A 144,179-nucleotide genomic window follows, 5' to 3' on the forward strand; every position below is an offset into this window, starting at 1 on the left:
TAATATATGATCTTATATTTGTTGATCATTGTATATTTAAAATTGATTTTTTTTTTGTAATAGCTTTCTTGTTAAATTTACTTTACTCTTATTTGACCTGATAGGATTCTGTCTAATGGTACTGGAAGTAATATTTACATTCCAAATAATTTCTCCATTTAATAATTTTTAAGGATCCCACAGTTCATGCAGTTTTAGAAGATCGCTATGACAGGCTCAGGAAAGTGCATACTTAGGGTAGTTTATTTGGCATCACTCGGTACCAAGTAGTACATTTATTTAACTTCTTAGCAGTTCATTGGCATTTTGGTGAAAAGAGGTGATTGAGGCTATTTAATTAACCTCAAATATTTCACTGGCATAAGAAACTGAATCATCTGCCAGAATCATTAACAATTTATAAGCTGAGTTCAGCAGCAAATGATCATAAATTCAATCACATGTAACCTTTCCAGTAAATGACACCAGTCAATTGAAATTTATTATGGGGGAAATCACAGACTTTGACATTCACACTAAATATCCAGACCATTAAGATTTGCTTGCCAGAACCTTAGATATCACTTTATAGATAATGTACAGAATTTTAAGATGTAGAAATGATGAATAAGAAGTGAGTAGTTCCTCTGAGTGTTATCAAGAAATATGAGAGATTCAATATTTGATAATACTTCATTTTCTTCAATAGGACAATCTCATACTGTGGGACCTAGAATGATAACTGTGATTACTGAATAGTAAGTGTCATAAAACATTGGTGAGTACATTTTGGTATAGTGTATAGTCTGAGAAAGGAGCTTGCTTGGCAAGTTTCCATTAGGTGCTCATGATGAATAACCTAAAAAAGCAATCAAATTTCATTTTCTGCATCTTTAGTGGTAATGTGAGGTTATACTTAAATAGAGTAGAGTGTAATTGATTTTAGAAACTTGATTAAATTATCAATAGCCTGGTATAAATATAGCTTGAATGATTTTAAATTAAGAATACATTTGTTTCATAGTCTTGGGTGTGTTTGGAAAAGTGAAGAAGAATAACCAGAGATTGCATTTTAAAATATTAAGGGAATTCAATATTAGTTATTTGATGCACACACTAATATAATCATTTTGACTTGTTAAATTCAGTACACTGCCAGAGTGCTTCATCAAGCATAACCCTTCCACTAAATGACAGAAGTTAATCATGATTTACTAAGTGAGATGAAGGTGCCTTGACAATTATGGTTAAGTGTGTTTTCCAAACTTGAGGTCTCATTTGGTAGATATTGCAGTCAGTGTTTGCGGCACAGAATGAGTTAGTAAAATTGATAGAATTTTAAAATGACTCTCAGATGCATCACATGGCAAAGATTTAAAATTGTATGTCCAGTGAGAATGGCCTTTATCAAAAAGTCCCGAAACGATACATGTTGGTGTGGGTGCAGAGAGATAGAAACACTCACACACTGCTGGTGGGACTGCAAACTAGTACAATCTCTGTGGAAAGTCATATGGAGATACCTCAAAGAACTACAAGTAGAACTACAATTCGATCCAGAATCCCATTACTGGGCATCTACCCAAAGGAACAGAAGACATTCTATAAAAAAGACATCTGCACTCAAATGTTTATAGCAGCACAATTCACAATTGCAAAGATGTGGAAACAACCAAGTGCCCAACAATCCATGAGTGGATTAATAAAATGTGGTATATGTATACAATGGAGTTCTACTCAGTCACAAAAAACAATGGTAATCTAGCACCTCTTATATTATTTTAGTTAGAGCTGGAGCCTATTCCACTAAATGAAGTATCACAAGAATGAAAAAAACAAGCACCACATATACTCACCATCAAATTAGTATTAACTGACTTAACTGACCAACATTTAAGTGCACATATAGTAGTAACATTCATGGGGTGTCGGGCATGTGGGAGGAGGGAGGAGGGGATGGGTATATTCACACCTAATGGGTGCAGCGCTCACCGTCTGGGGGATGACAGGCTTGAGGCTCTGACTTGGGTGGGGCAAAGGCAATTTATGTACGCTAAACATTTGTACCCCCATGATATGCTGAAATAACAATGAATTAAAAAAAGAGTTAAAATTGTTTTGGAAGTAACTCTTACATCATTTGTAACATTTGATATTCCACTGAAATAGCTCAATTTTTTAAAAATTGTATATAAAAATCAGCCAAATAGAATTGGCTCAAGCTGATATTATAGATAAATGATTCACAGTGAATTCTCATTAATAATGAAGCTCTGGGCAGCATTATAGCTAATTTACATGTGTATTTTCAATTGAAATGATACAGTTAATATACAGGTCAATCATTTTAGTTATGAGTTGTACATTTGTGCTTATTGTATTCTTCCTCACTAAGGTCAAAACACGTTTTTAATAGGCTTAATATTTGGAAATTCACTTTTGTATTGAAGGAAATTGTACCAATAAAGATATTTTTATTTCAAGGCATTCCATCTTTATGAAGTGGCATTGTTACAAAAATTGCATGAATACAGATTTTGGAATTGAGATTGTATGCTTACTTTCTTTTACACAAGAATGCAGTGGTTCAGTGGTGTGGTTCTCAGGGTTAACCCAAAGCAATTCACATCATGTATCAGTTAGCTTTCATTACACAACAAACCACCTAAACTTAGTGACATAAACAAACAATCTTATTAATATTTATTCATAATTCTGTGGGTCAGTCAGCTGATTCTTTGGTCTTCACCAGTAGAGCTTGATCTGTACTGGGATCTTGTATGCATCTATAGTCAGCTGGAAGTTTGACCAGCAGGTGTACTGTAGGGTGATGCTCTAGAATGGTCTTACTCACATCTCACATATTTGACCACTGGCAGTCAGCTGGTACATTGCTACTTCTCCACGTGACACCTGACCTTCCATAACACTAGCTGGGACTCATTTACATGATGGATATAGGGCTCCACGTGCAGCAAGAGAGTAAACCTCAGTGAGTAGGTACTTTTCAAGTGTCAGCTGTATCACATTTGTTAAAGTTGCTATGGCCAAGCAAGTCACATTGCAAGAGCATAAATGCAGGTAAGAAAAGATTTTGTTTTTAAATCTGCTCCATACCTAACAATTTATTTTTTGTTATGTATTTCTAAGATACATGGACACTAAGAAAAAGAGATGGACAAACTTCTGTCGTTTCTGAATATCCACATAAAAAAGAACAATAAATTATAATACTGAAAATTTTCTTTTAATTATTTTTTCAGGGTTAAATATTTATTAATCATATAATTCATTAGCAGCTTGTGTCAAATAAAAACAGGATATTTTGTGTAAATGTGGTTTGCTTTACAGTCCTTGATACAACTTTTAACAATTTGCAACTGAGATAAATATATTTTGTATATATACATATTTTTATATAAATCCAGTATTGGATTTGTATTTATTCAGATGAGAATTTTTGTCTAGATTTCTTATCAGTACAGAAGGTCTTCCAGAAATGTCCTTCGTAAAATTTTGACTCAAACAATTAGATATTCACAACCAGCTGTTGTACTAAAAATGTTGCTTGGCTGTCACATAAATAGGAATAAAGGCAGCGAACACTTCCTCATGGTGAATGCCAAGGCTGAGCAGTTACCTTTCCATTTGAGATTGAGTCAACTGTCAAAAACTTGGCTTGCGATGAACAAATCACCACAAACCAATCCATCAAGTACACTATACACATGTCCTGCAGATGGATCTCTCTAACACACAACTGTGACAACTTAATGGCCTTTAGTGGTATTTGACTACTAAGCTCCTAAAACTGATATCCAGTATTCTCCATGATCTGGCTATTTCTATCCTCTCTAGCCTGAAATTTTACTACTTCTTCCATCAAACTTTACCTTCCAAGAACACCAAATTCTTGGTGATTCTTGGTATATACTGCTGTTTCTTGCCTCTGTTCTTTTGTTCATATTCCTTTCCATCTTGAAATTACGTTGTGCCTTCTTACATGCACACACACACGTGCATACACATACACACTCTTCACTTCATTAAATTCAAATTTAATTTCTATTGAATTCAGTTACCTCCATACAACTCACTATGTCACTGCAGATATCCCTTCTCTACTAAGGGATAATCCTGAAGTCTGTGGTCTGGGTTAGGAATGCCTTCTCTTAACTTTTGTATTAATAATAATTTTTATCTGTCACTTGTCTATATTATTTTTACAGTGTTTTATAATTGTCTGTTATGCAATATCCCTACCTCTACCTCCTCTAGCATGGAAACTTCCCAATGTTAGACTTTTTATATACCATATCTTTATGCCTCCCGAAGTAATACTATGCTGGATACATAGGAAACAATAAAGAAACCTTAAATAAATGAGTGGAGAAAAGCTGTGAGCAAAAGTGAAAGAAGATGCACAACGTGGAGAGGGCCTAAATAGCCAAGCTCTGTGGAAAACAATTTGGAAATATATATTATGATCTTAAATATTGATACTTTTTGAGTCAGTAATTCTACTTCTAAGATTCTAGTCTAAGAAGCACTCATAGATGCTGTAAAATATTCATTTAAACCTATAACAAAGCTATTTTGAAATGCAAGCCGTTTTAGACAACCTGAATATCCACTAATAGGAAAACTCTAACTCAGTTGTAGTATATGTGCATGATGAAGTGTGGAAATAATATTTTTAAAAGAACACTTGAGGATATGAGAAAATGCTCTTAACAGAATAGCAACTCTATTTGTGCATTTTTAATTCTCTGATATAGTTTCCAAAGTATTGCCTATATAGTGTTGACTTATTATTTTTGTTACTCCAAATATTAATTTCACCAGCATAAGCTTGAATATTGTTGTCTTTTTAAAATTTTTTCTATTACACAGTGATGCATGTAAATCTGTAGAATCAGGCATTTCTTCAATTCAGGAAACATGTTTATTTTATCTGTGATTATTGCTTTTACATTTATTCTAAAGTTATTTTCAGAAAATATGACCTTATGTAGAATTTTTTTCTCTTATGTAAATATCCATCACCTTTTTGGGAATAGTTTATATTTATTAGCTATTTTTTTCTGACTTCTGGACTCAATGCACACATTAGAGTTGAAACCAAGATTCAATTTTTGTTTTTGTGTTGCTTCTGCATATTGGTTTTTGCATTTTGCATTTTGCAATTGCATTTTGGTTTTGTTTTATATTTTTTACCTCGTTCAGCTTTGTTCTTATCCCCTTCCACATTTATGGAAACTTTTCTATTTTAGTCTGTATGATATAATTTTTTTCATATGCTTAACAGAGACCATATTTTATTCAATTTTACCAGAAAAAAAGCTTTTTAAAATTTGTCTTTTCTTGTACATTGTAAATGGGATTTTTTGATAAAAGTGAAGTAAACTTTTTCTGTTGCTTACTTTGATGAATTGTGTACCGTGTCTTATTTTTCCCCAGTTTATTTAGTCTTGGAGAACAAGATAATATGTTGTACAAAAAAAAAAAAAAAAAAAAGTTGCTGCATCTTTTTTGGTGATATCTCACTGTCTAAATCCTAAGGCATTTTTTCCTTTTAGATTTTAAATTCTAGGTGTAGCTGAACTGCAAACCATAAAGTAAAATGTTCAATATTGATGGCCATTATTTAGCTAGTGTTACCACTATTAAATTGAAGAGAAATGTTTTTCTTTCACAGGTTGAGGCACTGTCTATGCAGTTAACTTAATCTTAGATTATTAGAAGCTGTTTATAATGCTTCTCACTCAGCATCGTTAATTCTCATATTGTCCTGATACTGTATCCCTTCTTGTAAACCCATTCATACTACCTACCTCACATCATAGTATATGCTATGCAATCGTTAGTACATTTCTACTCCAAATATACTATATTATTGAAAATTGTAGGCTTTATATGCTTCTAACATGTGTGTTAATAACATACAACATTCAGAGTGCAATGGCAATGGCCACTCTATGCACCATGTGTGGTAAATTATTGGGATTGATTCTCAATCTCTGTCTTCCCCCGCTCCCCCCGCGCCTCCCCCCCCCCACTTGCCTGCCCCTGTGAAACTACGGTAGGGGTATAGAGGGAGAATGGGTGAAATCTCTGAATTCTTCCTACATCTCAGTGCCTGGCTCTACTGTTCAATCTCAAGCTTTCATTAATACTTTGGTTATAAAATTTCCTTCAGGAATTCAAAATGTTCTCAATATTTCTAGTTTAGAAGTATGCGACAATCATTATAACTATCCCTCATGTGGTGGTTGGCTTATTTTTTTTATCTACCTGTACACATTCTTATGTAATTTTGTGATGAAAAATTACAGAGAAAAAGAAAAAGGTAAGAGAAGGACCCCGTGAGTTCACAGTACGGGACTGAAGATGAGCAGTCTTGGGAGCCAGTTAACAGGGCCTGAGGAGAGCTGTGGAGTGGGAGGGCTGGTGGTGGGGGACGAGGGGCAGCATTTGCGAAGAATCACTGCAGCCCCTGTGCACTGTCGTGGAAGTGGAGATTACAAGTAAGTAATTAGTTTTTATGGGAACACTTCTCCAACACTGCATCACGTGATTGCAACTTTACTAGGTTTATACCTTGCTGTAGCAAATTTCTATACTAACATTATTTTCCTGAAAAAATTATGGAGACTTAATCAATTAGCCTAATTTTTTCAAATATTCAAAAGGAAAGTCAGCTTATTTCTTCCAATAATTATCATATCTAAATGTAGTATTTTTATATTAGAAACTTTTATTTAAATCAATGAAAAACATGCCCCTCATAGTCACCTCTAAAGTTTTCTACATATAATTAACTGTGTAGCTGGGTGTCAACAACTAAAGCATATCAGCTAGAATATTGAGCATTTTATGACTGAAATTCTGGACAATGCCTAGAGATAGTTGAAAACAGTGACTATAAACTCAGTTCTTACTCTGAATGCCCTCGCTTAAAAGATTTAAGACCTTAAAATGATACAAATTTCATTTTGGGTATTTAATTTCTTTTTTTCTTATATAATAAAATATACATAGGTAAAATGGCAGAGGTGGTGATGAATTTCTTAGAAGAGATAATTCTTTGGAGAAGAAGGGTAGTTTATAATATTAATGTTATGAACAGCGAAGACCTAAGGAATGTGAAAAACATAGTTTATATCTTGTGACTTTCTATGATATTTATTAATATAAATGCTATAGCTGTTCTTATAGTTTGAAAATGATTTTGATGATTGTTTGCCAATCATAGATTAAGAACTGTATTTCATACTGGCAGCTATTAAGTAGAGCTGTATGTCATGAGCTTTTAAAATATCTTGAACTTTTAAAATGTAGATTCCTTTGGTATAACTAGTAGAGGAATATCCAGGTTTAAAGCACAGAAATATCTAGTTTTTTTTTTCTCAAATGAGAAGGTACTTTTGTATCTTTAGTGGTTGTAATCTCAGCTCCTAGAACAATCCCTAACAATTATCAATAGTAATTGCTGAATAAATCAACGAAACTTAGGAGCCATATTTCTATGTATCTCATCTTTCACTCATTAGAATAGCCAAACATGCAGTAACCACTTTGTTATGTGTGATTGTTGCACAATTATATTGTTCTGTTTGTAAATCCTGTGTTGAAATGGCACTTCTTAGCTCTTTACTGACTTCCCACTTCTGTTTTCTTTTTCCAAAGTGAGATGATCTCCTACATTTCATACCTTATGTAAAGAGAACATTTGTTACTCACCAACTTATTGATAATTTAATCACTTTGAGAGTTTCTTCTCTTAAGCATTAGCTAAATTCATGGCTGGAGATTACAGGTATAAAACTTATGGCCAAAAACTGTGTTTAAGGGTGCTGTATGTTAAAGGAATAACGTGAAGATGCTCTCTGGCCAGCACATATAGCAACAACCAAATATCTGCCATTCATCAGCGACCTCTGCTGGAATAGTTCCTTGGGGCAGATGTGCGCACAAACAGCTGTAGCAGATAAATGAAGACAGACTAATGTATTATTTGTAAAGTTGTGTTTCCAAAGCTTACTGTAGATTCCTAATGGACTGGGTTGCAGCATGTGAATATTATAATAGATAAAGCTTAAAATTGGGCAGTGGCTTTCCTTTTTTCCTCCCATTCTCCCCTCTCAGAGTGCTCAGGTTCTAAGGTTGAAGAAAGACCAGTCTATCGAAAGGCAACAGGTGGATAATGAAAATTACATCCTCCTGCTCAAAGTCCAGAGGATGTTTGGCTGCCTATCTCAGGACTTCTAGTATTGAAGTCATGGGACAGAGCCCTTAAAAATTATTAAGCCCATCCCTAATGTGAGGAATACTCAGCACTTCTTTTTTTTCCTCCCTAATCCGAGCCAAACTGGTCTCCCCTAAAGACCACTGTAACAGCTTCCTAGCCTCATTCTGTTTTCTCTCTTAATCTTCAGTCAGTACAACAGTTCAACAAGTCATCTCTTTGAAATATATATCCATGAATCACGTCATTTTCCTGGTCAATACTTTTAGTTTCGCATCATAACAAAAATAAAATCTAAAGCCCTTAGTGCTCTTTCTGTGGTGTGACCCTTGGCCACCTTTCTAAATATGTTCCCCACTCCTCTTCCACTGGTCCTCTCTGCTTAAACCACATTGACATTCTTTCCATTCTCAGATAGCCCAGTCATGCTTCTGTCTCAGAACCTTTGCATCTGCTATTGCCTCTGTCCAAAATCCTCACACCACAAATATTCACCCCATTCACTCTGTCACTTTCTTTAGGTCTCTGCTCAAATATCACTTTTTCAAGGAAGCCTACTCTGACTGAATGATACAATCCCTCCCATCTATCTCCATCTATTCACTTATATTTTAGATAATATTCATTATTATATAAAAACATATTACTTTTTATTTACCCATTGTCAAATTATCTCACTAAAATTTAGATCTCGTGAGGACATAAAATTCAGGTTTTGGTGTTTATTATTATTTGCGTATGTATGTCGGTTCACTATAGTATTCCCAGCAACTAGAACAAACCTTGCAAATAATTCAGATTCAGAAAATATCTGTAGAATGAACGTCCCAGCCACTCAAAAAGATGACGACCCTAAGAGTAAAGCTCTCCTAACAGCAGCACCTGTTTCCCCCACAGTAGAGGAAGATGTTATGTTTAGGGGTTGTGTCTTAGAAAGATCCATCAATGTCAAAGTGGTTGGATTTCCAGGACTAAGGACTAATTTTATTTTTAAGAGAATTCAAGAAAATTGTCAAAAGACAGAAGATAGTGTAAGTTTTGAGAAGAAGACTTTGATTGTTTTGAGAAAGTAAAATCAGAGATTGAGGATCACATCTGTGCCATGCGAGCTACTTGGAGACAGATTGGTAAACAGGTTTAATATGAAGATTTTGTTTTGTGTTGTGGCCACTCCATAAAGTCAGCATAGACCCACTTACCCATTCAAAATTCTAATTTCAATAAAGGAAACGTGTGACTTTGGCTAAGTGTCTCTGCCGAGCTTTAAATGGTTCTGTGTACATATTTAGGAGTAAAATTATATTGCCGTGTCCATGTGGAGCTGGTTTCAATAAATGTCCTGAAGAAAAGGAATACAAGTTTATGAGGTAATATAACATAGGAATCTGTCTTAATCTGAGTGTCTGGAAGGTTCTAGACAGTGATTAAGCTAAGATCTGTGTAGTGAGTAAGGATTAACGTGGCAAAGGAAGGAGATGATGTTGGGGAGTATTTGAGAGGAAAGTAATTCACAGTCAGAGCTCTGTGATCAGAGGAAACCTGGCCTGTCTGAGGAAACGGAGAAATATCTTGTGACAAAAACTCAGAGGACCAGAACTTGAAGGAAGAAGCCAGAAGAATGGGCAGAGCTATATGCAAACAAGTGGTTCTTAGGAAGCAGTTTGGTTTTTAACTTAAAAAATAGTAGGACAACCGTAGAAAGTTATCCATTCATCTGTTGTTGGTATTGTTGGACATCTAGCTTCATTCCATATCTTGACTGTTGTGGATAGTGCTGCAGTAAACATGGGGTGGGGGGTGCAAATATCTCTTTAATATACTGATTTTCTTTCCTTAAGATAAATGCCCAGTAGTAGGATTGCTGGATCATATGGTAGTTCTATTTTTAGTTTTGTGAGGATCTCCCATACAGTTCTCCATAGTGGCAATACTAGTTTATATTTCAGCACCAGTGTATAAGAGTTCCCTTTTCTCTACATCCTTGCCAGCATTTGTTATTTTTTTTGTTTCTTTGGTAATAGCCACCCTAACTGGGGTGAGATGATACCTCATTGTGGATTTGCTTTTCCTTGATGATTAGTGATGTTCAGCATTTTTTTCATATATTCGTTGGCCATTTATATGTCTTCTTTTGAGAAATGTCTATTCAGATCATTTGCCTGTTTTTTAACCTATTGTATTGTTTTTGTTTTTGCTGTTGAGATGTTTGAATTCCTTGTATGTCCTGGATACTAATCCCCTGTTGGATGAGTAGTTTGCAAATATTTTCTCCTACTCAGTAGGTTACTATTTCACTCTATAGAAACACTGATGAAAAAAACCGGAAAAGATATAAAAAAAAATAAATGGGAAGATATCCCATGTTCGTGGAAGAAAAATTAATATAGTTAAAATGACAATACTACCTAAAGCAATATACAGATTCAACTCAATACTTATCAAAATACCCATGACATTCTTCACAGAAATAGAAAAAAAAAAAAACGCTAAAATTTGCATGAAACCACAAAAGACCACAAAAGAACCAAAGCAATCCTGAAGAAAAAAAAAAAAAAAAAAAAACAAAGCTAGAGGTTTCACACTACCAGACCTCAAAATATACTATAAAACTGTAGTAACCAAAACAGCATGGTACTGGCCTAAAAACTGACTCAGGTCCCAATGTAACAGAATAGAGAACCCAGGAATCAATCCTCATATCTACAGCCCACTGATTTTTGACTAAGGTGCCAAGAGCACTCACTGGGGAAAGAACAGTCTCTGAAATAAAGGGTGCTGGGAAAAGCGGATATCCATATATAGAAGAATAAGATTAGACCCCATTACAAAAAATCAACTCAAAATAGATCAAAGACCTAAATATAATACCTGAAACAATAAAGCTAGTAGAAGAAAACATAAGGGAAACACTGTAAGACATTAATCTGGGAAAAGATTTTATGAATGAGATTTCAAAAGCACAGGCAACAAAAGCAAAAGTAAACAAATGTGATTATATCAAACTAAAAAGTTCCTCCTGCACAGCAAAGAATCCTAGCTTTTAATGGCTAATAAATGGGTGGAAAAGGATGAGCCCACAATGGTTCATGAGGGGTGGCCAGACAGCTAGAAGCCAAGTAAAATGAGAGTTTCAATAAGGAGGTTATGGTTAATAAGGTAAAACAGTTTTCAGAGCTGCTTTACGTTAAGGACTAAAACATTCCTCAACTTCTTATCTAATTCAAACATTTCCTCCTACTAATGAAGAAATTCTATTACCAGTCAAATGTAATATGCCACTGGGACTGGACAATGCAGTTAAACAGATAGAGAGAACTACTGGTTTCCTTAGGAAAATCAGAAGGAATAATATTGTCTCTGAAGTTTTACCATTTTCAGGAGTTCACTTTAGCAAACTTAGTATCTGCAGTAGATACACAAATTCGTATGTCTAGCATTACATCTAGCATTTACATTTTCATTAAAATGTAAAATCATTAGGGGAGATATTAACTTATTATTAATAAAAATGGTTGATTAGTAATCAGAAGCATTTTCATGGAAATGACAACAGGTGCATATATTAGGTTCCGAGACAGATGAAATGTGCCAAAGCAAATCAGTCTGGGTGAATTGTTCCACATCAATGCCTGTTTTAAGGCAGAGTATACATCTTTATCATCTTAGAAACAGACTTAAATTATGAAATTTAAAGGTGAATTGTAAGAGAAATAGGAAGTAAGTGGGTAGATTATAGGTTCTTCTCAATATAAACCTTTGTTATATGTTAAATGATCATGCAATAGTGAAATTGTTCAGGGAATGAAGGGATTTTCTGTGTACTTAGCAACCGTACATCAATATTAAAAATACCCTTTATCATAAAAGTGAATAGGAACCAATCCTGTCTGTAACATATCAATGCCATCTTTATATAATTAATTCTTTGCAAGGAAAATATACCACATTTATTGTAGTAAATACAGTAATTTAAATATAATAGCATATTGGAATTTTGTGAAAAATAAGATGATACCCAATTTCAGAGATCTGCTTACATCTGTGATGAATATTGGGATCAGAACATAAAATAACGATGCAGAAGTTTTGTTTATGAACCTAAGTGTTTTGGATGACCCAGGCAAAATGTTCCATTGAATTACATTGTGTTTGTACAAGGCATACAGATCAAATAAAACATAACACAACACACAAGGTAGGAAACTTTTTTCTTTTTTTTTGAGACAAAGTCTCTCTCTGTTGCCCAGGCCCGAGTGCTATGCACTCAAGCAATCCACCTGCCTCAGCCTCCTGAGTAGCTGGGACTACAGGATCTGGTCTCAAACTCCTGACCTGAAGCGATCCTCCCGCCTCGGCCTCCCAATGTGCTAGGATTATAGGTGTGAGTCACAGCCCCCACCCTAAGGCAGGAAACTTAAAGATCCATGATACTACGCCTTTTACCATAGTCAAAGCACGAAACAAATAAGATGTTAAAGTTTTCACAAGTAGGTTTTCTGTGAGCTCACTTCTTTTCTAACCTGACTTCTCATTCTCAGACCTTATTTCCTCTCCAGTATGACGTTTTCTTCTACTATTTAAAGCTTCACTTACCTTTTGGAAAAAAAGCCTCCCATCCCAACCCCTTATCAAGTGTTCTCCTCCTAGAATATGCTCCTTAAATCTAACAGCCAGCAAATTAGGGCATGGTTCCAGCAGTACCATTAACAATCCCCCGTGGTGTTGTAAATCCCACAATGTATTCTGGTGCAGTGCTTCAATTAGAGCTCTCCTCTAGCATGGTTTCAAACATCTTCGTCCTCACACCCTTCTGATTTCCCTGATTGGAATCTTTGAGTCTTTTCCTCGGCTGCGTGCTTGCACGTATATGTACGTGCTCTCGCTTGCTCACTCGCTCTATCTCTCTCTCACACACAAGTTGCTTAGATTGGAATTGTTGGATTTTTCTCTCTCTTGTACATAGATCACATTTTCACAATGGAAAACATTTATTTTCAGAAGTAGTACAATCCAAATCTATATAAAGAGATAAATAGTTTTCTAACTATCTCATACTTCGAAACAATAGATTCATATTATTCTATAGGTATCCTAAAGTTCACGTTCTTCATTCCTGGTTTTGCAATTAGGCACTTTAGAGTACACATTGCTGAGACATAGGTGGCTACTACCTGGGCTGTATGTGCAATTATTTCTAGTAACACCGTCCTGGGTTCTGATTCTTGGTCAGGGACCCACTTCAGGTGCTGGGGAGAGGCAAAGTCCTTCTGTTGTATTTACATGTCTTCATATGTAAGTAAAAATGAGGATTCACATTCTCCAATATGTTGAAATGTTTTTCTAGGCACTATAGGACAAAATAATAGTTGATAAAATTCTCTTTCTGTCATGTCATTTATTGATACTTAACACATCTGGAAGGTTGATTCATTCTTTATTTAGTCATTAATTGATTCACTTAAATTGTTCTTTTGCTCATTCAAGGCAAAAAGTTCTGCCTACTATAGGTGGCTTCTTTATAAATTAGTGACTTAGAGTGTCTTCAAGCTCTCTTTTTTCATTTTCTTTCTATATGATTTGCACAGATTGATGTATATACTCACCTATTTCAGTTCTCACTACACAGGTTTAGGCTTTACATTTCCTTAACACCCTTTTATCTCCTACCAGCAATAATGCTCCCCATTCCATCCCAGCAAACACAGCTTTACAAATCTCCAAAGTATTCCTTCTCTAGTCAAATAATTTCAGTTCTCATTGGAAGCAGACAGTTTGAATAGCTGATAACAGCAGCAAGGATATATTTCCAGTGCTTTCTGATCATTTTCTGTACCAACACAAATGAGAAATTTTCAGCGTTCTGATAGCGTTCAGTGATTCTGAGACAATTTTGCTTAGGCAGATACCAGGCTGAATGCATAAAAATCACCCAAGATGATTTTAAAAACACAAATCTTTAGTATCTCAGTAGGTCTGGAGTGTGGTCCAAGAATCTGTATTTTTTAAAGCTCTTCCAAGCAATTATGATGCTAAGCCAAATCTGAGAACCTTTGTCATGCTCTGTTTGCTTGTTTGCCATCTAGAAGATTATACTGTTCTAAATTGCTTCACCATTTAACACATGTATATGCATATGAATTCTAAACTTTGTCACTCACTATTTATGTAATCTTGGCCGAGTAATTTAACATCTCAGTGCTCCAGTTTCTTCATTAATAGATAATTTTTAAGAAAAAAAATTAATTAAATACACCTAAAATGCTTAAAATAGTGCCTGAAACAGAAAGTTGTTATTATTTTCACTTTTATTATTTATTTTTTAGTCATCAAACATTTACTAAAAATTTATAAAGTTTCAGACATAGCTTTTCAAACTTGGGGAATATGTAAACAAAGAGCATCTCCCTCTACTTCTGTCCCTAAGAGTGTAGTATGGAAAACAAATTGTATTATATAAATAAACAATTAAAATTGATGTGTTAGAACCAAAAACCTACACATAATAGTTAAAACTATAAAACTCTTTGAAGAAAAAATATAGGAAAAACATCTTAACATTGAATTTAGCAATGATTTCTTGGATATAATACCAAAAGCACAGGCAAGAAAAGAAAAAATAGATAATTGGACTACTTCAAAATTAAAAACTTTTGTGCATCAAAGGACACTATCAATAGAGTGAAAAAGCAACCTATGGAATGAGAGCAAATATTTGCAAACTGTATATTTGATAAGAGATTAATATCTAGAATATATTAATGTCAACAATTCAATAATAACAAGAACCCAATTAAAAAATTGGCAACATACTCGAATAGACATTTCTCATGAGATATACAGATAACCAATAAGCACATGAAAAGATATCCAACATATTAATCATTAGAGAAATGCAAATCAAAACCACAATGAGATATCATTTCACACCCATGAGAACAGCTATTATCAAAAAAAACAAAAACAACAAATGTTGACAAGGATGTAGAGAAAGCGTTTTCCTGATATCCAAAGTCATTTTAATCTGCATATTTCTGGGTCGTAATTAACTGTCAAAATTATGATAAACAATTTAAAAGAACTACAACTGCGGAAGAATCTTATCTTTAGAAATGTGCTTATTTTAACATTTAATGTCCACAACATGCGTGATAGATCATAGTACAATACCTACACAGTGTTGCCTGTGTTTAACTCCCACTAACAGCGTTTGTCTTGTCCACTGCCAAGTGGATTCTGGACCCCAATATATGAACATATAGATCTCTGGAATTCCAATTATAGAAATAAATATGTGCAGACATAAAAATTAGCGTAGGAAAAGATGGGCAGAAGTTATAAACTTGGTTTTGTTCTACTCTTAACAGGTGCTTTTGGTTGTAAACCCTACTAAAAGAGAGAAGTGTAACCACAGTGAGATAACATTTCATACTCATAAGGATGGCTTTCATCAAAAATTTAAAAAAAAAAGCAAATGTTAATAAATGTGATGGTTAATTTTATGTGTCAACTTGGCTAGGCCACAGTACTCAGACATTATTCTAGATGTTTCTGTGAAGGTATTTTTTATGTGAGATTAACATTTGAATCAATAAACTTTGAGTAAAACGGATTTGCCTCCACAATGCAGGTGGGCCTCACCCAGTCAGATAAAGATCTTAACGGTGGGAAGGGGTAATGAAGAGGTGTTGGTGAAGGGGCAATACTGTTAAATAGAAGGAAAAAGTTCTAGTGTTCAATAGTGCAATAGGGAAACTATAGTTACTAATAAATTATTATATTTCAGAATAGCTAGAAGTTTTCAAATGTTCCCCACATAAAGCAATGATAAATGTTTCAGGTGAATCATGTCCCAGTTACCCTGATTTGATCATTATATGTTTTATGCTTGTATCAAAATATAACATGTATTCCGTGAAGATGTACAATTATTATGTATCAATAAAAAAATTAAAAAAAAAAGATCTTAACGGAAAAGACTGATCTCCCTAGAGAAAGGAGGGAATACTACCAGCAGACTGTCTTTGGACTCAAACTGCAGCATTAATTCTTCCCTTGGTCTCCAGCCTCCCAGCCTATCTTGCAGATTTTAGACTTGCTAGCCTCCACCATTGTATGAGACAATTCCTTAAAATAAATCTCTCTCTCTGTTTTTATAGACCACACACACACACACACACACACATACATATAGACATATATACACACACATAAATTCTGTTTCCTTGGAGAACCCTGTCTAATACCATGAGAATGTGAAGACATTGAAATCCTTGCACATTGCCTGTGGAGATGTAAAATGAGCAGTCATTGTGGAAAACAATACAGCAATTCCTCAAAAAATTAAACATAGAATTACAGTAACAAAAAGGTGGAAGCAATCAAAGTATCCATCCATAGAAGACTAGATAAACAAAACGTGATATAGACATACAGTAAAATATTATTCAACCTTGAAAAGGAAGGAAATTCTGACATATGCTATAACATGGATGAACCTTGAAGACGTTATTCTAAATGAAGTAAGCCACTCATAAAAGGACAAAATATTGTATGTTTTCGCTTATATGATGTACCTAGAGTAGTCAGATTCATAGAAGTGAGAAATAGAATGACAGGTGCCAGGGAACGGGGGAGGGAGGAATAAAGAGTTTTTGTTATATGGGAATTATAAAGTTTCAGTTTTGCAAGACAAAAAGAGTTCTAAAGATGGATAGTGGTGATGGTTATACAGCAATATGAAAGTAATTAATAGCACTGAGCTGTACACTTAAAAATGGCTAAGGTAGCAAATTGTATGCATTTTGCCACCAAAAAAAATTGAAAATAAATTTTTGTGTAATTGTATAAAAACAGAACCATACATTTTGAGAATTACTAAAGTGAGAGTGAGTGTTGTCACTATTAAAATGAGAAGGCAAAAGAAGTCATTGTTTAATGGGTATGTAGACTCAGTTTTGCAAGATGGTGAGAGTTCTGCAGATTGGTTGCACAACAATGTGACTTCATATAACACTACCAAACTGTACACTTAAAAATGGTGCATTTTGTAGATTTTATCTTACGTATATTTTACCACAATAAAAAACTCAACTATTTTTAAAAAAAATCAATGTGTATATAATTAAAGTAGAATTAATTATAAGTAGCTATGGGTTCACCACAAAAAAAAAAAAAAAAAAAGAAACTGTGAATTCTTCCAGATGGGCTAGTGTGGGAAAATGGTCATGTCTCCTTGTTATCATCCTCCATGTCGTAGCATATGTCAGAAGATACAATGATATTACATTTTAAAGGGTTGAGAGAAGAGCACTATAAGAACAGAGGGAGAGGGTCCATGGTGTTCTGAAGCCTGTGAGCCTTTTAAAGAACTTCAAGTAATTAAATAATTTGGAGTTTGAGGGTGAAGGATGCTAAAAAAGTGAGTTGAAATGAATGCAGGACTTATATCATTTTCAAACCTGAATGATCATCTGAATTATCTTGGAAATTGTTTTAAAAATACAATAGCGGCCAGGCGCGGTGGTTCACGCCTGTAATCCTAGCACTTGGGAGGCCGAGGTGGGCGGATCCTTTGAGCTCGGGAGTTCGAGACCAGCCTGAGCGAGTGCGAGACCCCGTCTCTACTAAAAATAGAAAGAAATTATATGGACAACTAAAAATATATAGAAAAAATGAGCCGGGCATGGTGGCGCGTGCCTGTAGTCCCAGCTACTCGGGAGGCTGAGGCAGAAGGATTGCTTGAGCCCAGGAGTTTGAGGTTGCTGTGAGCTAGGAGGACGCCATGGCACTCACTCTACCGGGCAACAGAGCGAGACTTTGTTTCAAAAAAAAAAAAAAATAGCAAGCCCTGAGACATTTCCCTCAGCCCAACGTTTTCTGGAATAAAATGCCCTTCATTGCTTTCTTATCCTTGTATTTTTATTCCAGGGGCTTTAAAAAATTATGGTACAGTATATTGTCTGAAATGATGTTGTTGATGGAAAAGAAGCCAAACTCTGTAAAATAATTTTAAGAGGTTTATTCTGAGACAAATTTGAGGCCCATGACCTGGAGCCACCCCCAAGAAGCCTTGAGCAAGTAGACTCACTGTGACTGGGTTACAGTTTGGTTTTGTACATTTGGGGAGACAGGAATTACAAGTAAAGTCATAAATCAATCATGGAACTCATACATTGATTTCACCAAAAAAAGTGGGCCATCTCAAAGCAGGGGCTTATAGGTTATAGGTGGGTTTAAAGATTCTTTGACTTGTAATTGGTTGAAGACATGAAGCTTTGTCTATAGACTTGGAATGTTTTAAGATAAGGTCTGTTAATCAGAGACAAGCCACAGGACATACATTTGTTGTGTAAACTGAGGAACTGTAGGTTTCTCTTCCTAGCCTTTGACCTGTTAATGAGTTACAAAGGATGTCTGTAAGAAGGGAGGGGGCATGAAGAGACATGTCTGACCTCCCTCCTCCTGACAGGCAATTTAGTTTTAGAGTATCCCCTTAGCCAGGAGGGCATCCATTCAGTCAGATGGTGGGCGGGGAGCCTTAAGATTTTATTTTAGTTCACAATGTTTTGAAAGTAAGCAAAGTAAGAGTAAAAAGAATGAATGAATGAATGAATGACAATCAAAAAAAGGAGTGGATTGGAGGTCTGAGCTCTGATTGTTTGCTTTTGCATGTGAAAGGCAGTCTAGTGGTTTACTACTTCCAGGGTCAGCAGGGCCCCATTTATCAAAGCATCAGAATACAGAAAACAAAAAAATACGGTCAGATGTCATGGAAACAAATGAAAACAAGAGTCTCTTACTGAGAAGAAAGTCAGTAGTGTCACATTCTAGCATTCTGAAAAGAAAATGTTTTAGGGGTTTACAGCTGACATTACTAAGTACTTTCTGCCAAGTGATGGGACCAAACTAAATTTGCAATGAATTTAGTTGGAACTTGATGCTTAGGAAGGAGAGAGAGCAAATATAAACTGGCCTATAAATAAAGCTCCCCTTTTTATTCAGAGGAAAGACTTGGACATGCTTGTAGCCTAAGATGAAAAGTCATTATAAAGGGAGAACTATAAGATAGAGGAAGGTGTAGGTAACCCATGGATCAAAGTTCTGAGGAAATAAATCTGAAGAGCACGTAGAGAGATAAGACTTGAATAGGAGAAACAGATACACTTGTAGATGAGATCATTAATTTCTGACAGCCTCTGTCATCTTTATGCAGTGGATGAAAGGGCATATAATGGCAATTTGAAAGTTGAAGGGAATAAATTTCAAGTGTCAGAGGAAAAAAAATTTCAAAAGTGGTCCCCATATTGTTGGAAAATGTGAATTTGAATTTTCACCAGGCTGCAAGGTGTTAGATCCAGAGCCAAGAGGGAGACACAGGAAACCTCAGGTGTAGCAAAATGCTGTTTTATTTGAGTATCTGGGTGCAGATGGGTGGAAGTCAAAAGAGCGTCCACACCGAGGGGAAAGCCTTGGGTTTTATAGAGGGTTTTTCCGGAGGGTAGTGAGCAGTACCTGTAGAGATGGGGAGGGAGGTAGCTTCATCCTTCTCAGCGGGGATAGGAATGCTGCAGCTGTCTGTGGTCGAAATTAGATTTACAACCTTGGACTCTCCAGACTCCTGTGGTTTTTGTTTCACAGGCTTTATGATCACTGTCTAAATATTATGTCCTATACATACTTTTTGGGTTCCCATTCTACGTAAACCTAACACAAGGTGCAGCCTTTTTTGTCAGTCCACAGCAGTTCATGTAAAATATTCTGAAGGTGAATTGTTGGACTACATCTATAGTTTGCAATTTGATTTTCAAGATAATGAAGTAGGTCAATTGGGCATGGAGTTAAGCACACTGATGTTAGCAAAGAAAAGCAAGCTAAGGCAGAGGTAATAGTAAATCTGTAATAAGTGGGAAAAAAAAAGGTCAAGGCACAAACTACTTCAAATGGTGAGTGACATAGGAAGATTAAGGAAGTATAAGAGCTAGCAAAAGTATTCAAAACAAAATACTGGAGTGTAGGATCTGGAAGTTATTCAACTTCAAGTTGTTTAAAGGTAACTCTGTCTTTCCAGTTGTGCAAGCCAACTCTTGGAGTCATTCTTGACTCCCCTATTCGTCATCCTATCTGTCAGGAATCCTTCAAAATACATTAGACCCAACCGCTTCTCAGCACCAACTGCCCTGGATTAATTGGTCTTTGTGCTTCCATCTTGTCTTCCCAGAGTCTATCCTCAGCCTGTAACCCACAGTAATCATTTTTAAAAAGGAAACCCGTGTCCTTTGTTCACAACCCTGTATTTATCCCCATTTTACCTTGACTGAAGCCCTCACAATGGCCTCTCTGACTGCACCTTCTGTTACTCTTCTCCTTGCATAATTTTCTTCATCCTTGTTGTTATTCCTCAAACTCAGTGGGCATACTTCCTGCTTTCAATATTCTGGCAAACCCCTTCCCTCCTTTCCAGTCTTGGTCCAAATCGTGCTTTGTGACACTCTTATTTTACAAATTGTCTTACTCACCTTTTCACTTAAACTGCTCTGCTTTTTTTTTTTTTTTTGTCCTTAATAGCACTTTTTACCTCTGACATATACAATTTACTTAATTATTGAAATATTACTTACCATTTGCTGCCTGTCAATAGTGTGTAGGCTCCAAGAGACAGAAATTTTTATGCACACATCTATCCCAAGTGTATAGAACAGTAAATAGCACATAGTTGTGTTAAATAAAATGTTTTCAGTGAATGACTTGGAAAAATTGAAGTAAAGACACAACGACAATAGGCATCTGGTTGTTTTCCGTGGAAAATGAATAGTTCAAAAATGATCTGAGTATAGATAAAACCTGAGGTATGTGCTGGAAGCCTTCATTCTAGACACAGGAAGGATTGGTGTTCCAAGAGATGCCAGCACTGAGCAAATAATAGATGATCACATATAGATGAGATCAAATAGCATTCAAGCCATACAAGATGAAGGAAGATTTTCTCTGCCGTGTTTACTTAATGCCTCATTTGGAGACCGCTACGTTTTGAATATGTCCCCCAAAGTTCATGTGTTGACTACCTAATTGCCAGAGCAACAGTGTTGGGAGGTGGGGCCTAAGAAGGTCACAAAGGCTCCGCCCTCATGAATGGATTAAAATCATTAACATGGGAGGGTTAGTTGTCACCGAAGTGGGTTGTTATAAAAGCAAGTTCAGCTTCCTCTTTCTCTCATGCTCTTTTGTCTTTCGCCTTCCACCGGAGAACGGTGCAACGTGAGCCCTGACCGGATGCCTGCACCATGCTCTTAGACTTCTCAGCCTCCAGAACCATAAGCTAAATAAACTTCTATTGTTTAAGAATTACCCAGTAAACAGATAGTACCATAAACAGACATTCTGTCATAGCCTACAAAACAAACTAAGACAGATGCTTTGCACATACGGCATTGAGTTGCTCTTCTACATGAATTTCATATGCTAAAATAATATATTTTGCCTTATTTTAATTTTTTTTGGCAGGACTGTTAAGATCACCATTATTATTTCAAAGACAAATGAACACAAAGAAAGTTTTAGAAGACAGGAAACAAAAGTCAGTCAGAAAATCTTGGGTGTAGAATAATTTCTAGATTAATCACGCTGTCTGTTTTTCTTCCACATGTGAATGACCATGCTACTTGAATAACAACAATGATGAGTCCAGCTGGAGTAAAAATTCAGAACAATCCAGACAAGAGAACAATTTTCTGATTTTGCTACAAAGAAATGAATTACACATTACAAAATGATTGCTTTCACATTATCCAGGGCAGCATTATCCCATCACAAGTCTGTGTTATTCAACTCTTTTGTATTCTTTAATAATAAAGCCTACAAGTTTGTAAAGTTAAGTAAAGAATATATCACTATCATTTCAGGCAATGTGGTATTACAAGTTATGAAAAATGCTTGGAAGCATCTCACTTGGGCCTCTTCAGATACAGCTTATTTTCCAACTTAAAGATTATAAAATAAAAAATGAACGTAGCAAATCTTTCAGTTTGTTCCCTAGACATAGTTTAAAGCAAAGGTAATACATAACTATAAGATAAGACATGGCAACATCTTTCTTAAGGTATTCATATCTAGTAATATCTTTGAGGTTTCCTTCATAAGACAAATAGGAAAAAAAAAGGGACTATTATTTCCCCTGAAAATAACTTGAAGTACATAACAGTAGGAATCTACATCATTATGTGCTCTGATGTCTCATTGTATAGAAGGCAAGTACAAGGTGTCTCACTGCATTAGGCTAGCAGACCATTAACTAACTGGGTAAGAATCTACCCAGTCTTTCATCAGAAAATAAAGGCATATATTCTCCCACAATTTTTAGTTGCTCCTTAAATCTTTCTGATATAGAATGTCTTAATTTGCATTTCCCTGACGACAAATGATGTTGAGAATCTTTTCATAACGCTTTTCGTTGCAATCTGTATATATTTCTTGGTGAGTTTTCTCTATAGATTTTTGCCCATAGTTAATTGAATAGTTTGTTTTCCAGTTGTTTACTTTTAAGAGCTCTTTATAGGTTTTGGATACAATTCTTATATCAAACATGTGTTTTGAAAACATTTTCAACCAGTCCGTGGCTTGTCTTTTCATTTTCTTAGGTGTGTTTCACAGAACTGAAGTTTTTAATTTTAATAAAATCTAACTTGTCAGTAATGTGGTTTCTGTCTTATCTAATTTAGCTGCTGGTGGTGAAATTTTGGACTTCTTAAACTAATTTTGATTCTCTTTCTCTGAGTAAGCTAAATTCTTTGATTCTACTTTATTCACCATATTTCTTCTTGTTGAGTGACTATTTGTTCCTTTGTGATTTTTTTTTTCCTAGAAACTTCCAATATTCCCCAAGCCATTATACGTGTTGTAATTTCATAAAATTTTTAGGGTACATCTTTGAACGGATGGATGAATCATGAAATTTGGTTTATTATTTATTGCTAAAATCCTTTTAAGATTGGCTATATAACTTACATATATTTAATAGTATTTTTTCAGATTTTTAAAATCCGTAATTAATATCTTCTCTCATTTCACTAGTGTTTAGAAATATATAATTTTTTAGTTTTATTTTTCTGTAATATTTAATATAAGATCCACTGCTGTGTTTCTCATGTAGAAGATCTGCCTGCATCTTTTAAAGTTTAATAGTAGTCACCTGAAGCATTGGAATAAATTCCTGCTAGCAGCATAGTTGAGAGGTCTCAGTTTTCCAGCCTAAAGAGTCATTATGAAGCTCCCATTCTTACTCTGTGAATGAGAAAAACTAATCTACATTTATAAAATGCAACAACATGGGTATTGTGACTGATCTTTTTTCTTTCCTGAGATTGTCACCATTTATAAGACAAATGGAACATAACATTCAAGGCATATATATACACATACATATTTGTATTTATATTTATATTATCTATTCAAATATATGTAAATATATAACGATATAAATATATAGATAAATATAGATATAGGTATAGAATGTATGTTTCTTTCCTAGAATCCCAAACATTATTTTAATTGTGATTAAAATGCACATTAACTCAGAGCACAACATTTTATATTTTATCTAATTATCCTACATGGATTAGTTGAAATTCAGGAGACTAAAGAAAGTAACTTCAATATTAGTTCAAAAATAATGATTCAAAGAAGTCCTAGGGGATGAGGATTATACATCTAAATTTTTAAAAACTGAAATATAGGTATTCAATAATTCAATCAAACTATGCTTTTTTTACTAAAACACAATTATTTGAATTATTCTCCTTCTATTTATACATGTAAAAAAGCACAGCATAGCTTGGAGATATTACAGATTTAGTTCCAGACTACTACAGTAAAGCAAATATTGCAATAAAGCACGTCACAGGAATTCTTTGGTTTCCTAGTGCATTTAAAAGTTATGTTTACACTATACTGTAATCTCTTAAGTGTGCAATAGCATTTGGTCTAAAAAATATGTACATACCTTAATTAAAAAATATTTTATTGCTAAAAAATGCTAGCTATCGTCTGAATCTTCAGTGAGTTGTAATCTTTTTGCTGGTGGAGGGTCTGACCTCGATGTTGATGGCTCCTGACTGATCAGGGTGGTGGCTACTAAAGGTTGGGGTGGCTATGACAATTTTTTAAAAATTAAACAACAATGAAGTTTGCTGTGTCTGTTGATGCTGCCTTTCGCAAAAATATTTTCTGTAGCATGTGATGCTGTTTGATAGCATGTTATCCACAATAGAACTTCGTTCAAAATTAGAATAAATTTCCTCAAAACTTATTGCTGTTTCAACTAAGTTTATGTAATATTTTAAATCCTTTTGTCGTTTCACCAATGTTTATAGCATTTTTGCTAAGAGAAGTTTACATCTCAAGAAACTGCTTTCTTATCCATAAGAGTTAACTCCTCATTTATTACAGTTTTGTCATGACATTGTGCAATTCAGCCACATCTTCAGGATTCACTTTTAATTCTAGTTCTTTCACTATTTCTACCACATTTATAGTGACTTCCTCTACTGAAGTTTTGAACCCCTCATAGTTATCCATGAGTGTTGGAATCAACTTCTTCCAAATTCCTGTTTAATTTCCTTCAAAAACTTTTTTTTTTTTTTGGAGTTTTTTTGAAAATTTTCCTTCAAAAACATTTTTTTTCTTTTTTTTGCTTTCACAACTGAGCTAACTCTTTGGTGCAATAAGCCCAGCTTTTGGCCTATCTTGGCTTTCAACATGCCTTTCTCGCTAAGCTTAATCATTTTCAGCTTTTGATTTAAAGTAAGAGACATGTGACTCTCTCTTTCATTTGATCATTTAGAGGACATTGTAAAGGTTATTAACTGGCCTAATTGTTGTGTCTCAGGAAATTGGGAGGTCCAGAAGAGGGAGAGAGACAGGACAATGGTCTGTGGAGCAGTCAGAACACACATATTTATTGATTAAGTTTGCCATCTTATATGGACCTGGTTCATGTGCTCCAAAACAATTACAATAGTAACATGGAAGATCCTCTGATCATAAAACACCCTAACAGATATAATAATAATGAAAAAGTTCGGAATATTGTGAGAATTACCAAAATGTGACACAGAGACACAAAGTGAGCACATGCTGTTGGAAAAATTGCACTGATAAACTTGCTGTATGCAGGGCTGCCACAAAACTTGAATTTATAAAAAACACAGCATCTGGGAAGGTGCAATGAAGCATAATAAAATAAAGTATGCCCGTAAATACATTTAAATAAGCACTAATGCTTTTCCATCGTTCAACAAATTGTGTTTCATATTAGTATTATGTGTGTAATTGTGTATATTTTTTCATCTCCCTTATTATAAGTGAAAGTGGAAATATGTGGATACAATTTAAAAGTGGATCCTATTGAATTTTATCTTTTTTGAGTCTTATAACTTCTAATTGCAACTGTGAAACATAAAATCATATTAACCATTTTATCTTTAAAAAAGAAAAGTGCCATGCAGTTTCAAGAAATGGAAGGAGACACTTTCATTTCTTTTCTTTGGAGTGCACTGTCTTTCATGTTTCCTTGTAAAGGTACAACTTTCATGTAAATTTCAGTGAACATATTCTTTGATTTGTATCTTAAAACGATATCTCCAAATAGAAAATGACCTTTGAAAAATCACCTTTTGATATTTTTTCCCCAGTTGCTTCAATACAGAATTCTAGAATTACACATCGAACATTTACTTAATATTTGCCATTTTTATTTCTTTATTCGATATCGCATGCTTCTGAATTGCACTTTAAGCAAAAGAAATTTTATAAACAATGAGAAATTAGAATTGAGTTTCTTCATGTTCAATAAAAAATATTTTTCAAGGGCTTGTTATGATTGAATCAGAGTGCAAAACACTAATACCAAATATTTAAAGACCAAAATAATTAATAATTAATGGTTAGTCAAGTACAATATAGATGTAGTTCACAAGTATTTAATAAGCATGATGTGGAAATTACAATGCTACAGAAGACTGAGAGATGGAAAACTCATATCTAATTGGGTGTTGTTTCATGAAGGAGCTATCACTTGAACTAAGTACTAATTGTTGACAAATTTTGATACAAGAAGAATGGGAAAGGATTCCAAGAAATTTACAAACCGATCCCCTAAGGATCTATAGGGTTCCTGAAGATAGTTCTGCGGCATTTTTGAGCATCAAGGGGAAATTAACATTAATTCTGCAAAGAAATGCATCCCCTGAAGACTGTTTGCTCTTAGCAGTTGCCAATGCCAAATATTTTGAAACTTTGATTAGAAATCACATCCTTTGACTACCAGAATTAAGAGCTTAATTTTGAAATTCAGCATTCTTGATTTATATTCCTATTACTATTTATTCATTCACTCTCTCATGAAATATCTACTGGTGCTTACTGTGTGCCAGGAAGTTTTCTAGATGCTGGAAGCACAGCTGTAAATAAATATTTTCTCTCAAATACCTTACATTCTCTTACATTAGAGTTAGATTAGGAGGAGATAAATGCTGTCAAGTCAAAGGAAATGTTTGCTATTAGGAAATAAAACAGAATCAAGAAAGGGAGTGCTGGGGGAGGAGAGGTGATTTTAAATAGAGATGTCAAAGGGGCTTCCTAAGAGGGTGATGTTTTAAGCCAACCTTTGTAGGAGATAAGGAATTCACTGAAGTACACATCTTGGGGAAGAGCATTCTTGGCAGAGGGAACTTCCAGCTGGTTCAAAATCTCTAAGGAGAGGACGTGCTTGTTGTGTTTAGGAACCAGCAAGGGAGGCCAGCATGACTGGGCCAAAGGGAGTCATGGAGAAGAATTAGCAGGAGATCAGATCAGATTAAGAGAGGTATTAAAGATCAAAACGTGTAGGTATTATGGGCAGCTGAAATGGTTTTGGTTTTGACATTGAATGAGATGAGAACTCTTGGAAGGTTCAGTGAAGATGGAGGACATATTCTGACTTATGTTTTAAAATTATTATGCTACCTGCTGTATTAAAAACAGACTGTGGGTAGAAGTTGGCAAATTTTTTAGGAGATGATTGCAACAGTTGAATCAAGAGATGAGAAAGACTTGAACCAGCCTAAAAGCAGCAAAAATGTGAAAATAATATAGCTGTATATATCAGCAATAACAGGGGAAAAAGTATAATCTTGGAGCAAGTGCTTTATTTTGACAATCCACTTGATAATGGAAAAATATTAATATGCTAACATTAAAAAAAGTTAAGAGATAATAAACAAGGTATCTCAAGGATGACTTGAAGTCTATAGAAGGAAGAATATTTTGAAACAAAAACTTTGCAGATAGGTTATCATTTGGTGGCAGAGCTCGATGTCACCTGCAAGCCTGTAAGTCCCATCATGCTGACTCTTTCCCATCCTGACTATAATTATTTTCAAGACAATTTTTAAAAAGATCATTTTCATTAAAGCATAAATCACATCTTCTAATTTGAATTTGTATAAATGCTTATATAGCTCCAAATATCAATTTGTTGATTCTTTTATTTCAAAATATTTATTGAATCTGTATTAAGCATTATACTTTGCTAGATACAGTAAGGATATGCACAGCAGTGTTCAGGTAAATGTTTAACAGTTGGCTTTCCAGGGGGAAAATAGCCCCCTGGAAGTATTTGCAGTTTTCTGTGGCATAAATACTTTTAATATGATTGATCTCAAGCTACCAACTTGATATTCACTGAATGCTGAGTCCAAGAGAGATGTGCACAGTCAGCTCTGGAAAGCTGGTATACGATCTGGCTCCGCCTCACTCTCAGAAGAACGACAATCCACAAGGAGAAACAAGATATTGACAAGAATAGGCTCTGCCCAAACCCCGCAAGGCGGTGTACAATATAGAAAGAAGGTTGTGGAAAACAACTTAAGCATTTCAAAAAGGAAATACTTGAATTCTTTGGCTGACTTTCTGACTTTGAAACAGTGAAGAGCATCTTACTATTCTTTGCTTAAATTACTTTTTCTCTTCTAATTTCTAGCATGGTGCTGACTTGCCACAACTTAGGGCTTTTTCTTTTCACTTGGACAAATCTTTTCACTTTAAATTGCTTTCTCCCACGAAGTGGCTTTTCTTATTTTTATTTCCATTTAACCATAGAGGGTTATAAATTGGTGCTCTACTGTTTGTCAATAAGAGCTCTATAAACCAGTCCACTACTAGGAAAGATATGAGACTGAGGCCAGAGATTGATTTTACTTGGTATTTAGTTAGAATGATCACAGAGAACATTTCTTGACAAAAAGCCCATTTCAAAACCTTAAAAAAAATGAAAGTCTTCAAGTTTTTCTGCCTAAAAGTAGCTGCCAATTTTCAAATACCATCGGCAGTGTAGCTCTATGGTTTTCACATTTTCTGTGGCAGAAAAGAAGCCATAATATTTATCCTGTCTAACATGACCCAGTGTGATCCATCTGCTTCCCTGCCTAAATCCCTTTCAGAAATTCTCTGTAGAATTTACTGCTACCTTGGATTTATACATAAGAAATTTTCTCTCTCCATGTTTGCTTAGTGTGGTGAGAAGCAAAAATACTAACAATAATAAAATAAAATATTTTCAGCAGTATGTATGTAATTTAATATTTAGCCAATTTTATTTTAGATCTTATAAACATTTTTATTGGCTACACTTAAATATGGTATATTATTTGAGCTATTTTTCATGACTTCATTGATTGCTACTATTTTAAATAAATGTTTATGCAAATAAACCTCACAAAAGAAAGAAAACAAACCGGCATTTTTCACATTTTGATCTGTTCTAGCTTGAAAACTATACAATATATTTTTAAATTTAGTGTCTGCCGCTATACATTATCAGAGATGAATGTTTGTGCATGACCAGGTTTTCATATCCTATTTGGTAAGCTGATAATTCAGGTTGTCTGCTTTATCATCACTTTAACTTGTCTAGGCCACAGAAGATCAATGGGAACTTGAAATTAACTGCAGGTAGCTATTTGAAAAGAATATTGCTGCAGATGTAAAAATGTGCATGTGGTTATGGAAAAAAAGTCAATTTCACTGTATTATATCATGCATACGTCTCTTAAAATGGCTTTATCAATATATGATATGTGGCAAAGATAACTAAAATAAACAAGGACCATTCTCCTTTTCTCTACTTTCTGCCATTTCATATTAGTTTTAATGAAAATACTTCGATTCAGTACTTCCTGTGGAGAATAGGAAAAATATTTCCCTATAGGTTTTGTTGTTCAGTGGTTATTAAAGAGACACTGGATAAATGCATTTTTTTCTAAGACATTGATTTCACTATTATTATACTTCAGTAAGTGGGATTTATAGAGCAGTGTTTTCATTTATATAGTTCTAGGAAGGAAGAAGCTTGATGAAAGATTTAAGTATTTACTGAGAAAGACTAAAGAGATATTTTATAGCTTGTTAAGAAAAACAATGCATTAATAAAATAAAATATTATTTATTTCTCAGATGCCAATGAACATGGAAAATATGTAACATAATGTTTTAATCTTTTAAGAAGCATTTTGTGATGTTTTTATATAAATTAGAACAAGTTTGTTACTTGATCGTATTTTGAGATAAAAATTATAAAACTAACAAACTAATTTAAACTCCATATAAATTTAAAATTGTAGCAAAAATAAGTAATATTAAATGGATATAAAGTGCCAAGAAATATTATAATACAGCAGAAGGAAAGAGAAATGAATTTTATTTGAATATTGGAAAGAGCCAAAAAGGCCATGTCTGGCAGCTACTCAGCAAATTCTCAGAACCACACTTTCTAAAGTCTACATTACTGTGCTTGGTAGCTTATATGTAACTAGCAATAGCAATAACAAATTAATTTGTGAAAAAAATCTAGATGCTTAATGAATTAAGATTATGATATGGGTTTTATCTCTTAACAATTAAGTAAAGGCTTTGTAATAATAAAGAGGAGTGCACACATCAAACAATCTTTAGAACAAACTCATAAAACGTTAAGTGTATATGTGTATTAACTGACTTCAAAGTTTACAGCATATTTAAACTATAATATTTTAGAGGCAAGTAAATATAAATAGATAGTAAAAATCATCTCAAATCCTTTGTGTAATTATATAGGTTAAGAGATGAGAAAAACACATAATGAGAATGGAAAGCTTTTTTTCCATTCTTCATGGTAAGAAAATTTCTTCAACCCTATCCCTTCTTGTTCCTTCAGAAGAAATTGGAGTACTTTACAGACTGGACAAATGTTCGAATTGCAGAACATTATTTACTACTGGAAGTAGTTTCCATGCATTAAAAGGTCATGTGTCTGTGTGTGTGTTGTAGGCAGTCTCTCTCTTAGCACATGAGCTCTTATGTGCTTATCATAATGTCAGACGTCTGCCTGTTCATGCAGCCAAAAAATGGCTAGCTGCCAAGAATGGGATTTGGTCATATATCATCATCACTTAGACAATGAGGCCAAATTGTGTTCTTTAACCAATATTTATCAGAACTTTGATAGAAGGATATCAGCAAATAGCCAGATAGTAACAAAGTAGCGCCTTATCCCTTATTTGTTCGAGCTTCCTTAACAAGCGTACAGAGGTGGGATCAATGGTACTGTAAGTTATAGGCATTCTTAGGTCAGCTAGCCAATACCCTAAATTGCAGCAAAATTCTTACTTTTCCTACTTCAGGCACTAATTTATAATTTATAAAGGTGTCAGCAAAGGCAGCTTGTCATTAGCACATACATAGCTCAAGATTCAGTTACACCAAAGGATCATCAAGGGCTAGACTTCAGAAAATTTTCCAAGAGTAAGGAGGAGTTTACTTCTTCATCTTATCATCTCTTGAAATTTTACATTGAAAGTAGATGCAGACTGGATTGCTGAAACCTGACACCTCATTAAGGTGAAAATTAGGACAAGTGTGAATAGTGAGGGGTAGCATAATGACCTCGCTGTTGGAATTCTGTTGACAACTTGTTAGCATCTCATCTTGAAGCCCAAAGCCCTGGTGGTGGTTAAAATTCTGGACAGCCTAGAAATCATTTGTGGCTAATCTTATATGTGAAATAAAATGTGTGGGTAAAGCACATCTCATGTATTCATTTTCAGGAAAGAAATGGAAAAGGGATAGAGTCACATATGGTGTAGTCACATATGGTAGATGGTTACTGCTTTGCTTCTGCCTCCTGTGAAAACATATGCAACTGATTGACACAACAGAGTGTACACAAGGGGTGGCCAAGAGGAAAACAGGAATTGTTCGTATGTAAATAGCATTACACATTAGCAGCTGCAGGGTTGGGATATTGGCTCTCATGGCCAGACTAAAGTTCCTAGATTTCTAACTTTCTGTCTGCCAGAGGTCAAGAGAGATGCAAAACAAACCAATCAGCCATTTTTTGACAGGCAATACCAGAGACAGAAATAAAAAATAATTGACAAACCTCTATAGTGAAAACAGTCTTTAACTATCTTGAAATTGTGCAGAGTAAAATGAACATTTTATTAGCTTCTCATATGTCAACTGTTTATTAGATGTATACTGAATTATTTTACTATGATAAGAATAGAATAATCATAGCACATGGATACCATCTATAGCAGACCCCCCTTAGATACACTGGACAAAGGGCTAATTCATGTTCCAGGTGGGGTGAAGAAGGACAATGGGAGATTTCATCATGTTACTCAGAACGCCACATAATTTAAAACTCATAAATTATTTACTTCTGGAATTTTTCATTTAATACTTTTGGACAGGGAAACTGCTGCTGAGAGAGGGGTGACTACTGTACACGTAGAAAAAAATGAGCTATTGATGAAAAATATTTAGAATTGAATAGCAATTAAAGCTAAAGTTAGTTTTCCTCTATTTTCAACTTTTAAAATGCTTTTGAATTGCACTGTGTCAACTTTTTCTTAAACAGTTAGCCAAGCAATGAAGTCAATATATATCTTCTAAGGCAAAAATATGTATATTATTTGACATGTCAGTTAAAATGTAATGACTGCAAAAGTCATTTTATCATTCTGAGATATATTTCAGTCTGATCTACTTTAATTATGACAACCATTCATTTCTGTTCCTTAAATTTTAACTTCATCGGTATTAATGTGATCATTACTATCAATAAAATCAGTAAGTAGTCATGGAATCAGCATATTCTATGCAGCATAGAGTGATGTCATTATGTATTTTTTCAGTAGAATGTTAATTATCAATAGGATACAGTCTTATACAAAACCTAAATATGTAAAACTTGTAAAAATGAAGCTTCGTAATTGAAGTAAGCCCAGAAATCCACTCACTTATTCTGTCCCTCTCCGGGGAACTATGGGATGGGAAACTACCTACTGATATCTTAGAGAGATTGGAAGTCACAGGTTCTAGTCCTCTCTCTACCATTGAAAAATATGTTGCTTTCTGTGTAATCTCAGTCTCCTCATCAGTAAACTGGTGTTAGAGCATAGAGGAGGGAAGGTTATCCAGATAACCAAATCAGATAATTTGATGAGAGTATAGTCTAAAACTATTTAAGTTGTGTTTTTGTTATTGCATTGAAAGTGTGAACAACAAAAAATGCTTCCGTCCTTTTGTGACCCTGTTAAGTCCTCAGAATGAAAGAAATGAAAACTTAGAAAGAAAAATGTGAGCCAGGTCAGAATAGTTTCCTACATCTAATACAGATTTTACAAGACTTGTCCATACAGAGGGAGAGAGTATTATTGCCCTATTAATTAATCATAAAGGTGTTTATCTCAAGCTCTCCTGAGAATCATAAAAAAATTAAAAGCAATTATATGGAGACAGGTGGTTTCAGAGCGAAATGATGTACTGCTAAAACCAAATATGAAGAATACTATCCTGTTTCCTCAATAAATTGTTTCCACAAAGAGAATGTGAAAAATCTGCTAAACATTTCATGTAGTTACCTTGCTCTAGTAATAAGATGAAAAAGGAAAGCAGTGGCTATTAATATTGATGTTGCCTTGAACACTTACTCCCGTAGATGCCAAACAGTTCCATTTTGAAAAAGTGTTTCACTGCCATTGTGCCATGTGAAGGAACATATGTAGTGAAGGACACACAATGCACATTTACAGCACAAGTTGAAATGATGTGTGCTCAGGTCTTCATGACTGGATAGAATACAGTTTAAGCATTCAACTTCAGCATAAGTGAGTCTTCTGAAAAAATATATTGGAGGCATGTATAATGATTATTAATACAAATGATGCAACAGTGTGTTTCATATGGATGAAAATCTAGTGTTCTTGTCTCTCACTCTCTGCTCAATCTTGTTTGTATACGATGCAGACTGAATGTCTCAGCATCCAAGGGGAGTCATTGAGGAATGGTTAGGAAGTGACTACCTTGAGATAATTTGATTTCTCAGTCCCACCTCCATTAAGGATGATACTTTCACTTTCTTTACTTTTGTGCTTTTTTGTGACATAAGGGATGTCTGAAAAATCCATGTTAACCTCATAATATTTTCTCACATTTTATGAAATTGACTCTTTTGGAACCCACTTGTCCTATTTTGTCCTTAACGGTTATTCACAATTCCTGCTGGAAGTGCAATACCATAGTAACTGTCACCTTCTCCCGAATCTTAGGAAAATGCCACATAATCACGTGAGTATTGTGGAACCAGGAGATGACCAATGGTAATAAATTTGAACTTCCTTCATTAGAATATTGTTTCATATTACTTTTCTTGGGTGTTAATGCCACATCCTTGAATCTGTGAGGTAAATATTGGTGTAACTCCTGGCAGGCCAAACAGGGTTTGGTAGATTTGAACAGATAAGCAAATCTTGAGAATGCAATATCTGATTTTGCTGACCTTGTTGGAAAGAACTTGCTTACTTCATGCTATGAACAACATAGTAGATATTTCTTCTTTTATTTTTCTGTCAGGGGTGGCTGACATATTTTCACTGTCGGGCATCTTTTCTTGCACATTATCAATTTCATATTTTCTTTAGTCAAAAGATATCGATGATGAACTTTACATACTAAGTTCTCTACAGTAGTCTTTATGAAATCACCCAAGCTCTAATGCTGACACCAATGATGCTATTCACTGTCAGCATTCTTATTGTGCTATTTGATTATACATGAAAAATACATATCAGAAAAAATGTCACGTGAGGTTGGCTAGATGTGTACTTCCACTGACTCTGTGCTTTATCAAGTGTTTTGGTCTTCAGGATGTAAGTTTGTTAAGACAAAGTTATTGGCCCCACAAGCAATCATGAGCATAGCTCACTTTGATTAATTTTCTCTACTTATTTTGCTAGAAGGTAGAATAACAGCATATTTATACGTAGCAGAGAAAGTAAAGTGATTGATCAATGTCTTCAAATACGCAAAAGAAGTCATTTTACTTTGTCCTGTGCATCAGTTAATTTTTACTGTGTAACAAACTATTCTAAAATTTAGAGGCTTGATATGACAACAGCTTATTTGGTTATAATTCTGTGAATCAGCAATTTGGGCTCAGCCCCACTGACATGGCTTTACTGTGCTCCATGAAGTGTTCCCCGGGCTCATTCTTGAATTTGTGATCAGCTAGCAACAGAAAATAGAAATAGGTTTTTCTATTGCTGATATGTCTGGTGGGGGGGTGGTTGTTACCAGCAATAAGCGGAGTTAAGCGGGCATATCCCACTCATCATCTAGCAGGCTAGTCCAGGCTTGTTTACATGGTCATAATCACAGTGTTTACAATTTCCAATGTATAAAGCACCGTTTGAGCCTCTTCTTGTTTCATGCTTTGTAATGTCTCATTGGCAAAGCAAGTCACAAGGTTTAACACAGATTCCCCCCAGTTGGGTAAATGACCTCATCTCTTAATGGGAATAGCTATTAAGTCACACTGCAAAAAGGTATTCATACAGAGAAATGAGCAATTAGTGGTCATTTTTGCAATAGACCACAACTCAAGTTCTGCATTATAAACTATAATGATTAATTAGACTGCATGGATTTGAATCCCAGCATCATCATGTACTGTCTGTTTGAAATTGGACAAGTTCTTAAACCTCTCTGTGCTGAAATTCCCTCATATAGTCCTAGCTTTCCCTATGGGGAGACACTTTCATTGGATCTCCCCATAGGGAAAGCTTGGAAGAGTAAATGACCTACTTCTTGCAGTTGTTTGAAAAGTGCTTGGAACATAGTAAATGTTCAGTAAATGTTATTTGTTATTATATTAGCAATAAAAACAACTAATATGTCTTCTCTTTAAAGTATGGGCTATACATTCTCATCCATATAGTCTGTTTCTTTTTATATGCTCACATTGCTTGCTCTTACCTGGGTCTGTTGTCTTTCCCATCACCCTTTTATTTTTCATACTCAGATTTTTTGTTAATAGTATATTATATCCTTCACCAACTGTTAAACATGGAGTTAAAAAAAGAATTCCTATATTTAAGCCCCTGGTTGACCTCTTCTTGTCCTTTGAGCACACCAAACCCATTTCTAATTCAGGGCTTTCACACTTGCTTTTCTCTATCTAGAGCACTTTACTCCATTCTTCCCATGGTTGGCCCCAGCTCATTATTGAGATGTCATTTCAAATATCACTTCCTCACAGAGGACTTCCTTGATCATCGCACCTAAGATAGTCTCTCCTGATGCATTACATTACTTCACTATCGCATGACCGGTTTTATAGACTGCATTGCATGCTTTACTCTCTAAAATGTTTACTGCCATCTTCCCCATTTGAATGTGAGCTCCCTTAGTGCATGAACTATCAGTGTCGGTATCTCTAACACCCAGCAGAGTGCCCTGTGTGTAATAAGTTTTCAATACATATTTAATAAACTTATTGAAAATATGCTCTATTTCTATGTGCCCTAAAGTCCCTGACACTCCATTATACTCTCTGAGTTGGTTCTTGGTAAATGTCTGTTCAATAAAGGAGGCAAAGTTTATTCAGCTTGTCTGTTTATTGGCATATTATGGAGGTCACTAGTTACATTAGGGGTTTTTAAATTCAAAAACAGGGAGCTAAAATATCAAGCTGGAAATGATGTTAAAGACTCAAGGAAAGTTGTATAGCACAGAACAAAAGTAATGGATATGCTTGAAAGCAATAATTCAGTTAGGTCTCTATTATCTGTGCTAATGAAGAGGAGCAATGAAGCAGATGATCCATAACAACAGATAATGAAAAACTATTTGCATTTAGCTCTAGGATGCATTATTCAGAGTCCCTAACTTGTAAACAGGTTATGTTCCAAAGGTCATTTGTAAATAGGTTATTTTGGACTCAGAATACATTTCCTAGGAAACAATATAGCTTATTTATGGTGCTAACAATATTTAGGAAATAAAAAGCAGCTAGAACAACCATTATACCATTGTAGTAGAAAAACAGCTTTTCAGTTCTCAAAGAGACAAGTCTGGAAGCTGTACTCACTGGCCACAGGCCTGCTTGCTCCCATCCAATCCAGAAGCAAAAACGTGTCTTCCGTCCCACTCCCCTCAGCCTCAAAGCAAACTCTCTGGTAGCTAAATTCCGAAGATAGTTGTGATAGGTGGTGGGGGCATATTCTGGAATTGTAGTAAAGGTTTGCAAGTGGTAGACAGACATTGTCAGAGCTGTTTTGTGGAGACTCCTTTGGAATGATAGCCCAGTGGAGTTAGGTAGCCTCCTATAAGTCAGGTGGGCAATGCAGGGGAATGAGAGATCTGGGACACTAGCTTGATATTGTTAAACACATGAAATTTCAGACAAAATTCTATGCTTAGGGCCACAACCTGTGGCCCTAAGCATAGAAAATAATGTAAAGTTGACATTTTGTGAAGAGAGAACCTATATAAAAGCAAACAAAAATAGTACACACATAATAGAAATAGTGTAAAATAACCCAAATTCTCATCATCAGGAGAGTGGTCAGATAAGCTATGAAATATAGACACAACTAAACACTATTCAGCAAATAAACTACAGTGACAGACAATAATATTTCAGCAATATAATATTAAGTGCTAAATAAGTCTGAAATTACATGTACTATGATACTGTGTGCAAAGTTAAATATAGCCAAAATAATGATAATTTTAAGGATATATAGATGCAATAAAATTATATAAAAACCAAGGGAATTATTGATCTGGAGATTAGGGTGATAGTTATCTTGGGTGGGAAGAGAATGGAATTGGAGTATCATATGATTATGCACAGATTATTTTCAAGGACCTAATTTAGTCCTGGATGTATTTTTCTACCCCGTAATACTCTCTTCTAGATACTATCTTATCTATTATATTTATTTTTTATATTTTTAAGCTGTCTTCTATAAGCTAAATTTCTAAATGTCATTGTTCTTTTTTTCTTGATTTGTCAATGATGCTCCAAGCACAGACAACGATTTGTTGATGATGCTCCAAGCAGTGGTCAGGATGGGTGTCACTGATTAGTTGATACTTGAGCAAAGTCTGAAAAAGGTTAGGGAATTAGTCATGAGGGTATATGAGGACAGAGCTTTCTAGGAAATGGGAACAGCCACTGCTAAGTTCCCAAGATAGAGCTTTCCTGATATTTTAAGAAAAAATGAGGAAGCCAGTGTGGTTTGAGTGCAGTGTGCAAAGGAGTGAGTAGGAGGAGGTCGAGTCAGAGAAGAAACAAAGAATCCAGAGCCTTGGAGGCCATCTAAAGGTTTTGTCTTTTACTGTGTGCACATACACATTCGGGAAGGGAGTATGGGGGAAGACATTAGAGGTTTTGAGCAGATGAGTGTCATGATCTGCCTTTGGTAGTAAAAGACTTAACTGTGGACATTGTGTTGGGAAGAGACTGTGTTGGGAGATGGGAGGCAAGGTTGGAAGTAGACCAGATAGAATCCATTAGGAAGCTTCTATAATAATCTGAGAAATAATGGTGGGTTGGAACAGGGTAGGAGCAATGGAGGTGTTGAGAAGCAGTCAAATTCCACAGGATATGAGCAAAAGAGAAGAATCAAGATGATACCAAGGTTTTGGGCCTCAGCCACTGGAAGACTGGAGTTGCCATCTGCTGAGATGGCAAAGACTGTGAGAAGCATAGATTTTTGAGGAGACAATCAGGAGTTCTGTTTGGACTTATTAAATTTAAGATTTTTATAAGATATTAAACTGACATTGTAAAGTAGGTAATATAATATATGAGTCTGAATTTAAAGAGATAAAGAATCGTAGGCTGAAGAAATAAAATTAGGATTTTTAACATTATAGATGATATTTACAGCTTTGGGCCTGGATGAGATCACCACATGTTATCATCCATTCTTTAAACGTATCATTGGGAATTGCAAAGAAAAATTTTCTTTTATAGTCATTTTTCAGGTTGGAGAAATTTTTTCACGATGAATTTTAGGTTCAATAACACTTGTGTACTCTCCCCCATTATAAATACTTCATTCGGTTTGTTTTTCATCTAGACTGTTTATTTATTTTTTCCTATGAGTTAAATTACTTTTCAAATCTAAGTTTCATTGCCCATGGCCTTTGGAATGCTGTCGGTGATTCACCCTGGTAAAATAAAACTTTATATTTAGAACAGAGACCTGTTATCTGTTATTTTATTGTCTAATTCAAATTCCGTCCTCACTGGGAAGTGAATTGCTTCATCTCTATTTAGAGTTGTAATTTGAACTCTAGAAAGAAACAAATCCTTCAAAGCCATTAGGGTGTTGACACATAATCTTACCAGTAAAAGGAAAGGCCACACAGCCAATTGACTGTCTTCTATTTACTTAGTTTATTGACATTGTGTTAGTGTCAGAAAACTGCCATAGCATTTTATAGAAGAGGCTTTGTTATACTAATCTTATATCCTACACACGATCCCCAGAGTATTAAACTTTGTTTAGTTCCCCTCACATGCATCAAAATACACAAAGAATTTAAAAAAATAAAATAAGAGCTTTTTCTAACAAATTTTCAAATTTCTAGTAGGTAAATATCTGTTAAGATTTCTTTTTATGTCACATATGTGAATTTTCCAAAGATCCCTTTTGGCTCAATAATATAATTTTTACACTGATCACTCTCTGATCAGTGTAAAAATTCCCTTTAGTACATGCCCAAATTCCTTTTACCAATAATGCTGCTTCTTGATCTGTTTTTCTCCTAAAGTATTTTATATGTTTTTAGAATTTTTTTTTCAAAATGCTTTTCAATATTGATGGCCATCTCCGATCTTTGATAAGCTAATATGTCCTGAGAAATATGATTTTGAAGTCATTTATGAAAATGATGTTGGTGGATCAGCCAGAGTTTATTATAGAAACTGGCTCATGTGACTACAGAGGCTGAAAAGTCCCAAAACATGCCATCTGCAAAGTGGAGCCCCAGGTAAGCCGACGGTATAGTTTAAAGTCCTGAGAGCCAGGAAGCCAGGGGTATAGATTTCAGTCTGAATCTGAAGTCCTGGAAACCAGAAGTGCCAAGGGCAGGAGGAGATCCCCAATTCAAATAGAGAGAGAATTCACCCTTCCTCTGCCTCATTGTCCTATTCAGGCCCTCACCAATTTGAACAATTTCCACCCACATTGTTGAGGGCAATGGTTCTTAGTCTAGTGATTCAAATACTAATCTCTTCCTGGAATACCTTTGCAGGCCCATCTGCCCACCTATCTGCACATCTCTTAGTATAGTCAAGTTGACATAAAATTCACCATCACATTTTATAAATAAATTTTAACAAAATTTTCCTGGGATTTAAAGTACAATGTTAAGTATGTTTGTTATCCAAATTTAAAAAAATAGTTTTAATAATGCCATAAAACATATCATAGGATTTATTATTACCAGATTGGCACATAATAAAATTCACTGTTCAAACTATAATTATTTCTGCTTAGCTTTTCAAAATTTGTATTTCATATTCATTTATTTCATTGTGCATTCTATTTCCTTCAAAGCGAAGAACTTAAAAACAACTGAATTGCTACAATTGTCATGTACTAGAAATTTGCAGAAAAGACTAAGATGAAGTTCTGAAGAAACGAATGAACAGATGTGACTGGCAAGGATTTAGCCCTATACTAGCAACAAAAATTAGACATGGGTTTACTAGTAGTGTTATATATAGATTTGAGGCCATAGATTGCAATTTTAAATGTATTGTCTGTTTCACCTTGAGCAAGTACCTCATGTCTCACCTCTTGGAGTCTTTTAAAATAAATAAATAGGCTGGGCGCGGTGGCTCACGCCTATAATCCTAGCACTCTGGGAGGCCGAGGCGGGTGGATCGCTCGAGGTCAGGAGTTCGAAACCAGCCTGAGCAAGACTGAGACCCCGTCTCTACTAAAAATAGAAAGAAATTATATGGACAACTAAAATATATATAGAATAAATTAGCCGGGCATGGTGGCGCATGCCTGTAGTCCCAGCTACTCGGGAGGCTCAGGCAGTAGGATCGCTTACGCCCAGGAATTTGAGGTTGCTGTGAGCTAGGCTGACGCCACGGCACTCACTCTAGCCAGGGCAACAAAGCGAGACTCTGTCTCAAAAAAAATAAATAAATAAATAAATAAATAAAATAAATATAATTATAGATATATATATGTAAAGTAAATATATAAAATATGTATATATATGTCAAGAAGTTAAAATGCACTTCACATTGAATGTAGTCAGTACTAGCTAAACGAAAGAGTGAAAATGAGAATGTCAGTGTTAAATGTGGAGTTAAAGATGGTTGAAGCTAATGGAGACTGTTGCGAGGACACACTGGCAGGAGATGAGGACCCTAACCACTTGCTGTCCTAATGTAGGTGTCTTAGATTAAAACTGCGAGTGGGAAGTCAGCCATATTGGAAACTAATCATTTTAAGCCAAAGCTCTGACAGAAAAATAGAAGTCCAAAGCCTTGAATGAACAGTGCCATTTTGATCACTAAGATACTTTTTTTTTTTTTTTTTTTGAGACAGAGTCTCGCTTTGTTGCCCGGGCTAGAGTGAGTGCTGTGGCGTCAGCCTAGCTCACAGCAACCTCAAACTCCTGGGCTTAAGCGATCCTCCTGCCTCAGCCTCCCGAGTAGCTGGGACTACAGGCATGCGCCACCATGTCCGGCTATTTTTTTTTTTCTATATATATTTTAGTTGGCCAGATAATTTCTTTCTATTTTTAGTAGAGACAGGGTCTTGCTCTTGCTCTGGCTGGTCTCGAACTCCTGACCTTGAGTGATCCACCAGCCTCGGCCTCCCAGAGTGCTAGGATTACAGGTGTGAGCCACCGCGCCCAGCCACTAAGATACTTTTAATAATGATTTGGTACACACTTCACTCTGAACACAACTAGGAGGGCACACTCTCAAAGTTACTGGAGCAGGTTGTGAGTTATCCTGCAGATGTAGTTTTGATTTGGCGCTCTTTGGTACTCCACAGCCAAGAGGTCCAAGACATGTCTCATCTTAGTGTTGCTGTTGACACCCATTCAGAGATCAGGTTTGTAGGAAGGATCTCATGGGACTCTTGTGGGAAGAGACCTGGCACTAATTCTAACACAGTATTCTACTTTTAGAAACTCTTTTTGAAAGTTTTTGTCTGTCAGTACCATATTTTGCCATATCAATGCACTTATTTTTCTTCTTTTCAAATGTTCAAGTTACACAATTCTACCAGGCATCTGGGTATTACATGAAAGATATTTAATTTATAAAATGGATTTATGTAGTTTAAATTAGAAGGAATACATAAGCTTAGAAGAGGTCCCCTGTACTTTTCTTTCTCTGTTTATACCATTGTTCTCCAAATATTTTCATGACTGGCATTTTCATCATGTAATTTTTTAAATGTCTCTTTCTTCAAGCCCCCACTGACCACCCTATTTAAAATTGGAACACCAAGCCTACCTGGCACTCCCAATTAGGGGAATAATCACCATTCTCTGACATTTACCTCTGTAACTTATGACCATCAACTATGATATGTTTATTTATTATGTTGCCTATTCTCCATCTTACTAAAAGGAAATCTCTGTGAGGACATTTTATCTGTTACTTTGTTGTATTTCCTAGCAGGTAGTAGTTGCTCAATGCAGATAATATTAAGTGAACAAAATCATATAAGTATGAAAATAACTAATACAAGGTCTTTCATAATATTATAGAGTCTTAGTACTTCAAATGTGGTCCAAGCACCAGGAACATCAGAATCACATAGGAAATTGTGTTTGTTTGTTTGTTTATTTGTTTGTTTTTCTAATAACAACTCTATTGAGATATGGTTCATATAACTGACAATTGATTAATTTAAATTGTAAAATTCAATAATTTTTTTTTGGTATATTCGCAAAGTTGTACAACCATCACAATGGTCAATTTATAACATTTTCATCACCACAATAGGCCACTCTCCAATTTTCCCCAAATTTCTCATTTCTAGGCAACCACCAATCTACTTTTGGTCTCTATGAATTTGTCTATTTTGAACATTTTATGTAAATTGAATCAACACTGTGTTGTACTTTGTGATGACTTCTTTCACTTAGCATAATGTTTTCAAGGTTTATCCATGTTGTAGCATGGATTAGTACATCATTCCATTTTATTCCTAGATAATTGTCCATTGTATGGTTAGATCACCTTTTATTTATCCATTCATCAATTGATGAAAATTTGAGTTGTTTTCACTTGGTGGCTCTTATGCATAATGCTATATTCATGTAAAATTTTTGTGTGGACATACAAATTATTTTTAAAAAGTATATTGAATATCTTTGAAAGCACATAATCACAAAATTTTTCCTTAGTTTCTCAAGTACAATTGAACTTATTTTACTCATTTTTCCCAGTTTTATTGAGGTATGACTGACAAATACGAATTGTATATAGTTAAGGTACATAATGTGATGTTTTGAAATGCATATATGCATTGTGAATTGATTACCACAATCAAGCTAACAACCTCCCATCACCTCAACTAGTTACCATTCTCTGTGTGTGTGTGTTTCTGTGTATGTAGTGAGAACATTTGAGATCTATTCTCTCAGAAAATTTCAAGCATATAGTATATTATTATCAACTGTATTCACCATGCTGTACAGTAGGTCTCTAGAATTTATTCATCTTACAGCTGAAATTTTGTACCTTATGACCAACATTATCCCCTTTTCTTCTTCTGCTCAGCCCCTGGTAACGACTGTTCTACTCTCTGTTATTATGAATTCAACTTTTTTTTAGATTCCACATATAAATGAGATTATGTAGTATTTATTTTTCTCTGGCTTTTTGCATTTGGCCTAATGTCTGCCAAGTTCATTCATGTTATCACAAATGGAAGAATTTCTTTTTTTGTAAGGCTGAATAATTATATATATGTACATATACTATATATATTTTTTATATATATATACATATATATATATCATTTAAAAAAAATCTATTCATCTGTCAATGGACTCTTAGATTGATTCCATATCTTGGCTATTGTGTGTAGTGCTGCAATGAACATGACAGTGTAAATATCCCTTTGAGATGCTGATTTCATTTCCTTTGGATATGTGCCCGGAAGTGAACTTATAAAATCATATGGCAGATCTATTTTTAATTTTGTGAGGAATTTCCACACTGTGTTCTATAATGGCTGTTCCGATTTATAATACATTCCCACCAACAGAAATGCAGACTTAACAGTCCAATCCCCGAGGTACTAAATCAGAATTTGTATTTTAACAAACCCCCCCCAGGGTGAATTGTTCATTAAAGTTTGGGCAGCAGGTATATAGCTTAGGCACTCAACGAATGCTTCCTCTGTCTAAATGCAATATACTACAGTAGCAATAACAAGTAGGGGCTAGCTAAATGTAGATCATTTTGGTCTTTTAAAATTGATACAGTTTAGATTAATGAGCCAAGAGAAAAAATAACAGAAGGGAGCATTGGGCTTTAAATATTTAATATTCTATTATGTGCCATTTTGATTCACCTGGAATTTTACATTTTGGTAGAATTATTTGGCCATAATCCTGTGACGGACATTCAAAAAGAAATATAAATAGGATTAGGGCATATTAATAAAAAACACCAAATATTATTTGCTGTAATTAGTGAAGATAGCCACCCATGAGTCAGTATGTAAACCTAACACAAAATATTTTCAAAGTAATTATGGTGATTAAATAGAGGATTAAAAAGTTGCACGGGTGAATGTCATATGTTTTTGTTTATTCAGCCCCTACTGCCCTTAGGTTATTTCTAAATCCTGTAAATGTAAAAGTACAGAGGCACATTTAGAAAATAAATGATTTTTTCTATTCTACTTGGAATGGTGCCTATTATTAATCTACTTTGACTCATTCCTTGGAGCACTGAGGGCAAAGAAAATGGAAATAATTATAGTGCCAAAGTTGATTTGAATGAATAAACAAGTCAATCTATCTATCAATCAATAAATCAATCAATATGAGGCCTTAGATAATAAGTGGGGGCAGTGAATATTACAATTAGCATCCGGTCTTTCTGGGAAAAAAGACCATCATGGGTTTTCAATATAAGCAGTCCTAAGAAGCAAGAAGGAATAGTTGCTCTATGGGGAGAAACTGCCAATGAAAAACTGGCTACAACAGAGAAAATCTTTTTCCAAGTGTACACTTGGTTGGCTTCTCTCTATACATCCAATAACACTCTGGATATTACTTATACTAAAGGACCATAAAGACTTTAAACACTCTTCATCTGAAGCAGCTGTTGCTTCTTCTGGATTTTCTTTTGTTTAGAAATGCCTAGTTTACTCTCTGAGCCAGTAGGTGGTGTTTGTGGGCTACCAGACTTCAAGCTATACAACAAAGCCATAGTAACCAAAACAGCATGGTACAGATACAACAGAGACAGATCAACAGATCAGAACAGAGAACCCAGATGTAAAACCATTCTCATATTGCCATCTGATCTTTGACAAAACAGATGAAAACATACAAGGGGGAAAGAATCCCTACTCAATAAATGGTGCTGGGAAAATTGGATAGTCACATGTAGTAGGCTGAAACAGGATCCTCACCTGTCACCTCTCACCGAAATCAACTGAGGATGGGTAACAGACTTAAACTTAAGACATGAAACTAGGCCGGGCGTGGTGGCTCACGCCTGTAATCCTAGCACTCTGGGAGGCCGAGGCGGGTGGATCGCTCGAGGTCAGGAGTTTGAGACCAGCCTGAGCAAGAGTGAGACCCCGTCTCTACTAAAAATAGAAAGAAATTATATGGACAACTAAAATATATATATACAAAAAATGAGCCGGGCATGGTGGCACATGCCTGTAGTCCCAGCTACTCGGGAGGCTGAGGCAGTAGGATCGCTTAAGCCCAGGAGTTTGAGGTTGCTGTGAGCTAGACTGACGCCACGGCACTCACTCTAGCCCGGGCAACAGAGTGAGACTCTGTCTCAAAAAAAAAAAACAAAACAAAAAAAAAAAAAAAAAAAAAAAAAAAAAGACATGAAACTATATGAATTCTAGAAGAAAATGTTGGAAAAACTCTTATAGACACTGACTTAGACAAAGAATTTATGAAGAAGAACCCAAAAGCAATCACAGTAACAACAAAAACAAATAAATGGGACATGATCAAATTAAAAAGTTTCTGCACAGCCGAGGAAAAAATAATTAGAATGAATAGACAATGTACAGAGTGGTAGAAAATATTTGCATGCTATACACCACATAAAGGGCTGATAACTAGAATCTATAAAGAACTCAAGCAAATCAGCAAGAAAAATCAAACAACCCTATCAAAAAGTGGACAAAGGATATGAACAGAAACTTTTCAAAAGAAGACAGAATAATGGTCAACAAACATATGAAAAAATGCTCAACATCTCTAATCATGAGGGAAATGCAAATCAAAACCACAATGAGATATCACTTAACTCCAGTGAGAATGGCCTTTATCAAAAAGTCCCAAAATGATAAATGTTGGCATGGATGCAGAAAGATAGGAACACTCATACACTGTTGGTGGGACTGCAAACTAGTACAACCTCTATGGAAAGCAGTATGGAGATACCCCAAATAATTAAAAATAGAACTACCATTTGATCCAGCAATGCCATTACTGGGTATTTACCCAAAGGGGGAAAAAAACAAAAACATTCTATAATAAAGACACCTGCACTCAAATGTTTATAGCAGCACAATTCACAACTGCAAAGATGTGGAAACAACCCAAGTGCCCATCGATACATGAGTGGATTAATAAAATGTGGTATATTTATACCATGGAGTACTACTCAGCCATAAAAAAAAATGGTTAATTGTTAGCTCTTTTATTACCCTGGATGGAGCTGGAGCCCATTCTTCAAAGTGAAGTATCACAAGAATTGAAAAACAAATACCACATGTACTCACCATTAAATTGGAACTAATTAATCAACACTTAGGTGAACATATGGAATTAACATTCACCGCAATCCAGCAGGTGGGAGGGGGAGAAGGGGGTGGTTAAGTCCCATCTAATGTGTACAGTGAACACTATCTGTGGGATGGGCACACATATAACTTTGACTGAAACGGCACAAAAGCAATTTACAAAATTAGCCCCACTGGCATAACTAAGAAGAGGATCTAGACTTTACCAACTCATTTATTCTTTTTCATTCTAGCCCACTTTATCATTGATTTTGAAATTAAATCAGCTTGAAAATTTAACATAAATTAACATAATGTTCATTTACAATATTATATTTGTGGTTTTTCAAATTCATGAAATGTGTTTAAAATACATTGAAAAAAATGAAAATATGTAATACAAATGTAAAACTCTTTAAACATGGAAATATACAGGAGTAGGCATATACATAGCTCAGTATTTAAAGTCTTATTTAAATTTTTTTTTTATTTCAGAATATTACAGGGGCACAAACTTTTTGGTTACATACATTGCTTTTGTACCATTTGAATCAAAGTTGTAAGTGTGCCCATCACCCAGATAGTGTACATTGTACCTGTTAGATGTGAAGTTACCCATCCCTTCCTCCCTCTTCTCACCTCCTTGGTTTGCATGAGTGTTATTTCCAAATGTGCACATAAGTGTTCATCGATTAGCTCCAATTTAGTGATGAGTACAGGTGGCATGCAGGAGGCTGAAACAGGATCCACACTTCTCACCACTCACAAAACTTAACTCACTGTGGATAACAGGCTTAAACCTAAAGCACAAAACTGTAAGAATTCTGGAAGAAAATGTTGGTATTATTCTTAAATTAAGCCAGTTTTCCCCCTAAAAATGTCTAGTCTTAACAACAGAGTTACACAAGTGATCCATGTATCTTCTATAAAAGGATAGGAATGTGCAACAAATTAAAATTATGCAATGTATACTCAAACTTACAATTTTCTAATCTTGCCTTTATTGAGAGAAAATTGTAGAATAAATGCCTTTTTAAACTAATTAACAATAAATATAATTTTCCAAAATAAGAAATCTAAGCTAAATATTTTTTTTTGCTGTGACAGAATTTGATTACCTATGAGAATAACGAACTATGTATTTCATAAATATTTTACTCACTTTCAATTGTCACCTTTTACATTAAATGATTTTTTGATAAGCTTTTTTCTGTATTACTACTAGACATCTTTCTGGCGGAAAGATATTAAATATGGACATAACCAAATTTTGAGCCCCGTCTGCATTTTTTAATTTTTTTATGCTATATTCAAATTGTCCAGAGGTTTTGTTCCAATAACATAAAAGTTGTTACTCTCATAGTTAATGGCATCATGTCTTGTTTTTTTGAAAAAAATAAAAATAGATATGATATTACATATTTTTTTGTATAACGGAATTTTCAATATTTAAGTGTGCTTTCTCCAAGCCAAGTTGTTATTTTTACTGTTAAATGTTAAAATGTTTACTGTTCAAATGTTAAAATGTAATTGAACAGTCTGTGCAGCATAGCAAGATCCTGTCTCTACAAAAAATGGAAATGTTAACTGGGCTTATGGTGTGTGTCTGTAGTCTCAGATACTGTGGAGGTTGAGGCAGGAGGATCACTTGAGACCAGGAGTTTGAGGTTGGAGTGAACTATAATGACGCCACTGCACTCTAGCCTGGGAACAGAGCAAGATCCTGTCTCCAAAAACAAAAAAAAATGTAATTGGAAATAATAAGTGAAATTATTAACTATTGGGATGACATTTCAGAAAACCTGTACATTCCACTCTGTTGCTACCTTGTTCTTCCTTCATCCTGACAGCAAACACCTTTGTTTTTTTCTATCCAAATTTATTTTCCCCACTTTTTTCTTACTAACAAAACATCTGTTTTATTTAGCTATTGCCACTTTCTGTATAACTATGTGCAGGGTAGCTTGACCCCAACCACAGACTCAGTATGTGGGCCCTGATTGACCTCAGCCAATCATGAACTTCCCACCCTTATTGCCATTGATTGATTCAGATTTAGTTATAATGCAACAATGGCCACTGAAAAGTGACAGTATTTACTGAGAAATTTCTAAGAAAGGTTTCCTCTGTCTTTAGAAAGATACAAAGGAAGAGACAATCTCTATTTCCTAAGTATAGGCAACCTATGCCAATTGTCTTTCCCAACCCCCAGAAGTATGGGATTATCCTCCTTTGAAGAACCAGATCAGAATATAAGGCATTACAGAACCAGTATTGTCTGTCAACTCCATAGAGCAATTTTTCTACAGCAGCACTGGGATCAGCATGGAGCAGAGATTTATAGACTCCTCAGAGATCAGTACTCTTCCCACTGAGATTTGAAAGTCTGATCCACCTCCTAGAATTCTACTACAACAGCTCACACAAAAGAGCAGTCCTAATACAGACATACAAAGCTTTCTGCTAAGATAAAAGGGGGTGCTTAAGTGATTGCCTGGAGGGAAAAAGAGAGACATGAGTGTATCTGCATCCCAAGTGTGCAGGGCAAGCCAGCTCATTTCATCTATCATCTATTTCAAGTCCAACCCACTTCTCTTCAGAATATTAACATCTTTTAAACTGGAATGTAATATGGGATAGTAAAAAGACTATAGACTTCAAAGCAAGACAGCTTTGGGACTGGTTCACAATTCACCCCATTTATAAGACCCTTTAACTTATATATGATATTTCTTTGAGCCTCAATTTCCTCATGTATGAAAGGGAGTTAACAATAACACATTAGGCTGTTATAAGGATTAAGACATAATTTACAAAGTGGTTAGCACCTCAGTTGATATACACGAAGCAGTTAGTAAATAGTGCTTATTTTGATGTGCTAAGCCTCGTGATGCATATCTATAAAATCAATTGTAAAGAGAGATGTTTCCATGCTGTTAAGTTATTGTCAAGAAGGATTTTTGAACTGAATTTTTGAGTGCCTGATGTGCTTCACTACCAAATTCTTTATGTAGTAAAAGATCTATTTTAATAGTCATAAAAACAAGCAACATTAGCAATAATGACTACAATGACAAAAAGATAAAATCATCCATCTGGAGATCCAGAAAATCCAGAGAAGTGGGGAAAGACGAAGCACAGTGGAAGCTACGTGTTCTAAATCAGGTGCACAACTTAGATGGGATCCCTGGTTAAAAGCCTCTCTCCCTGCCTTGCCTGAGTCTCTGTGGTGTTCTGTATCCATTTCAAGAATCAACCTGAGGACTGTTCCCCCCATTTGTGGGGGATTTTAATGCTTTTGGTTTAGTTCCACATAGCTCTTTGACATGATTTGAAATGGAGATGAGCACCAGCTTCCAATTGCTTCTTTTAGCTAAGGGCTGCAGCACCGTGCCTGAGGAAATTCTTCTATGAGGATGGTACCCTGCCTGAGCCCACTGCTGATGCACATGTTTCTCTATTTGCATGCTGTATTGATCATGTCAGTTGGAATTTGCTAGTTAAAGAAGACATGTTATTACTCTCTGTCTGAACATCCTTTCCCTCACAGTTTACCTAATTAACTTGCTCATCCTTCACATCAGAGCTCAAATGTCACTTTCTCAAGGAAGCCTTCGGTGACCCCTAGATTAGATTCCTTTCTCAAGGAAGCCTTCGGTGACCCCTAGCCCATACCAGGTACTTTCATACTTTCCTGAATACAGCGTTTATCCCATTGTGTATTTTTGCATATGTGTTATTGTTTATTTAATGTCTATGTTTCCTAGTTGAGGGAGGGACATGTGAAGGCTAGGGCTCGATCTGTTTCTACATCACTATGGCTGGACACACAAGCACCGTGGCTAGTACAGAGTAGGTGATGAATAAATATTTTAAATGAATGAAGTAAAGAAGGAAGGCTAAGTGAATAATAGTAAAAAAAAAAAAATCAATGAATGAATACCATTCACAGAATAGCCATGGCCATAAACCTCACCTCATATGAACATAATGTTTCAAAAGCCTGGGGTGTATGGAGTTAAATCCTGGCCCACAACTTATCAGCTGAGTGACAAGAGGCAGACTATTATATCTCTTGGTGTCTCATTTTCCTCATACAAATGGACATATTAAAATTTCTTCTTTGCAGGGTTGCTGTGAGGAATATAGTATGTGATATGTAATAAGAACTAAACAAGTGCACACCATGCATACCACCTCTCTTTCTCTCTCTAATGTGGAATTCTCACTGCCAGTACATTCAGTTATTTGTATTTAAATGCACTTACATTTGGCTTGCATTAGTATAAATACTTTGTGTAATCTAAGGTGGGAACTGCTACAGAACTCTTGCAAACATAAGGAGAGTTGTCTATAGCCAACAGGCCCACAAGCCTGGACAAAAAGGATAAAGTGTCATTTTTTATTGCTTTCCTTAGATCTATAAGAATTTACTTAATGAAACTGGGAGCTCCTATGTTAGGTGCATATATATTTAAGATTGTTATGTCTCCTTGTTGAGTTGCTCCCTTTACCATTATATAATGACCATCTTTGTCTTTTTTATCATTGTTGATTTAAATTCTATTTTATCTGATATGAGAATGGCCTCATCTGCTTGCTTTTGTTTTCAATCTGTGTGAAATATTTTTTCCATACTTTTCATTCACTTTCTGAAAATTTTTTTGGTTTCTTTGCATTAGTTTTCAACTTAATCTTCTCCATTAATCTTGTATGTCATCCAGATTCTGAATTCCATTTCTGAAATGTCAACAATTTCCTTCAACAAGGTCTATTGTGATCCTTTGGGGGTGTCAGACTAGCTTGTTTTTTCATGTTGCTAGCATTTTTTTTGCTGGTTTCTTCTCATCTGAAACCTCTTCTTTTAGCTGTGAGCTAATATGGCGAAGCACACTTATTCTCTTTTGTGGAGGACTCCCCTACTTACTGAGAAGGAGAGGTCCCTTGGTAACGCTTTATGTCCTATTCCAAAAGACTGGCCCAGCAGGATGGTGGATGCACTGAGAACCTGTAACATGATTGTTCTTTTGCATCATCTCTACCCCCTGTAGTTGTTATAGTCCAAGCTGGTGTTGGGAGATATGTGTTCAGATTGATAGGTTGGTCCCCAGGGCCTTGTTGGAAGTATAGGCAGGGGCCTGTGCAAGTCCCTCTCCATGGTGATGGGTGGCATGATCTTGGCTAGCCCTTGGATGGGTTGCAGGACCTTGGTGGTCACCTGGATGCATCACAGGAGGACACACCACTGGCAGAGTGGTGGGTCACAGGATCATATGGAGTGCCTTAGTAGATCACAGGATTACATTTCGTGGCAAGTCAGGTTATAGGACCTGGGCAGGTGCCTGGATTTGTCACAGGATCTTTTCCACTACCTGGTTGGGTCATGGAACCTAAGCCACTGCTGAGGGATCTTCATGTGGAGTGGTGGGTTGGTCCCCAGGCCGCTGGCACAAGTGGGGTAGGGGGCTGGGTGAGTCCCTCTCCATTGGAGTTGGCATTGTGGAAGATTGCTCTGGGTCTCCCTGTGGTGGTGGCAGTGGCTGTTTTGCAAGGCTATCTAGGTGGTGGCCATAGGTGTCAGGACTGTGGGCATTTGGTCCATTCAAATGTAGGTAATGACAGTATGTGGCAAGGGGTGACTTGTGGCTATTGGGTCCATGGTGGAGAGTTGGACCACAGGCATGTTGTTGCACAGTGCCATGTGAGCATGGCTCACCAGCCAACATGCAGGGCCAGGGTCTGGTCAGGGCTTGGGGCCACAGGGGTATGGCCTGCTGTCCAGTGCACAAAACCAAGGAGCATGGTCCACTGCATGGCATGCAAGTCTGCAGGTCCATGGAGGCATGGGTCTCTGAGTGGCACATGGGGCCAGGAGGCTTTTTTCTCCATCCAGTGCACAGGACTGCAGGGGCATGGCCTTCTAGTTGATGCACAGGTCCACAAAGACATGGACCTCCACCAGTGAGGGGCTTGGACTTCCACTCAGCACCCAGTTCTGCAGGCATGGGCCTCAGCCTGGCAAGAGGTGATGTTTGGGCAGTTGCAGCAAAGCTGATCCCTGTGTAGATTGGGTGCCCCAGACCTGAAAGGTCAGAGTGGTGTCAGCAACCTGGGAACTCTGGGCCAACATGTACCTGCTAAACCACCTCTCCAATGCAATTTCACTAAACTGTCTCCAAGCATTCCTTGATAAGTATGAAGGCCCATGGTGGTAGTGGGAGCTCTTCACAGCTCAAGTTAGTGTCCACATGGGGAGCTTGGGTCCCTGGGGTTCTCTCCTTTATTACTTCCCTATGTGTAGAAGTCTCCCCCAGGTACCTTCCCATCTTGGCTAGTGGAACTCTCTGTCCCCATCTCCTTCATTCTGAGTGTATCCTGTCTTTCTCTGATAATTTACAATGCTCTCTCCAAGAGAGTCCATCTATAGATGGGCATTTGCTTGCAGTGTTTGATCCTCTCCTAGACAGCAGCATGTGTAGGCTGCTTCTAGTCTTCCATCTTCCAGACCCTGAAATTTAGGTGACAAAATCAGGTCAGTGAATTAATTAACACTGGATTCTATATCTTTCTTGACTTCTTTCCTTGTAATGAGATAAATGTCCCTACATATAAGCGACTTGATATTAGATCTTCTATCACATTAAACCAGAAGGTTTCTTTCTGGTATAGTTAGATCAATCTAGTCATCTAGTTTTTGATAATATCCAAATAGTTGAAATCTGATGGAGCTAATCGTAACATCCAAAGCGGTTATTACCAAATTGTTTCTAATCCCTTTTGGACTCTGTACTTCTTTGCCATCTTTTTAGGTTTTCCTAGTCCTACTTCTTCCATTCTCCTACATAGTTATTGTAATTGTCTATAATTATCTGCTTATTTATGACTTCTGTGTGTCTCCTCCACCAGAATGTAAGCTACATGAGAGCAGAGACCACACCTACTTTGTTTTCTATTATATCCCCCACATACAATAAGAGTGACACACCAAGCATGCAACAGAGCATACTCTATGAATGAATGATATCAGTCTGTAAATCAGAAATGACTCACAGTTTATATTTATGGATAATTAAACTAATTCAGTTAAGATTAAATTTGAACAATGTGTTTCTTATCAGACCCTCTTTCAGGCTCCATATCATGTAAATTATGGACCTCAAAAACAATTTTTAAAAGGGCAGTTTAAATATATAGTAAAGCACAAAGAAATAAGTTATAATTTTGAGAGGAAGAAGGCAATCTTAGATCCCTAAATATATCACTTCTTCACTAGATAATGAGAACTCCCACATCATGGTTATTGTGAGGATTAGGTGCAATTGTACAAGGAAAGCACTTAGAGATGCAGTAAGGACTCAAGTTTTGTTAGCACCAATTATTACCACGTGTAGTTAAATATACCTTTATTTAATTCAGCAAATCTGTGAGGTTGGCTAGCATTATTTGTATGATACTGGTGAGGAAATCGAGGCTCAGAAAAACAAGCAACTGCCTCAAGGTTACACTGCAAGTAACTGATGCAATGGATAATTACATCCATGTTCACTCACAACTCTAAGGTGGATTCTGTTTCTACCACGCCACTCTGTGAATAAATAAGCTATAACTGTGAAACACACAGAAGTACTACCTCATATCACATGGAGTGAATTTCTCCTATAAACTGAAAATTGAACTAGTGAAACTATATGTTACACAGACAAACTATATGTAACAAAGGTATAGATATACATTTTCAAGGAATTAAAACAATTCTGGAAGGTTGAAAAAAGGTTGTTACTCCTCCCCTCTGATTTGATTATCTTGATTTAAGCTTATAGCTATCTCGTACAGACATACTACCAACTTAATTTACTGGGAGCTGTTGCAACTTATATGTTAGGCTTTCCAATTTAAAGAGCAATGATAGCTACCTTTTTATACACTAAGAAAAGTTCTTCCTTCTTAGCCGAGAGTTTGTGTCAGCAATCACTCAGATCACTCAAATATAAGATTTGCTGATGTGAAAAAATTCAAAGCTGGTTAATTGCATCAGATTTTTAAGTGAAAAGCATCTTCTTTACAACCCTCAAACACCATCTAGGAGGGGGCTAAGTACAATTTGAACTCTCTTTCTGCAGTTCTGTGGTGAGAAAACTGCTGACCTGGTTGTTCTTTCATCAGCTCATGCTGAACCCAAAATGAAGAAAATAAAATACAAATTTTGAATCTTTATGTAAACATCCAGATGACATATTCTGCAAGGAAGGCAGTTTTGAATAATAAAAACTTTTGTACAGACTTTCACATTTTATCATGTACAAAAGCTTACTTCAAACATTATGCAAAAGGAGATTGAATGTGCTTTCCCAGATGTAGCAAATTGTTTTGGATGACCTAGCCCTGAAATCTGCTATGATCAGTAAATGGAAAATGACTTTTTATTACTTATCTACATTTTTCCTCAGACCCAAGTCTACAAATGTATTTATTAATTATTATGCTCTGTCTATATTTCTCTGACCACCCTAAAACAAGATAGCAAAATATTTTTTCTCAGTAAATGAGGAAAGTAAACTAATGGATCCCTTTAAATTACTAGTCATGGGCTTTAAAAAAAAAATTAGAACTTGTACATCATGTGAAATTCAATCACCCCAACTTCCAGGATCAACACCTTCATATTTAAACTTTTCAATAGCCCATCTTTGTAACCTAAAACTTAACATTTATCTCATTCTTAAAATTAGTAACATTAAAATTGCCTCTACCACAAGTTAAATATCCTTTCAATCTTTTCTGTCTAACTCTCAAGGTTTTTGAAACAATACTATCTTCTATCTTACTCCAATTTGTTTCTTCTCATTCATTTTCTTACATTCTAGCTCCCATATACATCACTTCACTGAAATTGATCTCGCTAAAGTCACTGATATTCTCCAATTTTTTAATCCAAGATTCTCTGCTTGGTTTTTAACCTAACCTTTGTAATATTACCACCATTTGGCCAGGATTTTCTCCTGGATTTCCTAGATACATTTGACTGTTCCTTATCTTTCCCTTCACTGGAAAAACATTTATTAAATGTCTACTCTGTTAGTCATTGTGCTTGACCAAGGACACACAGAGTGAAGAATGAGCCCAACTATTTCAGGAGGTAAAGGAATATCTTATAATAAATAATTACAATATAATGGCATAAATGGTATAAACGAAGTATGTACAAAGGTCAATGGGAGCAAGAAAGAGTCAGTCTGTTTCTCTATTGCAAATAGTTTCTCCTCATATCATTCACTTGTGCCTCTTTAAATTCATTCATATTATGAAGCTTGCTGAGTTTTTTTATCTTCTATTCGGATCATTCTCTTGACCTGTAATATTACAACTAGTATTTAACATTACCACTTGGATATGTTGTAATTATCTTAAAATGAATATGACACTTCTGATTTTTCAAAAAAGAAATATAATTTAACAAACTAGAAATATAAGAAAATTTCTTCTGTATCCATTCTATAAGAAATATCAAACTTAATGAAGAAACATATTTCCATTAACATATAAAGCCAAACAAGGATATACACCATTACTTTTAATTTTAAATATTCCTAAAAGATCCTAAACATTTCAAAGAGAAAGACAAAATACACAAATTGATTGAGAAGAGATAAAATTCAAGAGTCAATTGAAAAACTACAAACAAGAGTAAGCAATAAATCACCAATTTAAGATCAACATACAGACATTCTGAGCTCTCATATCCCTAGAAAGTACTGAATAATTTACTCACAATACAATACTCTTTGTATAAAAAAAACAAAGAACAATCTTAAAAACAATGTGAATACTCATGCTAATATTATTTTTTCAACTTTATTTAGTATGTAAAATAATGTTCAAGTTACTTTAGTACATGAAGTATCTCTATGCAAGTACTAACCAGGCCCAACACTGCTCATCTTCCAAGAGCAGAAGAGATCAGGCACATTCAGGGTAGCGTAGCCATAGACTTCATCAAGTATGATATTCAGTATAGTGACACTGTCAGTCCTCCCCAAATTAAACTATAAATTAAATGGAACTACCATCAAAATCCTAAGTGATTTTTTTTAAATATAAAACCAAAAGGAATCTAAGATTTTATATTGGAAGATAAGTACAACAGAATAACCAACATTTAAAATATTACATATGGGATATTCCTCTTTCCTTGGTGCAAAAATATATGATAACTCTTTACTAATCTAGACACCGGAACATTGGCAAGACAACACCAATACAAGCCGATACAAAATAGAAGGTCCAGAAAATGGGGGTGGGGAAGAAAGAGTAAGAGAAAGTGCTTAGGATAAATGTGGAATTTTGAATCAATGGGAAAATAATAGAATGTTTAATAAGTAAGGTTTTAACAATTGTCTACTGGTTTGAGGCAAAAAAAAAAAAGTAAGGTTAATTTCTATCTCACAGCACATATAAAAACTTTAGATATGAATTACAATGCCAAAAGTAACAGAAAAACCACACTTAATTAGAAGAAAAATTTCTTTTTAGTAAAATATGAACAGGAAAAGCCTTTTGGAGCAAGAAATAAAATTCAAAACAATAAGGAAAATGTTTATAAAAGAATACTTGGAATTTATAAAGATGAAAATGCCATAAACAAAGTTAAAATATAAATAACAAATATGCATGAGGTACAGATAAGAATATGTTTCATAATATATGAAGAACTTCTACAAACCACCAAGAAAAAAGAAAACCAAATATGAAACTAGTAAAGTGATAAAGATGTTAGTGAGCAATTCAATTAAAAATAAATATAATAGCGACAATAACAACAAAAACTGGAAATGAGTGATAAATATTCAAAATGATACTCTATCTCACTGTAATCTGGGATATTAAATTAAAACACAGCAGTTAAGAAATAAAATGTATCCACATAAGAAAGAGAGAAGTTAAATTGTTTCTTCTTGACAATGACAGGGTCTTATATATTAGAAAACCCTAAAGACTCCACTAAAAACTTCCAGAACTAACAAACAAATTCAGTAAAGTTTCAGGTTATAAAATCAGCATACAAAAACTAGTTGTGTTTCTATCTACTAACAATGAGTTATATAAAAAATAAATTAAGAAAATCATCAAAACCAGTTATGTTTCTATCTACTAACAATGAGTTATATAAAAAATAAATTAAGAAAATCATCCCATTTACAATAGCATAAAAAAGAATAAAATACTTAAAAATAAATTTAACCAAGGAGATGAAAGATCTGTACACTGAACCCTATAAAACATTGATAAAAATAAATGAAGATGACACATATAAATGGGAAGATATCCTATGTTCATAGATTGGAAGAATTAATCTTGTTAAAATGTCCATGCTACCCACAATGATCTACAAATTCCATGCAATTCCTATCAAAATTGCAATATCATTTTTCACAGAAGTAGAAAAAAACAATCCTATGCTTTGTATGGAACCACAAAAACTCTGAAAAGCCAGAGCAATCTTGAGAAAGAACAAAGCCAGAGGCATCACACATTCTGGCCTCCAAATATATCACAAAACTATAATAATCAAAACACTATAGTACTGGAATAAAAACAGACATGTATATCAACAGAACACAATAGAACACCCAGAAATAATCACACACATATATGGTATATTAATCTTTGAAAAAGATATAAATAATACACCATGGGGAAATGACAGTTTTCAATAAATAGTGTTTGGAAAACTGGATATTCACATGCAAGAGAATGATATTGGATCTTCATTTGACACCTTGCACAAAAATTAACTTGAAATGGATTAAAGACAGTTGAAATTGTAAAACTCCTAGAAGAAAAACCTCCTTGACATTGGCTATGGCAATGATTATTTGGCTATGACACCAAAAACACAGGAAACAAAAGTAAAAAATAAGTGGGACTGCTCAAACTAAAAGCTTCTGCACAGCAAAGGATACAATCAACAAAAGGAAAAGGCAACCTACAGAATGGAAGAATGTATTTGCAAACCATATATTTATATATTTGACAAAGGGTTAATATCCCAGATATACAAGGAATTTGTACAACTCAATAGCAAAAAAAAAAAGAAAAAACAAAAAATTAAAAAACAGGCAAAGGACCTAAATCAACATTTTTCTAAAGAAGACATACAAATAGCTACCAGATACATGAAAAAGTGCTCAACGTCTCTAATCATCAGGGAAATTGCACATCAAAACTACAATGAGGTAAGATGATGTCTCATTGTGGTTTTAATTTGCATTTCCTTGATGATTAGTGATTTTTTTCCATATGTTTATTATCCGCTTAATATTTTGGGAAAAAAAATCCATCAGTAAAAAAGAAAATTAAATGTCTTTTGCCTAAATTTGTCATTATAAATAAATATATATAAAATATTACTAAACAATTTGGGAAATTAAAAAAAACCTACAATGAGATATCACCTCAAACTTGTTAGGATGGCTATGATCAAAAAGACAAGAGATAACAAATGTTGGCAACTATTGGTAGTAATGTATGTTGGCACAGCTATTATGGGAAACAGTATGAAGTTTTCTTCAAAAAATTAAATCTAGAACTGTTATATGATCCAGCAATACCACTTCTGGGTATCTATCCAAATGAATTAAAATCAGTATGCCAAAAAGATACAGGCCCTCTCATGTTTATTGCAACATTATTCACAATAGCCAAAACTGGTTGATGGAAACAACCTAAATGTCCATCAACAGATTAATGGATAAAGAAAACGTGATACACAAACACACACACACACACACACACACAGAGAATTTTACATTATTCAGCCGTAAAAAGAAAGAAATTGTGCCATTTGTGACAACATGGATGAAGCTAGATGACATTATGCTAAGTGAAATAAGCCAGTTATAGAAAGACAAATGCTGTAGGATCTCATGTATGTGTAGAATCTAAAAAAGTCAAGTTCACCATGCAGAGAGTAAAATGGTGGTTGCCAGGGCCCAGGGGTGGAGGAAACGGAGAGGTGTTGGATACAAGCTACAAACTTGTATTTACAAGGTGAATCAGTTCTGGAGATCTACAGTACAGAATGTGACCTATAGTTAATAATACTGTATTTTATACTTAAAATTTTCTAAGATCTGCTTCAGTGGAGGCCTTAACAAGGATGCCAGAGGCAGGGCGTGAGAGGGCTGGAGTGGGCAGGGGACAAGCACTGCTGAGTTGTCCCTGCATGGAGTCGGTGGTCATCCACACAGAGCTGGCTGTCCCCGTAGTCTCAGTCAAAGACCAGCAGCCAAGGGTCCAGGGGAAAACAGAGACTGAGAGGACCATAGTGGCACATAAGATTAATCCAATATGTAACTGTAACACATGTTGGGATCACTTAAGTTCCAGATGCGTGATCACCGAACTTTTTTTTCTAATTAGTAGAATTTACTAATATTTTCTATGATAGCATCTTAATATTTTGAGTTTTTTTTTTAATTTCAGAATATTACAGGAGTACAAATGTTTGCGTTACATATATTGCCTTTGGCTCACCCAAGTCAGAGCTACAAGCGTGCCCATCCCCAAAAGTCCCAAAACAATAAATATTGGCATGGATGCGGAGAGATGGGAACACTCATACACTGCTGGTGGGACTGCAAACTAGTACAACCTCTGTGGAAAGTAATATGCAGATACCTCAAAGAGCTAAAAATAGATTTGATCCAGCAATCCTGTTACTGTGCATCTACCCAAAGGAAAAAAAAAAAAGACAGTCTATAATAAAGACATCTGCAGGCGAATGTTCATAGCAGCACAATTCACAATTGCAAAGATCTGGTCCCCTAACTTTTAGCAGCGCTTACCCCTAAGGACGAGAGTGGGTTTGGAAGGGGAAGGTGAAACACATTTTGCTTTATATACTTGTCAATTAAATTATTTTATAAGATGTTTTTTGTACTATTTCAATGCAATTATGCCTTTAAAAGGACAATGTATGAAATTTTGCATATTTAGATGCCTAAAGGTGGGAGTAATTAGGCCATCTCTAATTATAAAGTCAGTATATCTAAAACTTATTTTGCTGTATACCATCCACCACCTTGACTATGTTTTCAAGGTTACTAGCATCACTACAGAAATAACCACCAAAAATAAAAGCGTTAGTGACATTCTCAGTTCCTTCCTTTCTCGCTCATTCCACATGTAGTCAGTAACCATGAACGTTGAACTATCAACCAAACATATGATGGGTGAAAGTAGATATTTGCAAAGTCATATAGATGAGCCAGGCCAACTCCCAGTTCCAGCAGACTGTCACGAGATCGTATGTGTTTACACACTTAAAGAAATAATGAGTTACTCAGGAAGGATTGGCACTGGTGAAGAAAGATCCAGAAATTTCTTTACTTCTCTCTATGCCTCAGTTCCCCCATCTTTACACTGGTGGCTAATGGTAGTACTTCCCCATAGAAACTAGAGTAACCAAAATTAATAATGGCACTGGCTTGCCTACAGTGTTCAGAAGAAAATCTGTCCCAACAAACACTTATGGCAGGTATACTTCAATTATTAATACAACTGCAAAAACGAGGACCATTGCAACCCTGATAATAGATTTATTACTGTGATCCAGGCACTTCTTCAAATTCCTTTACACACATCCACACACACAAACTTAAGCATCACAAGAATCCAGTATGTTAGTAACGTTTTCATTTTACATATGAGAAAAATGTGGTATTAAGTCTCTTGGTCAAAGACAACCATTTACTGAGTGGTGAAGTTAAGATTCAATTCCCATTGGGTCTAACTTCAAACTCTGCTCTTAAATGCCCATGGCTGCTCTAGGCTAGTTATTATAGCATAACTGATCAGCATTACTTAATCTCTATGCCAGATTGCTTTGGTATGAACAAATGATGTTGAATTTCCAAGCCTAGAGAGCTAAGAACCAGATCTTGGAACGTGTTCATATATCAAAGATGCTCACATCACACTGGGATTTGGAGGGTGCCAGCTGCTCTCACACATGCAATAACATCTGATTTTTTTCCCCTTGCAAAAATGATCATGTAAACTGTATAGGACTAGTGGTTAAGAACGTGGACTTTGGAGTCAGAATCCATGTAATCGAATCCTGTCTTTACCATTTACTGCTTATATGACCTTAGGAAAGTTCTTTTACTTCTGTGTGCCTCAGTTTTCTCATTTGCTAATGGGGCCCAGTAGGAATCTACCCATAATGTTAATGAGTTAATAAGTGAGCTCTAGCAATTACTGACACATAGTATGCACTAAGCCTTATAGTAAGTTGTTATTAGAATTATTTTCCCACTTCCCTGCACAGTTATTCACTCTTTTCTCAAAGGAATGATCACATTTCTGTCAAGGTTAGTTATACTACACTGACATTTTTGGAAATATATGTATGTATTATATATATGCATAATCTCTTAGACAATGAGCTCCTCAAAAGCAGAGAAGTAATACTTATTGTGCTTTGTATTTTCAGAACTCAACAAAGTTCTGGGAATACAAATAAAATATACTAGATCCATCATAAACAGTGGCTGGATATTGAGTAAATGAAATGAAATAGGCTGTTCCTCTTATGCTATCTACTCAAAACCTACTTAGCCTTTAGAATCAGCTCAAGTTTTCCTCCTGATTATTCCAATTTTCATCACTAGATTGCTCTGCCATCTGGTCTTTATTTATATGTAGACATGCCATTCAACATTTTCAGATGATTGGAGGTAGCTAAAAAATTTGTAAAACTTTCCTCGAAAATATGCATAATCTATACTATAAAAATCACTCTTAATTTAGTACTCGCTGATTTGGTTGCCACTTTATCTGGTCAGTTCCACTCCTTCCAGCGACAACCCAGGTTAAATGTCTCCATTCCTCAGGAAAGACACAAATACCCACACACCAGAGTGAGGTCTGTATGTTACCTTCTCACAGCATGCTGTGCTAATTACAATTGCCATTAAATAACAATTTGTATAATTGCTTGTTAAAGTTCATCTCATCCTTTGCATTGTGGGTTTCATGAGAGCAGGGGAATTGTATGGCTTGCTATTTTCTGTATCCCTAGAGTGAAGAACAGAACCTACACATGGGGATGCCCAATATATCATCATTGAATATATTCTCCCTGGCAATGCTTTGGCAAATGACAACTTTTAAATTTTGTTTATGATTTTGTTTTTTCCTCAGAATCTTGAGTGCAAGTAAATTCTAGATTGGTTATAACTTTTAGGAACTTCACATTATCACTACACATGATTTAATTTAAAACAAGGCTTTCCATAAAGAAAAATATACAGTGAAAAATATGGCTTCTCCCTTGGGAAGGTCTGAGTAGCCATTTAGATAAGCAATAAAATGATACACGTGTAATCTACAATGTTGATATATTTCCTAGAAAACTCAATATTTTTTCTAAACTGCTAGAGCTTCAGTAATTAAAACATAAAGAATATTAAGTCATAATTTCTTTCAAAATCACAAGAATAATGTTGTCCTCTTCATACACTTTTTTATTTTTAGGCCGAGCATTTAATCAGTTGCGCAGGACAGTTTTTGCTGGAACAATGCATGAGGGACTATGTCTGTCTATTTATCTAGTCATCTATCCATGGAGCTATTGAGCAATCTATCTAAATTCTATTCCAAAGAATGTAAAGAATGGTTCGGGGAAAGATTCATGAATAGAGTTAAGATTACTTTATTTTAATTCACTCAATTCATTTATCAATTTATAAATGGCCTATTATTATGTAGACAGTAATTCAATTGCAGCAGCAGTTTGGCTTAGCATTTAGAAACTGAATATTCCAACTAAAGTATATCTACAGCTTTCAAAATCAAGTATAAAATGATTTTAAAAGATAATCAATATAATGAATAAATAAAGCTTAACTGGGAAAAACATTTCCCAGACATGCATTAATCTCAGGAAAATATCAGAAATGGCCAATTAAATATACATAATCAAGTTCCACAAAAAAATGAATAGAGAACTAAAATGCATTTCTATTAAAGACCTTCTTTAAATGAATATTTTTAGGCTAAATAACATTGTTATTCTGAGATCTGAGTATCTTAATTTAGAAATAAAATCAATCATCTCTATTCACTGACAATAGGGTAGAAATACAGAATTTTCTCAACCTGTATTTGTCTTACTGTACATTTAACATATATTAATTGGAAATAGATATTAATAAAATAATGATATGCAGAGAGTCCTGCCTAATCTCTTTGCTAATGGAAGCAATACTTTTTTTTGTCATCAACATTGGATCATGTGATTTCCTTTGAACAGATGTGCCTATTTTCTGCTTAGGTTTCCCAGGACCAAGAAAATTTCAGGGCCTAGGATTTTAAAGGAATCTAATGGTCCATTGATCTGGGTTTAAAAAAAATGAATTATTATGGGAAAGGCTTCTTAGGGGGAAGAAAAATAACAACCTAGACTGGAATAGGAATCAACTAATTAATTCCTAAAGTGATGGTAACCGAGAAAAAATCAGAACCAGGTGTTCAGTTGATATGATACCAAGTAAATCTCTTTTGTGACCCTGGTTACTCCAAACAGATCCACTGGATGGTCCACTTTTATAATTTATGGAAAACTGTGCTGCAGGATGGGATAGTTGGGGGGATCTGAGTGAGAAAAAGGAGGAGACTCACACTGGCTCTGTCTACTTAGTCACTGGTCATCCAGACACATGGAACAGTTCCTCCTTCGGTCACTAACGAATGAGATGAGCTATGGGCTGGCAGGGCAATCTGGAATCATCTATTGCCATTATAACCCTGCTTACGATCACATGCTTTGTGAGAAGTAGTAACATACCTAATCCACGAGCCAGAGTGGCCAGCGGAAAACTGTATCACTGCCCTCTACCTGGTTCTGAGATACCCTCCCATTCTCTTCTTGGCACTTCATGGCAGGATCCCAGGCCATTGCTCTGGTTACAAAGCCTAAGTATACGGTAAGAATCCCATCTCATATACTCTAAAGGCATATGCTAAGCTTTTTATTAGGTGCAATAAATATGCATGAGGCAAATTTTGAAAGAGACTTTAAGACCTCCTACATTCACATGTGTACTGGCTATTTTCATTATTTCTTTCTTGTGTTACCTACTTTTCTTCCTATGTCAAACATTTGATTTGATCATATGTATGTTAGTTTTGATTTTGAGTAACTCTATCTTGGTATTGATTAACCATTTATATTTTCATTTTGTTGATTGACATCAAATTTTATTTAGAGTGCATTTTAATATACAGAATAATTTACATTTTATCTTAACTAATCTTTCAATCACTGCTCATATGGATTCAGCTTTGTGTATTAATAAACAGATAGATTCTTTTTTAGATGCAGCAAATTATAAAGGATACAAACGTAAATACTAAGATTTTCAAGAAATCTTGCACTCTGAGATTGAAACACATGCCATGAAAACAATAAACAGATGTACAATTGAGATAAGAGGCTAAATAAATCCAGAACTTTAATTTAACTTCCTTTATAAGTTCAGATCAATGTATAAAATATATTGATTTTTCCTTTGCTTCTTTCTCTTGAATACCATTACATTTTTGCTCAATTAACTATAATTGTACATAATATTTAAAATTATTTAATTGCAATAAATCTACTCCTACACAGTCTTAATTGACACAGGCTAAATTGAGAAGGTGATGTGCTTTTTTTCTTTATGCTCAATAAAATGTGTGCTTAGTATTTGCAGCTTTGACTACAGGTGATTTTTTTGATGCTGAGCTTTTAGTTTGATTATCAAGATGACAAGCCTTCTATACAAAAATATGTGTTAGGTGAAAAGTGAAGAGTAGGGTTATAGAGCATTAATGATTTGTTTCTAGACTTGTAGGGTCACAACCCCAGAGCTAATATTCAACAGTATTACAGGGGAAGCCATGTAGGACAGTGTTCAACCTGGATCAGTCCAAATCTCATATCCAAAAGGAAGCCAGGCGTGTGGATACTAAGGCTGTAGGGAAATGAGCCTGATAAATCAACTCACAAGAATGAAGAGAATAATGGAATGTATAGAAAAGCAAAGACCAGGTAACTAAATGGGTTAAAAAGTTTAAGTGGAAAACTACAAAGACAGTGGTTGGATGATGAATGAGTATGAAGGTGATGTCTCTAGAAATGATTTTACAATCAAGAGAGCTTTGAAAGATAAGCAAGGCAGAGTGTGTGCTTTGAAGAAGCAATGGTATGAATGACCTTAGTCATGCTAAGAGGATTTTCATACTTACATATAAAAAGTAAAATGGTTTCTGGCTAAGGGAGCAGCATGAGCAAATATGGGGGACCTAAATGTGCATAATCTGTTCACAAAATATAGAAAAGTCAAAACTACTGGAGTCTAAGGGGAAAAGAGTCATCCAGAGAGTTAGCACAAGTCGTATTGGGAGGGCTTCTAAATGCCATACCACAGGCCAGTTACTGTCTGCAGCCTGGGACTATCAAAAGTATCTGAAAGAACTGAATGGACAACACTGTTATTTATTTTAGGAAATAAGCTTTGGAAATGGTTTAAAGAGTAAACAGGGGCGAAATGAGAGTCTGGTTGCAGAATCATAGTAAAACTATGCTGAAGTAGAAGAAGGAGAAGCTAAGTGCCAAAGGCAATGGAAATGGAAAAGTAAGAGTAAATATAATGATAAGAGTAATAACAATTTATTACTATTTAGTTATTTAATAATAACTAAACATAAAGAGCATTTATAATGTGCCAGGCTCTACTACAGAAACTGTATATGTATTAACTCATTGAAAAATAGTAATGTTATGTTTTAGACATTATTACTATTCTCATTGACGTATGAAAAATTGTGGCACAAAGAAGTAACTTGTCCAAGTTTACACAGCTCATAAGATATGAGGAACAGAAAACAGAATAGGCAAAATACGTATAGGTAGACAATTCTTTATGTGTTTCTCTTTTCCCTGCATGTTTTAGGACAAGAGGTATTTACTCCCTTTGCCCCTGTCTTTCAAAAACGTTTGTATCTTCTACCTCCTTGGAAAATAAAGACGGTGTCTCACTTCAGGACAAAGCTTTGATGGTTTTGCTTACATCCCTTATAAAAGATTCAGGTTTCCTAAGCTCAATATTCTTCAACTGTGAAACAAACCCACTGCATGTACAGCCACCACCTGGCTTTTCTCTGCACCATGGCCATGTGACTGAGGAGCCAACAGGAGCTGATGCGAACATGATGCTCATGCTGTCTGGGGTGCCGCGAGTGATCAACCAACATCCATGGAATTGTAGCCAGCTAACTTGTTAGCTTGCAAGTATGATAAAATCTCAGATCCTTCACACTTCTTTCCAATACGGTAATTTATCTGTTACCTACAGGGATGAGAAATATAAGAAATTATGAATAACACTGATATTTTCTTCCACGGTTATTTAGAGGATAGTATCTACAACAACAGTGTTAAACACAAATAGGGATATATTTAAAAAGAAGACAATTTTTTGTACATGTTTAGATTGAGGTGCTATTAAGATATCTTTGAAAATAGCTACATAGGTTGTTCTAAAAAATATGAGGGATATCACATCTAGAAATATGTATTGGGTAAAAAACATAAATATAAAATATGAAATCACATAAATGGCTAAGATTATTATTAAGTAGAGATTAGAAGGAGCTCATGGCTAAGGACAGAATTTTGAAAGAGGGCATCAATTAAACCATGGACAGATGAGGACAATCTAAAGCAGAAAAAATCAGGGAAATAGGAACAGAACCAAGAGAGTACAATGATATAAAGGTCAAGAGAGAAGAACATGTATCAGGGAAGGATGAGATATTAAGGTCAAATGAGGTATTAAGATTGAGGAGGATGTGGGTAAAAGAGATAACTGGCACTAGAATGCTCTCTTTTGGATGTCTTCTATGTGTGGATTATGAATATGGCAGGCAGATCATCTTCAAGGCGTATCTTGGTTGAAATAAACAGCACCAAGGACCAAAGCAACGGTATGATATTTCCTGGTATAGGTTCAGAGTATACTTTTGGGGAATCCAGAAGGGTAATCTGAATTTCAGATAGATTGTAGGCATTTGGAGAATATATTAATATCTGCAGATTGAAGCTTCAAACAGCATACTGTATTCCTAGATGATATTTCTGCTTCCATGGAGCCTTGCAGAGAATAAGATTAAGGAAAATCTTTGTTGATTATTTCTACATGTATAGAGCAAGCAACTGTGCTTGCTTGTTCTCAGACACTGTACAGGTCTTGAAGATACAAAACTGAATAAAATATTATCTCTCTCAAGTTGATATAAACCACCATTCATCATGTAATGGAAAATATTATCTTACTGACAAAAAGAAGACACTGTGAAATCATAGAGGAGAAGGATCTAACTTTCTGAGCTACGAGTAGAATTCTCCAAGGAGTCAATGCTTGCATTAAATCTTGATTCTTTCAGGATGAATGAGACAGGAAAGGAGAAGCATTTCAAGCCACAGTTACAATACATGAAAGTGTCCCAAGCTATGAGAGAACTGAGAATCAAAAGATGAAGTTGGTTGAGCCAAGTTGGATGTTTCACTGTAAATGTGAGAAAGGAAGAAGGTAAAGCTGGGTGATTGATCGGGTACAAAAACACAGCAGGCTTAGAATGTTGTGTTTGGAAATTAGAAATGTATTCATTAGGTTCTGAGAAGCCATTGATTTTTTAAAAAAATAGGAAAATTAAATAAGATTTGCATTTTGGAAAGATTAGTCTGACAGTAATATGGAAAGAGAGTAAGAAAAATGGCAGAAAAGAATTAAGAAGTGATTGTAATAGTCTCAGCGAGTGACAATAAAAGGCAAACTAAGTGACAGCTGGAGGGGGTGGGCAGGTCTGGGAGGTGTTCAGGAGTCAGTCCCTGCGGGATGTGCAAGTCACGGAGCATTGTCAAGAAGGAGGCTTTTGTCCCTAGGAGACAGGAATCCGTCACTATTTACCTAACATATATACACATACACATAAAGATGTATGTGTATCTCTTTATATATAAATATAATTTGTATATATTACATGTTAGATACCATATTCTATATGTAATAGAGAGGCAGACAATGCGGTCAATCAGATAGGTCAACTATTAACAAAGAGAAGCAGAAAATGCTGCCAGACTTCTTCCTTAAATAACACAAAAAGTGCGGATATAGAAACAGGTTTTCCTGTTTGCATTTGACAAAATAAGGAGTTAGTCTGGAAAGTCATAACATAAAGCCGCAACATTTGTCCCTCTTTCACTTGTTATATTTTTCAGGTGCCTTTTGTGAACTGTGTGGGGGATGGACATGCTTGAAGCTCTGACTTGGGTGGGGCAAAGGCAATATATGTAACCTAAACATTTATATCCCTGTAATATGCTGAAATAAATAATCTCAAGGCTCTCCCCACCGGCTGACTGAATGGACCCCCTCCTGGCCAAGGGGATATGCTAAAACTAAATTGCCTGCCATGAGGAGGGAGGTCAGACATGCCTCATCATGCCCCCCTCCCTTCTTGCAGAAATCCTTTGTAATTCATTAACAGGCCTATGGCTATGCTAGACAAACTGGCAGGTCCTCAATTTACACAACAAATATATCCAGTAGCTTGTCTCTGATTAACAGACTTACTTATCTTAAAACATTCCAAGGCTTTAGACAAAAGCTTCATGGTTCTAACAAGTCAAAGGGTGTTTAAGCCCACCTATAACCTGTAAGCCCCCCCCAACCCCCAACCCCTCCCTTCGAGAAGGCCCACCTTTTTGGGCTGAAACAATGCATGCCTTCCATGTATTGATTTATGACTTTACCTGTAACCCCTGTCTCCCTGAAATGTATAAAACCAGACTGTAACCCAACCACAGCGAGCCCACTTGCTCAAGGCTTCTTGGGCATGGCTCTGGGTCATGGTCTTCAAATTTGGCTCAGAATAAACCTCTTAAAATTATTTTACAGAGTTGGACTCCTTTTCCATTGACACTTTACTCATTACAAATGTGTTGGATCTTCTTCATATGTAGAAAATCAGATTTAACAATAGGGGTTGCATACAAAACTATTGCTGTAAATAAATCAAGAGGAAATCAACCGTCTACGGGATTTGGGACACCACCACAGTGCTCATTCTTAAAGTGGCCATTGTCAAAGTGGCTTTGCCAGAAAACAGCATTTTTCAGAAAACAACGTCAGAAAGTTATTTACTTTGAAAGAAAATAATAGCCTCTGTATCTGCAATTGCACTGTGATGCAAAGGGTGCAGGTTAAGATAGCGGCACACCTCTGAGATGCTGAGTTCTCATTTCAACATTTGAAAATTAAATTATGTGTCCCGTTGAAGCTTGATATTATCGATTACTTCACTAATTCCAAGCCCATGGCCTGTTTCAGAATGCACATAGAGCACAGCATTATCTCTGCTGGGCAGTTTCACATGATGTTCTTGTGGCTTAAGTTACAAAAGATCATTCAGATGGAAAATCCACAATGGGTTCTCTTATCATTCAGAACACAGACTCTATTCAAGCAATGAAATAGGTTTCAAATTCATTTCTTAGCATTTCCAGGTGTATTTCTATTGCAGTATTATACAATTTTTGTCTAGTGTTTCTACCATCACCTCTCACATATAGCTTTATTGATTCTGTGACAAATAAGTCACTCAGCTTGTAACTACCATGTTATTTGAAATTTCTATTCAAGGTTTTCTGGACCATTCTCCTTCACAAATAGAGTCACTTTCTTATTATTTATTCTACTGAATATAACAAAAGTGGATACAGAGGAAGTGATATTAGCTTTCCCAGGTGAGGAATAAAATTGACTCATGTTCTATCTCTGGTTCAGTCATGGAAAGAAAGTTCTGCACATTCAAGATTTGTGTATCTTCCTGCCTGTTCCTAATTAAAATTTAAAATCATAGCATATCATAGTTATGAACATGATAAATCATTATTTTCCTATTTTGAATAAGAAAGTAATATGGATCTTTGAATAACTATCTCAAGGCAAACATCACCTTTCAATTGTAAAATGTTGACTCATATTACTGACAATATTTACAAATTTTCCAAAAATCTGTTTATAATTAATGGAAAAGATTGGTTGAAAAATAAGCTAATGGGAGATCAAAGATGGCGGAGTGGTGGTGACGGCCTGAATCTGCACTCCCGGGAAGGAAGGCATCGATCCGGACCTGCCACAATGCTAGAAGACCGCTCCCACACAGGAACAGCGGTGTGAATCCACAGAGAATCAGCGTGGGACAAACACAGCGAGTGAGGTCTGAGGTGAACGAATATTAGGAACGCGGCACAGACACTAGCCAGTGGAGCGCAGGTCGGATACACCCGCCCCCAGCCGGGGCGGGTGCAGCCTCTCGGGAAAGCGGCTAGCCCTCCGCTCCCAATTGAATAGAGCCCTGACCCAGGCCAGCGCAGAATCACTGAGGGATACGTGGCGCATTGCAGACAGGAGGCTTTTTTGCGAAATTACCTTAGAACCTGGGGGATCTCAGCTGAGATAGCGCTTGGAGAGGAGGGACGGATCTGCCCCAGGGCGGAAAAACACAAAAGACTCCCGGACAGCAAATAGCGTGGTACCCCGTGCTGCCTTTTTCGGCAGTTCTCCAGCCGGTCACCCCCGGTGTGTGTCCTTGCTCGCCAGCCCCTGGGCAGTGGCGGTCTCTGCCTGCCGGGGAGCCGGTCCCCTCCAGCCCCGGAGCTCGGCAGGCGCCATCTTGAAAGCGAGGGCGAAACCGCTCGGGAGCCAAAAAGTGCCCAGCGGCTCATTCTGCCCGTGCTGCCTTTTTCGGCGGTTCTCCAGCCGGTCACCCCCAGTGCGCGTCCTTGCTCGCCAGCCCCCAGGCAGTGGCGGTCTATGCCTGCCGGGGAGCCGGTCTCCTCCAGCCCCGGAGCTCTGCAGGTGCCATCTTGAAAGCGAGGGCGAAACCGCTCGGGAGCCATAAAGTGCCGAGCGGCTCTCTCTGCCCGGCGCCCTCCGCTGGTCTCTGAACCAACGCCAGGAGTGCGGGATATGCCGGGGCCGTGCTCGGGGTGAAGGGGCAGAGCTGCGCTAAGGCAAAAAAAAAAAAAAAAAGCCCACGAACAAGAAGAATAGGCTCGCCGAACTGTATATTTTATTCTTGGTAAATTTCTTCTGGGTTTTGTTTGTTTGTGTTTGTTTTTGTTTTTTTTGGTTTTTTTTTTTTTTTTTCCTTTTTCTTTTTCTTTTTTTTTCCGGCGGCTCACGAGCCGGACAGCCCCGGCGGGCACCTTTGCCCTCTGGGCCTCTGGCTGCCGCGCCTTTTTGAGCGCGGAGGTTGGACCCCCACCACCCTCGGAGCTGTGCGGGCGCGCAGACGCCATCTTGAAATCCACTGCGAAACCGCCCGGGACCCAGCCGGGCGGGCGTGAAGGGGCGGAGCTGCGCTAAGGCGTAAAACAAAAACATCTAATGGCCGCTCCGGACCCAGCCGAGCGGAAGTGAAGGGGCGGAGCTGTGCTAAGGCGTAAAACAAACAAACAAACAAAAAAACATTGAGTCGCTGAATTATATACTTCAGATTTGTGTATCTTTCTGCCTTGCGGTGTGGTGAGGTGCTATGTAGTTTGTTTTTGTTCATTTTTGTTGGCATTTTTGGTGTTTTTTGGTTTGACTTTTTGCGTTTTTCTTTTTTTTCCCTTTTTTTTCTCTCTTTTTCTTTCTTTCTTTTTCTTCTTTTTTTTCTTTTCTCTTTCATTTTCTCCTTTCTTTTCTTTCTTTCCTTTTCTTTTCTTTTTTTTTTTTTCCTTCTCTTTCTCCTCTCTTTTCGCCTTCTAACTGGGGACCCACGGTGAGCTTTGGAACGGGCCAGGTCCCTGGCTCTGGTACATACCGGATCCTGAGCAGTCACCCCCAGGGCCGGAGATCTGCGGGCACGCAATCGCCATTCTAGGGCCCACAGCCAAGTCACTGCGGAGCAATAGGGTACCAAGAGGCTCCCTGGACGGCCCTCTCCCCTGGTCCACGGACCTTATATAGGATCCCCGCGGAAGTGTAAACACTGAATACTTCTCCAGAAGCGAGAGTGTGGAACCTGATCCCTGGGGACATTGGACGAAGATAGACTTTTGCCCGTGGGAGCTACAGCAACTGGGGCGCTGAGCAAGCGAGGTCACCGTCCTCTCCCCATAGCTAGTATCTTGCCTGCAGATAGAGTCAGAAACCTCCCTTATAGAGGAAGAACCAAAGGGAAACAAACAAGCAAAGAGAATTGCGGTCTACTATTAGTGTGGACCCTGCCTGCCTTCTGAAAGACCACAACACAGTGTTCTAACTCACCAAAGCAGTCTTGGATCACTCCAATCCTCTAGGATTGGACCCATCGGAAGCAGTCCCCCAACGGAAACAGAAAAATCTCTAAACAATACACAACAGTCTCCCCCTCTTGCCAAAAGAAGCAACATACCTAGACTGTTTCACAGCCTAAGAATAGAGCACAAAGAGTCCTGTTAACCAGACTAAATCTATAAGTAAAGATCCAACGATAAATCTAGATGGGAAGGGCCCAGCGAAAAAACACAGAGAGCACAAAGAATCAAATGGAAAGCTCATCCCCAAAGAGAAATACCAGCTCCCAACCATCTGACACAAACCAGACTCAAAACACCAACATGTCACAGGAAGAATTCCAATTATGGATTATAAACAAGCTGAATAATATACAAGAATAAATGGATAAACAACACAAGGAAAACACAAAAAAAATACAGGATTTGGAGGAAAAATTCACTAAAGAAATTGAAATATTGAAGAAAAACCAAACTGAACTCCTAGAAGTGAAGAATTCACTCAGAGAGCTACAAAACACTGTGGAAAGTCTCAAGAGCAGGGTAGATCAAACAGAGGAAAGAATCTCAGAAATTGAAGATAACTCCTTCCAACTAAATAAGTCAGTCACAGAGATAGATCGAAAAAGTAAGAGAAATGATCTGAGTCTTCAAGAAATGTGGGATTATGTGAAGAAACCTAACTTGAGAGTTATTGGCATTCCTGAGGGTGAAGAAGACAATAAGCAAGGGTTAGACAAGCTATTTGAAGACATAATCGAGGAAAATTTTCCAGGCCTTGCCAATACTCTAGACATACAGATTCAAGAAGCTCAAAGGACCCCTGGGAGATTCATAGCAAATAGGAAAACACCACGCCACGTAGTCATCAGGCTGACCAAAATATCCACTAAAGAGTCACTTCTCCGAGCTGTAAGGAGAAAGAAACAAGTAACTTACAAAGGAAAACCCATCAGAATTACGCCAGATTTCTCAGCTGAAACCTTACAAGCAAGAAGAGGTTGGGGCCCCATTTTCACGCTTCTGAAACAGAATAATGCCCAGCCTAGAATCTTGTACCCAGCTAAGCTAAGTTTTCTATACAAAGGAGAAATCAAGACATTCTCAGATAAACAAAGGTTGAGGGAATTCACCAAGACAAGACCAGCCCTCCAAGAAGTACTCAAAAGAGAATTACACACGGATCAGCACAAGAAAGATCCACGAATGTAAAACTACTCAAGAGCTAAAGATGAAATTCCAGATACCACAATGGCCCAGGAGAGAAAACATCACAATGAAGTTCTACCCAACAAGCTGAACAAAAAACTGTCTCACCTATCAGTTTTCTCAATAAATGTGAATGGCTTGAACTCCCCGCTCAAGAGACATAGACTGGCCCAATGGATAAAAAAATACAATCCAAGTATCTGCTGTCTTCAAGAAACTCACCTAACCTGCAAAGATGCATTTAGACTGAAAATAAAAGGATGGAAATCGATATTTCAAGCAAATGGTAACCAAAAGAAAGCTGGTGTGGCAATCTTAATTTCCAATAACTTAGCTTTCAAACCAACAAAAATAATAAAAGACAAAGATGGCTACTACATACTGATTAAAGGCACAATTCATCAAGAAGCCATGACTATACTCAATATATATGCACCCAACCTAGGTGCACCTAGATTCATAAAGCAAACCCTACTAGATCTCAACCAAATGATAGATAACAATACTGTAATACCTGGAGACTTTAACACCCCACTGACAGTACAGGACAGATCCTCTAAACAGAAAATAAACAAAGACATAATGGACCTCAATAGAATGCTAGAACAAATGGGCATGGCTGACATCTATAGGACATTCTACCCAAAGTCCACAGAATATACATTCTTCTCATCAGCTCATGGGACATTCTCTAAGATTGACCATGTCCTAGGACATAAATCATGTCTTCAAAAATTCAAAAAAATAGAAATTATACCATGCATCTTCTCAGATCACAGCGGAATAAAAGTAACAATGATCACAAACAGAAACCCTCACTCTTACTCAAAGTCATGGAAGCTAAATAACCTTCTCCTGAATAATTATTCTATAAAAGAAGAAATCAAGATGGAAATCAAAAATTTCTTTGAATTAAATGACAATGGAGATACAACTTATCAAAATCTATGGGATGCAGCTAAAGCAGTCCTGAGAGGAAAATTCATATCCATAAATGCCTATATCAAAAAGACAGAAAACATGCAAATAGACAACCTAACGAATAGACTCAAAGAACTGGAGAAAGAAAACAGAACGATCCCAAACCCAGCAGAAGGCGAGAAATTACTAAGATCAAATCAGAACTAAATGAAAAGGACAACAAAGAAACTATAAGGGAAATTAATAAAACAAAAAGTTGGTTCTTTGAAAAGATAAACAAAATAGACACACCTCTGGCTAGACTAACCAAGAGCACAAAAGTAAAATCTCTAATAACCTCCATTAGGAACATGAAAGGAGAAATCACAACCGATGCTACAGAGATACAAGATATCATCTATGAATTCTACAAAAATCTTTATGCACACAAACTGGAGAACGTGGAGGAAATGGACAAATTTTTAGAAACACATAGTCTTCCCAGGCTCAACCAGGAAGAAATAGAGTACCTGAACAGACCAATATCAAGAACTGAAATCGAAACAGCAATAAAAAACCTTCCCAAAAAGAAAAGCCCTGGTCCAGATGGGTTCACACCTGAATTTTACCATACATACAAAGAAGAACTGGTGCCCATCCTACATAAACTATTCTCCAATATTGAGAAGGATGGAGTTCTCCCCAACACGTTCTACCAAGCCAATATAACATTAATACCAAAACCTGGAAAGGACACAACAAAAATAGAGAACTACAGACCAATTTCCCTCATGAATATAGATGCAAAAATTTTCAATAAAATACTAGCAAATCGAATCCAAGTACTTATCAAAAAAGTAATCCACCACGACCAAGTGGGCTTCATCCCCGAGATGCAGGGGTGGTTCAACATACGTAAATCTATAAATGTAATTCACCACATAAATAGAAGCAAAAACAAAAACCATATGATACTCTCATTAGATGCAGAAAAAGCATTTGACAAAATTCAACACCCTTTTATGATAAAAACGCTTAACAAAATAGGCATTGATGGAACCTACCTAAAAATGATACAAGCCATATATGACAAACCCACAGCCAACATCATACTGAATGGGGAAAAACTGAAAGCACTCCCACTTAGAACTGGAACCAGACAGGGCTGCCCATTGTCTCCATTACTTTTCAACATAGTATTGGAAGTCCTTGTGAGAGCTATCAGGCAAGAGAGCAGAATCAAGGGAGTCCAAATAGGGAAGGAAGAGATCAAACTCTCACTTTTTGCTGATGATATGATGTTATATCTGGAAAACCCCCAGGATTCAACCAAGAGACTCCTGGAATTGATTAACGAATACAGCAAAGTCTCAGGCTACAAAATTAATATACACAAATCAGAGGCATTTTTATATGCCAATAACAGTCAATCGGAAAACCAAATTAAAGACTCAATATCCTTCAAAATAGCAACAAAGAAAATAAAATATCTAGGTATATATCTAACTAAAGAGGTAAAGGACCTCTATAAGGAAAACTATGAAACACTGAGAAAAGAAATAGCAGAACTTGCAAATAGATGGAAAAATATACCATGCTCGTGGATCAGAAGAATCAACATTGTTAAAATGTCTATACTACCCAAAGTGATCTACAGATTCAATGCAATCCCTATTAAATTACCAACATCATTCTTTACAGACATAGAGAAAATAATTATACACTTTGTATGGAATCAAAGAAGACCCCGTATAGCAAAAGCAATTTTAAGCAACAAAAACAAAATGGGAGGTATTAATTTGCCAGACCTCAAACAATACTACAAGGCCGTGGTTCTTAAAACAGCTTGGTATTGGCACAAGTGCAGGGACACAGACCAGTGGAACACAACAGAAAATCCAAATATAGAACCATCCTCATATAGTCACCTAATTTTTGACAAAGCGGGAAAGAATATACCCTGGGGACAAGAATCCCTATTCAACAAATGGTGCTGGGAGAATTGGTTAGCCACTTGTAGAAGACTGAAACAGGACCCACAGCTTTCACCTCTCACAAAAATCAAATCACAGTGGATAACAGACTTAAACCTTAGGCGTGATACAATCAGAATTCTAGAAGAAAATGTAGGAAAGACTCTTACAGACATTGGCCTAGGCAAAGAATTTATGAAGAAGACCCCCAAGGCAATCACAGCAGCAACAAAAATAAATGAATGGGACATGATTAAATTAAAAAGCTTCTGCACAGCCAAAGAAACAGTCCAGAGAATAAACAGACCACCTACAGAATGGGAAAAAATTTTTGCATACTACACATCAGATAAAGGACTGATAACAAGAATCTATTTAGAACTCAGGAAAATCAGCAAGAAAAAATCAAGCAACCCTATCAAAAAGTGGGCAAAGGACATGAATAGAAATTTTTCAAAAGAAGATATAAAAATGGCTAACAAACATATGAAAAAGTGTTCAACATCTCTAATCATCAGGGAAATGCAAATCAAAACCACAATGAGATATCACTTAACCCCAGTGAGAATGGCCTTTATCAAAAAAACCCAAAACAACACATGTTGGCGTGGGTGTGGAGAGACAGGAACACTAATACACTGCTGGTGGGACTGCAAACTAGTGCAACCCCTGTGGAAAGCATTATGGAGGTATCTTAAACAGATTCAAGTAGACCTGCCATTTGACCCGGCAATCCCATTACTGGGCATATACCCAAAGGAAAAAAGGTCATTCTGTAACAAAGGCACATGTACCCAAATGTTTATAGCAGCACAATTCACAATAGCAAAGATGTGGAAACAACCCAAATGCCCATCAATACATGATTGGATTAGTAAACTGTGGTATATGTATACCATGGAATATTACTCAGCTATAAGGAATGATGAAGATACGACATCTCTATGGTTCTCCTGGAGAGAGTTGGAACCCATTATATTAAGTGAAGTATCCCAAGAATGGAAAAACATGCATCACATGTACTCACCAGAAAATTGGTTTCCCTGATCATCACCTAAATACAAATCTGGGAACGACACCAATTGGACATCAGACTGAGGTGGGGGGTGGGGGAGGGGATGGGGGTATGCCTACACAATGAGTGCATTGCGCACTGTTTGGGGAGTGGTAACACTTGAAGGTGCTGACTCGGGAAAGGGGGGGTGGGGAAAAAATATGAAACTATTGTTTTTAACTTGCAAAAAAAAAAAAGAATAAACTGTTTCTACATAAAAAAAAAAAAGAAAAGAAAAATAAGCTAATGGAATTAGAAAAGTACATGGGTAAATTACTGTTTTTAATTTTTTTTTACTTCAAAATATTAAGTGAGTACAATCAAGCTGAGAATTAAATCAAAAACTCAATACTATTCACAATAGCTACAAAGAAAATAACATACGTAGGAAAATACCGAACCAAGGAGATGAAAGATCTCTACGAGGAGAACTATAAAACTCTGAGGAAAGAAATCACAGAGGATACAAAAAATGGAAATACATGGGTAAATTAAACACACAAACATACACACACACAGACACACACACACAGAAGGGCCATGAAAAGGAATATGCAATAGAATAAGATACAAGAAGGGAGGTCTGAATGTTGAATGAGAGGTGTCCATTTACCTGTGGAACATTTACTCTGCACCCTGTGGAACCAGGAACTATAGAAGGCATAAAGCTGACTAAGGGACCATTTCCAACCTCAACGGAATTATGGAGAAGTGCTTGTGTTTGCAATCAGAGATAGGGGTAGAATTCACTCTGGTGATAATATGTTAGAATGAAATATGATTTAAGCTCCGCGAATTTCAAAATAGTGAATGGATCCATTAATAGGTATGGAATGCACACTTGCTGCAATCGAGACAGATCCCAAAAGTCCTGGAACAGCAGGTGAAAGATAGCGAGGTCAGTAAAGTCAGGAAAAGTCACAAATATTGTTGTTTTTAAGGTAAATCTATGAAATTTACAAGACTATAAAATATTAGGGAAGAGGTGAATATGGTCAGGAAGATAACAAAAAAAAAATGTTTTTAATGGAAAAAGCATGTACAAAGTTAGGGATTTAAATAGGGAAATGTATTCTGGGACAGAATCTTCTGTGACCCAGCTGGAGCCATGGTGGGCTTGGTGAGGGGATGAGGAGAGCAGAGATCTACCTCTGAGAAGTATTTGTTTGCGTTGGCTGGAGCACCTTACTCATCAGCACCAAGTGGCCGGCTCCGTTTCTACAGACTAGACATCTCTGCTCTATTTTACAGCTTCATATTCCTTGGTTTGGTTGCTGTCTTCAAAATTGATGACTCTGGTTACAAGCATTGCTGAAAGAGTCCAGCTCGATACATCAATTTGATTCTATCATAAAAATAAATTAAAACAATGGGACACTGTTGTCCTCTACGTAAAAAGGACATGCTACACATACATACAGACTCTCCCAACTGGAGAAGTCCTTAAGAATTACATAGCCCAACTCCTTTATTTTTCAAGTAGAAATGTGAATTAGGGCTCACAGCAGTGAAATGACTTGTTTACTGTGGTGCAATTCATAGTTGTAGCAATGCTACAAATTTACTCACACAGTAACTTAAACGTACAAAAAAATCAATCAATCAGATTATTCATTTTGTATAACTGATTCAATCTTCTTCAAGACTCTTTCACCCTTTCTCCTCATCAAAAAAAAAAAAAAAAAAAAATTGCTCCAGTTGGGGAAAAAATTTAAAATGGACTCATTTTGTTTAAAACTTAGCTCGAACACCTAAGTCTTTCCCATTATCTTTAAGGGAGATTTTTTAATTTTCAGATTTCTGTGATCTTCCTTCTCTTACCCAAGGTAAGAATATTCTTCTGTTGGTGGACTGGAGTTCTTCTGGGATCCACAATGTTCTCTCACTTGTTTGACCCTTGCTCAAGGACTTTGTCCTCTCGATCATTGCTAACATTAATGTGGCTTAATTTGGGAAGAGTTTAATTCACAGGGTGGTCTCCCCTAACTTGGTCAGGGTCCGGTAGCGATCAATGGCTAAGTGGACCTCATTTTAACTCCCATTTGCACCACAGACCTCTCTGCATCTCTGTAACATCCTCCAACAAACCCCCTGGTCTTGGCAGTCCATCTACAGAATCACCAACAAAGTGAGCCACACGGCAGACCAGCCGACTCTCTACTCAGCCACCTTCTTAGAACATACAGCTCTATGCATGCGTCACAGGAACAAACAGTGACTCAGGGTTGCTAAATATCAGGCCTCTGTGTAACCACACTGTGCCACCGTGAATCCCCTGATGTGGCCACTCCCATGGTATTGCAGGAGCTGTCTGCTGAGGCAAACCCCTTCCAGAGTCCCAAACATTATTATAGTAAAAAGCCCCATCCTTGGCATCTCTAGACTGCCCACCTAACACATTTAAATTGGAGGGATGAGATGAGGACCCATGTGTCTGATCTTCTGCCTCTCTTACCTCCTTTCTCACACGTCTCAAAATCTCTCACGTCCATAGCTCCATAAAGTGAGTGTCACACTTTCTCTTCCTCTACTCTACCCTCCTGATTCCTTAGGAAGGCAATCTGTGCCTAGCTCTCATCCATGGCAGGTGTAAATTCTATACATTAAAATAGAAACACCTTCCTATGAGAGCTCCGAGTTTGACTCTTGATATTCTTTAGGAAATCTTTAACATTTTACTTACTGCAAAATTCTACTTGGAACAGTAATTCTTTCTTTCTACCTTTATTTATGACAATTCTAATCTCCTAACCGAACTCCTAGAAAGATGCTATCTCAGGTCCACCAGGAAGAAAACCAAGGGCAGTATGCTATTAGACACACAACCTCTGTGGTGTGCTGAATTAATTAATTAAACTGAGAATGGTGCATTTTAGTGATGGAGATCACACCCTGTACTCTAATTTAAAATGCCACTAAAGGTATTATTTTATTAGTAATTAATTTATTATCGATTATTTCATATGATAAGAATTAATCTTTGTTAGAAATTTTGTATCCTAGGAAAGTAATGCCTTCTTGCATTCAATAATGTTCCACCTGAGCTTCCTAGAAAAGCTGTTTAGTAGGAAAACCAAATAGGGTTATCATGACCTGAAAATACAATTTATTTAGGGGAGTTGGAGAAGGGAGAGAGATGGAATAAAAGTAGAACAGTAAAATACGAGACCAAGAGAAAACTGGGTCAAGATTAACAACTGAAAATGAGTAGAGAGGCATGAATGATTTTTAAGGGGCCGGAGAAAATTGAACATTCTAGGATAGATATATAAAGGGATTGGAAAGACTCCTGGGAACAAAGAGAAAACAGCTAGAAATTATTTTCGTATAAAGTAATAACACATTCCACATAGGAAGTTGGATTTAAGAAACTCTATTTTTCATAGAAAGTCTATATACATTTCTTAAGGGGAATCAATGGTAGTCCAGTTAGGGAATTATGCAAATCTATCAAAGAACTAGATCACTTTTATTACTATGTGATTTGATACAGAGCACATGTGGCTTATCTAACAAACTTAGTAGAACATATACTTTAGAGTGTAGTAGCATTGAAATGCAAATGGTATTTGTAATGCAGAGGAGAGAGGTTTGATGTTATTGTTTTATCCTTTGAGATACAGTGTGTTCCTAGCATGGTGCTCTTTACCTTGTTTAGAAACCAGTTAGCATACCTTCTGACTACTTAAAGTCTCTGTATCATTCATTTTTGGTATGTCTAAGACTTTGACGTTACTTTTTTCCTTTTACACTGAAGTTTTCTTGAAGTCCAGTGAAAGAGGATATGTTAGCTTTGCATGTATGTTTACTATATAAGAAACCACATAAAATATTTTGTGCTCATACATTTACTCAAAAATATTCATATAGCACCTACTTGCTTGCCAGGCCCTGCTCTAACCTCTGATTTATATAATTAAAATAAAATGCATGGCCTCTGGCATCATGTGTCATACGGTTTACATGGGAGACAGCTCTTAATCAAATACCAAATGACCTTTTGCTGAAAGTACACCAGTGTGGGACTTACATAAGCACACTGGAGTGGGAAGTTATTGTCTAGTGTTTTAACTCTGCCTGAGCTAATGAGGTGAAACATTGGTCAACCATTAGCCTACATGTGCCGTGAAGAAAATATCATAAATATGTCCCCTTTTGAAAGATCAGTTCAAACAATGTATCCTTTCTCTGGATAATCTGAAGCCAAAGCCCATGGATTGGTCAGCGGCTTTTGCACAGGACTCAGTATCTGGTGATCTTGAATCAGACTCATCTATAAAAGGAGGAAATTTCAATAAATAACCCTCTAAGATAGCCACATGTGGGAAAATAATTTGCATAGCAAAATCTTAAAATTTCAGAGGTAATTAAATATACTATTATACAAATATATTTAAAGACTAGTGTCATTAATAAAAACCATAATGTGCTGCCACCTAGTGGAGATTAATTAGGTTTAATTAATTACTTTATATTTACACCCACCTTTGGCCTTGGAATATCCCATGGTCCCTGTGGAAATCAAAGTGATAACTATCAAATAACACTCGCATTAAGTAGACAGCTTTCACAACCAAAGTTGTACCCAAACGTAAATTGTGCAGAGTCTATTCCTGGGGTGATCTCTTTTGATCTCCACAAATACTTTCCTTGGTACCCCAAATAGCAAAAACAAAACAAACAGCTTTTCACTTGAACCATAAAATTTAAAATAGACATAATCTAATGCTCTGCTTGTACCTGAGAATGTGTTCGGTAGGTTCCATTGTAGTATCACTGCTTCATCTGTATTTTCCTCCCCCACTATGGCTCCAGTTTCATTCTACATCTACCATCTGATTTTCCCTCTGATTTCACTCTATGTCTACCATTGCCTCAAAATCCTCACTGCCAGGACCATCAGCCTCCAATCTCCTTTCCCTCTGGATGATTTTATAAATGAAACAAGACATTCTCTGTCCATATGTCTAACACATTCTCAAGGCTCCTAGGAATATGCATGGAAGGAACCTGGTTTATCTCATCAGTCATTGCGTCTGTTAGATCTCACCATCTCTCAGATATGCTGCATTTTTAAGTTCTTGAATCCTGAAATTCCTCTTTCTGACCATATCCTTTTATTATTTGATTATTCAAGCTCCTGTTTTAGTTAGTGATGTTCTTTTTACAAAGAACACACTCTTGGATGACTGGCGGGTAAGCGGGAGGTGGAGGAAATGATGAATTATTTTTAGGTGGTTAATTTTGTTTAGACCAGTATAGGACTTAAAATTGGGACATGAAGATGTTGTAACCAAATCAGGACACGTAATTTCAAGTGCAGTTTACAGCATTGAAGCAATGCAGCCAGAGCTTCTTGAGTGGAAATGAACACCCTCTCTATTTCTCATTTGGGCTTTTTGATTTGTTTTGTTTTTCTTTGAGGGGCAGATCTTTATCTCCTACTGCACATGCTCTACCTCCACCGTGACTAGGGAAGACTATAATCAGCATCTCAGTTTAGCAACTCTCAGGGCAAAAGTAATTTCTTCCTATCAATGTCCAGATAACAACTCCAAGGGTAAAAATATGATTTGTCCTGCTTTAGTCACATGCCTTGGCCTTGGACCAATCATTGTTGCCAGGCAGATGAAATAATATAATTGGCTAGACTTGGGTCATACACTTAATTCTGTGGCCAGGGATCAGAGTCTATCAGTCTATTAGAAGAAGCAGAGGAATGGAAGAGTTAACCAAAATGATTGGACAACTCAATCTACTCCACCAAGATCAGTAATTTCTCTCTAACACAACAGTCAGGGACTACTTTGTCTCTCACTCATAGAATTAATATCCTATCCTCTTCTCTCTTCCAGAAGGAATCCTTTGCTTACACATAATTGATATTACTTTATAATTTCTCTCTCTCTTTCAAATTTTGCTTTAGTTCCTAATCCTACATGACTCAGTAACACACTTTACCAATCTTAAGTTATCAAGGGCAGTATTTGAATTGCCGTCTCTTCTTTTGAGCTAGTCACTGTCCAAGGCTGAGGCTGAGAGTCACATCCTCCACCCTCCCGGCCCCAGTCAAAGGAGGGAACATTACTTAATGAAGAACACATTTATTGAGGGTGGCAGGGGCTGTGGGTGAGTTAGATGGCATTAGTTTAATCATGACCTTCAGGCCTCCTTTCCATTCTGGTTAACTGTGCTTTCTTCCCCAACTTTGATCTGACAGGCATTTCCTTGAGGCTATTGTGAGTATGTGCAACTTCTTAATCAGTTAGGAGCTCCTTAATTTTCTCCCAGTAATGAGTTTTTGGGAAATTAAAATTCAAATGGTTTGAATAAACCAAAAATTGCAGAAAACTCTAGTTTTATTGGTCTCCTCTGCACCATACTTATGCAAAAGATGACTCTACAATATATCTATTACAGAACAATTAGATGACCATTGAGCTCACATCCATTTATTAAAATTAAATCACTAGAACATATTAAGAAACAATATTGTCAACCTCCAATATTCTCCTCTCTGAGTCCTAAATTTATCACCTTTTAGGTCAAATTGGCTGCTTCATTTTGGATTCTTCCCAAGGCTCTCTTGCGATGTAGACATTTCATTTGCATACAAAAAGGCACACCGCATGGCTGGATAAACCAACCATCTGGCCCAGGCAATTTATCTGGATTATTACTGAACTGTACAAAACTATGTAAATATATATTCCTAAAATTCCAATTGCTCCCTTATCCATCTGCCTTGCTGCCTTTCCCTTCAGCAACCCTGAGTAGACATGATCATTTGCTGCTCCAGCCTCTGACACACAAACACACAGATACACACATAGCTTCCTGCTCTATCGACTGTTGCTGGTGAAAGTCAAGTCATAAAGCCAGGCGAGTTGGTCCAATGCCAGCGTGTGCTCTTCAGACTCAGTCAGGCTTCGTAGCTGATTAACATGCCTTTTACTAATCCCTAGCCGAATCCCCATCACATTGTCTCATTTTCCTAAATGCTCATTCCAAAAGGTTTGCATTCTGCTCTAGTCCTGGATTTCTCATTCTTGAAGGTGATTCATTTCAGAAACCCAGGGCTAAGTATGCCAATAAATAAATATCAGTATAATTGCACCTGTATATTATTCTCAATATTATAGATACGTTGATATAGGAGCTCATTATATGACATGAGTTTAGTTTTTCATAATTAAACTATGGTTGTGTTTGTAAAGTTTTGAATTAAAGGACTTCTTTAGCTATTATTCAGCAAAACTGAATCCAGGAGATCCCAAGTAATATCTTTAATATTCACAGCATGGTAGAGCAGGAACTCTAGGGCCAAACTGCCTGAGTTCAAATTTTGACCCTTCTACTCACACCTGTGTGACCTTTGGCAATTTACTTGCTCTTTTTGTGTTTCTATTTACTCATCTATAACAATAACTTCTATTTCATCAAATTAAAAAAAAAACTCTAATAGTTAACACTTGTAAAGAGCTTAGAAAACATTGCTTATTCAATAAAATTAACATCTCCTCCCCTAACACACCCCTCCAAAAAAAAAAAAAAGAAAAAAACAACCAGCTTGTACTTATTCTGTTGATATGTGACTCTGTTCAACTTTTATTCTTTCTTCACAAGTGCAGCCCTTGAAGTTAATCCCCGCCCACACACACAATTCATTGACCCAGCTGTTTTTACAGACAAATCTGCATTTGAAAAATGTATTAATGCATCATTAACTCAGTTTATATCAGTAGAAAAATATATTGGAGTTTGGGCTGAAAGGTTTAGACAATAATAATGAGTAATTGTTTGACTACTTTTTGTCCTTTGTGTATATGTTCCACTGCAACGTTGGCCACGGTCAATGGGAAATTGAGGATCCAGAACATTCAGGATCCGGGCTTTGTGCTTTCAGGGACACAACTATCAATGTGCTACCTCTATTTCCTCAACTCGCAACTCCACCTGTTACCCAGTGAAATTTGCATTCCACCCGCAGTATTCCACTGAAACTGCTCCTCCAAAGTCACTGATGGTAATCTAATCGTTAAAGCTTTCTTTATTATTTTTACCATGTCATTAGAATTTTCCCTTGTTCCTTAGATTTTATGACGACACTCTTCCTAATTTTCCAAGTGTTTGTCTCACTTCTTTTTTGTCATCTTTATGGGCTTTTCTTTCTGTGCCTTCTATTTAACCCTTACTTCACTACATGTTGAAATTTCCCTGCTTATTCTGCCTTTGGTTTCTATGCTTATGAATCTGAAGATTTAGGCTGAAATTGCCCATTCACTCTCAAATTACAGCCATAGCCCAGTGCTAATTACACCTTTATCCTCTCTTCACCAGATCATATCAACAGAATCCTAATCAGTTTTTCTGCACCTCTAGTCTCATGTCTTTCAAAGCCTCCAGGTAATCTACCTAAAAATAATAGTGGGCTCATGACTATCTGCAGAATAAAGTCTAAAGTCTATAACAGAGACCACATGGTCCTCCACATTCCAGCATATTTCTACCCTCCAGTCTTGCCCCACCATATTCCTTACCTTGGACATTGCTCTGTAACAACACCACGTATGTGGTGTAGCTCACAACACAGAATTTTTTTGTTGCATTTTGTTTTTAATTTCATGCTTTTGTATGTCATCATCTTTGCCTGGAACAACGTTACTTAGATTTTATCTTTATCCTTTAATAAGATGCAGTTTTCACATGACAGTTCCTCCAGCAGCTTCTGGTCATCCTGTCTGTCCCCCAAGCTTGGGTTCTATGCCTTCTCTCATTGCTTCTATGGTACCCATTTTATGTCTGTAGTGGTCTATTAATTGTGTTTTACTTAAACTGTCTTCTTTAGTACTTTAGGTGTTCCTTGATGGCAGAAACAATACATGTATACATACACCCAGTCCTTTCCAAAGCACTTGTCTTTTAAAAGGCACTCCATGATATTGTTGAATGGATGAATAAATGATTCAATGAATGAATAGTTGCATAGGGGCAGCAAAACTCTCAAGAAATTGACCCTTGAAATATACTCAATGGCCTCCTTCAAGAATTATAAAACCTTATTCAGCCAAAAGACACAAGGCTAGTTATGCTGTCCTCCTTGTGTTTCTTTCATACAGAGACCATGAATCATGCCGAATTACAGCTCCTGAGACCTTACAGCAAATGCAAAATGCCCCGTAGGACATTCATCTTTCATACCGCATTATATTTTTAAATGATAATTGTTGTCATAAATGTTCTTACTCACATTTCAGCTAGTTAAAAATTTTGCCTGCCTCAATAAAATGAAAGATGCCAGATTGTTTACAGATGAATTAATCATGACATTATCCCTGGAACTTTTAAATTACATCAATTACATTGCATTTAGCATCACAAATAACCTGCATATTAAACAAATGGAATCTTTTCTCCTATTAATAAAGATTAAACCATTAACTACCACTACTTGAATAGCAATGTGTCTGCAGTCCATGGCTCCCAGGACATATAAGAAATCTTGCTCTGTCACAAAATATATGCCTTCCTTTCAGGGACATCGTCAATCTTTATGGAATTTGGGAACATTCATTTTCTTTAGGAGTTCATCTATGGATTGATTATAACATTTAGACGTGGTAGGCTGCCTAATGCTGAGAGCTCAAGAGAGCTATGTGAAATCATTCTGCCTTAAAGAATTCAATGCTTAGGCATCTTTGTGAAGCATAAGACAAGCCTGGCTTTTCAGTTTCCAATTTAACTTTTTAGATACTTAAAATATTTGGATTTAGTTGATCAATGCCTTTCAAGCAGTAGTTTGGAGATGTCTGAATCAAACCAGACAGAGACTTAAAGGCATTCTTTCCTGTCTGTTCTGTGAACTGTGCATGAATATACAATAAAGATAGAAATAATTCAATGAAAATGTTGTTAAAATATACAGGTCTTAAAATATTTGCAGAAGTAGCCTTTAGTTCTTTATGCTAATTTAATTTGTGTTACCCTTTATATATTATAAAATGTTGATAAAATCATAAGTCCTCCAATATCAAATTTTTCCTATCTATAACCCTGAAATATAAAAGTAAACGATAAAAAGACAATTACAATAGATAGCTAAAGCATCTGTCACCATATCTCTCCTTAAGTGTTAGATTTCTTTGACAGATAATGAAAAAACAGAAATCTTAGGCCCTGAGAAGCTATTCCTTGGGATGTTCTTTGCAGTCCCCAGTTTCACCTCATGCAAACTTGATGGGCTTCTACGCAGAAAGGAGAATGGGAGTTTAGATGAATTTGCAGCCCATAATGCCACATAACCATAAATAACTCCGGCAAGAGGGGAACAAACGCCAATTCCCAGCCAAAGTGTCCCATAGGTGTTCAGACCTTGTCAGTGTCGAAGGATGGCTTGTGTGGATTTAGAGCTGCACAGTACCCTGTTTTCTTCCTATTCACTCAGATGAACTTCCTTTCAAAGTCTTTAAGAAAGCAGGTTATAGGCCGGGCGCGGTGGCTCACGCCTGTAATCCTAGCACTCTGGGAGGCCGAGGCGGGTGGATTGCTCAAGGTCAGGAGTTCGAGACCAGCCTGAGCGAGACCCCGTCTCTACTAAAAATAGAAAGACATTATATGGACAACTAAAAAAATCTATATAGAAAAAATTAGCCGGGCATAGTGGCGCATGCCTGTAGTCCCAGCTACTCGGGAGGCTGAGGCAGTAGGATCGCTTAAGCCGAGGAGTCTGAGGTTGCTGTGAGCTAAGCTGACGCCACGGCACTCACTCTAGCCTGGGCAACAAAGTGAGACTCTGTCTCAACAAAAAAAAAAAAAAAAAAAAAAAAAAAGAAAGCAGGTTATGAGAAATGGAGGAAGTAGATCTAGTATCAGTGAGCAGAGAGCCCCTGCTATAATTAGGGTGACCATAGGTGCCAGTTCGCTCGAGCAGTTTACACCTGTTGTCTTAGTATAATTGTTGACAGCATCCACTATGGCTCAAAAACTTGCCATCTTATACAATGTTAGCTGGTGACTCCAGCTATAGTCCTTGCTAGAGCAGCGACAGACATTAACATGCCCATGGTAGGAGGCGTGATGCTAATGTAGCAGCTGAATCCAATATCTCCTCAAGTTCACTCTTTAGCAATGTCACCTATAGCAATAAAGGCTACAGCAGGAGCATTAGAAGTTTAGGGGAAAATGGAGTTGAAGATCAACACTAGCAGCTCCTGAAGGCTATCCCTCTGGGACCCTGACTCAGGGCCTGGGCCATGTCACAGGAGGTGGAGTAAGAGTGAGGGACTGTTGCCAACTCACTTGTCCACTGATGAAGGTTCTGGGACTGGAAACTAATTTACACAGCATCTAGGTCATGGCTTGTGTCCGGGAGGGGAAGTGCAGTTTCAAGGTTTACGCTATGAATCTTTTAGATTTTGAGCATGTGAATAAAGACCCATTCAGACATTACATTCTAATGATATTAAAAACAGTATGGAGAAAATCTACCTGTTAAGAAAAGAATGGTTAAGTATGTTATAGTACATTTCCATTCCAAATACTATTTTAAGTGAAATTATTTTGTAATTTAATGCCCTTTGGGACTCTGTAAAGATTGTGAAATGACATAAAAAAATAGTTATGCTATAATGTTAAATGTTAAGTGAATAAAATAAACTACATATACATAATAATGTCATACCTGTATAAAAAATATACACATGGAAAGCTAGAGGAACATAAATGAAAATGTAAATGATTATCTTTTAGTGATAAAACTATGAGTGAAATTTTCCTTTTCTGCATTTGCTTAATTTTATTGAATAATTTCTATAGTTTCCATAACATACACTTCCAAAATGAATATTTAAGTTAGACTTTGATAACTGCACATCTATTGAATAAAACTCAAAGAAACAGTATGCTGACTTCTGTCCAGTTTCTCTCTTCCTAAAACTGTAAAAGGAATTTTTAAAAATAAATGAAGAACATTTCTCTCTTCTATTATTTTGTCCACCACTTTCCTTAGCAGAACAAGATTCTCCAAAGAATTGTCCACACCATGTATTTATTTTATCAGCTCCTACTTGCTTCTAGATCCACTTAAATCTGCTTTCTCGCTTCTTTTACCCTTGTTATGGTCACCCGTTACTATTATATCACTAAATCCAATAAGTGCTTCAGTAATCTTATCACTTGATCTCTCTGTTCTCCTTGAAACATGGATTTTATTTAGCTTCCATGATGTCACACTCATGATGTTCTCATACTTCAGATGCCATCTATGCACCTCTAACCCCCAATATGCAAACGAACATCATGCCATTGGCTTCCTTCAAATCAGCCCCTTCTCTGGTGTCCCTTGTCTTGCAAAATTGCAGTCATCCACCCAGTTGTTTAAGCAAGAATTTTGCAGGCTATATTTGGTGTCTCTCTCTCATCTTCAAATTCATTCAAGTATCAAGTCCCATTGATTTACGCTCACAAACAAAACCACATCCTAAACCTCATAATGTGTTGCAACATGAATTTCATGCACCATCACTTTTAAAATGAAATACAATACAATGGAAAAAGATAGAAGAGAATAGCAAAAAAGAGACAAAATTTCATAGACTGTTTAACATTCTTCCTGGAAATTTTGTTTTAGCTGCAAGTGTGCTATGTGCTACGTGTATTTTGCTGTATAAAATGAGTTATTTTTGTGAGTAATATTAAAAACAAACTAGAATACACTGTCCTCACTGCTCTGTTTGATTTTGGTTTGCACTATCTGATACATTTCCTAAATTGCCAAAACTGCTACAAGAGTCATCTTGAACAGTTTCCTATACACTCCTAGTGGCTTTTGAATAAAGTCTAAAACCCTAAACATGACAACTTAGCTTCTGCACTACCCGGCAGCTTTCTGTTTCTCTGCACTGTCCCTCACTTTCTATGACCCAGGCACATTGATCATCTTCTGGTTCATCAAAAACCTTCTGCATCCTTCTGACCTCTGGGCTTCTTATATTCTGTACCCCCTCCTGGAGATCTTGTGTCCGTTTCCCCTTCAACTCTCCGGGTCTTTCAATTCTGCAGATCTCAGCTTCCACTTGACTTTGTAGAAAATGTAGAAGCTACCAAAAGAAAATCTCTGCATTTCCCATCATAAAGCCTACAAAACAACATCAATCCACATCCATTTTTTCTTCCTCGGTGTGTGTGTGTTCCCCTGTTGTCATCTAAGGTGATCATGCTGTGTTGAATTCCATACCTTTTCTCTCATTTCTATTCACTTTCTCCTTCACTCCTGGGTCTTTCTGGTTAGATCATATATATATATATATATATATATATATATATATATGATAGTTCCATCTTAAAACAAATAAATGATCAAAACCCTTGCTACTCGAAATTTCTTTTCAACTACCGATCAATATTAATTTTTGGAGTTATGCTAAAAGGAGAGCCTTTCACAATTGCAGAAAATTTATTTGGGAGATGATTTCAGCAGGTTGCAGAGAGTGAACAGAAAAGGAAAACAGCCCATTATAAGGGCACACTATCATAGTCATGACTATGGAGCCTTCTGAGAAGGAAAAAGAACACCTTTCAGAATCATGTGCCTAAAGAATGGCATGCTGGAACTCTTGCCTACCAGCTGCTATATCCCAGAGGCTGAGGGTCCTCCTTGAAGGAAGTAACGCCCCTGAAATGCAGAGCCATGCCTGCTCACTCAGCAGCAGAGCGGGCTCTCAAACAAAGGCAGAACAACTCATAACATGCCCTTCGGGACTCTGCTATTGTCCTCCCAATGTATTCCAATCTGTACTCAAGACATATCACTCTACTGGCATTGCTCTCAACACCGCCAACTTGTTGGAGATAAATGGAGTGATACCAGTGTAGCAGCACCAAACCTCAGAGTTCAATCAATAGTAGCACACAGTGTTGAGAAGGATAGAGAAGCACTAATTTAGGAAATGATGTGGTGGCCCAGTCTTGATGTTCCTTGATCTTTTAGCAGTATTTGGCTCAGTTGCCCACTTTCTTCTTCTGAGAACACAATCTTCCCTTTTTTCCATGACACATGATTTTCCTACAATTCCATTGCTGCTTTTTCAGCCTCCTTTGCAGATTCCTCTTACTATAAACATTGGAGTTTCTTAGACTTCAAACCTAGACTCTGCTCTTCGCATTCCATTCTCTCATTTCTTGTGCTGGCTCATTGCTGTCTAACTCTATTACCTTTTAAAATAATTTCTTGTTTACTGTCTGCCTGGTTCACAAGGTTTTAATTTCCAAAGCACCACATTTTTTAACCCCATCATAAATAAATATAATCAATCAGGAATCCATGATGCTTGGCTTTCCTACCCCATGGACCTGCACAATTGCCCTCAGGGGTGCAATTGCCTGTCCTTGTTGAAAGTAGCCACAAGAAAATAGGGCAGGTCTGTGATGATTTAGCATTATATGTCACTCTTCTCAGCAAAGTATGAAAAGCCATCTGAAATCCAACTTCAGAATCATTGTCAAACCCTCTTTGGCTCTGCACAGTGATAGTTACCCACAAAATAATCACATCAATCATCAGCAAGTAGTGAAGTATGATTAAAGCTTCATGGTTCATATTTTTGGTCACGTAACAAGATGGAACAAGTCTACTTTTTTTTTTAAAGTGCAAACAACATAATATTCACTGGTTTCTTAGAAAAAATATTTTCTTCTGTTTGGCTTTTATACATCATAAATAGATAAGGGAAGCCCAGCTAGGACTGGGAAATGTTGGAGAAGCAAAATTGCTGGTCAATTAAGAAACAATCAACTCCCCCCAAAGAAAAACACTCCTTTGGAAACCTCCTTGTTGTGATAAATAGTTGACCTAGGTTATAGAAGTGATGCTTACTAGGTAAAAAAATTAATTGTATTCAAATATGTATGTGTCATGGGTGAGAGGACTAAAGATTTTCCTGAACCAACAAAATATTTTGATGAGTATATGTAGGTATAAATTTTGAATATTTATGGAGGGAGTTTTATTGTCTCTAATTTAGAATATTATATTAATTATCTATTTAGAGCAATGAACTCAAAGCCACCTATGGATTATGGGTTATGAAAGCAGAATCTAGAAATAGCTAAGCCAATATTAATATTATTGTCATGATTTATTAATTTAAAATACTAATGATTCATTAAAACTCTTCTAACCAGCCTCTGTCATCAATCAACAAAAATTTATTTAATACTAAACATTTATTAGCTACGTATATGCTCCCACTCTGCTGTAAAATAATACAGGAAGGAAAAGACAACAGATCCAATTAATCCTAGATAGGAGACTAATCAAAATTTTGAATTATTTGGCTTGAGTGTAGACACTCAGTCATCTTAGAAAAGAAAATTAAAAAGACCAAATTGTTTTACAATTCATTTTCAATTACTTCAGAGATATTCACAAACAAAAAAAGTTGCTAGTTAATGCAGCAGCCATACAACAGATAAAAGGTATTGGGCAGGGGTCGAAACACAGAGTCAACAAGTGCTCTGTGATTCTTAAGAAAAACTCAGTTTCTAAAGAAATCTACTATTGTTTTGATTCTACTTTTGCTCTGACTAAAATGATGAGACTTAATAATTTTTCAATCCTATCTTGAGTGGAAAAAAGAACTTTTTTGAAAAATCTTTCTGACTGATGTCTGTAGAGTTCTGGACCTTTTACTCATTTAAAAAAAATAATAACCTCTTGGAGCCTAGCGATGAGAAAGGTAATTCTCCTGAATTTGGGTCAGTACATTCTTGAAAATCTTTCCATTTTATAAAGCTGAGGTGACCTCCTATAATAAAAAAGAATTTATTTTCTACGTGGATTCTTTGCATTGAATAATTAAATTCCTTTGAATAAACTATTTCTGTATTGCAGTCTTAAATTATACTGAAATTGATTTTTCACATACACATATATCTATATCTATATGAATAAACGTATTTATGCAATTTTGCAAATATATGAATTTGAGAAATTATGGTAAGGTTAAGGATTGGGTGCTCCATCATGATTATGTGCTCCATCATGAAACCCATGATCAAAGAATAGATAGTAAACTGATTTATACATATGAAAATATTCAAAGTTTCATTGCACCTGTCTTATAATATCCCTTTCTCAGGACTAATGATATAAAAATTCAGGATTAAAGATCAAAACTCATAAATCATAAACAAAATGATGCCTGTTTTTCTTCTTATAAATCATTTTTCTGAAACCACAAAGTTTAACTGTGCACTAGATCAATCCATCATGCCTGAAGCTAAATACAACATTAGTTTCCAAGGATATGCACAGCTTTAGTACTCTGAAAAAGCTCATTAATTTTCTTCACAGGTATTTGAGAATACAACCATTAATAGGGTAATGAGTGAAAAGAATTTACTAGAATACCTTGATTTTTATGTTAATGAGGAGAAAGGGTAAAAAACAGGTAGGTATTCCACTAATCTGTAAAATATAAGCAGCTCCAATTTAGGAATTTGTTGTTGTTGCTGTAATTAAAATAAAACCCAACGTCTGTAACTAAGCAACATTTTCTAAAGACGCTGTTATGATTAGAGTCTGAAGTCCCTGGACTATATTTAACTGTAACGTACTTGAAGTATAGAATAAATAATTTTAACCTGAGTTTGTAGCCTGGGAAATAAAGATCTTGATGTTTAGATAGAAGAAAGAGGATGAAAAGAGAAGAGGGAGGTGAGAGGGAAAAGATAGGAGATGAAGGATGGGGTGGAGGAGAATTACATTGCCTGTCCTATATGTTAGCCTAACGTTAAGAAACATTTTCTCATTTTTTAATTTCTATTTCCTTTCTCGTTTCTAACCCTTTACCCATTTTCTCAGACATTTAAGTGACCCACCTGCTCTAATCAACACTGCTCCGTGCCTACCTTCAAGTTTAGCCTCCTAAATCATACAGATCTTGCAACTTTAATAGATAAAATCTGTTAAAGTCTTAAAGTCAGTGAGTTTAAAATAGTATTGCAAGTTTGAGAAAAAACAATACCACAGAGTTTTTGGGTAGAGGAAAATACCCATGAAGTAAATTGGCACAGCTCATAAGCTAATAATTACATATATTTATTTGTTCATTTGCTTCATTTATCCAATAAACAGGCTTCTCCCCTTGAAAGGCACTGTTTTTGTCAGTTTTTCCAACACTTTTCTTCTCTTCAGTGTCTTGCGTTCTCCTTCTGTGGAACCTTACAGACGTTCTTAAAATCTCTGTTTTAGAGTTCAGGTTTTTGCTTTTTTCCATGATGGCCCATATTTTAGTAAAAGCAGGGCTCCTTCTGGTAGAAGTAGATGAGGTGTAGCGATTTGCACAGACAGGTCAAAAAAAAAATCTCATCTGTTCCTCTCCATTAATATATGCTCCTGGCAAATCAACTAGGTCAGAAGACTTACATAAAAATTTAATTAACTGGTTAATCAGGTGGACAAAAGAACAGGCTGGATATTTAAAAACCTTGAAGAAAAAGTAAATTAATTATCTCAGAGCATTCCCTAACAAAGAACTACTAATTCCTATAACACGACTGAGTTCATCATGCCCCAATATTTTTGCCCCTTCAAGAGACAAAGACCCCTGTTCCCCATGAGTCATATGTTTGGAAAAGAATTTTTCTATGAAACAAACTGCATTTATTAACTAATGATGACTTTATCACTTTTATTAATCAAAGACATCTACAACTGCTAATCAGAATTTCTGATAGGCTATTTGCAATCAGATCCTGCAAAGCCAAAATTATAAGAAATTACCTTAGTCCCTGACCCAGGTTCTTCTGACAAGAAACAACTGTATTGATTGTAATAGTCTAATATTAGGGGTACATTTATTCAAAAATTCAAATGACATTCAATTTTTAAAAGTTATTTGGAGGGACTGATTTTTGCTTTATAACAGAAGATTGTGTTATTGTAAGCATTAAATTCATAAATTCACCATCAAAATATTTTTTTCAGTTAAGTAGGGAAGAATGAATAAAAAACATTAAAAAAATAGATATGGCTTTGCAAATTTTTTTTCCAGGCTTTCTAATTATGTGTTTCTCCTTCTTTATAGTTGTGTGGGAAACTCAAGCATGGTAAAAATTGCCTCATCAGTTGCCTGATTGGAAGAACTAATTTAAACCGAATAGGAATGTGCTTTCAGAAAAGGAGAGATGACCTTGTACAGCATGATATGTACATACTTATTTTCTTTGAAAACCTTCTAAGTAATTTTCAATTATAATATGTTCAGTCCTATACAAAATTTTATACTTTTTAAAATCTAAACATATTTATTCACAGAACTCATGTTATTAGGGATCACTAAATTATACAAACTTTCAAAATGTAATAGTGTCATGCAAAATGTTTAAGAACGTGAAAATAAGTAGCTTCATGCATTGGCATGTATTCATTCTACAAATAACTTTGAGTGTCTACGAGGTTTCAGACGCTAAGGAAATGATACCAAATAAGAAAGACACATAGGTGTCCAGTTGGCAACTCCAGCTAAGCAACCAGCCAACAGTGAGTGCCAATGCTTAGCCCAGTCTATCCTTCAGATGACTTCAGTCTTAGCTGCTATCTGCCTGTAGCCTTTTGAGAGAATCCAAGGGAGAACTGCCTAGCTAAAAGCAGTCAAAGCACAGAACCATAAGAGATTACAAAATTGTGGTTTTTAAGCTGCTTAGTTTTGGAGTGGCTTGTTACATAGCAAATGAATAACTGGAATAGCTCCTTGTTCCCATTCTCATACCAACTCACTATTATATAATTATATATTAACCGATACCTTTTATAACTCTTGCATTTTTGTTGAGATTTTTCAATAGGTATGTCTTTTTACAATCACATAGCTCAGAGGAAGGACCAGGAGACATTTATGAAGTAGTTCTTTCAAATAAGGAATTTCAGAAATCTAAACATGTAAGAGGCAAAGTAAGTAGGGCAATCACAAACTCGATAAAGTCAGAGCCCAAAGCTCATACACATGTGCTTATGGAAAGGGCTGTTGCTATTACGTCTGTAGTCTCGCAGGCACAGATTACAGTTGCCCTCAATTATGTCAATTGTAACAAAGGACTTTAATCATATAATACTATTAGAATGTGAGAAAGTAAAAATATTAAACATAAAAATATTTTTCTTGATACAAAATCTTAGGATGCATTTGAGAAGTCAGGAAGATTTCTAATGCAAAATTATTCATCAGCATTTTTAATAAGCAGATATATGAATAATAATATAAAATATATAAAACTATAGGATATTACACATGATTAAAGCTTTGGATCCTTAACATTTTATGAGAATGAGAGATATTATATATAAACTAAATCATAAAATAATAATTGGTTTCAGGTATAAATCTTGTAACCTATTATTATCATTAGATGAAATAGTAAACTTGTTTTTTCTTACATTTTATAAAGTAGAAGGATTTTTAACATACATTTCATGTACCACCCATGAAGTCTTTGGATGGGCATTACATGTAAATTTATAAAATTCTGTACTTATGTACATGTGAGCATTATGTGTGTAGGGGACCCATCTTTCATCAGATTTTCAGAGGAAAGGATAGCCTGAATGTTTTTCAAATTATAACTAAGATTTAATTTTAAAAAATTCACTACAAACAAGTGATTTGAAAGAACACAGGTGCAAAATAGACAGTATACTGGAATAGATTATGGAGCAGCTTAGTTTTTGTCTAAATTTCCTTTTTCTGTGTTATAAAAGCCTCTCTCCTAGGACTGACCATACCATCCTGGTTTATTGCTCCACCATAACTTGACTTCTCAGCATTCTGGCAGCTCTAGCATTTCTTGCCTATCTAGCTCTGGTTTGTGTAGTACACTAGATCCAGCAGGGAAAGTTCCATATTTTCTATTATCTTCTATCAACAGTAATGTTGCTCAGTAGAAAGACAAAAATAATTCAGTCAAAGTGTCATGAATGTATATGTGACAAAGAATGGCCTACGTGGAACTGTCAGTCAGAAATGGCTCAGATATGGGTTTGAAGTTAAAGACTGACTTTTGATCTCACCTGTATCTGGAGATTTTAATAAGTAAGGAATGAGTAACGACCAACCATTATTATTTTCATTGTACACATCCTGGAAAATCCTTCAGTGATCCAGGATAGTAACTTTCACCTGAGTTAGAGAAAATAGGACCAATGAAGGCAAGAGCAATTATATCCAGGCATCCTTGGGTCCTCTGTCACAAAGAGAGTAACAGTACCTGAGATGCTAATTGGCTGTGGACTGTCACCAGCCCAGAGGAGGGGGCTGACTTTGTTCAAGCAGGCACGTGATTCTAGAGATACGCTAGGACATTGAAGGAGAGGGGAGAATAATTGATTCTGAACCTTTGGCCTATTACGAATGTATATTCAAGCAGGGAAAGAGAGATTATTTTCACCTTTTGTTCAATTCATTTGCTCTAAATCTAAGGATACCAACACGGGTACACCCTAGGGCAACTTTCATGGAAGAGAACATAAAGGATTCTGTGTTATCTTCCACAAGAAAATAGATGAAAATTATCACACGAGTTTAACTGTAAAGAACTTCCTGACTAAAATAATATTTTACTGAAAATGTGTCTCAAAGTAATTATAAATGTTTTCACAGGGTATATATTTCTGAAAAGAAGTCTGATATCTATTTGTTGGGAATTTTATAGACATTACTATATACACATTCTGCAGGCAACACATATTTCCTTAGAGTCCCTATTAATACCAGAAGTGTGTGTGTGTGTACTCAGATACATATTCAACTATATTTAACTTCTCCATAAAGAACATGAACACATTAAGTAATTAATGCTTGTCAGTTACTTTGAGTGAATACCGTTTTAGTCAAATGCTATATCTGTGTTAAGTAATAATAATAATCAAGATAATGGGCCGTCCAATTATGTAGGTTATTTGCTAGCGATTTTAAAGCACACCGTATGTTTGCCCAGAATGTAGATATTTATTTATTTTTTTTAAAGAAAGACAGCATCTTCATCAATTTAAAAGAAACATTTTTTTTTTTAAATGTGAGAGACATACTGATTTATGTAATGATTCTAGAATTGTCTAATGCCTACGGCAGCGTCAGGCACTCTGCAGTCGCTGTGCTAATTGCAAGTGAAGAGCCAGCTCCCTCGCTCCCCGGCAGTCGGCTCTCCCGGGATCGGAAAACCTTTCACTTCACTCCCACCCAGGGAAGCCATCTTATTTCCCAGATCACTTGGCCTGTCACAGACTTATTCTGTGCCGATTATCAGGCTGCTATAACTCCAAAACTTACTCTATTCAGTTTATTCAAAATAAAGGAGAAAGGAGTCAAAACATCTAGTCACTCACCTGAGGGAGACAGGAGTGATGCTGGGTGGCTGGGAGGCAGGTGACACAGTTAATTTCTTTTTCAGGTGGACTTTCTCAAGGAAGGAAACTCTTGAGATTTGCTAGGAAGAATATTCCTTATCATTAAAAGGCCCATAGAAAGATGTCTGTGAGTAAGAGTTACCTAGAGTCAATAAAACCCAGGGTCAGTGAATGTCATAAGGCTGCCTGGAGAAGGCCAACTGAGCTACACAACTCTGGGCTATAGAGTAGTATCTCTTTAAGATCCCCCACTGTATGAGGGACCCCACAAACGTCACCCATAGACCTCGTGTACTCTGGGCCAAAAGGACACAGCCAGTGTGGGAAGGCAGGACCTGCTGGTTGTCCTCGACATCCCAGATGTCCGCTTCATGTGCACTTTTTTGACTGCTTATAATTTTCGCATCATTTAATAAAGCTTGATACTGGGTAAGATCTCTGACTTAACAATTATATATAACTGTTTCCTTCTTTTCAAGTTTCTACTACAATACCATATATCACCAATGTTTGTATACAAATTGTTTTTCTCTCCCATTTTTATAAGTATATGTAACTGTTATTTTCATACATATCTTCTTCCACTGTGTCTTTTTTATAAATTGTATAATTTTTTTATAAACTGGGATATAAATAATTTAAGACCAAAAACTCCTTTATAAAATTTCCTTTGTTCTGGAAAAGAGCCAAGGACTAAAACTCTGGGCAAGGTGGATGCCAGGGAAGCGCTACTGGAGATATTAACAACACTAGAAAAACCAGGTGAGTGTTAGTGTTAAAAACCAATGCTACAGGTCCTTTAACTCTGGTCCCCAACTCCTGGACTGTGCCTGGCCGAGTACCAGTCTGTGGCCTGTTAGGAACCATGGAAAAATTGTCTTCCATGAAAATTAGGAACCAAGCCACACAGCAGGAGATGAGTGGAGCTTCATCTGTATTTACAGCCGCTCCCCGTTACTGGCATCACTGTATCAGCACCAGAGCTCTGCCTCTTCCCTCTCCCCCCACCCCCTCCCCCTGTCCTTGGAAAAATTGTCTTCCATGAAACCAGTCCTTGGTGCCAAAAAGGTTGGGGACCACTTCTTTTACAATACTCAATAACTCTAGTTTCTCTTATTTTCAGTTTATATCACCCACTCTGTAAAGCATAGCCCTGATTATGTGACTTCCATCTTAAAATCTTTAGTGGCTCACCACTGTACTCACCACTACACTTACCACTGCACTTACCACTGCTTACAGTGTAAAGTCTAAACTGCTGATTAAAGCCATACGATCCTTGACACTGTGATCTGGAAAAGAGGATGTTACAAACCTTTCTATGTTATTTATCCCTATTGCATCCAACTAGTTAGTGTTCCCATAATGCTATGTTCCATTAAAGGGTGATTTCTCAGTTTTGGCATTCATGCGGCTCCATGTGATATGTCATAACCAATGTCAGAGTGTTCAGTTATAAAGGTTTTGCACTGCACAAGGATACTATATTTAAAGGAGTATCGTAAACTTCTTAAGCATTGTAGCAAATGTGCTCTTTTAACAGAATCATCAGAAAAAGTCATATCCTTATATCTTTATTTAAAAATGTCAAACCATCTTGATTAACAGTCTTATTGGAATCATAAGAAGCAGAAAAGACAATTTTTCTGAAAAGAAATGATGGAGGACAGAAAGAAAAAAAAATAGTGGATGTCTTCTGTAATTCCTGCTCTTGACTTCCTAGCAGTCATCAATACCCTTTTCTGCAATTCATAACATTTCAAAAATTCCCAGCCCAGTAATATGTAAGTATCCCATTCATAAGCAAAATCACACTCCTCCTTTCCTCCAGAGGGTAATTAGCTGAATCTTCGTTAATTCTCTTGTTCTCCAAGTTAAGGTTTTCTGGGTAGTATATATAGTCTTTCTGGTCAAATCTAGAAATGGCCTCAAGGTACAACAGTCCATAGCTAAATAATATATTTAACTATCTCAACAACTGAGTATACATTGATGAAGATAAAACAAGATAACTATTACTAAAGCTCCAATTTAGAAAGGGGAAGAAAGAGAAGCAATGTTTAAGGCATGTATCATACTTCCTAGACATGGTGGCAAGGACGCCCTGCCAGGGAAATGGTTTCTTGGTCAATCAGTCTGAATGCCATTGATTCTCTTCACTGGAAAATTCACCCTTCTCTTGCCCTTCCTATTCATATGTAGAAGGGAAATTGGGCAGCTATTTTGCCTTAGCAACCCACATCCTCAGGGGTTAGTTTCAAACCTCAGGAGTGAACAATCATATCAATCTTTTCTCACTTACCCTGGGATTTTCTTGGTAATAAAACATCTCTTGAAACTATAGTAGGATGCCAGCAAATTTGCATTCTTTCAACTCTCCAATCAAGTAACCAAAGATAGAGGTCTTATTATGTCAATGTTGATTAATCTAGATTCTGTATCCCTGTATTTTAGCTACAGGCTTTGGTGTTCTACCCACAATGTTAGTCTTTAGATTAATATCCTCCTTCCAGGCCTCTGCCTCCAAATTAATGGGCTGAGATAATGAGCTAAGTGTATTCTGCCCTTTGTCCCAAGGCTAAATCATGGTGGGTGAGTACAAAGTGGGTGGTAATTAATTTGATCAGGAAGATAATATAGTGCAGGAAGTTTTCACATAAAACTAGGGGATCAAGTTTCCTCCATTTCCCAGTGACATCCCTAAATGAGGTTCCTGTTCTCCACCTTGCCAGGGACAAACAATCCAGCTAGAACAATCTCCCACTGTGCATGATTCTCTAACTCTCAGTCAACAGAGATTGCCGACCATCGCAAACTAAACCATTCTCTTCCCTCTCTTCTTTTACTTGAGCCAGTTACGATCAGACTTGGACCTTCTTTCCTCCAATACTTTGTTGTAGGCTTCAAGGATTAGAAAACACACTCTGCTTCCCACCATTACTCAACCATGTGTCTATTTCCAAATACACAATGGGTATTGACCTAATCAGCTGCTTTACTCCTCATAAAAAGATTGTCAAAAATTCCCAGTTTGAGAGCAAAATGCTTTCCCTGCCGTCCACCTGATTCCACAGTTTTGGCTCTTTCAATTGCAAAAATTCCTTCTCGCTACCAATTTTTGTGTTTTTCATCACATTTTATTCGCAATTGTCAGAAAGCCAATTCAAACTACTTTCAGCAAATATAGTGAATTTACTAACTTATATAACTGGAAAGATAAAGGAATCTGGCTTCAGGCTCCACTGATCACACTGACCAAGAGTCCCCGTGTCGCCCTCTGGCTCTGCTCTGCTCTGGTTTCATGCTCTTTCTCTCCTCACATCTTAGCTCCGCTTTTCTCTGTGTTGGTTTCATTTTCAGGCTGTATCTCTTGTTGAAGAATGATGAAAACTTTGCATTGTGTTTAGGTTCACAACTTGCCAGAAGCATGTTTTTTTTTTTTTTTTTTTTTTAACAATCATTGCAGTAGGGAGAGATGGTTGAAACTGATTATCAAAAACACTAAGCTTTTCTACGGGGCTAGAAACAATGATCCCACAGTGAGGCAAAAAAAGAAGAAAAGAAAAATAACTTGTGGGTTCTCTTGAATCTTAAGTGATTAACAAGTCAGCTTCTCCTGAACTGTCAATAATGCTTACATTATTCTTATTTTATGACGAGGTTTCAAATATATTGAAATTTACTCCAACATATTATTCAGGATGTGCATATTAAAGAATAAAGTCACCAGGCCATATTTGAGTGATCTTTCTTTTCCACATGTTTAGGATATTTGTGCAGAAACATCAGCAACAAGTACCACTAAATGGAAAAAAAAAATAAGAAAAAGTGAGATTATGTAATAAAATACCACATGCCAAAAATTTACATCAACAAAGAGATGCAAATTTACCACGTTGGAATGTCTGTCCTTTGTAGAGACTGAAAAGAAGATAAAAGGGGATATATCTATCATATATATGCAGGGGTTGACTTTACAAAAAGAATGACCCCATCTCTGATAGGAGAAAAAGGGCAAGTGTGAAGACTTGTAGGAATAAAAGTCATCTGAGAAGCTTATTTCAATACCTGGATAACTAAGGAAGATGAAACATGTTTCAGATTACTCCTGTATCAAAAATAACACCGGAAGATGAGTAATGTCAATGCTGAGTACAACTGAAGAAATCAACCAACATACAAAAGAATACAGTTGAAGTACAGCAAGCAAATAACAATAATCACAATTTAGACATCTTTCAGAGAATTCAACATTATCACAGCAACAAAAACCAAAAACATAGTTAAAGAATCAATATATTCTTGAGTTCTTTTTGCCTAACAGATTTTGCCAGACTGAAAACAAGAACAGAAAACGTCAATAGTGGGATTTACCCAGAATCGAAGGTTGGCAACTTTTCAAAAAGAGAAGAGTAAAATTATCTGTGAGAATTTTCATTGAGATAGTATAGGAGGTGGACTTTGGCATGAGCCTTGAGCCAAAGCTTAAGTCTGCTCACAATACCGAACAAAAGCTTTGAAAATGAGTAACACCCAGTTTCAACAGAGGGTAGTTCTGCTTTCTTTACCAGGACAAGGCAACCATCAGGGGGAGGGGCTGCCGGCCCCAAAGCCAGCACAAACTGGTTGCTGATAAGATGAAGCCTAAAGTTGACCACTCGTAGACCTTTTCCCTTATTTTGATGCTAAAAATCACATCCAAAGGTGGAGATTTAACATGCTAATGAGACGTGACGTATGAAGAAGTATGATCACTGGACGGGCAGGTGCCAGCAAACCTGTGCCTCTACATGCTGTGATTCCAATGCTGTCTCTAAACTTTCTCTCTCTTCTTCCTTCTTAAAAGTTCTCCAGCCTTTTTGTTCAGGGAGCCAGTCTGGTTTCTTAACTGATACTGACTCCCTTCTGTTCGAGCAAAAAGCCCAATAAAGCCTTGCCTATTTAAATTTCATTTTTGGTCTCCAGCCAATTTCTGTTGACTTGTGGGAAACAAGAATTGTGAGGTCAGCAGCAACGTGACCATGAGCTGTGTTAGGAAAGAATATTTTTTTTTCCCAATCCTAATATCTCCCTCCGTGTAGAGTTTTATCAGCAAAGCATTCCTTGCCTTTCTTCATTGAATTGTTCCTCCTCAGAGAGAGAAGAGTAAATTAACAGGATTATTTTCCAGCCCCTTTCTCTCTCTTTTAGAGGGGGCATGTGGTCACCTGCCTGTAGGGACATCATGCCTTCTCCTTGTTCTTCCAGGCTGTGAGGCTTATCAAGGCATGATTTCCTTCCTTGGAAAAGTGAAGGGGGAAGGAAGTGGTTCTGAAGGTTGTGCGAAGAGTGGTTTAAATTCAAGAAAGTGTTGTTAAGATTTGGCGCACTGAAAATGGAAATCACAAGATGGACATTTGGAGAGTAATATACTGAGAAGGAGGCATCTGGCAGAGCCTTGATCAAGAGGCTGCAAGTGCTGGAGACACTGCATGAATGCAGGCCACGTGGGAGGTTTGCATCAGCCTGTATTTGTGCAATGTGGTTGTATTTTTATGGTTGGGAGCTTAACAGCTGGGTTTTAGTTGAATTTCCAATCCACATGAAAAATCACATTGTATGAAGGTTAATAGTCCTTTTATATATCTCGCTTATTCTTGAGCTAGTGAGAATGGGTCTCAGAAAACACTAATAGGTTTCTGTAAATGTTGAGATCTTCTAAGTTGACCACAGGCCATAGTAAAGACACAGACCTTATATTTAGGGCTGATACAGTTTAACCTTGACCTTCATGGGGCCTCTTGGCCTGGCATAATAAGTGACTTTAGGTAATATTAGATCTTCTTATATTTTCACAAGAAGAATATAATTTGGTACTTTTCAACCAGAGACAGCTGAGTTACAGGTACAATAGAGAATCTTAGTATGTCTGGCTATAAATTGTTAACATCAGGTCTAAATAAATAGTATTGGATCAACTGCTCCAAATTTTGTTCTACAGATGAAGGAGAAAACAATTTTGTGGCTTGGTCCCATGCCCAAGAGTCGTAACATATTAAAATAATTACTGGATGAGTTTCAAAGTGATATAATTATTATAGATGGACATGCAGATGTCCTGTATCTTGATAGAAGAAGACTGCAAATGCTGTATAATTAGGACCCCAGGGTAAGGCATAACTAGGAGTCGAAAAATTAAAAGGGAAGCCAGCAGAACAATAATAGACTAAATAAGGCAGGCCTTAGTTGGATGTTGGCCTGATGGGAAAGTATCTTCTGCATGAAAATGGACCAGAATTATCTCAACAATGAATGGATGCTATTGGCAAACACAGACATGAGGATTTCGTTGTTATCACCACAAGAGAGCTTCATAGACAAAATCTAAATGAGGATTTAGTAAAACAACCAACAATATGAATTACCAAAATAAGGGATGAAAGAGACATCTTCACAATAATCCCTACAGAAGTTAAAAGTATTATAAAGGAATGGTCTAAATAACTTTATGCTAACAATTTGAATAGTTAGATAAAATAGACAGACTTCAAGAAGGACAAAAAATAACAAAACTGACTAAAGAAGAAATAAATTTATACCAAGCAAATAAATTAAATTCATATGTAAAATTTTCTCTGTAGAGAAAAGTACAGCCCCAGATTGGGTAAATTTGAACAAACATTTAAGAAAAAATAGTACCAACCCTACAAAAATATTTTGAAAAAACTAGAGAAGGAAGAATGATTTCACAACTCATTTTATGAGTTCACTATTACCCTGATACCCAAAGCTAAACTAAGGTATCACAAAAAAAGAAAACTACAGTCCAATATACCTCATAAACAGAAATATAAATATCCTTTACAAAGTATTAGAAAACTGAAAACAGCAACTTCTAAAAAGGATTATACAACATGATCAAATAGATTTCACATCAAGAATGCAAAGCCAATTTAACATTTGAAAATGAATTAATGTCATATATCATATTAACAAAGAATAAAAGCATATGATCATCTCAATAATCTCAATAAATGAAATTAAAAAAAAAACTATTCATGACAAAAACTCAGCAAACTCAACAAATTGGAAAGAGATGGGAACTTTTCCAAAACTCATAAACCATATCTAGAAAACAATGAAAAAAACTAAAAACAAAAAGACTACAGCACATATTATACAAATGGTGAATGACTAACTGTTTTCCCAATAAGATCCGGGATAAGTCATGGATATTACCTCTCTCAACATTTATTCAATATTGTACTGCAGTTCCCAGGCAATAGAAATCTTAAGTAATTAAAGCCATTTGGATTGAAAAAGAGAAAGTAATATTGTCTTTATTCACAGTAAATTGTATTCTTATAAAATCCCAAGGAATCTACCTGAAAAAATAAAGAAAAAAAATGTTAGAACAAATGAGTAGCAAAGTTGTGGGATATAAGATTAGTATACAAAAATCAAAAATTATGTGAGACATAAAGATAAAACTTTTAAAAATTGTTCCTATATATTAGTAATGAGAAATCTAAAAGCAAAATTAAGAAAACAATCCTATTCACAATTGTATACCAAAAATAAACAACTTAGGAATAAATTTGACAACAAAAGGAAATGGCCTGTGCACTGAAAACCACAAAGCATTATTGAGAAAAGTTAAAGAACTAAATAAGTAGAGTTATGTTGAATTGGAACATTAAATATCATTAAAATGGTAATTCTCCCCAACTATATTTATATCTTTTTTTAAATAGAAATTGACTAGCTGGAAATGCAAAGAACTTAGAATAGCCAAAAAGAAAAAAAAAATGAAAAAAGAAGAATAAATTTAGGAGACCCACTACTTGATTTTGCAACTTGCTCGCCAGGTATAGTAATCAAGAATGCAGTGTTGGCGTTAGGGTAGACATATGGAGCACAATAGAGAGTCCAGAAATAAACCCAAACACATAAGATTAATTGATTTGCAACAAAAGTACCAAGGTAATTCAGTAGAGAAAGGATGAGCTTTAAAAAAAAAAAAAAAAATGGTTCTAGAGCAATTGGAGAAACACATGGTATGAAAGGAAAGAATAAGCCTGAACTATTACTTCACATTACACACAAAACATAACTTGCAATGGATTGTGAACTAAAATAAAATCTTAAGGCTCATGCCCCCACCAGCTGGCTAACTGAATGGACCCCGTCCTGGCCAAAGGAATATCCTAAATTGCCTGCGAGGAGGAGGGAAGTCAGACATGCCAAATCATGCCTCCCTCCCTTCTTGGGGACATCTTTTGTAACCCATTAACAGGCCTAAGAGTATGCAAGACAAATCTGAAGATCCTCAATTTACACAACAAATATGTGTCTGTTGGCTTATCTCTGATAAACAGCTGTTTATGTTAAAACATTCCAAGCCTTAAACAAAGCTTCATGTCTTTTGCCAATTACAAGTCAAAGAATCTTTAAACCCACCTATAATCTGTAAGCCCTGCTTTGAGATGGCCCACCTTTTTGGGCCAAACCAATTTATGCCTCCTACATATTGATTTATGACTTTACCTGTAAGCCCTATCTTCCTGAAATGTATAAAACCAAACTGTAACCCAGCCACAGGGAGTCCACTTGCTCAAGGCTTCTTGGGCGTGGCTCTGGGTCATGATCCTCAAATTTGGCTCAGGATCAATCTTTTTAAAATTATTTTACAGAGTCTGGCTTTTTCTTTTCTGTTAACAGGATTGTAGATCTAAGTTTAAGTGCAAAACTATACAAATTCATTAAAAAAAACAGAGAAGACTTTGGATTAGGAAAACATTTCTCAAATATAACACAAAAGCATAATTCCTAAAAGAAATAAAAATGGTAAACTTTTCTTATTTTTCTTTTTTTTTAATTTCAGAATATTATGGGGGTACAAACATTTTAGTTACATATATTGCCTTTTCTTAATAAAAATTTATGCTCTTATTTTTCAAAAGACACCATTAAGAAAAGGAAAATATAAGCCATAGAGAAGCAAAATATTTTTCTGATGTAAAACTTAAAACTGGAATATATAATACACTCTTACAATTCAACCATAAGATGGCAATCCACTAAAAAAAATGAACAAAAATATTTGAATGGACACTTCACCTAATAAGACATACCAATGGAAATATGGGGTCAGAAATTATAGATAATTGGAAATTTGGTTTAAGACAGGTCTTTCAAAGCGGCGGCTTGATTAGGATTAGGTAAGAATCAAGATACAATCATTCAGAATTGGAGAAAGCATTCAAAAATCTTAGGGTTTAAGCTCAAATTGCAATTTTAAATTATTTTTTTTTCTTCGGGGATATTGTGATGAAAATAATTTTGCAAAAAACTGACCTTTGATGCTTTGATATCTATTGATACTTTCTGCAGAGTAGATGGGTCTTTGAGAAGTTCCTGTAATAAACAAACCATTTGGGCAGAAGGATCTCTGAAAAATAAAGTGTTGCCAACAGGGACAGTGAAGTGGCAAAGTCCTGCTGTCACGAGACAGAGAGGTGTGGTTTCCAACCTCAGTGTTTAGGTTCTGTGTGGACATAGATAATCTTGGTGCTCAAATTAGTCAGCTGCTTTGCCGAGCAGTACACCACTGTGCAAACCAAGTAATTCTGCTGTTGGCTACCAAGATTTCATATGTCCTTTCCAGCTTGAGAAGCTACGCTGGGTGGCAGCCTTGTTGGAACGTCTCTGGCAGGCTCAGAATCCGGCACTGGCAGCACAAAGCCAGCACACACAGGTAGCCCTGGTGGCTCAGGCCAGCAACCTGAGACAAAACGTCTCTGAAGGGCGTGGGACCAAAAGCTTACCTGTGGAGTCTGACAGGCCTAAGTATAAATCTTTTCTAGAAATCCGTTTACTCTTCTTGTGATTTGGGTAAATTATTTAACTTCTCTGAGCTTCAACTTCTGTTCTGATAACTGAGACAACATGCATACGGCATCAGCACATAATAGAACCCACAAATGTTTTTCTCCTCTTCCTATAAATCTATCATTAGTATAGGGGAAAATGACCTAATACTTGATATTATGAAAAATTTATTTAGTGGCAAATTTTTTATTAAATGAAATGTAGAGTTCTACTGAGTAATCAATGAGAATATTCTTTCCATTGTAAACATAATTTTCTGTCTACTAAAAAATATAGGTTTCATGATATTAGTCTACATGATAAAAATAGAAACAAAATATTCTTGCTGAATTTCTAATTTGCCATTAAAATCAGTTATTTAAAAATCACAATTATTTCAAAAGTATTACATTTTAATTTTAGATATCCAAGATCCTGTTGGATATTTACTTAAAATGACAGCCTTAAAAACACTTAAGCTAATTTCACTTATTTAAAATTGTTACTAAAAAAAAAAACCTTGTTATATTTAATCCAGATATATTTGGTGCCAAGATGTAATTGCAATTTGAAATTAACCTGTCCTTTACCTTCTCAGACAACATAATGAAAGTAATTTGACAGAAAACTGACCTTTTCTCTGTAGTCTCCAACAAGATTTCACCACCAAGAATGAATCAATACCCTAGAATTCATTTTCAGGAAAAAAAAGATGGCATATTACATTTATAAAAATTTCATAGCATTTCTCTTGAGTCTATTTCTAACCTAACTCAAATATATTTATTTTTAATTATAATAACAAATTAAGCACCAAAAATTTCAGCAATGTTTTTTCCTAAGCAGAGAGTTAATCTTCTAACCAAGCCTTAAGTAGAAGTATAATCCTATGACCCCTACTCATAGTCTAAATATGTTCTGTTACTTTAGATGTTATTTATTTATGGAAGACCTCTTTTGATTCTACTGTTCTGTTTTATTTAGTTTAATATTATGGGTGATTAGAATTTAGTAGGATGATAATGTTATGAATGAAGATATGGCATTTGGGTGGTAAGAATAAATAGACACCTGAACAAGACAGTTGTTCTCCTCTACCCTTCTTTCCTGTTTATGTGGCCTTGTCTGCTAAATCCCCTTCTCATCCCTAGTTAATCACCCTACGAGGTATTTTAGTCTATATTCTGGTCCTCAACAGCAGAAAGTTTAATTGGTCACTAATACTATGGTCAGCTTTTTGTGTGTTCCCTTTATTGCCTTCTGAGTATATATTGCACTATAGTCACAGGCCAATAATTGCCTAGGGATATTATCTCTGCTCTGTCACTGTGGTCCATTAATAAGCTTGGCCCTCTCAGGATTGATGAGTTCCTAAATAATGCCTAAGCTCAACCATGTTAGCATTGGACCTTAGGCTTTCTAGCTGCATTTGGTGGGATCAGGTCTTGTGATGCTGTTGCTTGATCACAGCTCCTGCTTTATGGTCCAGGGAGATCACCATTTGGCCCCAGTTTTCTTTTTGCTCCACAGCTGATTTGGTACCAATATCCTAACAGGCTCCAACAGTCACATTGCAAAACTGCGCACCACAGAGTTTGTTAAATTAAACTGAAAACTTGTGTCAAGGAACCCAATCAGTCTGTATGACAGTTTTCCCAATTTATTTTTATCCATGGAAAATGTTTCCTATAGTGCAAAGAAGCTACATAAAGTGAGTCATCTGACCTAGATAATGCCCGTCTTAGAGTTTTGAAGGAATTTTAGAAAACTTATAAATATAGAAGTGACTCCTATCCAACATTGGAATCACAAAGGACAAATGCATTTCACTTCACTGGCAATTTATACAAACTTTGATATGGTTTAAGATCACTTAACATTTCAGCAAATATAACGTTCCTTAGAAAGCAATATATAGTCTGTAGCAAGAAGTAGCACCTGCGAATAAGCAGTAGAGTTTTATAAAAATATGGAATGAAAGGAGAATATGTGATTCTATTTAGAGACTTTAAAAATATTTTCACAAAATTTCCCCAACAATTTTCAAACACTAGAGAGAAAAATATGAGCACTTAAAAAATCATTAGCATTCTGTGACTCTTTTTCATATGAAAAAATTTATATGAATTGTTTTTAATTATTTTTAACAGGTTTATTGTAGGGGCTAAAATCATAGATTCTGGAGCCAGAATAGTGGGTGTTCAAATCCAAGTCCCATCAACCAGTGACTGTACAATTTTTTTTGATTTTCCTGTATGTCATTTTTACCTATGAAATGGCAATAATAGTAATGATTTCAAAGGATTGTTGTGAAGGCTGAATTAATATATGTAAAGTCTAGAACAGGTTTTGGGCTATAAAAAGTGCCATGAAAGTGTGAGCTCTTATTATGATTATTGGAGATTCTGACAATAGTATCATTATTCTCAAAACAATAGTGCCTTAAAATAAGAAAATCAAGAAAAAATATAGGAGCATTTTCCCAGTTGTATAAAAAGCAATGACAATAAAATAAGAAAATTAAAAAACAAAACAAGCTAGAGTAAGGTAAAGAACAATCTCTTGATTTTTCTGCCTTTAGCCATTAATTAAACTATAAAGCACAATTTAAAATTCTTAAATGCTACATTTGAGTGACCTTATTAACATAGAAAAAAAGTTCACAAGACAGTAAGTACAGTATGTTTTGCATTTGGCAACAGAGCATTATGTCAGGAATCTAAGTAAGGCAGCAGCAGGTTTTGGAAGCAAGCTGGTTCCTTTTATGAATCACCTAAAGTGTAGCAGCATAATAACAGTGACAAATACACAGTCATATGGCATAGCCTCAACGTAGCATGTCACTAAAATTAAAAGCATGCATCATTTTATGGGTAAAAACACACATTCTGGGAAAAGCTAAAAGAAAAATTTAGCTAACATTTTAGCAAAAGGTTGTAAATGTGCTATCTGTATTCGGTGTATATCTCTATTCACAACAGCAATTACCATACATTTCTTTAATATAATCTTCTACTTGATGTAACACCCACCTGATGTTAATACCTACTTTGTTGCTCATAATACACTAATTACAGATGACAGTCATTTAACACACTGAACAGTCTTGTTGACACAAGTATGTAGTAGAATTTGAAATATTTCCTTCAAAACCTTGTGTGCGTGTGTTTGTGTGTGTCAGTTGCATAGCTCATGATAGTTTCAAGTTAATTTTGCCTTTTTTTTTTTTGAGTGAACAATTCAATGTTTTTTATTTTATTTTATTTATTTATTTTATTTCAGCTTATGATGGGGGTACAAAAGTTTAGGTTATATATATTGCTCATGCCCCCCCATCCTCCCGAGTCTGAGCTTCAAGTGTGTCCATTCCCCAGACAGTGCGCATCTCACTCATCATGTAGTTATACACCCATCCCCTCCCCCCACCCTCCATCTCCCCCCCCACCCCCCCCCCCGTCAGAACATTCAAGCGTGACCATTCCCCAGAGGATGCGCAACGCACTCATCATGTAGGTATACACCCATCCCCTCTCCCTACCCCCCACCTCAGTCCGATACCCAATTAGTGTTATTCCCAAATGTGCACTTGGGTGATGACTAGGGAAACCAATTTGCTGGTGAGTACATGTGGTGCTTGTTTTTCCATTCTTGGGATACTTCACTTAATAGAATGGGTTCCAACTCTCTCCAGGAGAACAAAAGGGATTCCATATCACCGTTATTTCTTTAGCTGAGTAATACTCCATGGTATACATATACCACAATTTACTAATCCACTCATGAATTGATGGGCATTTGGGTTAAAACTTTTGACATACATTGATTCCTTACCATTTTGCATAATTATTAGTAGACCAAAAATCTGAACTGTATTTGAAATATAAAATATAGTCCTTTTTATTTATCTGCATAGTCATTTCAGAGCTAAAAGATAATTTGTTAAAAAGAATACATTTTCACAATTATCTGGAAAAGCAGAAGTCAAAAGTCTAACACTCATTTCAGAAAAAAGGGTATCTCTACATTGGCAGGGCCAAGGTTCTAGGATTGCATTTGATGACATCAATTATGCAAAAATGGCTGTGTTTTTCTGTGCAATGCAACTGATTTTATTAATAGAAAGTATTCTCACATTTTTCCTGTTTTACCTTTAAAATAAAATAAAACCATTTAAGTGGCTTTGTTGGATTAGTGCTAAGTAGGCAAGAAAGGGATTCCAAGGCATTTAGAAAACGTGTTTGCATCTGGAAGAAGATTGAGATGCCTCTCAGCTATCATCTCTGATCCAGACAGAACTTTTAGTAATGGCTAAGAGGCTTTTACAATGTTTCTAAAAGAATGTTAGACAATGGTATATGCCTACATTGCTAGGTATATGCCTACCATTGTCTAACTTCCTGTGTAGCTGTGGAGTGGAGGGTCCTCGTTACTGGCTGGATCAATTTCACTTTTCTAAATAGTTTCTTTCTACTAACTACAAAGGGAATGGTAGAGGCGGTTATAGGGAAAAAAAAAAACAGAAGTAAAAAAAATAAATGAAAAATCAGCACTTTAATTTACTAGGTGGCATTTATCAGTCCATGTAACCTTAAGGAAAAATGGTCCCAAGTATTGACTAAGAATGCTCAAGGTAAAGGTTGATCCCAGCAATCTCAGATGGTAGGCAGAACAGTTTTATAACTACTAGGAAATAATCTAAGGAATTAGTGAATCTGTCATTGATATTATGGTATTCTTCATTTAATACCATAACATTAATGGAAAAAAAAGATGTTATTAAAGAAAACATAACTACTACTGAAAAAAAGAGACATAGATATTTTCCTAAATTTTGAAGGATTGATGAAATATATATGAACATTTTCATTTAGAATGTCATAAGCTCTCTGTAACGTGCACAAGTATAGCACAACTTGATTAAATGTAGCTCTTTTAGCAATAAGAAAACTAGTCTGAGCTAGGAATGAAAGAAGAAGGCAAGATATGGAATCAACCTAAGTGCCCATCAATTTATGAGTGGATTAACAAAATGTATATATTAATATATACCGTGCAGCACTACTCAGCTATAAAAAGAAATGAATTAATGTCTTTTGCAGCAATTTGAATAGAATTGGAGACCATTATCCTAAGTGAAATATCTCAAGAATGGAAAAACAAACAGCACATGTACTCTCTAATAATTTGGAACTAATCAATGGGTACACGTGGGCACAGAGAGAAGTAAAAGTCACTGTAAATCAAGAAGCCGGGAGGGGGGAAAAAGGAAGGGGTAAACATTTACCTAACAGGTACAAGGAACACTATTCTGGTGATGGGAACACTTATGGCTCTGACTTAACCATTATAAAAGCTATCTATGTAACAAAAACATTTGTACCCCCTTAATATTTTGAAAAAAAAATTAAAAATTAAAAAAAAATACTGCATTAATTCTCTATTGCTGCTGTAACTAATTACCACAAACTTAGTCATCTAAACAACACAACCATATTATCTTACAGTTTTATATGTTGGGATAAGTACCTTGCCTTATGTATCTCTTCATCTGGCTGTTCATTATACATGTCTTTTATAATAAACCAGTAAAATTTAAGTTTTTCCTTGAGTTCTGTGAGCCATCATTACAAATTATTGAACCTGAGGAGGATGTCATGGGAATCCCATATTTGTAGCTAACTCAGACAGAAGTGTAGGTAACCTGGAAACCCACAACTTGTGACTGGCATCTGGAGTGGTGGCAGTCTTGTGGAACTGAGCCCTTAACCTGTGGGGTGTGCACTAACTCCAGGCAGTTTGTATTAGAATTGAGTTGTAGGACTTCCAGTTAGTGTCCAGAATTGGAGAATTGGTTGGTGTGGGAAAACTCCCAAACGTTTGGTGTCAGAAATGTTTGATGAGTGAGACTATAGAAAACAGAGTGTGTTTCTCTTTATTTACAAGTTAGTAATAGCTATATTATACCTAAATTCCGACTTTCTAATCATTACTAGTTTTATAAAATCCATTGTGGACAATCTCTTTATTTCTAAAAAAAAAATAACCAGATTTTCTAGGGAAAAGAAAATTGGAAATTACTAAATGAGAAATCAATATTCAATGACAGTTGGCATTTGTTCTATCTGCTTTAGTATGAAATTCTCTTATGAAATAAAGCACAAAGTATAAAATTAATATAATTGCTGGAAAAAATACAAGAAAAAGACATCCATGTAAGAAAAAATATAAGAAAAAGACCCAGGAGAAAATGATGTTGTGTTATTCTCCATGGTTGAATTGACCTTGAATAAACCATAAAAAAATCAACAATGAAAAACTAAACCTAGAGTCAGAAAATGATACACCTAATTGTGATCATAGGTATTTGCATAGTCAATTATATCACGGAAAGTATTGGCTATTTTTTATTTATTTATTTATTTATTTATTTTTTATTTCAGCTTATTATGGGGGTACAAAAGTTCAGGTTATATATATTGCCTATCCCCCCATCCCCTCGAATCTGAGCTTCAAGCGTGTCCATTCCCTAGACAGTGCACATCGAACTCATCACGTAGGTATGCACCCATGCCCCCCCCAGTCAGAACTTCAAGCGTGTCCATTCCCTAGACAGTGCGCATCGCACTCATCAAGTAGGTATACACCCATCCCCTCCCCCCAGCCCCCACCTCTGTCCAATACCCAGTTGGTGTTATTCCCAAATGTGCACTTAGGTGATGATCAGGGAAACCAGTTTGCTGATGAGTACATGTGGTGCTTATTTTTCCATTCTTGGGATACTTCACTTAATAGAATAGGTTCCAACTCTCTCCAGGAGAACCAAAGAGATGCCATATCACCGTTATTTCTTATAGCTGAGTAATACTCCAGGGTATACATATACCACATTTTGCTAATCCATTCATGAATTGATGGGCATTTGGGTTGTTTCCACATCTTTGCAATTGTGAATTGTGCTGCTATAAACATTCGGGTGCAGGTGTCATTTTTATAGAATGACTTTTGTTCCTCTGGGTAGATGCTCAATAATGGGATTGCTGGATCGAATGGTAGGTCTACGTGAATCTGTTTAAGGTATCTCCATATTGCTTTCCACAGGGGTTGCACTAGTTTACAGTCCCACCAGCAGTGTATGAGTGTTCCTGTCTCTCCGCATCCACGCCAACATGTATTGTTTGGGGACTTTTTGATAAAGGCTATTCTCACTGGAGTTAAGTGATATCTCATTGTGGTTTTGATTTGCATTTCCCTGATGATTAGAGATGTTGAACATTTTTTCACATGTTTGTTAGCCATTCTTATATCTTCTCTTGAAACATTTCTATTCACGTCCTTTGCACACTTTTTTAGGGTTATTGGCTATTTCTAAGAATGAATCCCCCCAAACAGAGTGAATCTCCCCAAACAGACCTTCCTTATAATAAGGGGCACTAAAGAGAGTAACTAGTCCAATGTTTTCAATAAATAAGACACTTAAGTATAGTCGATTCCTAGCAAAAGTGCTCTGAAGTCACAGATAGAGAGTTGTGCCAGCACCATTGTTCTCATATGATGACTTTGGGGGACAAGGTATCGTTTCAATGGGATGTGACTCTCGAGTCTCAGTAAATAGGGAAGAATACTTTCTTAAAACAATGTCGGGTCATGGCCAAAGGTTAGTTCTTTGATTTGCTCTATGTTTACATACACTGTGAGTAGGAAGCTAGGATTTAACTCATTTCATTGATGGCTCAACAGGGACCTCCTATATTTGAGTTGGGATCCCACAGATAATTTTAATCCAGTCTAAAATGACTTTTAAATCTAACAGATTCCTAGTTACTAGGAAATTCAGGGTTAATACCATATTTAAAATATCCAGATTGATATTATGGCTTATAATTATATTAATAGTTAATAATAACATAATTGAAAACTTGTGATGATAAAAATTCAAACTGAGGCCGGGCGTGGTGGCTCACGCCTATAATCCTAGCACTCTGGGAGGCCGAGGCGAATGGATCGCTCGAGGTCAGGAGTTAGAGACCAGCCTGAGCAAGAGCGAGACCCTGTCTCTACTAAAAATAGAAAGAAATTATCTAGACAACTAAAAAATATATATAGAAAAAAATTAGCCGGGCAAGGTGGCATATGCCTGTAGTCCCAGCTACATTGGAGGCTGAGGCAGGAGGATCGCTTAAGCCCAGGAGTTTGAGGTTGCTGTGAGCTAGGCTGATGCCAAGGCACTCACTCTAGCCCAAGCAACAAAGCAAGACTCTTTCTAAAAAAAAAAAAAAAATTCAAACTGACTAGACATTGTGTTTCTTAAGGAGGGACAGTCTAGCTTTTGGAAGCTGGGGAAAATTAAAAACTATTCCAGTCCCCAAAGCAGTTACTGAGTAAATAAAATTAGGGTTTGACAGTGTAAAAACTTTTCTATAGTTCAACATTATTCCCAAACCACCTAATCAATAAAAGCACTGTCAACAGGAATACAATGTAGTTTTCACCTTGGCCTTTTAAACCGTGGTCAGACAGCCCACGGATGTGCAAGGAGTGCTCATTCTGGAAAGCAAATGAAGAAAAGCAGACGGCATTTCAAGAGCAATAAATAGTAATGGATGAGTATTAACTTTAGTATTGCCTCCTACAGAGGTTACTCATCTTAGCTATGCATCTTTTAAGATGGTTAAAGTTATTGACATTTAATATTACTTAATTCATTTTATTCCCTAAAGTTAGGTAATCAGAATTCTTACAATTTTGTTCATTTTATTATAGCAAAACAAAGAATCTAAACCTATGAGGGAAGACATGGAGATTTTGAGTAAGATTTCTTAGGAATGCAGTCCTGGGACTCTCAGTAGTTTCTTTCTTTGTGGTAGAAATTTGCTTTAATTTCCTGATGGCTATCACCTAAATCACATACCTAGGGAGTTACCTAGATCCAAGACATCTGCTGTTTCATTTAAAAAGTATTGATCCTAGAAATAAATGATGTTATGCTGTTCTCCACAGGATCAAATTGACCTTGAATAAGCCATATAAAAACAACAATGAAAAACTAAACCCAGAGTCAGAAAACAGTGCACCTAATTATGATCATATGTATTTATGTAGTCAATTATATCACAGAAAGTATTGGCTATTTCTAAGAGTGAATCCCCCCAAACAGACCTTCTTTATAATAAGGGGCACTAGAGAGAGTTTGATGAATTCACTGTATGCCTCTGTGTAACCTTTTCAGTTTGGTTTTCAAGATGATCCCCAGTTCTACTTCTCTTCAAAATATATTTCATGAAACATATGTATATATAGATCTATATGTAGACATAAACATATTTGGGTTTACACATATAGGTACATATAATTGTTTTTATCCAAGTCTCCTGCAACTTAAAATGAACTCAATTTAATAAGACAACTTGAAAAGCTTCAAACAAAAATTGCATTCTAAAGGAAAAATTAGCTATGGCAATATAAAGAATGATACAATAATAGAAAAGGAGTCTTTAAAAAAATAGAACACTGAACTAAATACCATCTATGAGCATATCCTATACATATATGCGTGCATGTACACTTTTCAGTAATTAGCTGATCGTTTATTTTTGTCACTACTGGAATATAAAACCAGAAACAATTTTCAATAAACATTGTACTGGATTATTAGTTTTTCAGGTATCTTCTATCCATTATTATACAGAACAATCTGTATATATTTTTACTTTGTTTTGATTTTGAAATTTAAAAAAATAGGGTGAGCCTAGATTCTCTTTATTTTATTCATGTGAATGTTATGCACAATTACCCTTCCTTTTACACTTATATATAAAATTTACAAAGCTTCATAGAACATTGCATTTATACTGCCAACACTGGGTCTTCAGAATTTCTAGCAAATATCTTCAAAGTGATATTGCTATTGCCAATATATGCCTTCATAGAAAGAATTTCCTTCATCCTGATGTTCTTAAATGATGACTTTTTTATTATATTCTTCTAGAAATAGTATGTGAAATAACTTTCTATTCTCTATCATACCTTTAGTTGCCACCCCTCTAAAATGTGATTTTAAAAAAAAAAGAATAGATTCTGTTTATTCCATGTGTCTAATGAGAGTAGGAGTAATCATTCTATTCATGGAAAAAATTGGTTTAGGAAAAAATCTTTGACATGTATTTTTTTAAGACACTTGCCTGAATATCTGACATTGTTTTATTTATACTTTCCTCCTCTGAAGTGTTAGTTACATATGAAGAAATATAAATGCATAGTGATAATGTGTCATGTGTTATGTTAAAATTACCATTGACACAAAAGGTCTATTCTGCATACACTGAAAATTATGGATGCTAATGTATATATTCCAGTTAGATCAATAGCTTACTAAAAGCACTCTGTCTGTACATGTCTAAAAAGCCAGAACAGTCATCCAAGATAGTAAATCAAAAGATATGAGCCACAAAATAGAATAAGAGTGATTTGAGGCCGGGCGCGGTGGCTCACGCCTGTAATCCTAGCACTCTGGGAGGCCGAGGCGGGTGGATTGCTCAAGGTCAGGAGTTCGAGACCAGCCTGAGCGAGACCCCGTCTCTACTAAAAATAGAAAGACATTATATGGACAACTAAAAATCTATATAGAAAAAATTAGCTGGGCATAGTGGCGCATGCCTGTAGTCCCAGCTACTTGGGAGGCTGAGGCAGTAGGATCGCTTAAGCCGAGGAGTCTGAGGTTGCTGTGAGCTAAGCTGACGCCACGGCACTCACTCTAGCCTGGGCAACAAAGTGAGACTCTGTCTCAACAAAAAAAAAAAAAAAAAAAAGAGTGATTTGAGGTTTAAATGATCTATTGTATGTATACTACCTAAACTCATACTGCCTCTAATTCAATTGAGCCCCATAAATTGTCAGAATCAGTAAATTAAAAAAATTTTTTTTGAAAGTTTTAAAAATAATTTTGGTTTATTGATTGGTTAGTTGTTTAGTTGGTTGGTTTTCCTGTTTTGCAAAGCCTGGCATAAGCATGCATCCATCTTCAGTGAGCTTACATAGTAATCAAATAACATTGAGAAAATTTTTTAAAACTTGTGAATTTCATGTTATGCTAATTAATACAATCCCAGAACTTCATTCAATAAATTAAAGAAGAAATGTGTTGAATTAAAAAAGAAAACAAACTAATGAAAACACCTTAACACATTTGTCCATTTTTAACATGATCTTCTTTTTTCAGAATTTACTGAAATATTTGCAATAAAATTATATGTGTAAAGTAATTTGGTTATTTGTGTATACTTCCCCTGGGCCTTTGGCAGCCTAGTCACTAAATGTCCATTTTATTATCCTCTCAAAGGAAACACACTCCGTACGACCAGCTTATGTTTTACTGAAAACATAAAGATATTTGCTGAAGCTTTCCTTGCCGCCTGAAGACCCATGGAAGTTAATGCATTACTTCTGTTTTAACACTCTACACCAGAAGTAGACAGCTAAATTTGCCTGGAAAGATATCTTAATCTTTTTTTGTTCTCTAACACACATCTACAGTATTAACAGTGCAATTCTTTACTCTGAAAAGTGTCTTAATGATGTATTCATGAGCTAAACATTTAGATATAGTTTTACCGCAAATGGACCATTTCTCATTTTTCAGATTTGATTTTAAAAGGCTTGGAAAATCTGTAACTTTATAAAGCAACTGAATATAACTAAAAAAATGAAGTGTATGGATTTTCCAACCTATAACACCCAACTCCCACCTAAATATCATCATGGAAATAAGTTAGAATAATGGGAATGGAGTGTTTACTATAATATAATAGCTAACTAACTCATGAGTGTTACAGTGCTGGGTGACACCATTTGGACTTTGGTGATCCATAAGGAGCATTCTCAAAAAACTGATCAGATTGGCCGGGCGCGGTGGCTCACGCCTGCAATCCTAGCACTCTGGGAGGTGGAGCGGGAGGATTGTTTGAGCTCAGGAATTCGAGACCAGCCTGAGCAAGAGCAAGACCCTATTTCTACTAAAAAAAAAAACAAAAAAAAAAACAGAAATAAATTAGCTGGACAACTAAAAATATATAGAAAAAATTAGCCGGGCATGGTGGCGCATGCCTGTAGTCTCAGCTACTCAGGAGGCTGAGGCAGAAGGATTGCTTGAGCCCAGGAGTTTGAGATTGCTGTGAGCTAGGCTGACACCATGGCACTCTGGCCCAGGCAAAAAAAAAAAAAAAAAAAAACAATTCATAGATTGAACAGTGTCTTTGAAAATATAGTAAAATCCAATGTAAATTCTTCAATTGCTAGCATATCAGAGAATATGCAATAAATAATAGAGAAGAAAGGAGTGGTGAATATCAATATTTATCAGATTGCATCTATGAAAATTATAGAAATTGAATTTTAACCCATGCAGTGAGATGTCAAAAAGATTAGCTAGAGAATTGAAATAAATAACCAAGCTAATTGGGAAAGATGGATAAACATAATTTCCACCCTCATAAAGCATACACTATCTGAGTAAACAAATAAGCAATTAGTGGAACATAATAGAATAAAAATAATTATGTACATTTTTTATGTTCTTTTTCATGTACTTCTTTTGTAAGTCTAAGGAATTACAAAAACAATTTCCTTTCTTGTTCATTGTAAATATTATTTTATTATCAAACTTCTTAAATACATAGAAAGTTATGTAACATATCAATATCACATAAACAAAAATACATAATTCATTGTAATTTTTTTTCTCAGTCAACAAATATCAAACTTCAACTCAAATTTGTACTTTAAGCACAAACAAAATTGTGCCATAGCTCTCCTTGTCCACAAATCAGAGGCTTTACTCTGGAATGGGCCTTGTTAATCAAGCCTACAGAACTCAATCAGAATATAATATTTTAAGAAGTTTCAAGGAGTTTTTGTCTTGGAAGACATTGTACAAATGCTTATGGTATAAAATATTAATTCTACCCCCTACCCAGATTTAATTTACAAAAATTGAATCAAACTAGGGAATAACTTTTCACAAGGATTTTTTTTCCTTTATAAGTTTTTAAATGTTTGTTTACAAATCATTAACCACTTAATAAAGAGATTGAAGGACTACACTCTTAATACTGACTATATATTACTACTAAAGAAAAACCAGAAATGAACATAAGTCAGCTCTGGTATACTCATCAAAAATAAAATTTAGAACAAAAAGACTACACTTTATGCAGGATTTGTTGAGAAGCAAACACAAAGCAAGTTATAACAATATTAGAAGGGAAATACTAAATCTGATTTTTGTTTCTTTAAAAATATCTCTCCTCTGCCAATCATGAAATGAGTACATATGTGTTTTAATTAAACTTTTATATAATTCAATAATGAAGCAAAATGCTAACAGAATTGTAATTGTTTGTAGTGTTTGTCTTCATCTGCATGAGCTGCTATAACAAAATACCAAAGATTGAATGTCTCATAAGCAACAGATATTTAATTTTCCCAGTTATGGAGGCTGAGAAGTCCAAGATCAAGAGGCTGATGCTCACTTCCTTAAAGACAGTCTTCTCATTGTAACCTTCCATGGTAGAAGAGGCAAAGAGTATCCCTCTCTGGCCTCTTTTATAAGGACACTAATTCCATTCATGAGGATTCTGCCCCCCAAACCAATTCACTTCCCAAAGTTCCCATGTCCTAATACCATCACCTTGGGAGAGAGGAGATCAACATATAAATTTGGGGGGGGCAGGGAAATAAGCATCCAGACCTCAGCAGTAAGTACTTCTATTTTGTTTGTATTTATTCTCATTTTTCTCCTCCAGATTATTTCTTCTCTTAAATGAAATGTGGAATCACCATCAGCCTAACAAAGTCCCAGATGATTAAATAATTCAACCACAATGCAATTACTCAGAACGTCATATAATAGCACATTTGCAACATACTCACGGAGACACTTTTCCTTCTTTGAGGAAATGCTTTAACCATGTTTATTCCAAGAATTTGTGAATCAGTATAATAATAAAATAAGCAAATATATGATTCATAGTAAAACTCTGACATGGTGAATCTTTAAAAAAATTTTTCTCTATTCCCAACTCTGTATATCCGATTCCCATTTCTGAGAGCAACATTTCTTTTAAAACAACAAAAAGAAGATGAAAGACGGGAAAAAGGAGAAAAGCGTGTGCAGGAGGGAAGGAGGGAAATAAAAAGATGAATCTGATAACCGTTAGCCTAAGCACTAGAGAAGGAAAATCTTGCTCTAAAGCATATTATTTCATGTTCAGCCAACAGAAAACCATGCCAGTATATCATGTAAACTGTTTGATCTAAATGAAGTAAAACCCCAATTGTTATTTTGTAATTGTTTTTAATGCACTCATTAATAGTACAATTACCGTGTTGTAATTCTATCAAGGATTTTGAAATTTACCCTGCTGACCATGTTCTTTATCTAAAAATGCTAACGCAAACCTCCAGTTGAGAATTTTAATCTATTGATCTATCACTTGCAGATTAGCAGAACTGCACATACTGCAAGTCAAATAATTCATAGTATTACCAGGTAATATTCATGTGTACATAACCACTGTAAGCACAAAGTGTCATTCTGTGGTTTCATTCATTCCATAAATATTTATTGGGTACGCCCTGTGCGGCAGGGATTGCTCCAAGAGCTGGGGACACCGTGGTGGACAAGACACAGCTCTTCTGGGCACAGCACTTCTTCAAGCACGTTCTCTGCTTTCTGAGTTAACGGTGATTCCTAAGGGCACAAATAAATTCATGTTAGCATTAACAGCCAAACTTTTTCTAATAGCTTCTCATAGCATTTTGTTCTTTTTAATTAAGGTTTACAATAACTAATATCTTTGCCTGATTTATTATCTAATCCCTCTGTCTTAAACTACTGATTTCTACTTTGGAGCGTAGTGGAAAGAATTAAATTGAAAGTCTCCTAACATTCTACTGAGAACTTTTATAATACAGTGTATAACATATATTTTAGTAAGGAAAAAAGGAAATTTAGGAAGGAAATTACACTACCTAATTTAGTCCTTTTTCTGAACTCTCACAAACTCTGCTTCCTATATAATAAAACCTATACCTACAGCATTCCCCGACTCAGTAAATGGCAACTCCATTTTTGCAGTAGCTCACACCAAAAACCTGGACATTTTCCTTGATTCCTCTCTTTCTTTTATTCCTGATCTCTGACTCCTTGAGAGAAGCTGTCGACTTTGCCTTAGGAATAATAACAGTTAATGCTTACTGCGTCCCAAGAATTGTTCTGAATTCTGTGCATTAACTACTTTAACTCCTGCGTAAACCTATCACTTTACCATCCTCATCTTACACATAAGAAAACTAAAACACAAAGACTTCATACTTTGAAGCAGTTAATATTGCTTCAGGGTCACAAGTTACAAAATAGAGGAGCCAGAAAAGGAATTGAATCGAGACCACCTTACGACAGGGTCCATGCTCTAAACAGTGACCCAGGTGTCAGTAACACTCCCCGCAGCTTTACTAAACTTTAAACAGGTTTCTTCCTGATCTTCCTTCTCTTAGAAGTATTTACTTTGGAAAAAAGTTGCAATTGTAAAATTGTTCTCCGCCCCTTTGAAATGTAGAGATACATTGTCCCAGGCTCCTGCCAGTTTTACAACGCAAGAAGATCATTCTTAAGGATCTGAGAGCCACTCTTTTGAAATGTCATAGTGGAAGCAGATAGTTCCCCTGTCCCCTAGACTCCAGTGGGAGGGTGGGGGCTTCTTTGATAAGGGACAATTAGCAAATACCGATGGCCTAATCGTATTGACTATCATCCTTCCTAATGTCCTCCAGCACTTTTCCCGGGGCTTTAAAATCCTCCCATCATTTACTTCAGTGGAATTGAGTTCAATCACTCTCCCCTGTTGTAATAGCATTGAATAAATTTATCTGGTGCATTTTTTCTTTGATAAATGCCATGCTATACTTTCAAAATATAATCTGAATGCAAACATTCTTTGGCATCTGCACTGCTACAACCCTGATCTGAGCCATCATAATCACTTTTGGATTGATATTCCTCCCTGTCTGCTTTCCTCTCTTCAGACGATTTTCAACAGCGGACAGACTGATCCTGTTAAAATAAAAGTTAGTCATGTAATTCCTCTGCTCGAATCTCTGTGATACTTTCAGCTCTGGTCCACAATAGTCAAGTGAGTCCTTGTTTCAGTAACCTTTGTTATATGACTTTACTCTTCTCCCACTGGAGGTAGAGTGAATGTTTCTGCCCCTTGGCTTTGAACTCAGGCATGTGAATGCCTTAGCCAATGTGACATTAGTGGATGCAACACAGGCCAAAGCTTGAACTGTCTTTGTGCACCTGAACTTGCCGCCATCTACCTCTAGCACTGCTATGAGAAGAACTTACCCTGAGTAGCCCACGGGTAAAAGAAAGATAAGAGCCACACTGGACAGATCTGAGCCCAACCTTTATCTTGGAAAGAACCTCGCCTGAACCCAGCTTAATCCAGCTGACAACCAGCCGCACAAAGACAGATAAGTAAGAACTGATGATTGTTGCTTTAAGCGATTAGTTTTAGGGATGGTTTAGTACACTGAATTATTATGACAGTAGCTGACTGATAAACCCAACAAAGTCACACTGGTGTCTTACCCAGAGTGGGATGGCTCTAATGTCTTACAGGGTCTTGTCCTGCTACTTCTCTAACCTTATCTCCTATTTGCTGTCTCTTTGACTTGCTTCATTTATCAATGCCAACGTGCCCTTCTTTTTCCTCAAACAGCTGCCCCTACCTTTGGGCTTTGCATTTGCTGTATTCTGTGTTTGAAATTCTCTTCCTCCAGGTATCTTCCCCAGTCTCTTCCTCTAATTCTTTATATTTTTATTCTAATGTCACTTACTGCTGAGGCCTCTCCTGCCCAGCCTATATATACAAGATTTTCACTTCTGCAAAACATTTACTTCCCTTTTTCTACTTATTTTGTTCTTTGTCATTTATTAGCGCCTAGAACACTTGCTGCCTTGATTCCTGACTCTCCCTCCTGCCCCATTAGAATGTAAGTTTCATAAATGAAGGTCTATTTTGTTTATATTATATCCCCAGCACCTAGAGCAGTAGGCGATCAATAAGTATTTGTTAAATGAATGAATTTTGGGGAATTTTCTAACTAGAGCAGAGGATCCATGAGGGTCGTGAATCTCTGGGTCCCAGATGTTCTTTCCCAGATCTGGGGCCACTTGCCCACGCTTGCCCACTCGGTCCTATGTTGGCTTCTCATATTAAATCTGGGGAGAATTAAACTAAAAAGCCTTAATTCCATGCTGGGGAATTCAGCTTCGTGTTATTTGGTTGAACTCTTAAGCCTTGTATCCCAGTTCTTACAACTAAGCTCTTCATTTACTCCGTGCAGGCCGAGGGGGGCCTGTCATGTTCCCCCAACTGAGATATTCCTGGCAAACTAGGATAGAAGCAGCATCTTATCTTTGTCAACCTCCTCTGGCCACTAAAACCCTTCCTCTGGCACCCATCCACAGAATGGACTTCTGCCTTTAAAGCAGCGTGAAGAGACAGAAGAGGACTGTGAAGGAAAGGGGACCAATCTTAAAAGAGACCTCCACACAGTCTGGTTGCCTCGAGGCCCAGAAGCAGATGCTGTAGCCTATGGTGATATTTGGATCCGGTTGCTAGAGTAACATAGTTTGAGGGAGTACCAATTTTGTGTATTTGCTACAGGTTAAGTATCCCATATCCAAAATGCTTGGGACCAGAAGTGTTCTGGATTTCATAATTTTTTTTTTCAGATTTTGGAATATTTTCATATACATAATGAGATATCTTGGGGATTGGACCCAACTCTAACCACAAAATTCACATATGTTTCGTATACAACTTATACACATAGCCCGAAGGTAATTTTATAAAATATTGTAAATAATTTTGGGCATGAAACAAAGTTTTGACTGTGTTTTAACTGCAACCTGTTACACGAGGTCAGGACCTTTCCATCTGTGGCATTGTGTGGACACTCAAAAATTTCTGTATTTTGGAACATTTCAGATCTTGGCTTTTTGAGCCAGGGATGCTCAATTTGTATGAAATAAGTGATTTTGAATATATTTTCTCATGAATCTTCATCATGACATAATGCAAGTTAGTTTTATCTCTGTTTTATTGATGAGCGAGGCTCAGAGGGATTGAGAACAAACACAAAGATCTCAGAGCTAATACAATGCTGAGCCAATATTTGAACCCAGAAATTTCTTTTTTTTTTTTTTTTGAGACAGAGTCTCACTCTGTTGCCCAGGCTAGAGTGAGTGCCGTGGCGTCAGCCTAGCTCACAGCAACCTCAAACTCCTGAGCTCAAGCGATCCTCCTGTCTCAGCCTCCCGAGTAGCTGGGACTACAGGCATGCACCACCATGCCCGGCTAATTTTTTCTATATATATTTTTAGCTGTCCATATAATTTCTTTCTATTTTTAGTAGAGATGGAGTCTCGCTCTTGCTCAGGCTGGTCTCGAACTCCTGAGCTCAAACGATCCGCCCACCTCGGCCTCCCAGAGTGCTAGGATTACAGGCGTGAGCCACCGCGCCCGGCCCAGAAATTTCTTTTAGTCTGTTTTTTTCCCCAACATGTCACAATTTTTCTAATCAGGTTACACTGAACAATCACCCTTTCTCTTCCTCTGTCACGTTATTGTATTATTTAGTTGATCCTTTGTATGATTTGGTTTCCTCCATCAGACTATAAACAACCTTGAGGACGTGAAAGGTATCTTCTTTATCTTTCCGTTTGCCTTTTACTACCCACAAAGGTCTGAGCAGGAGGTTTCATGAAGTAGGCACATTCAAACATCTGTTACCCAGAAATTTTATGGCATATGGGTAAATATTTTTAAGATATAACATGTTTTATCACTTGATTTGTCTTGATCAAAATGACTGTTCTGAAGCTCCCAAGCATGAACGTCAGTAGCAACCACAGCATCCTTTCCTTGCACCCTGCGCTGTAGTCATCACAAATGAAACATGTTAATATTTTTCTGTTCTTGCTTTATTATATTGATGTAATTTTTTTTAACTTCCCAGGAGTATTGAGTCAGTAGGCTGGTGGCTATATTCACCAGTGCTGTCCTTTGATAAGGAAACAACTTGACTAGTTTATCACTAGGTATTAAAGTGGTCTCCATTTTGTATTGAATGTGATAGTAATTTTTACTAATTCTTCAGACTGAGAAACTTTCAAATACAAAGTGCATTAATAATACCAATCCCTAGTCATCCATGACTCAACGTTAATTGATTAGGTCATTACCAACTGATGGGTGATTTTATTTTATTTCCTAACATTTTGAAATTTTTAAAAAATTAAATTGCAGTTGAGCATCTGTGACTTGTGCTTGGAATTTCATTCTCACTGGTCTGAGTCTTCTTTGGTTAGTCCCTCCAAACATTCAAATTTACTTTGGCATCTTGTAAATGTCTGGCAAGACTTCAGTACTTAAAAATGAATGCTTCATCTTGGATAATTCATTCTGGATGTTGGACTTCGCTCGCTGCAAAGAAGCATTTTGAAGTGTCTTACATATCTATCCTGTACAATATAGTCTGCAGATAACTGTAATATGGGAAAATATCAAAAGCAAATGTTTTAAAGAAATAATACCTTCTTTTGAACATGTTCAATTTCCTATCCTTGAGGCTCTTTATCCATATGCCATGTCAAAACACTTCAATATTCACTGACCTTTCGAAGTTTATAGCTCTAGCTCTTTTAAAAAGCTTTTGAAATTATGTAACATTTTGTACTACATTTTACCTTTTGTGCTTGTAAATCATATGAGTCATATTTGTTGCACTTTATTTTTCCTTTTATCTATTTGCAAGTTTTATAGTGAAGTATTTCAAGATATTAACCACTTGAGGAAAACATTCAAAATATGTCAGTTATTTGGAAGGAAAAATAAAGAGATGTTTAATTTTTATTTTCCCCTGTCAATTTCCTCTAACTTCTTATTTATCTGGTTAATGGATGATTGGAGCTTTTATTGAGAATGGTAATATCTGGGCATTCTAGCAATAATATTATCTGTAAAAATGTTTTATTACTGTAGATGAACTCAGGTGTAGGATACCTTGCTATATTGAGGATATGCCAAATTAATTGCACACCAATTAATCTGTGATTTGGAGAAATCATTATTCGTTACAACACATTGCTTCTTTGATGAGAAGAATATGTGTGTGACATTTGCTGTCTGTGTATCTCAGTAAGGACATGCATCATTGTGAATTTGGCAGCATCTGAGAGAAATGATACATTTTAAAACATTTCTATAATGTGACACTATTAATGTACTCAGGTGCTAGTCTTTGGAAATTCTACCTGGTTACTGAAGCTGATTTCTTTGCACGTAGCACCCTCTGCCTTCAGTAAATGAAAAATCTGTGTACAAAGGAACTTCAATGCAAATTTGTTTATGTGATAGGTCTCATTCTTATTTTATGTCTTCTGTTTAAAACATAAGCAAAATGTAATAGAGGATGAAAGTGTTGAAAATGAAGGAGAGAAACAGAGAACCAGAGACCAAGACAAAGAGAAAAGAAAATAGGTGTGCAACAAGGATATACTCGCTTTGTGCATCTCCCTCACAGGGAGATGGTTGGCACAAAGCTGGACAGGTACATCTAATAGTTGATTGCTGGTAAAATTGACTCACTGAAAAATTCAATCGTGATGCCTCTTTGTACCCTTGCATGCCATCAAGTTCACTGACTGAAATGAAAGCCTTTGTTCTCAGGTCCACCACAGAGTAAAAGACAGCTGCAATTAGTAGTTGTGGGTGGAAGAATATAGGATTAAAAAATCAATGATTCAAGAAGAAGAGATTGGTGCTGACACTTGCTTTAATGTTAGGGAACTTGCAAAAGTGGAGCAATATGCAAGAATGTTATGATTTTACTTTTGATTTTCCTGAAAGTTAGATTTTACAGTAATTCTAAAAGGGAGGAAAAGAAAAGGGTGCAATAAAGGAGAAGAGTTGAAAAATGGGGTAGATACTGGGGTAACTGTATATTCATCTAGGTGGTAAGAGCAAAATTCAACCTCTACTGTCCCCACTTTCAACAGTTTGAAATAGTCAAAGGGAAATCAACAAGTGTATACCATCATCATTCCTGAATCCCGTTCCGTTCCGCAGCACCAATGGCTTAACTGTTTCAAAGCAGTTCAAAATGGTAATTCTTCAAATGTGTTTTACTCCCACTTACATTTCTACAGTTTGGCTGGTATTAATTGTTTTTTGTTTTGTTTTGTTTTGTTTTTGGTGTCTGTAGCCCAAATTAGGGAACACTAGAAGGTCAGGATGGTAGAGTTGGGGATCTAGTTGGGTACAGCAGAGGGACAGAGTATGGCCAACTGTTCATCACCCATCATGTGTCATATCTTACCAGAACTCTCCTGAGCAGGACACACATAGGCTAATAGGTCAAATATGGAGGCAAGAAGCAGGTGGCAAGCAGATAACAAGAGATAGAAGTTTAGCAAACAAAGAGAAAGACATAATGGAGGAAAAAGTCAGGCTAGAAACTTAAAAAAAAAAAAAAAAGAGAGAGAGAGAAAACTAAGTATTTGAGACATGAAGGAAGCGCAGGTTTGGAGAAAATGCAGTGCTTTAAGAACAAAGCATTTGGGCTGAACGCTTTCACAGTCAGCCCGGCTCTCTCTCTCGGTGATATTCAGTCATTAGCTCAGCGTCGCAGCACCAAGCAGCCGTATCTAAAACAATGAGTCTGAGCAGAAACTGAATTTAGTTTGACATTACTGCCAGCAGGAAACAGTCAAAGGGAAATCAACAAGTGTATGGCATCATCATCCCTGAATCCCGTTCTGCAGCACCAATTGCTTAGCAGTTTCAAAGCATTTCAAAATGATAATTCTTCAAACGTGTTTTACTGCCACTTACATTTTTAACATACCCTTCTACTAAATTTATTCCATTGCCTTATTAAATGCTGTTCTCTCAGAATCCTTATGAAGCCATCATGAATATCTAAGCTTGAAAAGCTCACCTTTTTTTCCCTCAATGCACCCAACTCAGGTTATTGTACCTGTCGTACTACATCACAATCATTTATTTCACTAAACAATTTCTTGAAGATAACGTCTAAGTCTACTCTGATTTTTGTCCTCTTGACTGAGATACAATAAATATTTAATCTGTGTAGGGTTTTCTTGAGATTAGTCAATATTCTCAATAACCGAACCCCTAAAAACAACATAAGAAAATATTCAATGCAATATTTTAGGTCACCCATATATTCCTCTGGCTTTTTTATGCCTTACTTTCCCACTGTGATTTTCCATCTTGTGGGTCTTTTTGTTATATTTTTACCACGGCCAAGTAAGAAATGAGTTGAATTTTAACTGTGATGAACTGCTAGTGATAGAATAAAAGATCATTTTAAAGTTAAATGCTAATATTATCTTTTCTCATTATTAGGTTGGCTAAATTTTTATCTATGGTGTTTATCATTAATAGTTATTTGAAAACAAGGCACAGCTATTCATTCTACAATTGATGAGACAGTAAATCTTCTCATGAAAAGGCTTCAAGCCTGACCATTAAAAAGATACTTAGCTTGAACTCCATTAGCAGTAATGAATGCATTCTTTGACACATGTAACTTTCAAAAGCATGCTCGTATTTCACAAGGCAAACAATTCTACTTACACATATTATAAAAATATCTCTTTACTGTTTAGTCTGTTTAAGGAATGTGGCACTATTTACTTTTTAAACACTATATTATAATTATTTATCAATTCATATTAACATTTCTAAATGCTAATATTAGCTACTATTGTCTACCTATGTTTGCTAGATGAAGAGCTATGTGTTTTACAAATATTATAACTAGATCTCAAAACTTCTGCAAAGGAGAGATAGTGAGTCCTAGGACTAGGAAGGAACTTGTTCAAGGGACTTTTATACGGGTCATGCTTCCTTTTTCTGGACAGAATTTAAACCTTGATTTCAAAGCCACTCCTTTCCCCTGCTGTATCCAAGGGCATGAGTTCTTCTTTGTGTGGTACAAAAATGTTCTTCTGATGTTCTAAGGCAAGGACTCAAGCACTAGTGGATCCAGGTGTGCAGAACCTAAAGGACCTCGAGGTAAGAGGGAGTGTGTGGAGAGAGAGGGTGAGAGATGTGCGTTTGCTTCGGTGGTGACAGCCACCGTGAGAGGGGACAAGGTTGCTCACAGTGTCTGTGGACAGAACAGCTTTTTGACAGCACCCTGAGCATGTCCACGCTTTCAGAGCATGCAAAGGAACAACTGCATTTGGCTAGGCACAAATTAATGAATGGGCTTTAGAAAAATTGATGATTAAAAACTAAAGTTACTATTCTTATCAGATTGCTGTTAATGTAGGCACAATCACAGTATGGAGATTACAGTCTTCATTCTCTTCTTTCCTACACAGAAAATATTAATAATGGGAATTTAAAAAAAAATACCTGTCTAGGATATAATATGGTTTATTTTCTCTAGGATGAATGGACAGTTTAAGAATAATTTTTTCGAGGTTTATTAAGGTATAATTGACAAATAAAAGTCAAACATATTTAAGGTACACAATATGATCATTTAATATACATATGCATTGTGAAATGATTACCACAATCAAGTTAGTTAACACACCCATAATTTCACAGTTACCGTTGTTTTTGTGTATTGAGAACACTTAAGATCTACTCTTGGTGATTTTAAAGTATAAAATACAGTATTAACTATAGTCACATTGTTGTACATTAAAGCCTCAGAACTTTTTCATCTTATAACTGAAAGTCTGTACCCTTTGACCAATATCTACCCATTTCTCCCACACCTCAGTCCCATACAACCACCATTCTACTTTCTGTTTCTATGACGTTTTTAGGTTCCATATATAAGTAAGATCATATTAAGATTCTCCTAAGGGTTGAGTGGAATGCTCCCCTAATGTGACTCAGCAGGAAGGAGGCGCTGGCATAGCCCGAGGCTGGCAAAGTTCCACTGGGTCCCTATGGTTCATACCAATGAGAAGGGCGCAGGTTACAGAAGTGTTGTATGGGGGGAAATGTTATTTAGGATTTCTTTCTTTTCTTTTCTTTTTTTTTTTTTAGTATTTAGAAATTCTGTTTCTCTCTTAAGGCACACAAAACATTTCCTTAGATTTCCTAAAGTCTGCAGAATTAGGAAAGCATTTCTTTTCCACCTCAAGTATAATTTGGATACAATTAGACCCATATATCTTTATAATTGTTTGAATATGTATTGCTAAATTCTGCACAGTGAGAAGCATCTTTTTAAGATTAAGTCCCAAAGAAAGCCATTAGCCAACATGAACGCTAGCAAAGTTGTCGTTGGCCGTAGGAGGTTCTTGCCCTCTCTGTAATCAGCAGGAATTACGCTGTTCCATTCCCTCATATCTACCACCTAATCACCACTATCTCCTCTTCTGAAACAAGCCTCTTCTCAGAAAAAGAAGCATATTTTGCACAAACATGCGCTGGCTTCGTTTTTCTTTTATCTCTCTGAAGTTTGAGTAAGTAAGGAGGGAACTGTTACCATGGATACAGAAACAAGTAAACACAGAGAACAGACTTGGTGAAGCAGAAATGACAGGAACACTGGGATGCCAGGAGCATGAACTCTCAGAGTCTACGATCATCAGGTGGGAGACCTGGGTCTCGACACAATGTGCTCTGTGCTTTAGAAAAGCAGATTCCAGAAAGTTCAGAGAAAGGGCTTCTGAATACAGGTGGTAGATTGAACCAGGCATCAGATCTCTTCCCTCCACAAACCCCACTAAAGCTACAGTAAATGGATTTCTTTTAACCAGACATAAACCTGCAAGAATGAAGGGAATGGAGAGGAGAGAACAGCAACAAACTTTGAGAAGCTGAAAAGCAGATGTACAAGTTCTAACTGACCCAGCAGGAAAAGAACAAAACAAAGCAAAACAAAACCAAAAAGCCAAATCCTAAATCAGCAATGAGAAAAGCTAAGAAACAACCCAATCCATACACAGAATTTTCAGGTGGCTCAGGAACTGGGCCAATGAAGTATCATGGAATAACTGGTAGAAAGAGTTAACCTATTGGGAATTAATTGAAAGTTATTAAGAAAGTAGATGCTTACAATTTTTTTCAGTATCTTGACTAACTGATCATCTGGTCTTATCTCAACAGACATTCACACTTCATTCTCTGGAGAGGTTAAAACTGAGGGTCTGTGAGCTATGATAGCCCCCATGACTGAGGACGGGAATACCGTCCCCAAACAGAAAAACAAATACACACATGCAGACTGGATGTGGAATGCTGAGACTGCTTTCACTCCCATGCCCACTTGCCTTTTCCCCCATAGGTCTCCAAAAACATTGGCTGGCCACTACCCTGCAAGCAGAAGGCTAGAATGTTATTGTCTGTGAACCTAGCAAATTTAAGAAGAAAGATTTAACAAAAATTACCTTAGGATTTCTCCAATAAGTGGTCCATTATGTCAACAATTGACCTCCAGTGATGTCTTCAGTTACAAGCACAACCTGCAAGCTCAAAGTTGCCAATCATCTTTTTAGTACCTCACTCTTTAACAGGAATCAATAATCAAGGATCACTGGACCTATGAGAAACTCCTCTTAACATGTGATATGTGATACAGAAGCCGAAAGAAGAGACAAAGAATCTTGAAGGAAACAGACACTATACAGGGAAAAAAAAAAAAAAAAAACTTCAAAAATGTCATTAATAACCTCAGAGAAATACATATATTTCATTGAAGAAAAAAATAAATGGCCATAATAAAGAATTATTCAGAGAAGAAAAAATGAGCTTCTGGAATTAAAAACATGAGAATAAAAATTGCAAATTGAAGAGTTAGAGGACAAGATTGAGGAACTCTCCTAGAAAGTAAAGTAAAAAGAGATAAAAGTAGGAGGAAAAGATAATAAAATTACAAAACCAGTTAAGAAAACCCAATATTCAGAAAGTGGAGTGTCAGCAAGACAGAAAAGAAGACAAAAAATTCTCAAGGAAATAATCCTAATTTTCTTCTTTTTATTTTATTTTATTTTTATTTATTTATTCATTTCAGCATATCCTAATTTTCTTCATCTTGAGGACGCAAGTTGCCACATTGCAACAGTCCACTGAGGTCCCAGCATAAAGAAAGAAAGGCAATACACCAACAAATGTCATTTTGGTAGTTCAGAGCAACGGTACAGCATTGGGTGTGTTATAAACATTTGAAGGCATAACGAGGTCACATCCAAGGGGAAAGTGATCAAAATGGCTTTAGTCCTTTTAACAGCAAAAGTGGAAGAGAGAAGGCAACTGAAAAGTGCCCCTAAAATGTCGATGGAAAATGATTTTCAGCCTAGAGCTCTAAGCTCAGTCAAAGCCTTGCTGAAATATGCCAAAATTGGGGTAGAAGACTACCTACTTCCCCATATTCTTATAAGCATTGGCTACCAAAAATCTTTTAGAAAAATTTTCAGTTGCTTAAATTGTAAATGATATTTCTGTGTGGTTTAATAAATATTTATGTGCTTACTAAAAAAAAATGAGAGACTAAAGACATGTTCAGATATACATAACCTCAAAATATCCAACTCCCTGTCCCAAGAAATTATCAGAAGATATGCTTCACAAAAAGGAAAGGACTAATCCAGACAGAGAAAGATAATGGATAATCAGAAAGACAGGGAACACAAACCCTGGAAGATAATTAAAGCATCCTCCTCAAGGGTGATGATAAAAGGCAATTCCAAAATGAGAGGGGTGCCCAGTGTGCACCAGGCAAAGAGCCGATGTAAGAAGTTTGACTCAAGGTAATATATTGACGTCATCAGCACCATGTTTTCTGCCATTTTTTTTTTTTTTGCTTTTTTAGTATACAAGGTAACACAATGAGAGAGAGAGAGGAGAGAGGAGAGATCCAAGAAAGACAAACGCATGAGATCTATCACATGGGTAAATATATAAATACCTACACCAGCTAGGAGAAAAACAAAGGGAGCTCTTATGGCAACAGCAAGGAAAGTCCTGAGAGTCATTCAGTCAAACTAGAGAATAGACAGTCCCAATAGAGGGGAAGCACTCCAAAAGAAATGGCTCCAAGAACATTTTGGAACTGCCAGATTATAGATTATAATATTTGAAAAATCATCTTGAGAAGCTACTGGAAGATATGGAAAAAATCAGCAATAATTACATACAAAGAAAACTATGCACTCTTTTAAAAATGGTAATCATTACTTTAGAAAAAGTGAGAAAAAGTGATAATAGTAGACAACAATATTCAATGAGATTTTTGTATTTATAAACAAAGTAAGATAACTTAATATTGATTTAAATAAAAATTGTCACTCAATAACTGAAAGGAAGAGGGAAAGAAATCAAAAGGGGATGGCAGTGTGTTCAGAGAATTAAATCCTCCTGTACCATAATAGGAAGTCAATGGATAATGTTTAAGAAAGATAAATCAAAAATACTTGTAAGCCGTTATCAATAAAAAATCTATAGTGATGCCTAAATGCCAGATGAAACAGCTCACAGAGTCCAAAGTTGTGACTTCTGGAGAGAGGACTCAGGGGACAGAGGGAGTACTGGGTACGAAACCACTGTTGATAAAGTAAACAGAGATGTTCTGGAGCCAACTCATACCAGCTCTCCAGAGCCAACTGTTCTCATCTCTTCCCAACTCGCTGTTCAATGATGAGTGCCAGGAGCCTGAAATTGGTCATAGTGGGAGTATTTACACCAAGGAATTCAGGAACTTCCTCATTCCTGTGTTTTTCTCCTTCCTCTGGAAAACTGGTTCTTAAACATCAACCAGTAGTTCATTGGCTATATGCCTTCGTGATTTTCATTCATAAATTCATAAAACATGCATAACTCAGTCAATTATAAAAATAAATAATTTAATAATAATAAAACATTACACTATTCCAGGAAATGTTTTTAGGATCCTGTGTTCTAAGTCTTCAGAATATTGATAACTCAAGAAGACCTGAGGGCTGTAGAAGATATGCTAATAACATCAGAAATTATTCCAATCAGAAAAAAAAAAAAAGAAGGCGGCACTTAAATGAATGCAAATGACAGGGAGTTTTATGATGAACTCAGAATTTTTAATGATCTATACAAATGTTGGAAAGAGGGCTATAAGATCAAGTATGATTCTACAAAATGCCACAATGTCAAGAGAAAAAAACAAGCCTAAAATAAGCTCAGGCTAATTCAAAAATTTAAGTATTATATAATTTAAAAAAAAAAAAGCTCTTTATGAACTAGGATAATAAACAAATACAATAGCAGGATTTTTTTTTTGAGAAGATAATGAGTGTTAACATGTGGTAGGGAAGAGAGAAAAACTGTTCAGCTCCTTCTTTACTAAGATATAACCTCGATCAACAAAAAGGTCAAAATCTCACTTTGGGAATGTTCATCTTGTCTTGCAAAAGCTGAGATGTGAGGGATACTATGATATCCAGCCTGACAACCTGGGAACAGGGTGTAGATTCTTCTACCCAAACTCTAAAATTGACATGTTGACCAAGACATATGATGTCAGAGCAAATCTCTTTTTCCTACCTTTCCATTGACCTTTTTTCCCTTTGCCTAGTTCCCTTTCTGTAAGTCCCACATAATCTGGGCTTTAAGAAATGGTTCATCACATGAGTCATGCCCCTGAGCCAGCATCAACATTTTGGCAAGTAGCCCATGCTATGGAGATTCAGCAAGCAACCAAGAAAAAGATAGAATGATCAAAGAGTACGTAAGTGTAATTCTGTTTCTAATTAATAAACAAAAGATATAAGAGTCTGGAGAAACAGTAAAGATAAATTATTTTTTTTAACTTTTAAAAATTATTTTTATTTTTTATTTATTCATTTTTTTAAAGAACCAATATCTTGCTCTGTCACCCAAGCTGGACTGCAGTGGCATGATTATAGCTCACTGCAATTTTGAACTCCTTGGCTCAAGAGATCCTCCCACCTCAGCCTCCCGAGTAGCTGGAACTACAGATGAGCACCACCACACCAGGCTAATTCTTTAATTTTTTATAGGTACAGGGTCTCCCTATGTTGCTCAGGCTGGTCTCAAACCCTCAGCCTCAAGCAATCCTCCTGCCTTGGCCTCCCAAAGTAAGATGAATTATTAAAAACAACTCTTATAAATCAAGAATTCCAATGCTTAAATTAATGAAGCTCAAATACATCCCTAATTCTGACTACAGAACTTTAACATTTAACACTTTAACAACATTTAATTCACATTTCTCTCTTTTCTCTAGGAGAATCCTTGTCTAGAGAGAATTTCAGTATAGTAATAAATGTGGGTGGAGAATTCTCTCATAGTGAGATATTCTATTTTTTCTGAAAAGAATGTTTAAAACCATTGTTTTTCTATGTGATGAACTCAATAAAGAAACATGAGGAAAAAAAAAAACATGGGATAGGGCAAATTATCACTTGTGTTTACAGTTTAAGTCGATTATACACTGATTCCAAGTATATTCTGGTGAAACTATGAATAAGTCATATGTTTCTATATCCTGGATTTCTATAAAGCCATTTTACAATTAGGAAATATCAGGGCTAACAAAGATGAGACACAATCCCACTTTTAAAACTCTATTTTTGTGTACACTGCTTTTGCTCAGTGAACCATTTAAAATTTCTGTGGATTTGCTTATTTATACAGTAATTTTGAAACTTTTCACCAATACATTTTTTTCTTACCGTAACTCCAAGGTATAAAGAAGTAATTTTCATTTCTAGACAATTTGTTTGCTATGGGTCTTGGACAGATAGCTGGGAAGCATGAAGAGTAAGCTCAAAGACAGCAAGCTGAAGAAAGCTCTGGATACTACAATTGCTATTATGCTTTGTTATATAATATTAAGATATTTGTTATTAAATCAAAAGGCTTTATGAGGAGAGGGAATTAAGGAGCCCTGTTAAATTCCTTTAAAATGCATCTGTTAAATGCTTACACCAAACAGAATATTTCTATATTCCCATGTTAAACAACATGGAAACAAAACAGAAATGTAAACTTTGCCTTCAAGGAACTCAAAATCTAGTTCAAAATTTCTTGAAATATTTGAAAATAATTATGATTATACCACATGCATAAGTGTAAGGGAGAAGATATAAATGAAAATAGAATCTTAATTGGAATATTTGTGCATAAGGAGAACCAATTGCCAAGCTTGACCAAACTGATCTCAATCACTCTTTTGGGTCACTCCCAGCTAATTCCAATCTTTTAGGATAGTAAGAATATTTTCTGCAGAGGAAATGACTTTATCTTCCTTAGGAACACAACTACATTATTAAATCTTTTTGGAAACATTCAGTTCATTAAGAAGGAGACAAAAACAAATGCCACTCGCCTGAAATCGTTACTTCAAAATCACATGGTATGAAATGGAAGACATGGATTGAATGAAAATTATAAATATGACAACTACTGAATGGAAAATATTATTTGCCCTTAAAATAGTAGTTTCTGCTTATTTAATGGGGCACTAGGAAATGATGTCACAACTGTCCAGAGTGTTGTATTATAGGTTGTGTGGTTATGTTATAAATGTTATATGTTATATGGAGACTAAGCAACGTCTTATGAGAAATTAAATGGTACAGATGGGAAACCGATAGAGCGTAAGCTTCCGTTGAGAGAAGCAGCAGAATATGGGCAGGAAAGTAGGACTTCTGAGTTAGAAAATCATGGTCAATATGCTAGCCTTCCATGTTACTAGCTGTACACATTTCATCAAGGTGCTCAGCGTTCTTAAATCTTAGATTTCTTATCCATAAAATAGGACAATTACTTCTGAACTATTTTTGATTTTTAGTGAAAATGAAGCAACCAATGGAGTACCTGACATAATGTCCAGAACATGGTAGGCACTTGTGTTGGTTTCCCTTCCTCACGTAATCTTGGTGACTTTTTTGTTCTGGAATTTAACAATGAAGATATGCACATGATACTTCTTTATGAAGCCAAATACCTTTTGCAAATATCCCATTATCTGTGCATGCAATGGAATGGGGTTAAAATTGGACAGAAAACAAATGTAGATGACAATTTTTTAGTTAAAAAAGCACTTCTCTAGAAGAAATAAAAATAACTTTGGATCTAGTCAAGTCACTTATACCAGTGAATGACCAGTGAAGATATCTGATCATTCACTCTTCAGTATTCATTTCAATACATATGCATTATTTTCTAAGTCATATATTTCATTTCTACAAATAGTAATTTCTTTATCCCCTCGTGGATTGTTTGAGTTTATTAAAACTGTGAACCTTTGCAGAAAAATCCACATATATTTATTCTCAAAAATGTTATAACAATAGTTAACATTTTAAAATTCTTCCTATGTAGCAGACTGTGTTAGGTAGTGTTAAAAGGAAAACAAATTAAATTTAATAGAATTTAATTGAGCAAAGAACTATTCATGAATCAGGCAGCCTCTGAACCAGAATTGGTTCAGAGAGACCCCAGTGCTGACGTGAGGTCAAAGAAAATCTATGGACAGAAAAAGACAAGTGATGTACAGAATATGGAGGCGAGGTACAGAAACAGCCGGATTGATTACAGCTCAGGGATTACATTATTTGAATGTGGTTTGAACAGTTGGCTGCCTTTGATTGGCTAAAACTCAGTGATTGGTATAACAGTAGGTTACAGTCTGTTTACACATCCAGTTAGGTTACAGTTCACTATATACGGAGAAACCTTTAAGATAAACTTAAAATAAGTAAGGAGGCAGATTTAGGCTAAATTTAATTTAACAGCAGAATAATGACCCCAACAAAAAATGCCCAAGTCCTAATTCCTGGCACTTGTTAGGTTGCATGTCAATAGGGAATTAAAGTTGTTAATCACCTGACCTTAAAATCTGGAGATTATCCTGGATTGTCTAGGTGGACTCACTCAATACAATCACAAAGATCTTTTAAATATAACAAGGGAGACAGAAGAGTCAGAGTAATGTGATACGAGAGAGGCCAGAATAGACATTGCTGACTTTGACAGTGGAAGGGGCCCAAGAGCTAAGGAATGCTGCCTCCTCTAGTTGGTAAAGACAACGAAACAGATTCTTCCAAGAGCCTGCAGCAAGGAATACAGCTCTACTGACACTTTGATTTTAGCCTAGTGAGACACATTTCAGACTTTAAACTACAGAACTGTAAAGCAGCAAGTTTATGTTGTTTAGGACACTAAGTTTGTGGTAATTTTTGATACAGTAGTAATAGCAAACTAATATTCAGCACTCTTCTAAATATTTTACATGTATTGTCATTTAATTTTTAAACACTCTTATAACTTAGGTTATCATTACATGTTCCTTTTTTATGTTTAGGAAAAAAAAAGATAGATGCGTAGAGAAGTCAAGTAACTTGCCAAAGAAGGCAAAAATTTGATCATAGGGGATTTGAATTTTGGCTACAGAGACTTAAACACTACCATACTTAACATTCTTGAATACATACATTTTTGGGTGGTCCATGGAGCCCCTGATGCTTATCCATAAATGCTAGCAACCTTTAAAATGTTACTTTAAAATGTTCATTAAAAGAAATATCTTGTCTCTCACCTTAAACTTCCTTTTTATGATTAAAACATATCCTGGGCATATTAGGATGGGTTAATGTGTGTAAAATAGTTTTTGAATAAATGAACCAGTAGAATGGTAATATATTAACAATATTGGTGAAAATTCTGGAATTAGAAGAAAAAGAATGTCTCTTGTACTCTTTCTTCTCTCTCTCTCTCTCTCTCTCTCTCTCTGTCTCAGACACACACACACTCACATAGACACAACACACACATACATACACATATATTCTTTCAAGAGTAACCGATATGTAAACATAACAAAAACAGAAAGCGATGGCCTCACCAAGTGAACAAGCTAGAGAGAAGCCTATCGTGGGAAGGTAGAAGGGCGGTCAGGTCTGAGAAAGTCGGCCAAGAAGCTTTACTGAATGGACCTTCTGCTATTTTCTCATCTCTCACCTAACAGGATTTGCATCTGTAATCTGACACCTGAATATTTTTGTTTTACCACATAGTTGGCAATCTAAAGGAAATGAGGTACAAAGAAACTCTGAACATTTATAAGAGCCTTTTAAGATAGTCAAACATTTTCATCACAGGTATGATACTAAAAATAAAAGACACAGAGAGAGAAGTAGAGGCCATTTCTTTTGCACTACTGTCTCCTACCTTAGTGACTTCCTACCTTCCTACCCTGAGCCTTTAATGCCATTCCCATCTTTGCAAAAAAAAAAAAAAAAAAAAAAAAGATTCTTTTTTCTAATTGCATGAAGTTTCAGAATTGTTAAAATAAAATCTAAAAATCTATCTACCTATATAGCTGAACTTTATTGCAAGAATGAAAGAAAGCATGTATTGTATTTGGCAATTACGCTGAAATAAAGAAACAGGAAATCATTATCTGTTAAAAAAATTAATTTTAAGTTCTATATCAGGCATTTAAATTCCCAAGTGACGGCAGAAACAGCTTGCCACTAGTGAGGAAACCCAGTTATTAATGCAATGACACTGCATGCTAAATGGAGACAAGCACACTGTGCCAGGAAACTGAAATGCCACCATCCCTCACTGGACAGAGACAATGCTCTTCTCCTTTGCCTGTAAAAGTGTTTTATTAAAATCATTTCTCTGCACTACAAGTCAGTGACAGGTGTTAACCAAGTCAGTTTGAGAACATTATTATTTTTTAGATAGGATGCTTCTAAATGACAGTTTCATAATAACCTAAAGGTGCACATAATACCCAGTGCAAGCCCTACATTAAATTATTAACTAATAAAATATAGCATGATTGTAATATTCTCCAGACTACCCATTCTTTTTGTCAGATGCTTCCCAAACCTGCACTTCTTGCCCTCCACACACACACCAACACACACACACACACGTAAACACACACACACACACACACACACACTCTTTCAAATGCTTTTTCAACTTCTAGCCTATGGAAAATTGCTCTTAGAACAAAAGAAAAATCTAACTCAGACTGTGTCATTTATAGCATAATTAATTTGTTATTTCTAGTAGTGTTTGTATTTTGCCCTTAAAAAAAGATTTAAAAAAGTGGGGAGGGTCCCAAAGGAATAAAAACATATTGGTGAAATTTCAGAAATCAAATGGCTGGTGGGTCCCTTTTTTGTGTAGGGGCCTGTTTCCCTTTGACTCTGAAATAAAACATTCTCTCCTTTTAATGCAAACCTACCTAAGCTGCATATACAACATAAGCTCCCTTGTTAGGTTCAAGATTCCAAGGTGTAGATTCTGAGCAAGACTGAATATGTGTAGACATGTTTAAAATACACTGCATATTTACTTGATCAGCAAGATGTTATACAGATACTTCAAAGTCAACTAATATTATCCATAAGCCACATACAAGAGGAAATTGTATTGTCAATAAATACAATGATGGTCAATTCTAGGCCAAGAAAGCCTCCTGGATCATATAACAATGCAAAGAACACATCTAGATCAAATGGGAACGTTTTACGTGCATTTAAATATTTTTTAAAAATCACTTTTCTTAACATACAAAACACAGTTCTTTACTTACTGTAAAAGATTAGAAGACAAATCAACATTATATACTTGAACAATCTGTGCTATTTACTGATATTTTGAGGCCAAGATAAAGTTATCTCTTAAATTAAATGCTGTTTTCATAATAATCACCAATTCTCATTTCATGTCACAAAGGTTGTACATATTAATTGGACAGAGCAAA

The sequence above is a fragment of the Eulemur rufifrons genome, chromosome 27, assembly GCF_041146395.1.
Source record: "Eulemur rufifrons isolate Redbay chromosome 27, OSU_ERuf_1, whole genome shotgun sequence".
In the NCBI taxonomy this organism is placed as follows: domain Eukaryota; kingdom Metazoa; phylum Chordata; class Mammalia; order Primates; family Lemuridae; genus Eulemur; species Eulemur rufifrons.